General features: G+C 36.3%; 10 protein-coding genes across 11 annotated transcripts; 5 read left to right on the top strand and 5 right to left on the bottom strand.

Moving 5' to 3' along the window:
* Positions 1-2,604: 2,604 nt before the first annotated feature.
* Positions 2,605-10,683, bottom strand: LOC135689810 (uncharacterized). The gene is made up of 5 exons (XM_065207166.2): positions 10,394-10,683; positions 4,845-4,982; positions 4,081-4,210; positions 3,611-3,736; positions 2,605-3,212 (listed from the first exon to the last, which is right to left on the bottom strand). Exons 1-5 carry the CDS (start codon positions 10,469-10,471, stop codon positions 3,160-3,162), a joined length of 525 nt encoding a protein of 174 aa, XP_065063238.2. The 5' UTR covers positions 10,472-10,683; the 3' UTR covers positions 2,605-3,159.
* Positions 10,684-13,155: 2,472 nt separating this feature from the next.
* On the bottom strand, positions 13,156-23,191 carry LOC148960230 (uncharacterized). Of its 2 annotated transcripts, XR_016143803.1 has the most exons (6): positions 22,930-23,191; positions 17,829-17,969; positions 17,215-17,332; positions 15,927-16,055; positions 14,478-15,492; positions 13,156-14,436 (listed from the first exon to the last, which is right to left on the bottom strand). XR_016143803.1 is itself a non-coding variant. In XM_089108718.1 (5 exons), the coding sequence occupies exons 1-5, from the start codon at positions 23,041-23,043 to the stop codon at positions 15,467-15,469; spliced, it is 528 nt and encodes a 175-aa protein (XP_088964844.1). In that variant the 5' UTR covers positions 23,044-23,191; the 3' UTR covers positions 13,156-15,466. The 2 variants fall into 2 exon arrangements, 1 of the variants encoding a protein (XP_088964844.1); XM_089108718.1 differs by having other exon boundaries at positions 13,156-15,492.
* Positions 23,192-37,521: 14,330 nt separating this feature from the next.
* Positions 37,522-39,753, top strand: LOC135689538 (uncharacterized). The gene has a single exon (XM_065206789.2). The coding sequence runs from the start codon at positions 37,595-37,597 to the stop codon at positions 39,323-39,325; it is 1,731 nt and encodes a 576-aa protein (XP_065062861.2). The 5' UTR covers positions 37,522-37,594; the 3' UTR covers positions 39,326-39,753.
* Positions 39,754-46,010: 6,257 nt separating this feature from the next.
* On the bottom strand, positions 46,011-51,328 carry LOC135689543 (uncharacterized). The gene is made up of 5 exons (XM_065206793.2): positions 51,005-51,328; positions 48,001-48,048; positions 47,436-47,508; positions 46,939-46,964; positions 46,011-46,217 (listed from the first exon to the last, which is right to left on the bottom strand). The coding sequence occupies exons 1-5, from the start codon at positions 51,050-51,052 to the stop codon at positions 46,011-46,013; spliced, it is 402 nt and encodes a 133-aa protein (XP_065062865.2). The 5' UTR covers positions 51,053-51,328.
* Positions 46,128-57,773, top strand: LOC135689542 (uncharacterized). The gene is made up of 6 exons (XM_089108633.1): positions 46,128-46,267; positions 51,321-51,587; positions 53,386-53,433; positions 54,800-54,875; positions 56,638-56,663; positions 56,773-57,773. Exons 1-6 carry the CDS (start codon positions 46,178-46,180, stop codon positions 56,884-56,886), a joined length of 621 nt encoding a protein of 206 aa, XP_088964759.1. The 5' UTR covers positions 46,128-46,177; the 3' UTR covers positions 56,887-57,773.
* A 563-nt stretch (positions 57,774-58,336) lies between these two features.
* On the bottom strand, positions 58,337-59,708 carry LOC135689539 (dnaJ homolog subfamily B member 4). Its single transcript, XM_065206790.2, has one exon. It carries the CDS (start codon positions 59,539-59,541, stop codon positions 58,465-58,467), a length of 1,077 nt encoding a protein of 358 aa, XP_065062862.2. The 5' UTR covers positions 59,542-59,708; the 3' UTR covers positions 58,337-58,464.
* A 2,497-nt stretch (positions 59,709-62,205) lies between these two features.
* LOC135689541 (mitochondrial nicotinamide adenine dinucleotide transporter SLC25A51-like) lies at positions 62,206-64,210 on the bottom strand. The gene has a single exon (XM_065206791.2). It carries the CDS (start codon positions 63,974-63,976, stop codon positions 63,002-63,004), a length of 975 nt encoding a protein of 324 aa, XP_065062863.1. The 5' UTR covers positions 63,977-64,210; the 3' UTR covers positions 62,206-63,001.
* A 2,863-nt stretch (positions 64,211-67,073) lies between these two features.
* On the top strand, positions 67,074-78,097 carry LOC135690120 (sodium-dependent phosphate transporter 1). Its single transcript, XM_065207592.2, has 9 exons — positions 67,074-67,457; positions 69,016-69,243; positions 71,184-71,269; positions 72,253-72,349; positions 73,111-73,320; positions 74,256-75,021; positions 76,189-76,374; positions 76,652-76,842; positions 77,458-78,097. The coding sequence occupies exons 1-9, from the start codon at positions 67,250-67,252 to the stop codon at positions 77,502-77,504; spliced, it is 2,019 nt and encodes a 672-aa protein (XP_065063664.2). The 5' UTR covers positions 67,074-67,249; the 3' UTR covers positions 77,505-78,097.
* A 3,486-nt stretch (positions 78,098-81,583) lies between these two features.
* On the top strand, positions 81,584-95,408 carry LOC135690122 (deleted in azoospermia-like-A). The gene is made up of 7 exons (XM_065207594.2): positions 81,584-82,292; positions 84,745-84,819; positions 85,556-85,647; positions 86,148-86,259; positions 87,749-87,826; positions 92,736-92,843; positions 93,478-95,408. The coding sequence occupies exons 1-7, from the start codon at positions 82,287-82,289 to the stop codon at positions 93,775-93,777; spliced, it is 771 nt and encodes a 256-aa protein (XP_065063666.2). The 5' UTR covers positions 81,584-82,286; the 3' UTR covers positions 93,778-95,408.
* A 4,460-nt stretch (positions 95,409-99,868) lies between these two features.
* Positions 99,869-123,497, top strand: LOC135690121 (protein phosphatase 3 catalytic subunit alpha). The gene is made up of 12 exons (XM_065207593.2): positions 99,869-100,063; positions 100,390-100,590; positions 112,024-112,148; positions 113,483-113,594; positions 114,052-114,197; positions 115,123-115,262; positions 116,313-116,390; positions 117,177-117,271; positions 118,174-118,299; positions 118,844-119,003; positions 120,154-120,251; positions 121,558-123,497. The coding sequence occupies exons 1-12, from the start codon at positions 100,015-100,017 to the stop codon at positions 121,701-121,703; spliced, it is 1,476 nt and encodes a 491-aa protein (XP_065063665.1). The 5' UTR covers positions 99,869-100,014; the 3' UTR covers positions 121,704-123,497.
* The last annotated feature ends 760 nt before the right edge of the window (positions 123,498-124,257 follow it).

Below are 124,257 nucleotides of genomic sequence, written 5' to 3'. Positions count from 1 at the left end.
TAATTTAACAATTCAGAAAGAAGATAGTTTCTTTGCTTTAGAATCTCCCGTCTCTATTTTCAAATATAAACTGCAGCCTCTGTGTAAAGCATGGTTTTCTTTAGCTCTAATTTCCACTTTAGTCAAAGGACTGTGTCTCAAGGGTTATGAGATTTCAGATATGAAACATTCTAGAGTGAAGTTTTCATTATCAGATCGGTATATTGTAAGTTGTCCTGGGCCCTTGCCACAGAAAAGGGCCGGAGGCCATGACCCTCCCACAACTTTGTTAAATAAAAGAGTTCAGTTAGCTCAAATTGTCACATTTAAAGCCTGTAGTTGAAACAATACATTCCACATGTTAGATAGCACCAGCAAAACGTACTCAACAACGGGGGCTAGGGAGTATAATGAAAAAATTCTATACCTGTCTGCCCTCGCCCCAAAGATTAAAACTGGTAGCGGAGGACCTTGAGTGCTCAGTGGCGGGTCTGAGGCTCAAAATGTTTTTGGTATCTTCAGTCAGGCCATCATGTGTATAAAGAAATTTGGTCGCTTTCTATTGTTAGTCGTGTTTAGAGGTCCCATGCAAAAACGTTCTTAAGCAACCAGACACATATCTGAAAAAGGCAGAGTGTATAGTCAACGATATTATCAAAAGAGAATTATTTGATATTTTTGAAGAATCTGTATTCTGAAGTATCTTTTACGTCCTCGTCACGAAATGAAGTCTCTCGCTTAATGGGCCTACACCCGGGAATAAGTATAAGCCCATGGGTCTTCCTTTATCCAGGGCGGGCTTATGTGCAGGATAATAGGGTATTTTATGACCTTTCGGTATCGCTATTCTTATTCTTACTCCTTTGGTATCCAGCTCTCTCGTACACAAAAACCAGTGGCGTAGGTCGACGTTGCAGACAAAGGGTTAGAGGGTCATCAATAGTAAAACCAACCGTTGAAGACATAGATGAAGGAAAGTTTAGGTTAATAGCAGTTTTGGAATCTATCTACATAAGCACGAAAGAATCGCTAATGCTCTACACAAAAGGAGTTCGTTTTCACATTAGGACTCCATTGGTAACATTCTCAATAGGCAAGTGGCACTGATTGGTCAACCTCAACAGTCATGTGCTCGCGTTTCTGATTCGCCTATTTCGATCCACAGCTGGGTATATACTGCATTTTTCAAAGCCATCTTCAAGTTTTGTACCACAAAAAGATTGTTTGAAAAGTTTAGGTCTATTCCACCTACCGATGGGCAATTTAACCGACGAACCAACTAATTTACCGAAGAACTAAGGATTTTGTGAACCAATTGAAGATCTCCAGGCCAACTGGGAGGGGGGGCTGTAACACCCCCTACATATCCTGCTGACTACACCACCATCAACAGCTACACATGCTTTAAACTGTGGTTTCTGTAATGGGGCATTGTCTCCTCTAAATTGGAAAAGGATGCACAGCAATGCCTAGTTTATATCTGGAAGAGGGCAATACCCTTTTTAGATATTTCAATTAGAATGCGCCGTCCAATCCGAGTAAGAAAAGCTTCCAAACCCTTAGCAAGATACACAATATTCTCATAGATACCATTCAAATTCTCTTGTAAATATGCTCTTTTTCTTGTTTCGCCTTACAACTAAAAATGGTGTCGTCATCGAGTGGGTAATGATTAAAGTTTAACATGTAAGCGAAAGCAAATCTAATTAGTTCTTTTTCTTCCAAGTTGCTTTGGCCGATTAAGATTTCTTCAGAACCAGGGGTGCCTACCCTGCAGGGGCAGCTGCCCCTCCTGCCCTATTCCAGGAGGGGCAATGGGGGCAAGCAGTGCCCTTAAATATGTTGTGATTAACATTTTTTCTCTTTTTACATTCTCAATGATTCTGCAGACAAGCGGACAATCAAAGTTCTGTAAACTCATTTATAATTGCCATGACTTCTGTAAAACCAAACATTTCGAATAATGATAAGGCCATTTAATACCCAATTCCATGGATAATTTTCTCAACACTATGCCTATGCGTAAAGCCTTTGATTGCAAAAAACCCAATTGTATGGGTGGCACAGATGCATGCAAATATGTTATTTTGTACCACTTGCCCTCACAAGTACTCTATTACGGTAGTGAAAAGATTCTACTTTTTGCCCTTAGCACCAACACTGCCATCCCTGCCTTAATCTTGTGCTGGCGCCCCTGTTCAGAACCATATGGTTTTGAAGGAAACGTTTTAGAAAAAGCCAAACAAGATTTCCCGAAATTGAAAGCCCTTTGCGACAGAGTCAGGGCTTTGCCCCACACCCAGAAGAAAAAAAACTTAACACTGATCATATTTACTAGGTTTTAAATGCAACGTGAGCAACATATTAATTTTTCACGAAATGCACTCGAAGAATTTTTCTTGCATGTTTTACAAGTAGTCTTACTCTTGATGGACAAGTGCCTTTCAAGATCTGTACCAAGATTAAGTTTCAGAGCTGTGAAAATCATCGCAAACTTTAAACTACAGAGAAAAGGGGTGATTGTCTATGCTGAAAAATTGTTTGCGCCAAATGAAAGGCATTCGGTTTACGGAATACACCGTTTTATTCATAAGGAGAAGATTCGAGAAATGTGACAATTAAACATTCAATTTTACAATTTAACTTACCAAGAATAATTAATGTTCTATAAAATTACTATCTGATGCAAATTCGGCTTAGCATTAATCAATTCTACAGATATTTAAGAATTCACATACGTAACAAGAATCCCCAAATATAACAAACCAAATTAATGACTAAAAGGTCTTAATAAAACTCCCCTCTATCTAATACAACGTAACGTCATTACGCATACAAAATAAGTTACAAAATAATCGTTCAAAAATTTACAAATGCATATCCGTGGTAGATGAAGGGGAGTTTTGTAAGATATTAAAGTGCAGATGAGGATTCTTAGTACATTTCTCTTGAAGAGAGCAATCTTTTTAAGATTAAATCCATTTCTTTTCTTAAAGATGTTTTTAACGGAAGCTACTAGCAATAGAATCTATGAGTACCAACTATTGTTCGTCAATATGAAAAGTAATGTAAAGGACTTAGGTGTAGTTAAAGGGTAGTTTGCGTATGTCATTCATGTGTACCTACGTTTAACCACATTTGATTTTGTTATTACATAAAATGGGTCGTCCTCTTGTGTCATCATGCCCCCGCATCTTCTTCCGGCCCAGGCTCAGGAATAGCCATCATTTCAGCTAAAAACAAACGTTAAACACTTTTATAACTTTAATTCTCAAAAGGGGACTAAATCATAAAATACCTCAATTCAGGAGACTGTGCTTTAAAGCCACATAAATGTGTGCGTGCAATCATTGTAGTAAAAATCTGACTTATTTTCCGTACCCTATGTACCAGACTCACTCCTGGTACCCAGAGAATATTTTCCGTAACTCGCTGGAATCTGCATCATTACGAGATCCCATATAACACCTAAAACAGCATACCTTAAATAAAGATTTCCTTTAAAGATCATATCAAGAAGAATCAGAAGAACATTCCAGCACAAAATTGCAGAATCTAAACACAGATCTAATCTAGAAATTCAACATGATAAAAGTCCATTTTATTTCAGAATAAATAATTTTCTACTCACTTTCTCCCTGAGTAGACGCCTCGCAGTTTCGCCGCCTTCTGCGTCTAACGGAGTAAATTATGGCACAAGCTAAGACGACCACAGATATTATCGTGATTATCAGTCCTAATGCCAGGCTGAAGACATCTGGAAAGAAAATCCACGAATGATATGGCTTTCGCGACAGTTGAGAAAATAGTTGAAAGAATTTACAATTTTACCTACACTTCATCCTTCAGATGTTTATCTTTGAAAAAGGCATTTTGCCTCTCTTAAAGCAATCTATCCATGGGGTATTGAATATGAGTTAATTAACGATCATAATTAGGAACAATGAATTTCGTTACCAAACAAGGATTTACTACAATACCAGGTGCGGGGTATCGTGTATTAGATATTCTATCAAATACATTGCAATTTTCAGAACAAATCTAACGATGACGTAGCCACGAATAGAATATTATTCTAAAACAATACTATAACTTGCTTACTGCTCTTCTCCGGCACCTCCAACAAGCAAACGGCATCTGATGTCGAATTGCAAAGAGATATGTAAGACGTCACTTTGCAAGTAGTGCAATTTCTGCACTGGCGAAGGTTTGGTTTTGCAGAAAGTGTACCCTATATAGGAAAAAATGTATTAGTCTAATTGCCAACATCATACTGACACTAAAAGCTATTTTGTTTTGGAGCAAACAGGATTTTCACAACTTGCATTTTATTCACCAAGGGTTTATCAAGTATATGCATGAGAATAGACTCTGATGTATTTAAAGTCTTTTACGTATTACATTTTTAGAGGGGACATATCTTTTGGCATGACTTTCAGGAGCCCTTTCCTTTTCTAGAATTAAGTTAATTGAACCACTGTATACATTGCTTTTATATAAAGTCATACTAATGATGCCGTATTTCAATATGAAATTCAAAAAACATGAAAAATGTTTGGCCTTAATCAAGAGTTTGGTTGGCAAACAAAAAATAGTATAGAAACAGTAGCGTAGCCAGGGCGGCAACATTGGGGGAGGGGGTCAGAGGCGAGATGAGCAAGGGTAAATTTGTGGTTCAAACCCTCTGTGATTGCAGAAAACGCACTTTTACATATATATCTTTGCTATGGGGCGGAGGGTAATACGCCCTCTCTTGCCTCCCCCTCGCTACGCTACTGTATAGAGAAGAAACAAACATAGCACAATGTGAGCAAGGAGGTGTCTGGTGCTAGTCAAGAAATGTATTGTACAAGAAGCATACTCACATTTGGGCATCGAACACACTCTGCATCATCCACGCTATTACAAGGTCTGCTCACGTATTCGCCTGGCAAGCAGACCTTGCATTTCTCGCACACGTATTTCAACGTATTAAGAAATTGTCCATCTGGGCAAGGATACTCCTAGGAAAGTTAAGTAGTTCTGAATGAAATCAACAAGCTAGAGAACACAGGCATATAAACACAGGCATATAAAACGCGCTAAACACATGGTTAAGAATTACAGGAAATAGCCAATGTCCAAATAGCCATTTTTTCTCCCTTTTTCTCGACAATAAACATCAAACTGCACTTGCAATTATCTACACATTTTCGAACTCTGTCGTTTTCAAGACGACCGTATTATTTATCTTTTCTCAGTAAATAGGCTGTGTTGGAAAAAAGCGGTATTTGAATCACATCGTTTGAAGTAATAGATCTATAGGTATTTTCAAAACTGCATCTACAGGAGAAAGGTTGATTCGCAATGCGCCGCTTTGCACTCCTAGGTGGATATCACCTACAATGGAATTTGTCAATAAAGAATTTTGTGTCTCATTATTGCATGTATTAAAAATGAACAAAGGCTAGAAAAGAGTTCACCCTGTTCACCCTTTTCTAGCGTGTGATCTAAATAATAATCTGAAAAAGTTCCTCAAACCGATTAAAAATGATGAGGTTTAGGGTGTCTCACATTTTTTCCAGCCAGGGACTTTCATATGTAGAACAAAAACTTTCTTCCACTAGATAACATACACTTTATCTTAGAATAAAACATGCGGATCATGAAAAATGTTACTGCAAATTGCAACCTGGAAGGACTGCAAGGACATTATTTTCTGATGTCGTTTTGATGATCACTTAGGATAGCATAGAAATCAGGGGGCGCTCAAAAGAAGGTGTGTTAATAAACGTGTTTATCTTTGTTAATCAAAATAGGTGTTATTGGAAATTCCTGTGTTTCGTGGAAGGGTAAGAAAATAAGTGAAAATTTTTGATAGATTTTGAGATTGTATGCTATTTTACCCGCCTGTAAATTAATGAATCTGTCATTAATTCAACGCCACTTTAGCCCCGATTATCTAATAGTAGTGTAGACAAATCTGAGATTGATAAAGCGAGGCTGGAGTCTTGTGGTGTCAGGATGTATGTTCTGGGGTTGTGTATATTTTTTGATGTAAATGATGGGTGTTTCATGTGGAGCTAGCAATATGTGCATAAGAAATAATTTTTGAACATTGAACTAAATTGTGACTGTGATACTTAAGGGAAACGAAACAAAAGAAAGAGAAAACTCACCACGAAGGGAAATCTAAAACGAAGGTCGCAAGAACGATATCTGAGATCTGAAGAACAACTTCAAGAAACTCAAGTGCCCTCGTTTATGTGTATATACATTCGAACCTTCATCGTTACGCTTTATGCTGCGCATATACTCTTTAACGAATTCTTCAGGGACGGCGCCACAAAATTGAAACTGGGGGGAGGGCGCTAAGTATTAAGTCTAGGAGAACACCATGGTTGGGTCCGACATGGAAGAACATTTTTTAAAAATAAGCCTTCTGGAATGGCTCAAAATATATCTCCCAGACTAAAATTTAGCAAATTACTATACCGCTCAGAATAGAAAATTCGACGATTCCCAGAAAATTATTGATTTTAAGGAAAAATTTGGGAGGTGAGAAGACATGCTAAAACTCTAGTGACAGACATTGGGGACAGAAAGAAAGGATGAATCATGAAAACATTTTACTTCCTGAACAGAAATGTGCAATTTCTTTGTCTAGAGTATTTTCAGCAAGCCATTTTTACACATCCAAAATGCAAGCATTGCAATTATAAAGAAAGGTATCTGCAGAATTGATGCAAATAGCAGACAAATAATAGGAATATACATAAATAAGCTAGAATCAAATAGAATCAAATAAAATCAAGCAGTACATAAACAGTTTGTTCCCTCTTTATTTCATACTCTGATTTCAAAAATTATTAAAAAGACGGTCAAAACATTTTTATCTCTGAAAAGGGGGGTGGGGCTTTAGCAGTGGCGCCATGCCTGTTCTTACTCATTTGATCTTTATACAGTCCTCTTGATTTATTCAAATTGATGTTTAATATTAACTAGCCTAAGTTAGAAGTTGGTCGTTGAGACTTGAGCCTTTAGTTCCTCGTGAACATTTCGGTATTCTAACCTGCAACTTAGGAAGGGGCGAGCTTATGGTAAGTAAAGATTTTAAAAGAGTTAGGGTTAATTTTACTTCGCTGAGCTCAACTCAGTACACATTTATAAAGGAAATATAGTACAGCTTGACAATTATTGGGGGCTCCAGCTGTTGTGAAGTTAACTTTTGGTATTTCGCGTTCAATAATATACGTTCGTGTCGCGTTCGCGTTCAGAATAGTATTAATGGTAAGTGCAAAGGTCATTATGCCATACAAGGTTATAACGGAAACACACACATGGGCATAGTAGGTACTGCAGCAAGAATTGTAGTTAGTTTACGAGGAGGAGCTCCAGTAGAAAGGATATATATTAGAGACAGCCACTCCCTGGCGTAGGCCAGTGGAGTGGTAAGGAGTAACTCACACGGATTTGTCAAGTAATCATCAACCGGTTAGTCATAATTAGGCCTTATATGAATATTGCATATAAATATAAAACGTCATCATGGTGTCTTCATCATCTCTGCCCTGAGAATCCAGAAAGATACATAAAGTCTTTACAACACCAGCCTTACAAAGCAAAATACGCCAGAATACGCCTCAGAATCCTCAATTGCAGGCGAACGTTATTCAGCGCGCATAAAACAGTCTCCAAACTGAGAACCGTTTAAAGCAACAAACGCTCAATGAATATGAACGGATCGGCAACAAATACATAGTGTAGCTAGGATGAAAATGAATGAGGCTGTGGGGGCTTTCAAAGTCAGTGCCACGAGCTCTCCACTGCAAACCTCTTTTCTTAATCAGTCTACCAGACACTGCAATGACACCATTGGATCTTTTCCATATATTTTCACATAACTATTTACATGGCTATCCTTTGTCGAATCTCACACCCACACACCTGACTACTTTGTACGGTTAACAATTCAGTTTTTTTGCGGTACAGAATTTGAAAATGGCTTTGAAAAAAGCAAACATTTTACAACATACTTAAAGCTTTTTCGTCTGACACTCCTCAGAGCATAAAACGTCAGAATAGGTTCCGAAAAACATGTTTGAAAAATATATACCCAGTTGTGGATCGAAATAGGCTCTTGTGCTTGCGTTTTTCTGATTGGCCTATTTCGATCCACAACTGGGTATATATTTTTCAAACATGTTTTTCGGAACCTATTCTGACGTTTTATGCTCTGAGGAGTGTCAGACGAAAAAGCTTTAAGTATGTTGTAAAATGTTTGCTTTTTTCAAAGCCGTTAACAATTCACTAAACAAAATGCCTTAAAGTGACATATTACATAAATTTGATAACAATTAACTTCTTGCACATGCTTCCAACTAGTAAGAATTAAAAGTAATGACACAAAAACGCCCTTATCGATGCCCCATTTGTTTAGGTTGATCATAGAGCACAGCAATGATCGAAGAGCAACGCCTTAAAGTGGAGCCCACAAGATAAGCTACATTGGCCCAGCAAACAAGGAAACGAAATTCTGCTCTACTCTTACTCCATAACCATCAATGGCGTCAGCAAAGAGGTACTTGCCTGGACGCGTCCATCTCACACTTCTGGGAAATCATTTCGCCTTGATGTAATCACATTGCTATGCTCAGATTTCTCGAAAAATGTGTGAGCGCTTTCAAATACCGATACATTAAAGCTTCGCAACTAAATATTACATCAACCAAAACCTCCAGTCAAAATCCAGCTATTGATGAACACAGTGGAGCTACCTGCAATTTTTGGTTTGAGATGTTCGTCAATATGACCCACAAACAGTAAGAGAAAAAGTAATGACAACACAATAGTACAAGGCCATTGCTACTAGGGAGCTTGTGCCCCTTCAAAAATTATCAAAATCCTTTGTTTCCAATGAACAATCCTTTTTGTTCCTATCGTTTCCAGACTATAGTACCCCGCCAAAAATGCTTTCTTTCTTTCTCAGAAATCTTTTCTAGAAATTTGAAAGCGATGAAACATTTTCAAGCAAACAAAATTAGACAAATCAACAATGCTTGATACAACCATCATAATCATACCATAAAATGTCGTTTGTAAAATGTGTCCCTTCAAAGCCACGTAGGACAAATTTTGCATGAAACAATGACAAGCAAACATAAAATCTATTTCCTTGATCACTCCATATAAAGTTTGTTCTTATAAACAAAGTTTATTTGCTTCATAGCAGCAATACAAGATGTAATCTGATCACCTGAACATGTGAGCAAGGTTTAACAAATTTCCCTTTTTGGCCTTTATAATTTCTGGTCACACAAAACAGAATTAACAGCAAATTGTACGTTCATTCCCCCAAACCCTCATTATGGCAAAATTTTTGCGGAGGTTGCTATACTTATCTATTTTAGTTTAATGTACACTCTTTTTTTATAAGAACCAGTAAATTTAAGTTTAGGCTGACTGTTCTTAATTTCTTCGAAAATCCGAGGCTGGATTGTTCTTAATTTGTTCTTAAATTAAGAGGGTGTTAGCAGTGCTATTGCTAGCTTTTTCGCTCTAAGGAGGTGTTCAGGCCTCATTTGCCAACAAAGTGAGTGAGACAGCCTTAATTTGCTGACAAATTTGAATATTCACAGAAAAAGCACCCACACATCGCTAAAAATCTTCGATTCTGAGAAAAAACGTTGTTCAAAATTGCATTTTACAGAAGCTCAGCCTAAGCTTGTTCTTAATTTGTTCTTAACTTTTGACCAGTTTTGAGGCTCGTGTTCTTATAAAATTGTTCTTGTTCTATTCTACAGGTTAATCTAACAACAGAAATCGGGCCCGTTTTAAACTTTTATTTATCAAAAAGTGTGGGGCTATAGCCCCTTGTCCCACTCGGTGGCGCGAGCCCCGCTGTAGCTGGGGAACATCTGTTAACCAAATTTCAGTCTTTTCAGATGGAAGGTATTTTCCCTTGGCGCAAGGAATGCGCATGAGCAAAACGTTCGGCTGACGAAAAGCCAACGAGAAGCATGTGGAAACACACCCTCCATTCATGTTATAAGTCAAAATAAAGTGACCAAGACTTATGGCTTTTAATTCCTTTTATAAAAATGAAATCAACTTAAATTTTGTGTTGGTAACGTGGGATTTACACCGGAGATTAAGGCAGCGAAATTAAATGCACAATTATTGCGTCATGCGTGATAAGGGGGATTTTGATTTTACTCAAAGCCCGATAGAGATTGAATTTTACAGGCCAAATTTAAGGGAAACTTCAGCTATCTATTTGAAAACAAAAAACAAGAAATTGGAATCAGATGTTGTTATAAATACCTGTCGCTACAACAAATCGACGAGGATGACATTTCAATATATGATAAACATAGATAAACGATTGAGATTATTGGCCTCGCAGTAAGATTTATAAGCAATATTAACTTCCTACCTCACAGTGAACAGCATACAAGAAGACCAAGGCTTGAAAATATGCGAACTTAACAAACTCAGCTTTCCGATGTAACATCACGTTCACAATCAGCACAGGCTATGGAATTTGCAGTGTGCGCAAAACTTTTGTGGAAGTGGTGATTCCCGTTGAGTATGCAGCAACAGCAACGTACTTATTCACCCTGGCTTAGTTGCTAAAGCAACCATGTGATATTTTCCGCATATTTGCATTTTCGCCGGGTTGACGATATGAAAAACGATCTTGGAATTGCTATGAAATCAATCTAGTTTACTGAAATCGTAGATTTATCAAACTGCATATTATTTTGTGTAGCCTTGCGGGACAATGGTAAGGCAGAAAAACCAACAATGGCGGGATTGACAAGTCGAGGCAGGTAAAAGTCTTCGGACCTGATTGGCTGGAATAAACAAATCTGGGAATAGCCAGCGATTGAAAAGCAAATGAGACGAAAGAAAGAAAGAAACCGCCAATCGGCCGAAAGAACGGCAAAATGACTACATGCTCTATTCTATTTTTCTTTGTTTTATTTTAATATTTTGTATGTATTTTGTGAGGCGTCCTCTACAGTCTTTTTGTTTATAATGAGGTTGGGGGAAGAATTCAAAGGGGTTGACACCACACCCGAAGCCCCCGTTATTTCAACCTATGTGGGCAATGTCTTGCAACTTTACGTAAAGAGATAATTAATCTTTTTAGAATCTTGTAAATGTTACATACCGTAAATCGTCGGAAAAAGTGCCCACAGTCAAAAATTATAACGATATAAAAAAATATAAATACATCCCCCACCTCAAAATAGCGCCCCTGACCTCAATGGGAATCTATTCTTTGATTTTGACGCTCTATGAAGGCGTTTGTGAAAAAGAGGATATGATTTTAAAAATAGCGTAGCTAGGGGGACAAGGGGGACAACTGCCCCCAATGCTCAGAAAGTTGGTCTCTAATAAAATTGCAAATCTGCAATAAAATTTCTACCTTTGAAGGGGGGGGGGGTTGTTCAATAAAAAATAAGTAAGAGAAACAACAGAAAAAGAGAAAAATATGTTTTTGGAAATCTTTTTCTCGTGTTTCCGTCAGTTTACCATGGAGGGTTAGCAATAGGTGCTGAGGCGTTATATGATAGACGATTTGACGTCAGGATAGGTCTTTTGTATAGTCAAACAAATCGAAAATCCAAGGCAATATCTTTAAGCTTTGTTTAATCAATATGTACAAGTTTAACAAAGCAGAAGAACTATCAACTAAAATAAAAGCAAATTAAGCAATTTGTACACTTGGGATATTGTTTTGTAACATCTGATCTTAAAAATTTCGGAAAAAGGTGCTTTAACAAAAATCAAAAATAGTTTTGATAGAATTATAATTGCGTCTAGATTTTCTTTCTTAGTAGGAATGGATTATCGATACAATCAAGTGTTGAAGTTTTCTAGATTTTACTTCTATAGAAATCTGCCCATTTTTTCTTTCTCATGTGCTCAAGAATTTTCTTTTCGTCAGTTTCTTTCCCTTTCACATCGCTAGCAATTTCTCTCTTTTTGCAATGTTCCTGAGAAATTTGTTGTTAACAAATAGACCTTGTGACCCACGTTTAGGCAATAGAAGAAACGAAACTCCGTCAATTTGTGCTGGCACCAATTTGTGCTGGATCAGGTTTCTCGATCTATTTTCTAAGCCAAGCTGTTACCCGTTGTACAACTTAGAAAATGACCGATTTCATAAATCTTATTTCCCATATTCAAATTTATATATGGAAAAGTCATAGCAACCAAGCTAAATCTTAAGGCATATGTAAGGGATTACTAAGCACAGTTACTAACAGAACTATATACTACATTTATTTCCATTTTTGCCTAAAATTTTCCATTAGCTCTGTAGAAAAGTAGAAAGGCCATGGCCCCCCACCCCCTCCCCCCCTTCCGCTTTCGCCGGCCTTGGTACAATATACTTAAATGGTTGGTTTTAAAGTGACTTAATAGCTAGAACGTAGGATACATTTGCCTGGAAATTGAAATGGAAAAGTCTGCTAGAAATTGGCTTTAATCTGAGACCAGCAGAATCTCTCAAAGAGAATCACAAATCAATTGTTGGTTCCAAATGATCATGTCAGGGATCGGTTTCTTATAGACAGTTTTTGATAAAAGAAATCATGAAGGTCATTGGTGATATCAAGTTGAATGTCAAATGGTCAGAAATGATTCACACAATTTATGGGTTTGACCTACCAAAATACAAAAGAAATGAGGTGACTTTGTGATTGAAATCTGTTCTTTGAGGGATGAAATCTGAGATTTTAAACAACATCAAATAATGACAATGATAAAAAGAATAATTCGAACATTTATCATGTATAAAACAGATTACATTAAAAAAGCTGTTTTCAACGTGTGTCCATGGAAATTTTGTTCTTATCAAGAACAAAGAAGGGTCACGAGTTAAGTTCTTATCACGTGGGAAAGTGTATGAAACCTTCTTGCTCTAACAATTGGCAAACAGAAATAGAAGCTGAAGTTGTAATTTAATGAAAAAGACTCTGCTAAATCTGCAGAGTCGTGTGAATACATTGATATGGGCAGCCTGGGGCGTTGCAAGGACTTAAAAAACTGCATGCATTCACGAGAACTTAATTTTTTTTTCTATGATGGTACCAATCAGTATATGCCCATAAAGCTGTTTAGAAAATTTCCAATTATGTTTTACCAACAGACATCCAAGTTTAAAAGTGCAGAAAAAACAAGATAAAACCGGACAATTTTGTGAAATTTCCTAAATTATACGACAAAACTCAGTGTTATTTATGATAAATTGTCATATAAAACTAATTGTACTTTAAATAATTCAAGAACAACAACATTAAATGCGTATATGAAATTACCAGTTTCTACTCAATCAAACGATTCCTTAAGGCGAATAAATATTTGAATAAAATATTTTTTGATTGAAATAGCAATATGGGGCTCTTTGAAACTGAGGGTCCGGCTGGAGCATATTGCCTTGCTTTAACCGTGTAACTAACCAGTACTTTAAACTAAATATATATGGGATGAATGCATAAAATAATATATTCACTTAGGCTTGTTGTTTGCCAAAAAATGTTTGAGAGCTACAATCCAAGAAGAAAGGGCTGAATTTTTAAAAAACGTTTAGAAACTTCCTCCCCCCCCCCCTCTTTCCTCAAATTCAACTTTTTAGATGTTCCAATGGCTCTTTGATGCTATAGCTTGAGCTCCAATATTGATAGGGGGGGAGAGGGGTACCTATTTCGCGAAGATGTTGCGAAGAATATGATTTACAATTCAAAACATATTGCATACGACTCAAGAAAAGAAGCTTAGTTGTAACTCAGGATTTTGCCTGGCTCTGCAAATTTACAACCAACGTTGCAAGAAATGTCACTGACACTGATGCATAAAATATCTATTCGTAAATGTAAAAGGAAGAAATATAATTCAAACATTATTTGGAATTGAAACAACGCTCAAGCATCAAGTTATCTGTTTTCAAGAGATTGACGGGAATTTTCCACCTGAAAACTGACTAGCAGACTGTTTTCGTCAGTCTTTGAATAGGCGACACATTCCCCCTTGACATTTATGGTATATTAAAGGTCAAATTAGACTAGCTTTACAAAAGTTTTTAATTAACTACACTGGGGCATGCAAAGGATTGGACCAATATCGAAATTAAGAATGAATTCAAATCGATGGGAATATTATATATAGTCTTTATAATACTTTACTAAATAAATAAAACCAATTCAATGTACCTATAAATTTACAAAATTCTAAAAAGCAGACTACAAATATAGCAACAAAAGACACTTAGGTCAACAGAACAATCATCTAACTCGTATAAACTATTTACAAGATATTATTTGCAATACTTTCTCGTTCTTTTAACATTGAAGATAACAAAGTGCAAGTCACTTCAAAATCAAGGCCATATCTGCTAGATGAATTTGTCAATTAGTTACCTTGCAGATTTATGTCAAGATTCCTGGTGCATACTTTTAATTAGCACCTCTCCCTAACAAGCCCCCCTCTCTAATATCATCTTCAGGTACCATCTTCTATCAGAAGGTTGGCTATCATGACCCTCCAACTGTTCCAAAATCTGAGGGTTTGTTGTCATGGTCATAGATAAAACTAAGGGGCTAATAGTAGAGATGGGCCCCCTGAACCACCCCTACCAGAACCACCTGAATCATTCCATAACTGAAGAGACAAAGAAATAGATTTATATGTTCAAACTAAGCCATTTCATTTAATCGTTTTCTAGCTTTATTTTCACAGAATCCATTTTGTAGATACCGATCCCTGCATAGGTTAGTTTCATGCAAGCAACGGCGTAGGAAAGTGGAGACACAAGGAATAAAAGGATATCATGTTACAGGAACATCAAGGTCTTCATGAACGCTATTCAGATTAGATGCAGATGGATCCAAAAAGGGTTTAATATGGATGGATTTACCGGGAATCTTAGGGTTGCGACACCCCCTTAACAGTTTTGTCATTCGAAAAATTCTGCTTTGATTCGGTAAAAAGCCAGAAGTAACAAAATGATCTAAAATATTAATTTATCTATCTTCTTATCTTCTTTTCTTAAAAGTTAAAACTGATTTTTAGAAATTGGCTTCTCCATCATTTTTCTAGTCGCCTTTAGGGTGAGGCACCAAAATCTAACAACACCCCCCCCCCCCCCTCAAACATTGCCGCTTAGTACTTTGAACAAACGCCATGGCTCTAATTAGAAACATTACAGGAAAAATTTGGCTGAACAATACCATCTCGTTACATAGTTTATGCTATGTTAATGCAAATATATAATCAGTAGGTTTGAATAATAAATGCATGCCTCAACATTTGAAGTTGCACGAGCCATGCCTTTAATAATAAACAATTGATAAAATTCAGAGCGTTGTTTCTTAACACGGGAATTGATGACTTGCACTTAGTGTCACTTCCTCCTGAATTACACAAATCGAAAGCCTCAAACCTTTCCAGCTAGGTTCTCTATTGTTTTTATACTTTCAGCGATTTTCCTGCCATATCATTATTCTATCCCGTTCATTGGCACTTCTATAACAAAAATAAATAATGGCAAAACAGAAAGACTAAATAAAAATCAATTTAAGATATTTCGCTACCCATATACCAAAAATGACTCAATTTTTGTTAATTTTGATCTTTGTTTATCATTATGAAGTTGATAAGCCTTTTTGCAATTTGCATCAGCTACAAACCTGGACAAATCTTTTGAGACAAATGTAATTTTTGCGTTTCCTACTTTACGTTGCCCCTGTAGATTCAAATCCTCCCTCCTCCCCGTCCCCATCGATGTTGGATTGGTAGTTTTATTATTAGTGCTTAAAAAAATTCATTCAAGGTTGAACCTGAGGGAGGGGGAAGTTCTTCTTGAAAGAAAGCAGAAAACATCTCCCTTTCTTCAAAAATCTCAACAATTTTTCTCCAGAATTATAGCACTGCTCACTGATAAGGAAGTATATCCTTACCTTCTGGGGTTTCCTTTGGTGGTTTTTGCCTGCGTTTCCTTTTGTACATGTAGACAGCGACTAAACCGATTGCCAACGCAACAGCACAAGAAACAAACGTCAAGGTAAGAGCAACAGCAACTTTTGAGCCTATGTGAAGTGGAGCATGGTCATTCATGAAGACTTATGTTAATAAATGTGTTAGATTACTAGTCTTTGATTAAAATCCGTGTCATCTTTGAATTTAAGTCAACAAATAAGTATCTCAAAAGAGATGCTAAAGTTTGAAACTAGTCACAGAAAAATTCATTTTGGGAAACGCTCTACAATATGTTTTTCCCGGTACACAGTTTTCAGATTATGCCATCTCTTATTCACTGATTTTGGAACAAGTACTCAAATTGAAGTTTAATAAATTGCAATAATTGCAATAAACAGTTAATACACACTACTTGTGATGGAACAGGATAGTTCTAAGTTAATGCGTTCATCAGATAACTGTTAATCTGTTATCTATATGATTGACATGTCCCTAAAGGTAACGCCGTTTCAGTTTCTTCTCTTAAACAGATGTAATTTTTATGAATAGTACTTCTTGCATCGCGTATCTTTAGCATTTTACATATTAAGTGTGAAATCTACGACCAGCTCTGAAAAATTGTACGCAGAACTCGAATGATTTACACTAGAGTCCTTTAAACACCCCTAATATTCAACCCCTTCAGAATCACTAAGTATAATTGAGTCAACAGATGTCTATAGATCACTCTAGGGTCTTTGCAATAATGCTGTGTCAAAACTTTAAACTTGAAAACAAATTCCCCTCTTTGATTTCCTGACCATCCCCAATACTTGACTTCTCTGCTTAGTGAAAAGGATTTATTCATTTGATATCGTTATATACCTACAGGCTTAACTAGTTTATTATCTTATCATAAAGTATTTATATTTTATTTTATATTTTTCTATTAACAATGGATTGTTTTGTAGTTATACGAAGATGCAAATTGATATGCAACGTTTTGTATAATATTGAATGTAGTCTGAAACTTTTATATGATTAACATAACGGTCACTATTTTATATCATTAGCTATTGTAAGATTTTTTTTGCTTGCAGAGCATCAATACCTGTGATTATAAAGCAAAGGAATTCAGTCTTATAAATACGTTTATACTGTCTTGTTCTGCTTGTTAAAGTCATCCTGCTGTGTCAACGAAAACGTAAACCGTTAATATAGCAACACCAAAGAATCGTTTGATCATAACGTGAAAATAACAAAGTCATATGAGATTTAAGGAGAATTTACCTTCTTTTGGTGTACTTTCCTTGAGACAGAGTGCGTCTGAGGAAACATTGCAGGGCCTAATCTCGCCATTGATACATCTTGAACAATTTATGCAAGACCTTCCGTTGTAGTAGGTATTCTGAAGATGATTATAGAAGTAACCAGATGACTTTCTAAGAAACACCCCAGTCTAGTATTGCAATTTTAGCTTTCAAAGAATAAAAGAGCAACAGAAAAGCATAAAATTGGTGAATAATATTGTTTTGAGCTCTGTTAAATCTACAACAACCCTTTGGTGTCTCATTAAAATCCTTTGTTGAAAGCCTGCAGCAAGACTACAAGTTGTTTCTCAATAAGCAAAACGTAAATTACTTCAAAGTGATTGCTTCATTATTCTCCTAATCATTAAAGAATGTTTTTGGTGTCTCATTAAAATCCTTTGTTGAAAGCCTGCAGCAAGACTACAAGTTGTTTCTCAATAAGCAAAACGTAAATTACTTCAAAGTGATTGCTTCATTATTCTCCTAATCATTAAAGAATGTTTAAATCATGAAACAGATTTTTCTTGTCAAAATACAAAAATATATACTGTATTTTGGCGGTAATAAACATATGAACTGCTTTGGTGTACTCACTTTTGGACAGTCCTCACACTGTCTGTCTTCTGTTTCATTGCATGTCTTGACTTCATGCTGTCCAAAAACACATTTCGTGCATGGAAAACATATTTGCTTTCCGACATTGAAGTACTCATCAATTTGGCAAGTCTGTGCCCTCTAAAATGAAAGTAAATACTTGTGAAGTTTTAACCCATCAATTTAATTATTGACTCTCTGTGGATAATAAGATGCATTTTGTTTTAAAGCAGTGTATGTGTTATATTACATGATATGGATTTCTCACTTGTGCAGAGCCGCAAGAAGAAATTCACAAAAATATGGCATGGAAGAAGTTGTGCTACAGGTCTAAGTTCTGAGTTTCTCCAAGGACTAGGGCTGCATTTCAGAACGACTTCCGAGAAGAACCGTTGGAAGAACTCAGAACGAAGACTTGTAGCAAGTCATAGAAGAAGGAACTGTTTCTTCAACTTAATCTGCTCTTTAAATAAACACAGCTGGATATGCCAAATGGTTTTGAGAGCTTAAATTAAGAAAAGTTATATTTTTAAAAACCAAGCTATCGTGCTATTATCGAAGGAAGAGGCAATCTATTGCTTTTCCTATTCTACAGTAAAGTGGAAAGACATTACATTGAAAATACATAATAAAATACAAAACTTAATTTGACCTAATAATAGGCAATCGACTATTCATTTCAGTAGATCATATAAAAACCATATAAATATCTTCATCATGAGAATATAAAAATTGTGATTTCAAATTTTTCCTTTAGATTATATTTTGACCAGTAGATGAATATAATTGTTTCCGGGAACTCCCCTTGACAAAAAGGAATAGATGATCATATATATATAACAGAATATAAACTAAGCTCCATTTCCCCTATTCTTTTGCAAAGCAAATAATTTCAAAAGTGCAAAAAAACTAAAATCTTAAATTAGGCAACCGTGATTTTAGAAATTAGCAGTCGGATGCTCAACACACCAACAGCTTTCCTACACATAGCATTTTATATTTTACTCTAGCTGTAAAAGCATAAAAGAATGAAATCTTTCTTGCAGCTGACAGAAAAACTTACACCGGCTTAATTGTTTATTGAAACTAAAAAAAGTGAGGGGAGAAGCTATTTTTGGAGAGATTTTCAGCAAATATTCCACCAAAATTCACACGCCCTGTGAAGGAGAAAAGGTTACTCTTTATACAATCTACTTTTGCTGCCTCAATGAAATCTCTATTTCGTAACCTTAGTCAAAATAGCAGTCACGACACACAATAGATCTGTTATAATAATTTTTCTCAAATCAAAGGTAGTCGAAAACTTTGGCAAAAGGCTGTAAATTGTTAGAAACAAAAAAACGGCTTATGTTACTCAAAGCAATGTGCTTCTATTAATCATTTGGAAAAGATATACCCTCTGATTATCAAATCGTCTTTCAATCGATTTTATTAGAGCAAAACCATGTCTATGTAGCTGGCACATTCTTAACTGTATAAATTCACATTTTCAAAAAAGCATCTACACAAAAAAAATCTATTTAACAGCCCCTTCAGAGAAAACAAATTTGTTTACATTCGCTCGAGCGTCCCATCGATTGAAATTCTCATACTTCTAACGAAAACATTGAAGGACACCATGTTCTTAGCATGTAGCTGTTGGAGTTTTTAAGGTGTTTTGGGGAACATGGCAATATGGCGAAAAATCGAACGGAAAGATGGGTACTAATGCATCTCGAAAGGGAAGATGGGAACAAATGCATCTCGAAAGGGAAGATGGGAACAAGTTACATGAAAAAACCTATTGGAACATTCATATGCATATTTCAAAACAAAATTAGATCAAGCATTTAAGCCTCAGAAGAGTCATCAGGAAATATCAACGACTTTGCGTAATATAGAGATAAAATAAAACTATTAATTACAACAAAACAAACGGTAAGATTAATCTTAAAATTTAAAATAAGATATTATCCTATTCATATAAGGGGTTATAACAAAACTAACAGAAATCACAAAAGCTATCGGATTTAAAGTGAAACGAAAAATAAGTTAAAGCCATTCTACAAAAAAACATACTTAAATTCAAAATGATCTCTACGTTATTATCTTAATAAATTTATAATAATCACTCGTATCAAAACAAAGTTAAATTTATGAAAATCTTGCTTGATTCATTTTCGTGGAGAAATTCTTTATCATTTTACATTTTGTTTACTTGGTCGATCGAGAATTCTATTCAAAGGTTTGAATTGACATCTAAAAATGCCCTTAAAATACTTCATCATGATATTTCTAAGCAATTTTTATACATTAGCTAAGAAAGTTGAACCGAATTCCAGAATTTTTCTTCTAGAAGATAATAACTAACACAGTCACACCAAATGTAAAAATATTGCAGAATACGTTGGTGGTATTCAATTAAAAAATGAAAATAAATCTTTAATACACTCAGAGCACCAAAATCATGCAAAAAGATTAATATAAAGGCACAGTTTAAAAGATATAGAAACAACAAAAAGAAACAACTAAGGAGGCATTTAAGAACAGTTTCACTCTTAGGGACAAAATGGAGATTTAATCATGACCCACCATGCTGCAAAGATTCATAACAAAGCTTCTAAAGGAAGAATCATTACCAATTATGATAAATTCCTTAGAGAAGATATTTAAGTTTTGATATTTGAGATACATAAATCAGATATTTGAGAAACTAAAGGGCTTATACTGAAATCATTCCCGAAAACCCCACTTGTACTTGTTCTGAAATATCTACTGTTACGCAGGGATTTCCCCATGTTCTAACAAAATTCTCTTAGCTAATCTTATCTGTAAAATAGACTACAAACATGTTCACACTCTCCTATTCCCGGTCTTTTCATTTAATCGAACTTTCGTTTTGAACATGCTCATTGGACATTGCCTTCTGGACAAGCAGGTTATAGTTACAAAACGACCTAAAATTCTCACAAATACGTCGAAACTTTTGTTTTTGTTAATTCAACATTACTTTTATCTGCAAAAAAGTTTCATAATTATGGGTGGATGTTTGAAAACTATTGGCTAGCAAAACTTGTGTCAATCTGGTATGGTAAAAATGTGTCCATAATAAAAACATTGAAAATGTATGTGTTGCCAGAATCTGTTACAAAACTGACTTTGAGGTATTTCTAAAGCAGCCCGGAGCAACAAAGATAATATTTCCCAAAAGAATACTATTAACAAAATAAAGTTTAACATTCTATTCTAGCAAAGAGTTGCTGATTGAAAATAAAGCCAACCAAATGTATCTATTCTTAAGTCAAGGGTATTTTGGTTCCTTCCATATTTGCTGAGGGGACAGGCCCAAATCACAACACATCGGAAAGTTATAAAGAGACTTAAAAACAATCAAATCAAAACATTACAAGGCTAAAAAGTATGCAAAGTCTATATAATTGAATACCGTGTTCAAGTCTATCCTTTTTCATTCTTGTTAACAACTGGCCTTCCAATACCTTGGGTACCAGAGCCTCAAGAAAGGCACTCAGGGTAGTCTTTCAAGATACACATGACATCGACTTCACAACCATATTTTACCCATTGAAAGGTGCTTCCAAGAGAAACGAGTAAAATTTCCGAGTTGGTAACGGAAATTAGGAATACTGGTATAGTTTCGTCAGTATAACTAAAACTGGAACAAAAAGCATTGTTATCGTCTTCAGGGCAAAGGTACTTTCCCTCCGCTTACCTCTCGCTAGATGTATCTGTAATATGTCTGAATATTTTGCTATTTTCCAGTAACAAAAGCCAAATTTATACAACAAATGGGTTTAACTTTGCTCGCATAAGGTTTTCCTTCCTGCATTCCGGTCAGTTATTTAATACGAGCTTCTCAAACATCATTAACGAATACACATTTCTTTGTCAACGCTATGCACTGATGTTTGAGCAACTATAATATTTACGTCTTTCCAAATGATATGTTACTTTCGATTAAGATCACCACTGAATGGAAAAGCGATAGAAGATGGTCAAAAACAAGTGCGTCTCATTTGAAAGAGATCCGAAGGAATGTCCCAAGGCCTATCTGGAAATGAAGGCGGACCAATTCAGCCTTCAACAAGTCAAAATTCACAAGCTCAAATGGTCGTTCGCATTTGTATTCTATTTCTGATGGTCTTTCATTTAGCTTCCTTCAGCAATAGGTATGAAAACACAATTCTATGGTTAACATTTTCCAGAAATATCAAGATATTTTGATAACATTGCATTATTCTCTCCAAGAATCTGCTCCCCATAGGTCGAAGCCCAAGGTGTCTCGTTCATTTCTTTTGTAAAATAGTGCTTCCTTCGACATGGTACAACTCTTATTAGACAAATCAAACTACTCTATGTAAAAAAACAGTATTTTGTTCGCGAAACATTCGTTGGCCATTATTGCGTATGACTTTTTTAAAAACATACGTTACGAAGAATGAGAATCCTGATCTGTACAAAGAGTGTCTTGGAACGTGAAAACGGCAGGTGGGCTGCATAATGCCGAGCTAACAATATTTGATTACCATTGAAAGCAATCATGTTAAATGTACAAATGAGTGTCAATTCTTGCTTTTTAAAAGCTGTTTAGAGAAAACCCTTCAATACAGTGAAGCAATTTGTACCGATATCAAACAATTGTATTTGTTGGGTCTATTTTTCAAAAAAAAGATCTTACAGGTTGCAAATTTGAGGACTTTGATCAGCTGGTTTCAAATATGTTGTGACACCCTTATGGATGAAAATGATTTCCATAGACAGATTAATGGATCACATATATAGCAGTATAAGCAGTACAGATTTATTTCTCGAAAAATCAACATGACTTGGTAAACTGGGAAAGAAAAGGGCCTAACTTAATCGATCGTTGGGTTTGAGTAACCCACGTGGAAAAGGAATTGGATTACAACCAAATCGAGTGGGGTTACTTTACTTCCAAGGGGAATGAGCTAAAAATTATTTGATATGAGCTAAACTCTACTTTGAATGAGATCTATGAAATTTAAACTTCCACAGGGCGTCTTATAATTACATAAAAATTCTTTGCTCGGATTTAAAAAAAATCAATTATAAGGGAGATAAAACAAGATAAAATCTAACTTACCACAGAAGAAATAAAAGACACCGATATAAATAGGACGGGGATCACCATCTTTTTTATACTCAATGTGCTATCCGACTCAAATGGTTGCAAACGACGAAAAGACTGTGGTACCATTTTGGTGATGCAATAAATGTTAAAAGGGAATTACAGCTGGTGATTCCCTTGCAAGGGTAATATATTTCTTATTGCAGAGCAAGGTGATTTTTAATGAGCAAAAATGAAAAAAGAAACTTGAAAATTAAAAATAAAGAAGGTTGATTCAACACGTACCTGTTACAGCTTTGGTGTAGTTCTTTATTCAATGTCCGGATACTTTTAAACTGCATAAAATATTTTGCCTTTGTAAACACGTCTGGGCAAATACGGACACATCCAGAAGCAATGAATATGATTGGTTCATGGTTACGCTATTGCTATTCGAACGTTTACAAAGGGGTATTGTTTTTTTATTCCCGCACGAGCCCTGGATTGTCTTGCTATTCAAAGTTATTTCTTTCAACAGGACAGCAACAGAGTTTAGAATTTCAAAAGTAATAATTTCTTATTTTATGCCACGCTTTCGTAGGCGTAGGATACATAGAGGCTGGGAGGGAGGGCTGAAGCCCAGGGCCGTCGAGAGGCAAGCCTTGTTGGGGGGGGGGAGGGGTTGTGGACTACAAATTTACCTGATTAAAAAATTTTAATTAAAATTTTTTGCCTGAAATTCTTTAGTTGCTGTCACAAACCTCTGCAGTGCATTTTGTCATTCTAACTCAGTATGTAATTTTGCAACTTCATTTTAATTTGATAATAAAGGAATTTTCCAAATAATGTTGTCAATTCTCTATATCGTAACGGGCAAAGGATAGTTATTATCGGAGGCGGCACCATGGTTGCCGCCGATGGAGCAGGAAACTTTCGAATTTTGATGCTTCTAGTTCCCTGGAAAATGCACTCTTTTAGGCACATTTCACGGAAGTAATCCTCCTGATCATATTGAAAATAATTTTTTTACAAATAAATTGAACAGTAGATAAAAACAACTGGTACAATTTTGCCATGGTCTTGAGAAATACGCCATGTTGTCAGTTACTTCTAAAGCTAGGTAACAAGCAGCACTGGTTGTCAATTTAGATCCCTCTTTCCATCTTAGCATACCTTTTGAATGTTAAAAAAACCTGGAGCTCATAGTCATAGTGAATTGCAGTCAGGGGGCCTTTTTTAACATTGCTGCTCAGGGACGGATTTAGAGGGGGGTGTAGGGCGTGTGACACCCCCCAATAGTTCTGTGTCCTTCGGTAAACTTTGTTTCATTCTGTGAAAATCATTTGTTGGTAGTCAGTAGTAACAAAGTAACGCCAAGATTTTACTTTATTTATTTTTTATCAGCATTTATCTTCTTATCAGTAGCGTAGCGGTGGGGGAGATATTCTCAAATGTATTTTAAGCTAAACTCAGGCATCATCGCAAAAATTTCTGCCTCAATGTTCAGTAATTTCCCATCGTTTTGGGTTTGTATAGAAAAGTCTTTCACGTTCTTGAGACATTCCTGATAAAATAAAAACTAAAATGCTAAAGCAGTCCAATCCTAAAAAACTGGATTCTGACATGCTTGTCGTGGACTTTGCTCCAAGGAAAACGGACTTTGTTTCAAACTATTGAATACTGGTAATTTTTAGATATTTGATTACAATTTTGGAAAATCACTTTTTACACGTAGAGATTCCTCGCCTTACACAATGCAGGATATAAACGTTAGTGGAATATGGTTCTAGAATATGGTCAGCCACCTATGACGTTGAATAAAGGGAAATTGCCTCGTAAAAATGCCATGGCTTTTCAAACACATTTACGAAATGGGTGTTTTCCCAAATTCTTAGGGGTGTGATCAGCAAAAATATTTCCCTCTTTGGTCTACTAATCTTCCAAACCTGGCTACGCCACAGTTAGAAACCAAATTTTGAAAATGGGCGTTTCCATCATGTACCAGTGACCTGAAAGGTGTGGCACCAAAATTAATGTCTAACACCCCTCCAATCATTGCTGCTTATATCTGCTCCTGTCCCTAATGTGTTTTTACAATGGATTTGTCAATTTTGGCTAATTCCTGAAACGCTCAGTCGTCCTGCCTCATAGATGCAGAGACCGAGGGGCACAGGAGGCATATGCCTCCCCCCTCTTTAAAAAACTACAGGCAAATGCCCCTTTCCAGCTTACCAAGTTGCCCTTTTTTGCCAACTGCATAACCAAAAATTGCCCTTTAAATACTAAGGTGCTATACAAAATGAGCAAAGAGAGTGGGGATGACCTTTTGGGACCATGGCTTTCAGGCTTCCAGCAACAGCCATTTTTAACCTCTCTGGAATTATTGCTAGAAATTCCCATCGAAATCCAGATTCTTCACTGAAAACTTTTTAATATAATTTTCTTCTATAGTTTGGTTCCTGATCTTAAAAACTTCATAAGCAAAGGTTCCACAATTTGGTTTATTTACAATCTGTAAGAACTTTTTAAAGAGACTTTGCTATAGTAATATTTTTCTAAATGTGATAAAATTCAAACATCAAGATTAAAATTCTTCATTCCAAGCTCAATTGTTAACTTCTTCCCCCAGCTTATGTCCTTGATAAGAGAAAATTTTAACCAAATAGATGTCTCCAAAAATTTGTGCGAAACATGCCATTTAGCTGTCGCAACAACACATTGATTTTTTTAATGAAACGGAAGCATATTACAAATTGAAGCACAGTTCAATTTCTTGTCGTGAGCATGGCCCCTTTTGAGAAATGCCCCACTATTGAAAAATCCTTAATAAATGCCCTAATTGCAGTTGACTCTTCTACCTAGAAAATTTAGGGGGCCTGGACACGCGCATTTCCACTTCGTTCGGATTTCGCATGCGATTTTCGATTTGCGAATTGCGAACACGTTCATGCGATGTGAATACGATTTGAGAGAACCGCTTTCGTCTTCTGAAAATTTGCATAGTATTACCCAGGCAAAACCATGGTGGGTGTATTGGCTTTTTTAAAGCCAAATTCCATAAATTTGGCTTTTGTCGAACTTGTTCGGCTTCAGAAATTCCTTTTGGCTTAAAGTCATTTTATGGCTTAATTTTGGCTTTTTGCATATTTGCATACGGCTTTGGCGCCAAAGTATTACCCAGACAAAACCAATGAGGTAAAAATAAACCTCATTGGACAAAACACAGAAAATAGTAGTCAAGATGGCAGCCCTAAACAGAATTTTGCTGTTGATGCTAATAAGGAGAAGACAGCGACGTAATAAATATTTTGGATTCGTCCAATATTGCAGAAAAGAAAAGAGCAAGGAGAGTATTTCAATTTAATGAAAGAGATGCAGCTAGGAGATCACAAATCTTTCTTTAAATACACTTACGTTCAAAAAGTATTGGGACACCCTTCGAAACTTCGAAGACATTTTATGCAACAAATTTGGAAAGACTTTTTTAAAATCCTTCTCATTAAAAAAGTACGGCAGCTATTTCCATGAAATTTTCACAAGACATTGTTGATATTTTGAAGCCTTTTATGTACGCCAAAAAATTAAAAAATCATCGCCCATAAAATTTCTATAGGTCTCGAGATGAAAACATGGAAGCTCTGAAAACTCAAGAACTGAGTTAAGAGAAGCGCTTACAAATTGCTTTCTACTAAAATAAAGCAAATGGATTTCGTGAAATTGCATCAATTGTCGGCTGCTCATTGAGTGCAGATTTTCTGGTGTGTAAAAAGTTTTTCGGTACAAGAACAGTAAAATATTTATCAAGGGATGGCAGACCGAGGAAGTTTACGACGCCGAGGGACGACAGTTCTTTACTGAGGGAACTGCGAAGTAATAGGTTTGAATCCTTACCAGACATCGTGTTGTCATGTAAAAAGAAGCTAAATAATGGAACATAAGCAAAAACATGGCTATAAAGTTATGAAAAATACAATTTTTCCAGCGTTATAAGAAAAACAAATGCTCTCTCAAAGCAAAAATTACTCATCGATGATGAGTACAATGGCTTCTCCTTTAACGTTACGCAATTTTAAAAGTAGCTTGAATAAATGCAATAATTTAATAAAATTGTAGCATTTTCGTCGATGAAGTAAACTTTTTTTGAAGCTTAAAAGTTTGATTTTATAATTTCTTTGATAATTTTTTTTGTTATGCAAACGTGAAATTAAAAAGTTGTATTTGTTTGGACAGCTCTAAAATTTTTGGAAGGTCATGTGACTTTGCCATTGTTAGGCCATACAACCCTTCTGCATATTTTGCTGTTATAATCAGGAAAATGGAAAGAATCCTGTGTTTTCTTGGTTATTCTTCATAAGTTGAAGCATTTTGTTAACTTTTTATTCCATTTTGGGGTAACTTGGGCCTAGATTAATTGTAGAAAGACTGCCTGAATCTGAAAAAGTTTCCGTTGCAAAACCGAATCCAACGGAACGCCATAATTCGTTTATCGAATTCGTCCCAATACTTTTTGAACGTAAGTGTATTTCCGAATGTCACCAGATCTGTTTGAAGAGTTATTAAGTTTTGTTGCCCCAATAATTTTAAAATCGGATTCTAAACGAGAGCCGATTAAACCTGCAGAGAGACTTGCTGTAATTCTTCGATATTTGTCAACTGGAGATTCACACCAGTCCATTGCATTTAGCTACAGACTAGGCCATTCGACTGTGAATAAGATTATCGTAGAGACATTTCAAGCAACCTGTTTATGTTGTATGCCCGACAACTGCAAAAAGTGGGAAAATTTCGCACAAGAATTCTGGGAAAAACGGAATTTTCCACTGTGTATAGGAGGTTTGGGTGAAGAGCATGTACGCCGTCACTGCCCTGCAATTTCTGGTTCCATTTATTTTGATTTTCATAAGTGGTATAGCATTTTCCGTATGGCTCTTTGCAGTGCAAGGTACTGTTATTGTTACTTGACATCGGAGCTGTTGGTAGTGCAAGTGACGGAGGAATTTTTGCAACATCAAGCATGAAAGCTCAAAGCTGCCATCTATAAAACGGATCTTTGCATGTACCAGAAGATGAATATCTACCCAATACGGAAATAAAATGTCCATATGTAATAACAGCTGATGATGCATTTCCCCTCTGGCAACATATTATGAAACCTTATGGTGGAAAATATTTAGAACACCAAAAAAGTATTTTTAATTACAGACTATCAAGGGCAAGGCGAGTCAGTGAAAATACATTTGGGATATCAACAACCAGGTGGCACATATTTGAACCACTAATTGATGCACTTCCAGAACTTTGCATTGAATATAAAAAAGCTGTTGTTGCATTGCACATTTTTTTGATGTTTAAAGAAACTTATTTGCCACGACATGAAAGGAGATATTGCCCCCCAGGATTTACTGACACTGATTACAAGAATGCAGACATAGTACCAGGTATGTGGAGGACTGAAGTTGAACAAGATACAGGCCATCATCCAGTGGGAGGAGGAAAAATTCAAAAGCAGCTAAAGAATCAACCAAAGATGTGAGAGCTGCATTAAAAATTTCTTCAACTCAACAGCAGGTGCTGTACCATGGCAGAATAAATATGTAAACAAATGACATTTTCAAACAAAATTGAACACCACTTTATGTTAATATTTTTAACACCACTTTAACACAGTTTTTATGTAAGAATATTTATATTCATGTCCAACATTGAACTGAACTTTACCATTCGACAGGTATAATTTTCATTTTTACAGGAACATTCTTATTTTAAACCCAAATGCAAAGGACAGTTTTTAAGACCTACTTGTGATTGCTTGCAGGAAGAATAAAAACCTTTGAGACATTTTAGGAAGCAACAGGATTGAAAACAACTCATTGGCAAAGAAAAACAATAGTCAACATTTGGAAATTTGCAAGCCCTATAACACTAGATCTGGCAATTTATGTTGTAAACAAATTTTTCACCTTTTTAGAAATCAGACACCCCTTATAAATATCCCTTTTATACCCTCTCCTATTACTTGTTCAGTACCAAATTTTACACACTTTTAACTTTGGTAGCAATCAGACAATCCTTTTTATACCCTGTCACATTACTTGTTCAGTATTAATTTTGATTGTCTCGTTTCCAGAGTATGGGTTTAGAATAATGATCATTATGTTGATATAGCATCACATGTAACAAGTAATTATTGTAGAACATATTGGAATATAATTGTTAACAACAGTAGTCATTAAAAATGTTAATTTTATGATAATAAGCTGTTTTACTAATGCTGTAGCATGTATAATTTTAGTAAAAAGAAAACACTGAAAAGAAACTCATAGTTTATTATCTAAAAGTGAGAAAACCCAACCCATGCATACAAGAACTCCTTTTTATCAAAACTTGACTGAGCCAAGCACTTCTAAAATGAGAAGATTTAGAAGTAAAGGGGGAGTCCCTTTTAAATATTATAAAAAAACAGAATATTTTAAATTCAAGTATTCATATTGTACATTGCAAAGTTTTTGCTGTCTACTGAGTGAAAAATCTCAAGGTTATGATGACATCTAAAATTAGGTTCAGTTAAGGTGCATAAAACATGCAGAATATGCAAAACAAATACATTTTGGTTTTCAATTCTTGTTCTAAATTGTTCAAAATTCTGAAAAAACATAATGATGAACAAAAGTAGCTTCCATTACTATAGTAATAAATCCTTTTTTTATCAAATTGAAACAAGTTTACACATTGAAAAGTCTAAGTAAAGTTGTCTGTAGGTTGTATTTTAGTAGGTTCCATAATTTGACAAAAGGTCAATTAGGGTTTTCAAATAAAAACAAGATAATTCAACAAAAAATATACTTTCTATGCCAACAAAATTAACCAGAAACATTACTAAAATAATCGGGCATCAACCTTGGGTTGAGGTACAAAGAAATTAATCTTCTTTCAAAAGTTTTCCCCAAACTCAGCTTCAAATAGTAATTGTTGTATCTGGCATTTTACACGTGCCTTTTGTTTAGAATCTAAACGTTTTAACTGAGGGACGAGACTCTTCATATATAGGCTGTTCTCATCTTGATCGCTTTTTGATGGTGTTGACTGTGATCTTTCTTAATTCTTCCAGAATTGCAAAGTCAACATAGTCACTTGTTTTCTTCTTCCTCTTTCCAAAAACGTTCATCTTCATGATAGGTGTCACACACTCACTGTTGGATTGATCACTCGACTCAGGTGGTGGCAGAGGGCTTGCAGGCGTCAAATCGCCTGCTTCGCTTTCCCAATCTTGGCCTATCTGAGAGCAATTAATTGTTGTCAGGTCTTCGCACCGTTCTGCACTGTCCATGGCTTGCATCCAGGGCCAACTCATTCTTTTTAAACCACCGGCATCACCAGATTTACCACAATCTGTTTTAAGTTTTTTTCTGTACGTGTCTCTGAGATCGCGCCATTTCTCTCTGACACAAGTTGGCCGTCCTTGAAGTCCCAGTGACTTGGCGGTTTCCATCCATGCCCATTCTTGAGCATTCTTGTTTCTGTAAGGTGTATGAAACTTCTTCCATACAACTTCTTTATTTTGTACGACATCAATCAGTTTTTCAACTAATTCATTGCTCCAGTCTATTTTCGCGAGATTATTCGTTTCATGTGGTGGCAGAGGGCTTGCAGGCGTCAAATGGCCTGCTTCGCTTTCCCAATCTTGGCCTATCTGAGAGCAATTAATTGTTGTCAGGTCTTCGCACCGTTCTGCACCGTCCATGGCTTGCATCCAGGGCCAACTCATTCTTTTTAAATCACCAGCATCGCCAGATTTAACACAATCTGCTTTAAGTCTTTTTCTGTACGTGTCTCTGAGATCGCGCCATTTCTCTTTGACACAAGTTGGCCGTCCTTCAAGTCCCAGTGACTTGGCGGTTTCCATCCATGCCCATTCTTGAGCATTCTTGTTTCTGTAAGGTGTATGAAACTTCTTCCATACAACTTCTTTATTTTGTACGACACCAATCAGTTTTTCAACTAATTCATTGCTCCAGTCTATTTTCTCGAGATTATTCGTTTTCGACGCCATGCTTCTTTCTGGATGGGCAATCTCATCAAGCAACGGTTGGGTAATCCGATCCGAAGTACTCAAAAACTGGCGCTCAGGACAACTTTTTGACGGCTTTCTCATTGGCTGGAACCTTAATTTCTTTGATAACGAGGTTTCTTTTTAAAACATCCTAACCCCCGTGTTGTTAGCGTTACAAAATATACACTTACGTTCAAAAAGTAAACGGTTTTGCAACGGGAACTTCTTCAGATTTGGGCAGTCTTTCTCCAGATAATCTAGGCCTACGTATCCTCAAAGTGGAATTAAAAGTTAAGAAAATGCTTCAAATACAGAAGGGTTGAATGGCCTAATAACGGCAAAGTCACATGACCTTCATAAAATTTTAGAGCAGATGTCCAAACAAATTCAGCTTTTTAATTTTACGTTTGCATAATAAAGAAATTTATAAAAGAAATTACAAAATCAAAATTTTAAGCTTCAAATAAAGTTTGCTACATCAACGAAAATGCTACAATTTTATCAAATTATTGCATTTACTCGAGTCACTTTTAAAACTGCGTAACATTCAAGGAGAAGCCATTGTATTCGTCGGCGATGTTTAATTTTTGTTATGAGAGAGCATTTTCTTCCTATAAAGCTGGAAAATTGGTATTTGTTCATGATTTTTATAGCCATGTTTTTGCTTATGTTCCAATATTTAGCTTCTTTTTACATGACAACATAATTTCTAGTAAGGATTTCAACCTATTACTTCGCAGTTCCCTCAGTAAAGACCTTTCGTCCCACGGCGTCGTAAACTTCTTCGGTCTGCCATCCCTTGATAAATATTTTACTGATCTTGTACGGAAAATCTTTTTACACACCAGAAAAGCTGCACTTATCGAGCAGCCGACAATTGATGCAATTTCACGAAATCCATTTGCTTTATTTTAGTAGAAAGCAATTTGTAAGCGCTTCTCTTAACTCAGTTCTTGAATTCCAAGCAGGGGATCTTTTAACATACAAACTAGTGGGGAAAATCCCCACCAGGCCCATAAATTTCCCCACTAGTTGGCCCATGATTCCCCACTAGCAAGTGCCCTTTTGTTGAAAATTGTTTTAAACACCAATTTGACTTATCTCCAATTACTGTTCGTTGTGTCGTTGTCGTGTTATATGTGTCAAATTATTCGTTATTTCTTTGGTCTTATTGCTGTCAACCAATCTCTGTTTGAGGTTCTTGCACTACACCAAGGCGAGGCAATGAAATCCGCGGGAAAAGATGCTTGCGTCATTGATCTCCAAACATGCCAATATCTGAACGCTCGTTGAAAAGAAAGCAGAAAGAAGCTCAAGAAATTGCTTCAAAATGCAGAAAATTAACAAATTTTTATGGATCAAAATTAAAAACGGACAACAAAGGTACAGAAGAGAAAGAAATAGGAGCCTCCAGCCATCCAGATTCACCTCAAGCGGAAGAAATTGAAAGCCAAGATATTAACAACCCGCAGCAATCAACACACACTGTTCAAACACAAAAAACAGCCAGTGTATTTTATTACCACGGGATTAAGCTGGATCTTAAGTTCATTATTGAAAGTTTTCCAGAACTGCAAAGCTATACAGCAAAGAAGAATGGGAAAAAACGTCTTCATGATGTTTGCAATTTATGCAAAGAATATTTGGACGTGGCAAAGAAATACTCGCGAAATGAAAAAATTGGTATTGCAAATGGGGTCAGAGCAGATGATGAAGAACGACTCAAACTAATCATTGATCATGTATTTTCAGAAATGCACAAAGCAACGAGAAATCAGAAGCAATTGGAGCTGATGTGGGAAGAGAAAAGTGCTAATCATCCATGGTTGAACGGTTTAAAAAAAGCCAACACCAATGTAGTTAAATTTTTGGTAAACATGGCATTTGATTTATACAATGACTGTCTTTGTGAAACTATTTCTGCTCACTCATGGCCAGCAAGGTCTTTAACAACGCTTGCAGCCACTCGACTCATATCCCTTATGGAAGATGAAGGTCCAGATGCAGTTCTACCAGAGTTCAAACCAACAAATGTTGAGTTACACGACAGGGATCCAATGTGCTACAGAGATATGTTGTCTTCAGTTCAAGCCATTGAACTGCAGAAAGTAAAAGAAATGTTTCTGGAATGCATAGTCTACAGCATGCAAATAGATGGCAGCGTCAGTAAGCACATGAGAGATCACAAGTTTGTCAGTAGTACAATGTCAATGACAAATGGCGACAGGCGTACAGTTTTTATGGTGATGCACTCTCCAGAAGAAAGAGGGGCCCATGGCTTGCTCGAGACTGTGAATCAAGCTTTAAAGGTATGTGAGGCAAATGAAGATAAATTAGTCGGAATAACAACGGATGGTGAAGCTGCAAATACTGGGCGAAATGTCGGGCTTTGGAAGCTTCTCGGTGACCAGTTGGAAAGGAACATTTTTACATTCTGGTGCTGTGCCCATCGTTCAGATCTTGCAACCGAGGCGATTATCAATTCTGTCCCAGAGCTAAAGATTTGGAAGTCATCACTGATTGGTGTTGCTACATATTTTCGTACATCAACTTCAAAAAAGAAAATGCTGGAGAAAGCAGCTATTGAGATGAAGCAATTTCCACGGCATCATGACGTACGGTTTGCTCAACATTTCCTCTCACTAATAGATGCTGTTCTTACGAACATCAAAAGATGTAAACAAGTTTGGGGAGAAATTACAAGAAATGGAGACCGCAAAGATAAGAGGGAGGCCTCAGGATATCTGAATACGTGGAACGAAAGACAGATTTGGCTCACAGCACTAATGGGTGATATATTCGAGGTTTTCACAAGCTTAGAGAACCAAATGCAACGTGATGATCTTCTGCGTCCAGATATATTCACTTGTTCTAGCATGGCACAAAGGAAACTTGATTTGTTGAGCGGCACACCCTACCCAGGAAAGCGTGAATCAAAAACTACACTACCATGGGAAAACATCCAAACACAGAGAGCAAGACAAACGCACAACACTTTGGTGCCAACTAACAGACGAAATGAATCTGCAATTCGCATTGAAATAACATCTTCAGCGAAAAAATTTCTAAGTGAGCGTTTGCACCCAGAGCAAGAAAAAATTTTGTTGAGTATGAGCGAATTGTTGAGTGCAAATACCCTGGGGAAATTTGTGGAAAAAGGAATAGGGATGACCCAGAGGCTTTTTCCAGAGGAAGAGGGTCGCTTTGCAGATGAATGTTGTGAACAGTGGGACAAAATCGAAAAAGTGCCGCATCTTCCAGAAGGAAGCGACATTGGTTGTAAACTATCAGTACGTCTGAGAAAGCTCTTGCCTATTACAGATGGCACCGTTCAAAAAGTGCTAGCTGCTATTGGAAGTATGTCACCACATTCCATGCAAACCGAGAGGATTGTGTCTCATCATAACATCATTGTTGAAGATTCAAGAACAAACATGACTGAAGACACAATCAACGCCAGACTGCTTATTGCCCTAAACGGTGTTGGAACAGCTCATTATGATCCACGGCCAGCTGTTGCCCATTTTCTTTCAGCACGTGAGCGATGAAACCGTCAACCAGACTTTGATACATACAGCAGACGGAAATTCGTGAGAAAGTTTTTCAGACAGACCGGACATTTTTAAGACTTTTGTAGCAAAATATTTTTACCAAAAAGTTTATTCTTATAGCTCTAAATGCAGAAAGCATCATGATCTTGAGTACTATAATCAAATTGTTTTATCTAGTGTTTTTCTAACTATACGCTGCATGGGTGTAAGGAGTTATGTGCAAGACAGTGAAAACCTTACCAACTATGCATACTCGTCCATTTACTTTTGTTTTTGCCGTCAGTTGCGTTACATTAAGGAAAGTGCCCTTTTGCGTAAATTCCCCACCAGTAAAAATTTCTTAAAAGATCCCCTGATTCCAAGAGCCTCCAGGTTTTCGCCTCAAGGCCTATTGAAATTTTATGGTCGACGTTTTTTAATTGTTTGGCGTAAATAAAATACTTCGAAACATCAACAATGCCTTGTGGAAGCAATAAATGTCTTCAAAATTTCGAAGTGTGTCCCAATACTTTTTGAACGTAAGTGTAGGTTGATATAGCAAAATGCAAAATATAGCAAAATATCGTTGTAGAGAAATGGCAGAAAACTGATTGCTGTTTTCAAATATTTTGAAAATGGGAATTCTATCGCAAAGCGTACAATGAAAAACACGTTTTTGCATTCGCCCTCTACTGAAAATAGAAACACATTGTATGCATTTTTGTAGGAACTTTTTGTCCAGAGCAGGGCCGCAAATCCCGGTGGGACGGGGGGAACTGGACCCCCCCCAAAAATGTGGAGCAAAACGATTTTTTGGAGAAATTACCATCATTTTCCTTGAAAGAAAGAAATCCCTGGTAGCCGGGTTAGAACTAAACTACGTTTTTCTGTGTTATTGCAACAAACCTCAGCCAATAAGGGTATTTTTGTAAGCAGACTGGTTTTTATAATTTTTACAAGATAAAAACTTACCGTTTTCTACCTTTTTTACCGTTTTATTTTTGAAAACAAAGTACAAAATAAAAAGAGAGCAATCTGTCATTTTATTTGACCTATTTACTAACTTATTTACGTACATTTCTATTATTTGTCTATTATTTGCTTTTATTCAGTAAATCACTTTTTGTATCATTAAAATGTATTCATTTTTGATGTGTTAACATGGCCTACTGAAAGCACTCAAAATAAGGAAGACGCACATTTCTGTTTAGAAAGCAAATTTCTACCAATCAATACAACAGCGTCCCATATTTCCCCAAAGTCTGTCACTTAGGTTTAAGCATGATTCTTCCCCTCCAAAATTTCACCCAATAAACAATAATCTGTGTTCTTCTGAAAAACACCGAACTTTCTATCCTGAGCGATTCTAGTTTTTTATTAAATTTAGTCTGGGGGATGCCTTTCTAGAAGATAAAATTTCAAAAATTTATTTCCGCGTCGGACCCAACCATGGTGGGTCCTCCTACGACAGTTAACTTGATTCTTAGCTCCCAAGGTTCAATTTCTTGGGGCCATCTCTGAAAAATGTTATCCATCCAATTATCAACACAAGTCAATGTACTAAGGAATATCTGTAAATACCTTCTATAGAGCAGAAGGTCTCGAGAAATCCAAAAATATTGACTTTTGTTTTTAAAGTAATTTGCCCCTCAACTGTTTCCATAAAACATAACACATACCCTTGTGGTGCCATGACCCACTGCATACTTTATATTCATTCGCTCTGCTGACCCCCCCCCCCCCCCTCCCCAATTCACATGACAGATTTACGACCCTGGTCCAGAGGATATGCCTTAGTATACTCCATTCACAAAAGTATCGCACCGGTTTGACGAAACAAATTAAATGAGGACAGCGTTGAAAACAACCTGACCAGCGAAATTTGTTCTTCGCCTTTTATGAAGCCAATAGGCGCTCGTTTATAGTCACTTTCTTCACTTTTAGACCCCGTTTACACTGTCCCGTGCAAGTTTGGAACCGTGACAAAACTGTCGCGGTTCGCCCTTGCGTTTACACTAGCACTGTGGAACCGTGACGATTTTGCTCTGCTATCCGGAACAGTTTTGACCCTGCTTTGAAAGCGAACGAATTTTGTACCGTCACGGTTCCGTTTTTGAACGGGACAGTGTAAACACCTATCCGAGACGATTTTGTCGCGGATTCACAAAGAGGTCTTTTGTATGGCTGTTTCAGGTTATCGAGACTTTGATTGTGGCGTAACTACGTTCTCAAATTCTGAAGAAAAGGAAATTCTGAAAAAAGGACGATCACAGAAAAGGCTTGTAGTGTTTCCCAGTCCAAGCCTTGATTGGACTTGGTAGTTTTGTAGTCTAAAATAACACTGAAAATTAAAGCCACCTTGTCTTTCGTCCAAGTAAAGTTTTAATCGGCCTTCCGCTCCATTTTAACTCACAATAAAAATTCGATTGTTGACTTCAGCGGCAAAATAAAAGCCTTGGTTGACTAAATACAGCTTCTTCTAAACAATGTTCTACCATTAAATTAAGGTCGTACCGGTACAGTGTAAACGGAACGGCTAAACGGAACAATTTGGAACCGCGACAGTGTAAACACTTGCGAACCGTAACGGTACAAAATTGTCCCGGGACAGTGTAAACGGGGTCTTAATTTCATTTTTCCTAGCATCATAGCTAAGATGAATAAAAAAGATGAAATATTAACTAGATTCAATATTAACTAGGAGGTCGACAGTTGATGGAAAGATTGTTTCTAAACTCTCTAGATTGGGAATGTGGACGTTCTTGTTTCTTATTCTTAAAGTAATGAGATCGATAAATGTTTACCATTCATGTTTAAACTTATTCGGCAAATTAATTAATACTTCAAATATTATTTCGATTGACAAATAGTACATGCCACTCGATTAAATTACCTAGCGAAGACAAGAACAAGAATTTGCATTTGAAAAATACTTTTTCCAATTTTGCAGTTATCTGTATTTTTCAGAATTTTTATAGGAATATTTTTCAGTGAGACAACAACTTACAACAATTTTTGAAGAACAAGCAAAGCAGCGTTTACGTCGCTTGGAAGGAGAAGGAACCAAATTGTCTCCACATCGGTCCTCCGCAATCTGCATGCTCACTTTGGCAGTACGTGGATGGAAACAAGGGGAGTTATGGAGGAACCAACAATTTTTGAAAAATTTTGGCGTTGGAGGCTAAGAGAAAGTCCAGAATTTGCAACAGCTATCGGAATCCACACCTTCGATGAGTATCTAGACAATTTAAGCGCTTCAGCATTTGAACGGAGAGTAGAAGAAGTCACCAGTCTGCTTAGTGAACTCATTAAGGAAAAGACAAAATGTGTCGATAAACAACTACTTATGAACTACAATCTACTGCAGTCAGAAATCGAGCAGTATCTAGAGGGAATGAAGTTCAAATCTTTTCTCTTCCCATTGAATCAGTTAGAAGGCCCACATGTTGATTTTCCTCGCCTTATTTCTTGGATGAAAACCGAGACTGTTGATGACTACAGAAAGATCCTCGCCAGGTTTGAACTCTTTCCTGTTCAGATTGAACAGCTTATAGAGCTTTTAAGACAAGGAGTTCAGGATCATTTTACAATGGCAGCTGAATCCATCGTTTCAGTACCTAAGATGCTAATGGCTGCTGCCAACACACCTATCAAAGATTCAAGACTGTTCAAGCCATTTCTCAACTTCCCTCACACAATTGATAAAAAGGAGCAAGAGAAACTGCAAGCATCTTCAGAGAAACTGCTTGCTGAAAAAGTTTTTCCAGCTTATCTAAAGATTGCAAAGTTCCTTGAGAAAGAGTACATTCTTTATGTGAGAGAAAAACCTGGGGTTGGTTGCCTCAAACATGGTTTAAAGTATTACCAAGAGTGCTTAAACTTTCACACATCAACAAGCCTTACCCCAGAAGAAATTCATAGCATTGGAAATAGAGAAGTGAATCAAATAAAAGAGAAAATGAAAAAAGTGATGAAAAAAGTTGGATTTGTAGGTAATTTACAGGCATTCCAACATTTCTTGAAGTCTGAGCCACAGTTTCATTTTAAAGATGAGGCTGACATTTTTTCAACTTACAAAAAGATTGCTTCAAAAATCAAACCTCTTCTGTGTCAAGTTGTCAAACATGTCCCAAGTCAGTCCCATGTGATAGAACCAGTTCCAAAGGATGTGGCACCAGGGTACCCTGGAGCCTACTACTTAAACCCTTCTATTGATGGCACAAGGCCTGGAACATTTTATCTAAATACATATAAGGTAGAGGAAAGATCAAACATTGAATGTGTTTCATTGTCACTGCATGAAGCAGAACCAGGACACCATCTACAATGCTGTTATGCAATGGAACAAAAGGAGCTGCCAGATTTCAGAAGGTATATTGAGGATAGGGTATATTATCAAGCGCCAGGGAGGTTTGCTCTAAATACTGCATACTTGGAGGGTTGGGGTCTTTACAGTGAATACCTAGGGGAAGAACTTGGACTGTATGAAAATCAATATGAATTCTACGGAAGACTCTCTCATGAAATGCTACGTGCTTGCCGTCTTGTTGTTGACACTGGTGTGCATGCAATGAACTGGAGCCGTCAAGACTGCATAGATTATATGTCACAGAATACTGCTATGGCACAGACTGATATTATTGCTGAAGTTGATCGTTATATCACATGGCCAGGGCAAGCATGTGCATACAAGATTGGCGAAATAAAGATAAAACAGCTGCGTTTAAAAGCCCAAGAGCAGCTAGGTGAAAAGTTTGATGTAAAGGATTTTCATGGGCTTATTCTTAGCCTTGGTGCCATCCCACTAAAGGTCTTGGAAGAGGCTGTGGACAAATATATAAACCAAGCTTGAAACAGGCAAAAATATAAAGAAAGGATGTTTGGAAAAAATTTGCAATGAGAATATTTTAATTGCAATTAAATCAGTCTCATCAAAGATAATTATAAAAATAATATATAAAACTAGTAACATCTGAATTACACCTTTGAATAGCCAATCAATCAGTTAGAGTTTACATTCATCATATAACATTTTTGTTTTCTATTTGGCCAAAAAAAAGTATTATAATGTCTATTTTTACATGATTGTCAATTAAAACAGTTTTATTTGTAATGATCCTCTTTTTAGAATCTCTACCAGAGATTTTTAGAATCTTTTAGAATCTTGATAAACCCCTGTCCTTATGTATTTTGCACATGAGTGCTACAAGGGAAATAATTGTGTTGTGAAATAAGATCTTTTTGTAAAGAATTAAACTCATCGTTGTGAGAATTATTGTATGTGACATGTGTTTTTATGGATAACCACTCCAAAAAACGTGAGATTTGTAAAGTTCACTTTTGTAGATCAAGTGCATTGGTGACGAATTGCGAATTGGTGACGAACTACCCTCTGCTGAATAAAGATGAGAATATATCTCAGTTTGTATTTCCCAAAATGACCAACTTGCAAATTTTGCAGAGTTAACATGTTTTGGACCTTGAGTTTTCCTTCTATGTCGCACAGTCTAAAGCTTGATTACATGAAATTTAATCATGTTTAATATGTGACAGGGTACGCCTTTTAGGTGCCCCTTGGGCTTTTGTTTTTTGGGCACAGATTGCACAATTGTGGAGTTTGTGTTTATTGTAGCAGTGCTCGAGTAAGCCTTACATTGTGTCTTTTATACGGCTATAGCAACAAACGTGCAAGTGTGCATTGGCCTTGGCTAATATAAACTTTGTCTTAGCACAGTTTCATACTCACATGTTGCACCACAACTCGAAGTTGGACTTTGGATAGGAAAGGTTTTTCCTTTGCGACCCTGCCTACCCAACCCATGTCTAGATATTTTTAGGGGTTTTTATTTACATGCATGTTGACTTTCTATTTTTTGTGTGCATTAGTTAATGGCCGTATGGCTTGCGACTTTTTGCATGAGCAAGGTGCTGCTAGTAGGCGGAAGAAGGCCATTGTTCTTCTCTTCAACCCCCTCAGAAACGATTGGGGTTTTATTTATGGCCGTCTTTGCGATTGGCGCACCGACAACCCAAAAATAAATGGTTCAAATGATGAGAGAACACCACCTTCAGTCTTATAATTGACAATGGTAAAATATTCTGAGAACTATCTTACCCTTATATGCTAATGGTTTTCGTTTAGTAACCTGGAACAAATATTAAGCCAGATATGCGTGCTTTCTGGATTTCTGTTGCTAAGCCAGATATCTGCAGAAACATAATTCCAAATTTAATTCTCCTTCCTGTTTGTTTTATCTTTGCCAAGTCCAAAGCCATATAAAATCTATCCTATACTTTAGTCAAGTCCCTTAATCTAGAGTAAAAATCAAGGTTACAAAAGGCCCCGCACATCCAAGGCCTAAAATAAGAATTTTTTACAGATCCACATTTCTTATAAAAATTGGGCGTGGTACTTTGCTGCGATTGGCAAAATGGGCGTGACAAATATAGAAATTGCCACTATAATGCAAATAGGATGTTTTAATTGGCCAATTTTAATGAATGAAGTATAAAAAGCTAATTCTTTACAGTATATGGAGTGGGTTAATAAGAAAATTAGCAACATACAGTGTTGTTTTAGCTTGTGAGCAAAAAGTTATCGAAAGGAAACCTTTGACATGGTTTGTTTGGAGCTCCGTAAAAGTTATTTTTTCTTTCCTTTCTCCTTCGAAATCCAACTTAAATCAGTCTTGCTACCCAGACTCTAGTGCTTTTGGTTTTTTTGGAGCCATGTCTCTGTAGCTGTTCACGGAACTCGAAACTTGCGATTTTCATATATTTGTTAAGTGTTTCAGGAGTTACTGCTTGTTTTGCCAACCTGTTACTATCTTTTTGTAGATGGGAATCAGCCTCTCTACATCGGCAGAATTAGGGTTTGCTGCGAGAATGTGTGTCATTGTCTCGCCTGGTAGAATTCCTCTGAAACAAGTCTCAGATCTCTGTGATCTTAGTAATTCATTTCTCGAATTTCAATACACGATTGAATGAAATCTTGCATAATTGCCCGGGGCAAAAGCTGAGTGAGGCCTTCAAAAGTCATTTTGATTGCATTAAGCCCATCAAATTCTTTGTCATCAAATCTTTTCTTCAATAAAATTTGATCCTATAAACGAGAATCTTGTTACGGATGGCAAATAATCTCTTCTCTCACATATGTACAAATTGTGCTTGTCTCTTATCTCTATGGTCTCTTCTTATTCTCTTTTCGCGTAGTTTGAAAGCATGATCTTTCCCCCTATCTTGTTGGTAACGCAAACACCACGCACCAGCCCATAGGGGAATAGGTGGAACGGAGCTAGGGGGCTTGCCCTAGATTTTTATGGCCACACCCTTTGAAACATCGAAAAAAATTTGCTACTTTCTGTCCTTATTCTTCAACATAACGCTAAGAGAGGATTTCAATTACTATAAAAATACAAAGCCGAGCAAGATAAAATACAAATTTATCTTTGATCAGACAAGTTAAAGCACCAGGAAAAAGACAAAAACGGGCGTCCAGTCAAGAAGAACTGCTTCTAATGGGTTCGTTAGCGTAAACTTTCAAACCATTTTCTAACCTATGATTGCAAAAAAGTAAGGGAGGACTATAGCCCCTGTTATGAAACATTCCCAATTAAATGTTCCTCCCAGATACCACCGAGAGGTATATTATCGTTCAACTGCTTTAGCCTTGAGAAGGATTCTTTCCAATGCTTTTCCAATTCAAAACACCTTAGTTGAATTGTTTTGCAACTTTTTCTGAAATCTACTTGAATCTACATAAACCCCAAAATACATTACGGGCAGAAAGTCATATAGGCTCAGTGTTTTTTATGTAAGTCGCAAAAGCAAACTAACTTGAGATGATGTCTTGAAGTTGAGTTGAAAATGTATACCGAGTCCATCTTTCTTCAAAACAGCACGGCAATATCATAAAGCGCAATTGAGTTTTCTCCGCATGTACAGAAGCTTCGAGATTTGGAGCTTCTTTATTCTTTTTATTGTCCATTGCTTATTTCTTATAGCAATTTACTTATAAAAAATGAGTGCAATCCATAAGGCTGGGATTGGGCTTTCACTTTGCATTGAAAAAGATGTTCCTAATTCTATCTTAGGCGTTTTATTTGGTATTTTATGCTGCACTTTTAAGAAAATGCGCTATTTACATATCCACACTTTCTACAATTACAGTTCCACAATTTCAATTTACAACTCCACAAAGTGAGTCAGATCCACGCTTATTTTAGGCCAGGGTATCTCATCCCCAGGAAGAAAGCAAAAAGCATTTCAGCCATTTCAAGTTTAGAACAGCTTCTGCATAAGAATAACTCTGTGTGATTACACAAGAAAAGAAAAATTACTGGTCATTACATTTGTTTCAAAGGTTCACCTAACTGAAATATAAACAACACCAACAATGAGAAAGAACGTTTATGAGAGTAACAGGTGATCCATGCAAATTTACATGAACTACTTCAAAAACAAGGTCAACGATCACCCGCCCCGTTAGAAGGCACATACCAGTGCAAAAGATCTAAACAGTGGATCGAGAAAATTGTTAAAAAAGGCCGGCTTTGCAAGATAAGGTACGATATTGCTAATAGTTAAACGTTGTTTTCAAAAAAATGCTTAATGTTTATGTTGACATTTTGAATGAATTGAGATGAGATTTTTTTGCATCGAAGATATTTGTAGTTTTTAACTGAAAAGTTGCTAATCCAGTACATTCGAGCCTGTCCGATCTTTTCTGCAATTTGCACCCCAAACAGAAAGCAAAACAAAATTATCTGGATTTTGGTTAGGACGATCACATTCTCTTGTGATCAGGATGATTGGCTAGACTATCAGAAGAAGCATTGATTCACATCCAGAGGTGGCGCCAAAATTCTTCCGACAAGGGGTTGGAGCTTCCGACAGGGGGCTAGAATGACTAAAATATGCAGTTCTCGTACGTTATTTTGTACAATTGGCTCCGACAATAGCCTAAAACTTCCTCCGATGGGGGGTTAGATGCTTCCGCCGGAGGGGCTGTAGCCCTTCCCTGGCGCCACAACTGATCATATCTGAAGGAAATCTGTGGCCAGATGCACACCTAGGGTACCCTTGGCGGTTGTGCAAGCTTAGGTACCCTTTGCAAAACAAAAAAGGCCGTGAGAAAAATTGAGTAAAACGTTGCTTTCCTGAACACCAGGACCCAGGCAAGTCGAATGTCCTTGGGTGGAGTTAGGTTAGAGTAACTATACTACCTTTATATATCATAATGACGGCGCTTTAAAAGCATGCATGATGAAACATTAGCTTTCAATCTTCAATTCTAGGTGAGAGAAAAACAGCAGATCTTTAAAATGGGCGCTGGAGATGCTATATGCACTTTGTTCTGGACTCTGGTTTGGATAATTCTTTTGTTACCAGCCCTAATAATTGGTTTCGTTTGCGCTTTTATCTATGTACTCCTTTCGCCAGTCAGTGCGTGTTGCGATTCTTGTCGTTCGATAACAGACAGTTTACGTAAGGGTGTTGAACTACCTTATGACGTCACCACAAAAGCAAGAAATGGAACCAAGGGTTGTTAATAGAATGTGCCGTATGCAGTGGAAATCAGTCCCAAAGTCGAATGGCCTACGACCCTAAATAGAAAGGCCAAAGGGAAGGAATTTTGAATTAAGATGAAAAAAGGTTGCGTTTTTGTCAATAAAAAACAACAATGTGTCAAAGTGGTCATTTTGCAACTGCACAAAGAAAGGATGTTCATGAACAGCTTGCGTGAACCAGATCAATGACCGTGTAAACGGAAATTCGCCTAAATGGCCAAGTAACTATCCGAAAGCAAGAAGTCATTCGAGTTACTGTAGGGTCGTCAAATAACTGTTTGCAATGGATTTCTTGTTATTGGATACATTACATATCATGGATTGAATATTCATGAAACTAAGATGCTCTATATACACACGTTAAAATTACTTTATGTATCAGAGCACTTCAAATCACTAATTAATAGTTTGATAATGTTCCTTTGACTATTTTTTCAATCTGCTAAAGTATTTTTACTCATTGAAAAAGTACAAAATACGCGCTCATAAAAAGTACATCGGAAAACCAAGCTGGAAAAACTGTGCGCTCTCTTTCCACTGTCTGTGTTTCTTTGTTTTATATTGCCTCTGTTGGGAATTGAACATGAGTAACTGTTGGGAATCGTACACTGCCAACAGGAAGAGGGAACGTAACTATGGACAAGGACATCATAGAAAAGAAAACAAGAGAACCATCTTTGCTAAGTTGTAAGCGCACCCTTTTAGTTTCGTCGAAAAGACTGTATACAGGTAGAATAAAAAGCGTTTGCTCGTTTCTCACATCTCTAGCTTTACTCAAAAGCGAGACCATGACTCCATCTGGTATAACAACAAGAATCGCTCCAAACATGGACTTTCACTTTGTTGGATTAGGTTCAAAATAGCCCAGGGCCTTCAAAAGCGAAGGGTTGCTGATGGATTATCCTCCTTCTCATAATTTCCTAACAGTGTTAACTTATTCCTCTGAGAGAGTATTAAAAAAAAGTACATCTCCAACAGCTGCCCCCTATATGAAAAATATACTTCCCCCCCTATGATAAATCGCTCCATGTTACAGAAAAATTTAGAGAAAATACATCAATTTTAGTGTACTAGCTATATCTTTTCTGGGAAACAGTTTCAATCGAGATCCCTCAAAACACATTCGACACTGTAAGTTTAAAAAGCAAAGAGAACTTATTTCACACCAATCAAGCCTTACGATCAGTCTGAATTCAGACTGATTACAAGTTTGCATAGATTCAAGATGAAATGATGACAAGTAAGGATAGAATTATTAATGAAGTTACCAATTCATTGTAGAAATTAAAAAAATTATTTTAAACAAAGTAAATTAAACCAAAAAAAAATCTTTCTGAAAACTAAACATAGCAGATATCTATTGCTTCAAAAAAATGAAAATAATTCATTAATATTACGATGATTTGCCGTTTCTAAATCAGAAACTCCTTGCAAAGACAACTTTTTAACTAATTCATAAACATTCAATCGAGGACACAGAAGTAATATTTTCTGTCATCAAATTCTGTATTGACAGCCACCAGTTAATCTATGTATCCAGTTAAAATTGAAATTTCTTTAAGCAGTGATTAATTAAGGATTTCATACTGCTATAAAAAGCTTTCTGTCAAACATCAATTCCCTTTGCAAACCTGGTGGCAAACAATCCAGTAGTTTTACACGACACAATTTTGGCAATAACCATTATTGAATTCAAGTCAATTTTTAAGTAAAAAACAACATTATCAATTCAGCAATAATTGTTTCAAATGTTTGCAAGAATGCATCATATATTGATCTATCAATCTACAACTAGGTTCATAGATTCACCATTAACATTTTACAGAATCATAGCACCCATTTCCCCAATTGCTTTTCATCTGAAGTGGGAGCAATCAGAAAGGATTATATCTTCAAGATGAACAGTAGCGTGAGTGTACAATTTATTAGGTTTCCTGGCACATCACATCTTATTTCAGGTACAAATAATCAATGAGTAATGGGCCGCCGTGTAGTTGTGTGGTTAGCAGGTGCCATCGTGTGTGGATTCACATATGAGCTTGTTTCTGACGAAAATGGCTGCCAGTTCCAGACAAAGATGTCAATTGCAATTGCTTGGAATATCACACACACTCCAACAAATATCATAAAATAATATGCACTTGCTTGCAGTACGCCATTATGATACCACCAAGCCTATGGAGAAGAAGGGATTCACTGTACAGGAACACAGGAGGAAGGAAATGGTAAGATTTTAACTTTAAGCTAAGAGGTTGCACAGCATCTTTTCCCTTGTTTGTGTTCTACTCATTGAGGAGAGATATAGGTTGAGTGTGCACAAATAGGTTGGGAGGGAGAGGCTCATATAGGTTTGGTTTTCTGAAGGCAGCAAAAAACCATGTGTGCCTGTACAGAGGGATAGGCATACAGAAACAAGGGCTTTTGATCAAATATATTAAATAAAAGTAAGTGGGTGGTAATTGACATTGATATGAGCCTTCTACTATCTAGTAGCATAACCATATTTTGAGGCATGTAATTAGCCATGTAAATACCAGTGGAGGTGTCCCAACCCTGAAAATATTTTCTAATAATTCAAAAATTTGAGTGATAGGAAAATCTGAGTCACAATTCAATGCTTATCTATATTACACAATGCTAATGCAAAGAATATTCTCAATTCAGAAGGGAACTGCCCTAACTAGGCAGTTTCTACAAGCAAAGGCTTAGAATAAATAAGATTATGTTTTTGTAAGTAAAGGCTTAAAACAATCACAGCACAATAGTAGTAAAAAATAACAATTTGCTTGTTGTCAGTCTGAAGTTTTATAACCTTCACCCTTCCAAAAATTATCTGCCAATTTACGTCCCCTGTATGTAAATAATTGATAAAGACATATTCTCAAAAGAGACTTACCAGAAAGCCAGCAATGATACTGCTTACTAAGAAAAAGAAAAACGATAGTGATGAGCTTCGCAAAATTTTTTCAACAAAAATACAGTGATCTGTTATGTTAAATGTTGGAAGCATAGTGACCAAGTAGTAAGAGCAGAAACATGCAGCCTGCTAGCCTGATAACTAAAGGATAATGGGCTGGTTATCAAACTAGCAACCTGCTCCTGTTGGCAAATTTCACCCAACAGCTGCTTTTTAGTGGCCATTGGTTAATTAATATTTTACACGAAAATTTGTCGAGAGTTCAGAAAACATAAGTAAAAAAAGCCTGGAAAAATTTCAATCTGTACAAAATATCAATCTCAAGTGAAAATTGTTGTTCCTCGTGCAAATTAATGACACCCGCAAAAAAATTATGCCTGCATTCCTTTTTATAATGGTGAAGTTCACTGACAAAAATATTCTTAGAATTTAAACAAAGAGAAAATACTGACAGGAAATTAATGAAAGTTACTTACACAAAATGTTAATCATGCACAGGTAAAGAGTGTGTTTCTTTGAACCTTTCACAAGGCAGAAAACTATTGCTAGCTGTCAATGAAATTGTTGTATCCATTAGAGATCAATAAAACAGAGCTTAACTTCTTTCACTTTAAAAGAAATGCCAAATATTGGAATTCTAATCGAACAAAAAAGCAAACCAAATTATTTTTTCAAGTTCTATGCTATGCTTCTATGCATTTCCATTAGTTTGTTTGCTGACCTATTTCAAGTTCAAATCATGTTAAGCTCCAATAAAAAACTATTCTGGTTGACTTTTTTTAAATATACAAAGTAACAATTGTCAAGTGACTTTCTATACATAAACAATATTGAAATAAATCAAACAATTATTGTAGAAACCATTAATTATTGTAGGCATCTGGAGACAACCCGCAATACTTTGCATCTGGAGACAGCACTATCTCAGTTTTTTTAGCTATTTAAATTGGGTCAGATATCAAAAGTTAATTGAATATGTCAAAAAACATTGTTAGCAATGCTTCTGATGCTCTGATTAAAGACCATCTTGTGAATACTTACTATTACAATTATTGCAGTTATAGCCGTGAAAATTCTTGCAAAAAGAACCTAAAATATAATTAAAAAAGTATTGAACTTTTAATTGCTTCATGTTAGGCATAGATATATACTTGTTTCTTAAAATGAAAAACAAAATGCATCAAAAAAAAAAATTCTAAAAGAATAGCAATAAAATTAAAATTTCAATTTTGACAAAGTCATATGTTCCAACCCTCCCGATATGACTGGGAGACTCCCGATTTCAGAGGTCATCTCCCGACCTCCCGACAATTAAAAAATCCTCCCGATTTTTGAAAAAAATCTAAAATAAAAACAAAAAGCTGGTATAAAATAAAGAAGAATCAAGATCACTGTCAACAGTGCAGCCTTTTCATAACAGACGAAACAATTCAATGTATTCACAACATTACAATAGTTCAACATCGGATAAAGCCAGACGCCAAACTGTGGAATTGATTGCAAGAAAACTTTTCCTATAAAAATATAATTATAATTGTGCACAGTGGCATTTCTAAGCCCAGAATTTTTTCGGCCTCTTCATTTGCCCCCCCCCCCCCACTTTCTAAGAAAGTTCTTCGATATTACTGACCTATTGATTACGAAGAACTGCTTTTCTATTAACATATTACAGACAGAGAAATTAAAGAATCCTGAGCCATTTTGAGGCCTCAGAAATGACAAAATGTCAGGAGCTTCCGGGGGCTTTGCCCCCTCGACCCCTGCCATTACGCTGCCCTGGACCCGCTGGAGGGCTCATAGCGCTCCCCAGACCCCCAGCTCTAATTTTTCGCTCGCTTCGCTCGCAATCTCTCCCGCTTTTCTTTCTCTACAGGTTGGAAGGTATGCAAAGTTTGATCGTTAAGGAGACGACATCAAACTTTATTTTCATAACGACATTGGCTGAAAAAAACAGCACCACCAGAAAAAAATGCAAATCCCTTTTTTGTTTTGCATTGTAGTTGTTTTATAGAATTGTATTTATTTGATTTTGAAAAGCTTTTTTTGTTTAATTTAAAGTAATATTTATGAAATTGTATTGTAGTGGAATTTTAAAATTAAAGGAACTGAACTGAACTGAACCACAACACAACTCAATACTGCCAATAGATATATGGGGAAGGGGCCTTTCCCTGGGGAAAGGTCTACCCATTTTTAATTCTCTTTTATATGTTGCAACATCAACGTTGATGCAAGCGTAAGTTTGAAAGTTGGCAAAAATGCTTTTGTTTATACAGATTACATGGCTTCACTGAAAATCTAAGACACAGCAAGCTTTTGTTCTAGACAAAGTTTTGATTTGTTACCCAGTCTGCAGAGTATGGCATGTGCACACCGGAGATATTTTTGTGCAAAACCTGTTTCACACCCGTATTTTTGGGTGTAGCAACTAAGATGGGTGTGGCTTGGTGTGGTCCCATAGAAAATGTCAGCTGATAAAAACAAGCACAGTTGTGTATGAACAATTTGAGATATCATGAATCTTACTTGACAAATATACAAATAAAAACTTGCGCTATCTTTAACAGTATACTTCACACGCATTTTTACGGTGAATTGCAAATTCACAAATTTTAACCACAACAGGGATAAATAGTCGGTGCACACCAGCACACCAGACATTTTTGGTGGTGCACACCGTCACACCAGGCTTTTTGCTCGTGCACACCGGAGATCTCGTCGAAAAGTGCCATACTCTGCCGACTGGTTTGTTACCATGTTGTTTATGCATACAGGGACGAAAACAAGTTGCTAATTTTGGGGGGGGCGTGGAAGGATGAAAATTCCAATCTAAGTAAGAAATTTTTCATTTGACCAGTAAATCTACTGTACCTACTATATTGATATTTGTAAATAGCCGAACACCATAGTTCTATTTTCTTTATAATTACCAAAACTTTACTCAATAATTAGCCTAAAGCATAAAAGCCTAAATCTCTAAATTTTGATCTACATGAAAGAGACATTTTAACTTACAGTAAGAAGTAAAGCAACATTTAAGCAAAACCAGTGTTAGATATACTTAATGATTAGTAGTATTCTTTCAGATCAATTAATCAATTTTATCTAAATTGATCAATTAATCAAGTGGCGCAGATCAATCTTATCTAAAATACATTTTTTCACGATATAGAAGCACCAAGAACTTGAGCCTTTAATTTTTGTTCTTGATCGAAGGAAACTACTAACAATTTTCAGAGGGCCAAATGCCTTTTCATTCTTTACAATTGAAATGATGATTTGAGAACAAACTTGTGCATATGCCTGATCCGAAAGATGAAACACTCTTCTTTGATCAAATACTTCTACTGCAGTTTTTGCAATGTGTTCTTGCTTTACAGCAGTTTTGTCATAGGAATTTATGATAAGGAGCCAAGGGCGTTAACAAATAACAGGGGGAGTTTAGCATAAACTCATTTTTATAAGAAGCGTTGAGAATTTTTAGTACTGAAAGATTACTAATCTTTTATTGAATTAACTACTCGTAGTTTCTTAAAAAACTCCCACTCTAATGCTTTCTGATCAATACGGGAATTATTATTCCAAACTGTAAAGTTTCAAGTTTCTTATCCGGAAATTCACCTTGCCTGTTCGTAATTTGATTCAACTCCCGTCAGAAAGAAAGCAAACGGGGCAATTGTGCAATTTGGATCCAGTGGAGACGGGATTCACAATAGAAAACGATTAGTGGATGGGTCAGCTTCAGCTTGTGAATTTTAATGTTTAGAATTTTTACATTTAAAATAAAAAAACTTCTTAAAATATAAAATTCACAAGTTTGGTCCTAAGAAAAAATTCCAAGTCAACCGTTATGTTTTCCAACTGTAACTGGATTTTCCAAACGTTGGGGGGGCGTCACGCCCCCCACGCCCCCCTATTATTTACGTGCCTGTATGCATATATGCACATATGTTATGTTATCGATCTTTTGCTTCGAACGGGGTCCAACCTTATATCTCTGCTATCATAATTTGCCAATTAGTACCAGAAAGCTTTTACATATTACCTTTTTCTTTGACACCTCATAGAAAAGTGGCTCGATATCCTCAGGCATTCTGCTAACTTTATGTATTTTCTCTGCCCAGTGTTTTCGGCCTTCAATGCTTCAGTAATAGGCCAAGCTCCTCCAAAGCGCCCTAGGAATGATTTTTTGGCATTATCCCCGGATATATAATGATGGGTATTTATTGCTTTGTGATGCAATTACGATCATTTAGGCCTTAATGACATCAGCGGGAACGGCAGGTAAGAAGGTGCCAAATGATTATTAATCTGTTATAAAGTAAAGATGCTAGACTTCTGTAAAATACTACTATTTAAAGCAGGTAAGAGCGGAACGGGAGAGTCTTGACCCCCTCACATCACCGCTGATTGCTTCATCACCCGGAAGTTCCATCAATCGAAACGAGGTTGAAAAAATGGCGACTACCATAGATAAGCATTACGCTACAGAAGATGAGAAAAAACCATTTGTTAATGATGAACAGCCATTTAGCAACCAATATGAAAGAATTTCAAATGTTAAGTCAAGCACCAGTGAAACATATGAGCCCTACACTGAATCGCAAATGCTCAGGGATCCAAGAATGGTGAGTGTAAACGTTTTTTCCTCTTCACACCACAAATGAGAAACTTCATCTGCCCAATGTCATTTCTTTTATGTGAGACAAAAAACTTCGAGTTCGTACGATATTCTTGTTTTCACATATCTAAACCATGTGTTTAATACAATAAAGAGTTTCCTTTTATTTTCCCTCTTATCGAAATTAAATCAACACAAAAGTAATCTGAAACTGAAAGTGAAAGCCTGAAGTTGACAAAAAGCTAGAAAAATAAACCAGCAAACATTTCAATGACGACCATGACACTAATTAAGCTGTACACCACATTAATTTACCTGCTTTTGGTCATGAACTATGGAACTAAAACTGCAAGAAAAATTATGAATAGGCCATAATAAAACATGATATTTGACTAAAGGTATCATAATCTTTGGCTCAAGGCTGCTCTCAGGTAGTGGAAACTATGCCATGGGTGGAGCCAAAAAGCCAAGACGGTAGACCCCTTATGTAAGTTTGGCAGCTACATACTTGATATATTTTTTGAGAGAATGGGGGTGTCTTGAACAGAATGGTTTTTACCAGAAACAAAATCAAGGTATTTTGTTGCTCTTAACTTCTAACAGAATGAATTAAGAAAAAAAAATCTGTTATGTGTACTACTCTGCTAAGGCATCAAAGAAGGCAATGGAAGTGTTTATCTTTGCATTGATTTTGGCCCATGTCCATGAGAAGAATGTTGCACACCTCCTGTGAAGTGTAGAGTTTGCAAACACATACTATTTTCCAATGTGGATATCTTGGGCATTTTAGATTTTATTTATAATCTTGTTTATTAAAGAATACTTATTTCCTGTATTAAAATGTTAGTAGTGATGCTAAGGATTCAGCAAAATAATTTTCATCAAAATTATTGGTGCCAGCATTGTCGTGTTGGCAATTTCTGCGTAGATCTATCATGATAACCATCATAGATTTTTGGGACAAAATGTCACATGCCACCGCACGCCTGGATGTTTTCATGTTATTGCCCCCTCTGTTATTGAATATTTTTGATAACTTGCTATCTGAAACTTATTATGGAATAGTTTATTTTTCTGAATATTTAAATCATTGAAAAAGATAAGTTTTATCAGTTATAGGTGTGATGATGCAATGTAATGCTGAAAATAAGAGTGGCAAAATAAGACTTTCTTGCTCATAAATCATGTTATATCAATGTGGCACCTTGCCTTAACTTTTTGTCAACTTTTGCATTTAGAGTTTCTTGTGTAACCAAGAATTTGAGAAAAAATTTTAATTGCATTTTTTGGCATATCAACGTACCATTTCTATCACTTGTTTATCCTCTTGATAGTAGAAAACTAGTGCCTCAAACTTGTTGCCATTGATATACCCTAATTCCTTGTTTTCAGCATTTCAAGGATCCCCTTAACGTAAACTTGGTAAAAGTTCTGCTTTAGCATATATTTATTTGCTTTAATATTTGCAAATCTTTAGTCTGTTTTATTTCTTCAATCATTCCTGGGTTAGAGTATCAGAATTAAAGCTTAATTTTGTAGGTTATCCACCTATCCCTTACTTAGTAAATCAAAGTCTGCTATATTTTGTGCATGAGATACATTGAAATATGCCTCTGCTCATCATTTTGTAGTCTCATTTCAGAAGGGCCATTCTGAATATATTTTTAAACAGAATCTCAAAACCAATCTTTCCTCTGAAAAGTTAAGGGGCTTATGTTAACTGTTAATGTATATAAAGTATTTTTGAATATAAATCTAATTCTATAATTCTCATGCCTTATAATTCATTTTTGTTTACCTTACAGAAATACACCATTTTGATGTTTGTATTTGTTGTTATTGCGGTTGTATTGGTGAGTAAAAAAATTGTTGTTCCTGCATAGCATTTTACAATAAAAGACAACTTTTATGTTCACTTTTCCTCAAATTTCTTCAGGTCTAGCTATCCAGGATTCCTTAACTGGTAAACTTTTTGTTAGAAAGCTGAATTTAATGTTAAGAATCTGTGATGTAACACTTTTCCACAGTGGGAAAAAAAGTGGCTAAGAGGAAAATTTTTGTTGATTGTAAATGACCATCAATATGCAAGTGATATATTTGATTCATTCTTAGAACTGGTTTTAGAAGAATTATATTAACCAGGCAAGCAGCCAAAATTGATTATTGATGATAGTGGCTAAGAAGATTGAATAGTGAGAATCAAAGCTGCAGTAGAATTACAATAAAATTAATTTCTGTAACTTTTTTTAAAATATAGCATAATATGGGTAGTAATAACTCTTCAATTTTAGAATCCCCTTTCCCCCGTGTTTCATGGATTTTATTGCTTTGTGCTTGAAATGGTGTGTGATGCAAACAACTTTTTATCTATCTTTGCTTATTCCTGCTGTCAAGAAATATAGGCTAATGCTTTAAGGGAGACCTTTTGTGTTCTAAAGAGAAAAGAAAACAAAGAAATTGACAGAGAATATGTTCTTGTTCTTCAATACAGATGTCAAATATAATCAGTTAATAACTTTCCAAGAAGTTATTATAGAATTGATTTGTTATCATTTAAAAATATCCAGATTGAAATAGATTTTAACTGTCTGTAGATCCTACCATCCATAGATGTATTGTCATGCACTGTCACTGACGTCTGTATCAGCTCTGAAGTAGCAGATATCATAGTGGATATTAATCAAAGAAATATCTTGCCATTTGATTCGGCTACCTTTAACGATAATACCTAACTGTACTATTGTGTTAGCAACTGTACAATAGGTAACTACTTGGTGACAACATTGTAATTCTATGGGGAAATTCTTTAACACCTTGGAGAACTGCCTTCAAATTTGATGACTTTGACTTTCCTCTGCCTTAGAAATATATTTTCAAACCTTAAAGCTTAAGAAATTCCCCTCACAAGTTTTTTGTTTTGCATGTGCGATATTTTACATGCCTTAGACAACTTGGGCATGTGTGCCCCGACAACGGCACACCACATATTACAAAGCTTGCACTACTAAGCAAAATTCAAACACCAATAATTGCACTTTAAATTTTTTTTATTAAAAATTATTGATCTTTAATTTTTTGATTCATTTGATTGCTGGAGAGATGAGATACATGCATGACTCATCAGGTTTAATGTAAAATTATGTCACATTATAACAATATATTAACAATTTATGCATCCCTTTTGTAATGATTCCATGATTCGTTTCAATTATTTTTCAGGTAACATGCATTCTTTCAATTGTCCAAGGGGTTAAGTATGGGGCCTCATACCTCTTACAAGGAATAAGCATTATATGTAAGTACAATGCCTATATTGTCAAACATTCCTGGGATATCTTTAAGCAACTCGAACACCGTAACAGCTCTATTGAGCCCCCTCTCTCTATTAAGCCCCCCTCTGTTAAGCCCCTCCTCATCAAACAAAAACTTGAAATAAGATCCCACTCTCTAATAAGCTCCCCCCCCCCCCCCTATTTTGTGATGATACTAAGATCATGTGCATTAAATACAGCCCATGTAAAGACTTACTTGTGCGACTCGGTAGTCAGTTGAAATTTGTTTCAAAGATGTCAGATCTTCTTGATATAATTGTTCAAATATGCTTATTCCACACGATATGATAATAAAGGACTGAGGAAAAGGTTCATCTGATCAAAAACTGTTAGCACATTAATTTGGTACCCTAAAAAATCAATTAGACATATGCCAGTTTTTAGGAAGTTTTATGGCCCAAGCCCTGCAAAGTGAGGCCAATTGATGATATGCTGAGTTATTTGAATAATAACTGCCGCAAAATCTATATTTTATTAATATTTCCATTTTTTCCCGCTCTTTAATTTATCTCTTTAAACAAGATTCATATCATAAGCAGAAAATCCATGACAAAACCAGAATGAAAATATGAAGACTATGGTCGAATGCCGTATATACGCTATCTCATGAGTTATATACCGTAAATAGCCTGTGCAGTATGGCCACTACTAGAGCCTGAGTAAAGTCTGTTACTGGATAAAAACCTGGCTTATGGGCTGAAGTGTTCAGACCAGTGTTTTAGTTATTTTTTCAATGTGCCCTTTCAGATACCAAAATCTTTGCAACTAATTAATCCTTTATTTGTGATGCACATTTAATCAATTGTTATTTTTATGCATTATCAGAGGCCCTGGACAATATTAGGGATAAAGAAATATAAGAACAGCCAAGCCCAGTTTATATTTCAAATAATTCTTGAGAGCTTTGTGGGTATTTTTTATTAAACAGGCAATTTTTTCAAACGTAAATTATTTCCACATTTTGAATATCACTATTTTCTACTTTTGTTTTCCTTTGTCAGCGTTTGGTTTCAGCAAGAAACTTTGTGATATTTAAAATTTGCTTGTTAGATTCCAAGGCCAAATCTTCATTTCTATATAAAAGGGTTTTCAATATATTGTCATCTAGAGCCTCAGAGCAACACTTTGACCTCCCAGACATATGTAGCGAACCTGCCTGTAAACATAAAATGACACTATAGCATTTTTTCTTATGAACAATTAAATTATTTTATGTTAGTTTTGCTTGCAGTGGATTGCAATTCTGTTATCTTCTGTCACATAAAACTTTTTAGATAGACAAACATTGTCCATTTTATAGAAAAAATAGCCTTTTTGTACAAAGACTTTTTGTTTGAATTTTACCTAGGTCTGCCCCCTTGAAACTACTCAAATGTTTATAAAATCATTCTTTTGATATCAGTACAAGCATTTTGACAAGTCCAAGAGTCTGATTTGCCTCTAGATTTATGTGTCAAACTTCCCTTTGTGGACTCTGGTTGCTTATCAATGATGCCATTTATAAAGATTTTAGTGGACAAAATTTTTATTGCTAAATGGCCTCATATAAACGTGACCAATTAAGCACATTAATTAAACGTGTATCTAATTTAGGGGGATAGAAGATAAAGTATCTTGTTTAAAGTATATACATATTATATCATTATTCTTAATCAATTTAATTAATGTTAATCAGAAAAAACTTTTTATGTGTTATATCTGTATAAATTGTTTTTTTTATTTCAGGTATTGGCATTGTTGCTTTACTTCTTGTAAGTATTATCATAACTTTCATTTTCTTTCTATCATGTGGCAAATTTGCTTTTTTATACTGTTTTCTGTTTATATAAGTTTATTAATCATTCAATGTTTTCTTCTTAGATTTTTCTTATCAAAAAGGACGATTTCCCCAAAGAAAAAACCTGGTTTGTGTTTTTTGTTGGATTTTGTATTTTCATTGAGGCAGTTTTGACCAATGTAGTACTGTATAATTAATTAAATAATGTATTGATTGTATCTGTTACCTTTTAAGTTTCAATAGCTTAATTTTGCTGAATGTTGAAGTTAACTGCTGACTTTTGTAAAATATGCAAGTTAACCATACTTTAAGTGAAAAAGATACATAAAGCTTTCACTCAGGATAATTGCACAGGGTATTATCATGTTACTTTACTGTAACATTGATATTTCTGCAGTTTATAAGTACATGGCTAAGCATCATATACGTTTCATTTGTAGTTGCATAATCATATAAAGTCTCAATTGCCCAACAATAAAATATAATCCATGCATATGTTACATACTGCCAGCAATTTCTTTCCTAGTAACAATTCTATTTTTTGAAGTTCAGATTTAATGCATTGATAATGGTTTAATTGTAAGTGATAAGAATTGTTATTTTCAAGCAAAGTCTTACTTGTTTTGAAAAATTAAAATTTGTATATACCTTGTATAAGGTAGGCTTATGGAGACAATGAATGTGCTCATATATTATAAATTTGGTTTTGAGAGAATTCGATTGTAGAAAATGCAATTTAGTTCATACATAGATATTCTTCACAGATAGATGCCAATTCACCCTTGGCACAAATTTTATTTTAAAAGGGTTCTTATCTTTAATATTTTTTCAAAGGTGTCACCTAAACGGTAATTATATTACTGATGATGATATCTGAAAAGAAAATACTTATACATCTGATTTTGTATTTGGTGTTCTCTCCATTCAGAGAGGCAGCAAATTTGTTTAAGCTTTACAGCTGATATCAACTTTCTGATAACGTTTTCTGTATATGTGAAGAATATCTGCTATGTATTCGTAATGGCTGCTAAATGATGAGCAGAATATTAATTTGTAAATTTACAAACTTTAAGATCTGATTATTGCAGACATTTTTTTAATTGCAAACATTACAGACAGAAACAATTTAAACTTGGAAGTATTTTTTGTGACCATTGACTCTATCATATAGACCTTGATGCTTCACCAGAAATAATACCAGATTGAGAAAGGTCTGTTCTAGTGAATCAAATTTATAGCAATCAGAATCATAATGGATCATGATAATTTAGCATTAATACAATTTGCTCCCTTACAAGAATATAATATGGATTGTCACATAAATTGAAAAAGTAGTAGTTCTGACATGATGTCTCTTCTGTTGTCGTACTGTGTATTGCCGTCTGATCATGAAGCTGTGTTTCCCAAAATCAAATTTGTGTTTTATAGTGACTACCCTTAACAAAATTTTCTTCAATACAGCTACCCACAAAAACAGTTTTTTTTAATACATCTCCACCATAACATATCTGCATACGCCTGTGTTATGCTTCTGTTATAAGTAAAACTGAAAATGTTTTAACAATAATTCAGTCATTTCAAGGTGAATGCTTAAAAAGAAGATAAAGATGGATAGGTTAGAGGAGATACATACAAACTCTAACCAAATCAAGCTTTCATTTTATTGATAAACCTGTTAAAATAAATTACTCTTGTTTGCCTCAACCTAGATATTGCTAAGATACTTTACAATTACACATTCATGCAACAACACAAGCATGTATTTAACAGATAATTCATTTTGGCAAGACACAGCTAAGCGTATCTTTAACATGTTCTCCTAAATTGTTAGGAAATTCTATGTCAAAGTGTATAAGCAAATCTGCATGCTGATTTGGATTCTTTGGTAACGGTAGCCCATATCCCTTTATAGTTTGAACAGTACCTGGCTTTATTACATCACTAAATTCAAGTTTTAGTCTTTTGCCATTCAAGGTTGGTATAGTAACAACAACTCCACATAATGCATCACGAAGACTAAGTTTTGATGTGTACAACAAGTTGTTATCATTGTCTCTAGAAAAGTTTTCATGCTTTTTGTCCTTTACTGTAAAGACTATATCTGCTGGAATTCGTCCTGGGAACTGATCTCCTTCATTCGCAAATGTTATTTTTGTTCCTTGTTTCCAACCTTTCTTCACATTTATAGTCAGTATCTTCTCTTCATTTCTCTGCGTCACCCCGTCCTGACTTAGAGCCTTTCTTGTAATCTTGATTCGCTTTACACAGCCACTGTTTATTTCTTCAAGGCTTAGCAATAATTCTCTCTCTATTGGGGCATCTTTCATTTTCGCTTTACTGTGAAACTTCATATCTGGGTAGTCAGCATCCATCGGTGTGTCTGATCGATGTATATGATTGTGAAAATTTGTGCTTTTACTTCCTCTTGTAGTACCGAAATTCGAAAATCCAAAGTCATTCATACCCCCACTACCAAACATAAACCCATTGCCAAACAAATCTGCAAATGGGCTCTCATCACCAAAAACTTTTGCAAATGTTTCGCGAGCGTCTCCACTTGTAAATGTAAAAGTCCTGAAGGCCTGTCCATTGCCTCCGAAATCGAAGTTTGCCTGTCCTGCTGCAGATTGGCCTTTCAAACCTTCTTCTCCGTACAAATCAAATACCTCTTTCTTTTTTGGGTCACTAAGCACTTCATAAGCTTCGCTGATTTCTTTAAATTTATCCTCAGCATCTGGTGCCTTATTCTTGTCTGGATGGAACTTCAGCGCCAATTTTCTATAAGCCTTCTTGATTTCATCGGGTTTTGCATCGCGACTCACTCCCAATACTTTGTAATAATTTTTTCCCATTTTTACGATTCTTGCTTGAACAAATTATACACCTAAATCAATTTGGGTCAATTAACTTTTGCCAGGTTTATATACTAGGTATATTCATTAAACGAGAACTTTCTCGATCCTACCACAGCATCTAGAAGATCCCTGTTCTAAGGCCACGTACGGAGAACTTTCGAGAATTTGTTTATTTCCTTTCTCCTGCGCAGCGTATATTTAAAATTTCGCGGGAGCGTGCGGATCGAGGAAAGCTTCCCCGTGGCGGGAATTATGGGGGTATGGGGGGGGGGGGGGGAGGGGCTCGCTAATTGACAGCCGTTTAACATTATTCAAAGGAGTCGTCCTTGAAAGGAATTTTAAGCTAATTTAAGGGGCGTAATTGCCAATTTTTCCCTTTCTACCCTAGGGACCTCTATAAAATCTCTGTGCCCTTTTTGCAAAATTTGAACATTGCATAGCTGATATAATATTAGCCAGTACTAAATAACCAAAAAACAATATATGACAAAAATAAAAAAAGGTTTTTGAATTGTAAATTTAATTTTTATCGGACTCTTCCAAATAAAAGTTATTTGCAAACGTATTTCCCACTGTAGAAAGCAAGATGAAATGCAGAAAATGAGCATTACAATTACAACCATGTTGTTATCATGAATGACTTGCCATGAGTGTAATAATTCGACCTCTTGTATTGTATCATCAATTGTCTAAGATAAGATATCGATCTTGATATCAAAAATAATAAATGGATTGTTCTTCTTGCTACTTGATTATAGCGTGTTCAGCAAAGATTTCTTAAGGGCCTCGCCAAAAAATCACCTATTTTCATCAAAATGTGCAGCTTCCTTAAAATTAGACAAGATCCAAGATGATATCTTGTCGGAAAATCGTAGGCCTGCCCCCCCCCCCAAATGAAAGCCTGAATTTCCGCCACTGCCATTTCCAGTAATATTTTTATCAAAGGCTCCAACTCTCCCGATTCAGGCAGGGGTCCCCCGATTTGAGCGTTCTTTTCCCGTTCTCCCTACTTCAAACTGAACCTCCCGCATCTGTTATGAAATTTAGTGTCTAACACAAATGAAATAAGTGAATCCTAAAAAGTAAATCTGCATTATCGTACGATTCATAACGGAGAACATTCGAGTTCAACTTGAGCTACTAAACTGATAAGTTCCAGCGAGTTTATCTCTTAAAAACCTTTTTATAGTCAGTTTTTCCACATATCTATTAGAAATTGGATTCATATCCCATTCGTATTAACGACTTTAAAAAAGTACTGAATATTTGTAGGGGATAATGCATTACTTCATCTTTGAGTTTATCACCTATCCAGTTTATCACCTAAAATTAATTCTCTTGTATGTTGGAAAGTCACTTTTTGGGAATTTGTTAGAAAACTCCTAATTTTTGCTATTATTAGGGCGGAACCTTTGTTTTATGCTCACTGCCACTTGAGTTAATGTAGTAAAAACAAAGCTTTCTCGTAGATGTCGTAGGTCCAGGGAAAAATAGGGTGGGACCGTTCCAAAGAACATGATAGTCAATGCTTGTTTGACTTTTATCTTGTTTTACCAGAAAATAATTGTGAAATTTTAGAAACTTTGCCTTAAAAAGTAAATTTGAAAATGATCTAACTCATTTTAAATAGTATCATTGTCATTTAATCCCCCTTATCATTACCTTTCCGTGATATTTGTAAAGAAAGTTATTGCAAGCATCTCATCATTCTGTTGTGTTTGTTCTCTGACTTTTATATGCATAGGTGCAGTCTTTCAATTTTTCTGGAGGACAAAATTGGAAAAGAAAGTATCGTTATGAAAGACGGTTGTATTTTTCTCAAAGTATTAATTATAAATTCTTTGTCTTAGTTCTTCTTGACAGAGAATCCGGAATTTGTAAATTGAAAGAAATATAGAACTGTCATCTTTATATTAGTCAAAAATCTTTTCTGCATTAAAAAAACAACTTTCCTGTGAGGCCTGAGTCCCCAAAACCCAAATGCACTCTGGGTCTTTGGTACTGGGTCTGGTCCCAAAGTTGTCTGATGTATGGGATGTATGATACCATATGGAATAAGTTGGATAAGGAAATTTTTGTTTGATTTGCAGGTCTATGTACAAATACAATTTTGTGAAGCTTGCCATCTCATGTTCGGGTTTGAGTAAAAAAACATCAAAATAAGCTGAGAAGGAACAAAACATTTATTCAGTTACAGACAACTTGTCTAATATGTCAACATATATGTCTAAAATTATCCATCAAGACAGTTACACTTTCAATGTAAAAAAGAAAGGACAGTTCCAAGTTGCTACCCCAAGATTCCCTTTTAATGAGGGTCATCAGGCAACTGGTGTACAGCATGGCCTTTATGCCCTAGAGCATTTTCTGGCAGACTGGTAAGTGGTAAACAGTAGTTTTCATCATAACAGGCAAATCACATTTAGGATTCTGGCTGCAGTATTCTTGGTACAAAATTCATTTTGAGAGGCTGCCCCTTTTTATTACTTGCCATTAAGTACACTATTATAAAGGATATATTATACAGTTTGACAATTTTTAGGGGCTCCTTTGGTTAAAAAATCGTAGCATGACTAATGAGATGCTATAAAAATTTCAAAAATTTGGAATTGAGGAAAAAGAGCCTGTATAATGTTGCTACATCAAAGAAACATTAAAGGGTTAATTCTACAAATCATTTTTATTAAATAACAAAAACTAGAAGACCATTTTGCGAAAGTTTAAAGCTTCCTTTTGGAAGCATAAAATTTAAAACTATAATAAACAGCTTATATCTACACACACTTTATTTTTGCTGAAATCCATTTTGATAAAACATAAACATACCATGATCAACACTTGAACCAAGAAAATATAATTTGCACGAAAACTCTTATAGAAACTAAATAAAACAAAAGCCTATACACAAGAAGTAAATTACTGGAAACAGGATGCAATGGGAAATTATTTAGCAGTCGTGTTTTGTTTTCATCGTTGGAAAAAAGAAAAAAGTTGCCATATACAATAACAATTATATAGTTATTTGAGGGGCCAGAAAGTGGTAATCTAACATAAGAGGTCTATTGAGCAGGTCTGACCGTCCTGTGTAAATATTGTGGTAAAGGAATAATATCGACACAGTCAGAAATCAATGGTGAAAGATCAAACTTGTATTAAATCATCATTTAGAGGAGGTCAATTTTGCTTTTTAAATTTCCTTTATTTTCTTTTCAGATCAGAGACATGCACTTCATTCTTATTTGACACAAAATGGGTGTGCCTTAAACTGGGTAGGCCTATATGTAGGGGAATCATTTAATGATTGGTGCAACTGGTTGAGCTTAAGGTGCCGTGAAATAATTTCAGACCTTGGAATGGGGTTGGGTAACATCTACTATATATCTGAGTTAAAAATCCTCACAACATTATAAAAATAAAACCAAATCATTCAATTATGTTCATTACTATTCATCTTCAATCAATGTACAATATATTCATAAGAGTCTTGATGGAGCATCATCTTTCTAAGAACTTCATATGTTGCATTGATAATGCCCCATGATACAAGAGCTCTTGAAAAATTCACACTAACACCAAAGTTCATTCTTATGAGCGAATTACCTCTTTGTTTGTAAATAAACTTAAATGTCCTAATAACGCCAGTATATGGTCCTCCTAGATGCCTTTGCATATTACTTTTGACTACATTCAAGGGGTAAAATAGTGTACTGAGTGCAGCTCCAAGTAAAGCACCACTAGCAAAATCTTCAGCAAATGACAGAACCTCGTTGTCTCCAGCACCTGGCATTGAATCCTTGATTGGTCCACGCAATGAAAAGAAGAGAGCACTGCTGGGTCCGTTTCTCAGAACAATAGCCGTGTAGCCTCTGTAATACTCTTTTATTGTATAATGCTTTCCAATTTTCCGAAAAGCATGAATTGTATTAGCAATCTTTTCGTGATGTTTATGGTCTGCAAGTAAAGTTTGAATTCTTTCGAAGGGAGTGAGAAAGGCCTCCAGAGTCCCTGCCATCATCCCAGAGCAAAGCTGAAGGTAGACATGATTTGTGTTTGGATATTTCGACAAAAGTATTCTTTGAAATTTGTGGTAACATCCAAACATAATTGAAGCTGATGCACCCTTTTGAAGTAAAGGTGGTAAAATACCACGATATAAATTTGAAATTCCTTCACGCCTTAATTGTCCTAGTGCTTTGAAAGCCCTCACGCCATCTATTTGTTGTCTTAGCATCAGTTTAAATAATGGAAATGTTACTAGAATGTTAAAACAGGCCGCTCCACCTCCACAAACAAAATCTTGCCAGTCTTGTTCATTTTCCTGGAAGTAGTGACCTTCTGGCCTAGCAGTCTCGCAGGCGCTATTGTCCTTGTCCGTTGGCATGTCTCCATCAAGTTTCAGTGTCATGCAGGCATCAACAGTAAACTTCAGCATAAAACAAATAAAATAAAATTTAGGTCTTTATAATTTCCTTTCTAGAGACGTTATAATAAACAACAAGCACATTTTGCCGGTTGACCATCTGGATGTCCTTTGACCAGTCGCCATTTTATGGTAAATGGCCTCGTTTGGTCACTGGCTAAAGCAGGGCCCAGGCCACCAGGGGTACAAGGTGAAAGAAGCCTTGCCCCCATTTTCAAATTCGTGGCGTGGGCCTGCAAAGGGACAATAGGGTGAGACAGAAGAAAATGCAGGCTGGGTGGGGGCAAAGCTCACACTTTATGCAGAACCAGAACAAAGGAGCTTTTTGTAAAATCCTTTCTTATCAGTCTATAATTTACAATTAGCCCCCTATATTCCGACTCACGATGGAGCCTATTGGACAAACAAAAGCAGTAAGAAGGATATGCTTCCTCTTTCTTTCCACTTCTTCTGGTCTGAAGGAAATAGAGCTCAACAAAACTCCTGTCTTGGTCCACTCTTGTTTCTAATTCATATCAATGATTTGCCCTTTTCCCTGCAAAGGTCTTCGATCAGCATGTATGCTGATAACAAGAGATAATATCTCTGTCTCTTCAAAAAGTACTTACTGGCCTACAGTAGCCTGTGCTCCAGACCCCTAACTTGAAAGTAGCTATAGATATTGATTTCCTCATTAAGATTTCTACGTATATCTTATCTGTATTAGCATAGTAGTACTCTTTTAGACCAATTAATACTATCAATGTAGGTTAACAAAAACGACAAAAAGTCCCTTTTTATAGTTTTAACACCACAATAGTCCCTTCTTAAAGTTTTGACAGTCAATTTCATGCTAAAATGAATTTCTGATGTCAAAGGATGATTTTGCTTTGCCCATTTTGATAAGATATCCATATAAGGACATGGGGGTAATTAGACGTTGCGTGACAAATTGATGCTCATTTTACTACTTTAAACGTATTTCTACCAAAAAAGATAAACTATCCTTCATATTCCACTACTTAGACAAAATTCATTTTGTTAAAAATGTCATTCCAGCGACGTTTCTCCTCCGCAGGAACTTCACTTGATTTAACCCCAATTTTACCCAAAAAACAGCTGAAAATCACCGTTTAACATCACAATTCAATATCACCAGTTGATGAAAAACTCGAAACTGGTAATTAAAAGTTTCCCCGCTTCAAAGTGGCACTTACCGCCATTTCCGTCTTGTCTAACAAGTGTTCCGTGAAATATTGTCTCGTGTGCCCTGGAAAAATTTTCGAATTTACCTAAGGGACCAGTCTTTATTAATGGCGGGGCTGGGACATTTATCATTTACCGACCTTCAAGGAATGGGCACATCAAAAAAACAAGCAAGCAAGAAGGGGACATGAAAATGTTCGTAAAAATTAAAAACTACCATTTCATTCAGAACAATATTACACTGTTCTAAGATTATACGATGAGTGTTGGGGTGGCTTTTCAGGACAAACTATTTTCCAGAAGACTAATTGCTTTAACCTCAGTGCTATGCTTTGCTTGTCAAGCTGTAGCTTTTGGTCATTTCTGTACATGAGGTGGTCTGATGGTCTGTCCAGCGTTAAAACACTGTCACTTGATTCAGAGCTTGAGTCTGAAAGCTGACATATTTTGCCCTATAAGCTGCATGAATTGTTAGCTGCTTTCCACTGTTTTTTTTCTTTGCAGAGCTTTCCTTTGTGGTGTCTGCCACATACACCATCGTTTGTAATTGATTCTTGCTAGCAAAAACTTGATGTGAGCTCTGTGCAATTTGCTGCTCAACCTGGAGCAAATGGACATCAAAATGATTTCCCCATTTATTTTGCTTTAGCTGCAAACAAAGATGCATCAAGATTACTGTACGACAAATTTTATCTGAACTGTGAATTTGCCATGATCAACAAATAGCTTGTAATACCAACTTGTTTCTCAACTTTTTACAGTGTTATTTTTGTATTATTTTTACAGAAAATTTGTGTTGTCCTTCCATGTTTTAAGTGGGGGGCTGTGAAAACTTATTCTTGGATTTAGGGAGGGCAACATTGTAACTATATGAAATCGAGGGGGGGCAATATAAAACTGCATCCTTTCAAAAATTTCTTCCGCCCCACCCCCACCAATGATAATGATTTGTCCCTATTTGGTCTAAAGACGTAAAAAGGTAATGCCTTTCTTTCATTCTTGCAAAGATAGTTTGTAAACTTGGTGTTCATCAAAATAGGCTAGGTTTCACACTGAGTAAATAAGCATATTGCAATTTATTATAAGACACTTTTTCGTTGTGTTTATTTGAATGCTATTAAAATGACTTCGATGGGAACGACGAGAAATTGGAAATATGGGGCACAGAGTTCAACATTCTCTGTTGTGGTGGTGTGCCTCGTGATGTGTTCCATGAAAAAGCATGACGTGGATAAAGAAAGGTTAAATGACTATAAACTAACTTAAACTTAGATCTTTTGAATATGCAGTATTGGCTACATGCAAACTAACAGCAAAACTGATATACAGTATTTCAATGATAAAATTTAGCTAAGGGAATCTGGGCGCTTTCGAGCCAGATATTCCTTTACATTTTCCCGGAAAATATTTGATTTAAAATACTGCTGAAAATGCTTTAATCCAATCACTAACAAAATCTTTTGAAAATTAAAGAAAGAAAACAAGAAAAGAAAAAGAATTGAAAATTGATAGAACCGTTTTAAGTTAAGTACATATCTCTATAGAGCGTACATAGTTGAATTTTAAAAATGATTTTTGTTTGAGATAGCGTCGGATCAATCGTGACGATTGTCAAATAGCCATGTTTTGTAGCTTTTGATAAACTTTTGTTTGGTTCTGTATCTATGATTTTTCTTGGCATTTCATTCCATGTTTTAACTCCTGAGCTTGCTATAAAACTTCGTTTACAGTTGGTTCTGTACGTAGTCTTACACTTTTCCAAAATTTTTCCATTGTTACAAATATTTCTGCTTAGTGAATTGTTATGCAAAAAGGAAGTAGTTCGGTCACTACCATAGAGCAATGAGCATTGCGTCTATGATTGCGTCACACTTGATGGTCGCTACGAGGAAATATCCTCGTCATAGATATTTTTGGATGCGGAGGAGTGTATAGGGCCAGAGGTGAAGGATGAAGGATGAAGCTGCGGTTTCTAATGAAAGAGGATAGCACGATACTTGAGAAGTGTAAACAGTTTCATTTCAGAACGTGGTTTCTTTAACAAAATTTAAACAAACAAGCACATGGGGCAGTTGCTTTGCGTGTTCTTGGGCCGTGGATATGGAGGCTGAAAGCAGTAGCGTGTTATGGATTGTTATTGTTGGCTTTTTGATCGCCTTTATTTTAGCTTTTGGAATTGGGGCAAACGATGTAGCAAATTCATTTGGAACTTCTGTCGGTGCAAAGGTCTTGACCCTCCGACAAGCTTGCATTGTGGCGGGCATATTTGAACTTGCTGGAGCGGTTTTACTTGGAAGTAAAGTTTCTGGTTAGTATGTTATGCATTTAAAACAAGAGTCCTAGTGTTTAGCCACCTAAAATTGGTGATATAAATTTAGGCCACATGTAACTAAGCAAAGTTTAGCGTGACTCAATGTTAACGTAAACACGTGCGATAACGACGGGGGCATTAAACTATAAAAGCCTCTAATAATTGTTATTTCAGTCTAAATTTTGTTCATTATAATATATTAGAAGTTGCTTTATCTTCGGAACAAATCTCTACCGGCGTCGTCGGTAACGAGGCAATATTTTTCAAATTAAGAAATTTCCGTGTTGTTTTCCATATTCAACAAAACGTGTTTATAAGCATCTCTCTTACCACGCACATGATAGGAAATCAAAAAAATGCTGGTCTATCACTACTTGAAAGCTTTTTGCAATTGTTTTACCCGTTCTAACACTACAGATAGTTCATTTCGATGTCGACGAAAGAAAAATATGGTTAGGTATCTCGGAGATGAATGTTGATTTAATAAGATAGATAAAAGGCTTTTTCCTCCTACAATGTACATATTTTGAGAAAAAGTCAGATTTGTATGAAATTCAGGAAAATTAAGTGCAAATCCTTCAATTATAAGTGAAGACCATGCTATTTGCTGTTGTGTGGTCTTCACTTATAATTGTAGCACATGTACTTAATTTCCTGAATTTCATACAAATTTGACTTTTTCTCGAAGTAGGATGTTTCCTTCTACAAATGTACATATTTTTAAAAAAAATCCTTTTTGTATACCCAGAATTCAGGAAAAATTGAGTACCAATGCTACAATTGTAAGCAAATACCACACAACACTAAGTATATGAGTTGAACATGGAAAATAACAGTTTACCGGGAGTTCAAGGTTTTCCTTTCCTGCTGCTAGACATACAATGTAAAGCTGGTTTATTAATCTTTTGCAAAACCTAACAGCGGCTCATTTTGGCTATTGTCTTGAAAGTATGTGTAAAATAAGAAGAAAAAGACATTTTAGTTGAATAGATGAGAATATTAAATGAAAATTGGTAGAAAGAATATTTTTAGAAGTCACTTGTAGATATCCCATATCAGGATAAACTTTACCCTGCTTGCTGGGGTGTGGTGGCCCACAGGGACTTGGGCAATTTCCCGCTAGGCACCTTAAAACCTTTCAGATTTTTGAGAAAAAAACAAGTGAAGTAAGGCCCCTGACTGCCTTCACACTAATTTTTTTCCTTTTCCTGGCCCATAAAAGTTCTCACCATGCCCTTGCCTGCTTGTCTGTATTCTAATTGTACGCAGATTTTAATGCATACATAATTTAAGTGCAAGGCTAGTGTAAGTATAATTTTACAAGCATATAAGGCAGACATTTAGATTTCAAGGTAAATAGATTTCTCTACATAATCTATATCAAATGCAATTTATAGCTTATTTCAATAAATATCCATTTAGAAATTTTGGTTATGTTTACACAGTATTTGCTATTCCAGGTAGTTATGTATGATTTGCATTGATCATTATGGTTTTGCATGCATTTCATTGTGTTTGTTGCCACATAACAATTGTGTGCCTTTCATCTTGACAGATACAGTGCGGAAAGGTATAATAGATATCAATATGTTTGTTGGCAATGAGCGAAGTGCAATGGTTGGTGCCATGAGTGCACTGTTAGGGACAAGCATCTGGCTCATTGTCGCAACCTTCTTCAAACTCCCAGTGTCAGGAACTCATAGTGTGATCGGTGCAACTATTGGTTATGCCTTGGTGGCAAGTGGGCCTGGTGGAGTAAACTGGGGAAAATTTGGATTGATAGGTAAGACTGGGAGGCCATTTAGTAGAGAAATTGGGTTCAACATTAGCAAAGGTTTTATTACAATAACCCAAGTGAAGATCAGGTCATGCTCTCATATTTATTCAATTATAACTTGATCGTAGTTATTTATTTTGAGCAGACGTCCCACAACCCCTCCTTTTTCCTTCAACACACCCAAACTGATATTTAGTGCATTTTATAGTTTTTGTTGCCCTTCATACATTTACTGCAATTTACTGATCAACAGGCAACTGTCATTTATGCAAGAATCTCAGCTCATGTTGAAATCGACATGGGTTGAGACACCATGTCAATCTCAGGCTGCGCTGAGATTTTATCATGTCAACACTGTCAGTGCTAAGTCTAAACCTGATTGATGCTTAGCCTTTGTTGAACTCAAGGCCACAGTATAACGTTTTTTCTTTCCACTATCTCTAAGCTGTAGTAAGGCTGTAAACATTTTATGATATTTCTATTGGCAGCAACTTTGTAAAATGAACAACAACAATCAAGTTGATTTTTATGTTTTCCCTAAGGCAAAAGCTATGGAGAGACCGAAGCTACTAAGCTTGAATAATCCAGGTTTTTTATTTTTAGTGAGATATAAATATACCAAAGGGAAGAACTAAAAATATTGAAACCTTATTCTCTGAATCTTACGATCAAAATAACAATAAAGGAGAAAAAATGCAAATCATTGAAGAAGGAAAATATGAAACTTGAACAAGATTTAGCTGTGATGCAAAATATGTTAAAGTAAACTTGCAATTTAGTCAAATATAACAGCAACAAGATAAACTGCACCAGGGTCCAAAATAATGGGCCTGGAATTGCTCCAATTTCCCAGGAAGGAAAAGAGAGAAACGTGAAAAAGGGAAAGGAAAGGGGAAAAAGAGAAGGAAAAGGAATGGGAGTAGGGTTAACCCTGGCACTCTACATGCAGATGCACTATCTTTCTGTATTCACTTCGAAAGAATTTTCAAAGGAAGATTTAGCTTGTCATTTGCCCACTACCACGAAGAAAAAAATTGTTGGGCCCAGTATTGCACTCTGTTTTTTAAGGGGCTATGTTATGGTTTTGTCAGCCTTGGCAAAGATTTCGCCTAACGCAATACTGAACTGGCACAGAAAGCTAGAGATGTAATTACGTTATGGGACCCCCCACTTCTCAGACCCTTTGTTCTGCCTCAAAATTAATTGCGACCGTACCTCCTACACCCCCCTCCCCTGAATCGTAGCAGGATGCTTTGTTAAGAAGTCTGGATGCATTATCATTGCCTTTTACACACCCATCAATCACATTTGTTATAACGCTCTGTTCATACAATTTATTGCAATATCTTCAAGCAAATGTGCATATATTTTGTGTAATTGATTTGTCAAAAAACTGCTGTTTTCTATTTTCATCAAATATTGGTTTGATTTTGTTTTGCATCCAAGGGGAAGCCTTTTGCATTAAAATTTTGCATAAAAGTCAAACATCTCAAATTTGATAATCACTGCTATTTTTTTCCCAACTCGACTCAACATCATGAGTGTTTTCTGGGTCTGGTGACGCAAAGTGGCGATATACGATTGATTTTGGGTGCATTGTTAGTTTCGTTAGGTAGTCATATTGTTTTTCACTAAAGTTCAGAACGAGAGTCTTGTCACGTTATCTGAAAATATCCCGATAATATCATTTAAAATATCCCATCTACTGGACGTGACGCAGTTTTTTGAGAAACGATGTAAACAATCTTCAAGGTCTGCCTTGCGAATAGCAAGTATTTTGCGTCATATTAAACGTCAATCAGAAAATGCGATCCTTCTTCGTTTAAGACCTTTTGTACTAGAGTTGCCTTAGTAGGATCTGATCCTTATTGTTTCTTTATCCTTATTCTTACAGAGGATTTGCATTCAATCTTATATTTTATCCGGGTTCATTTTTTTCTTTTCAGCTGCATCTTGGGTTATCTCGCCTGTTTTATCTGGAATAATTTCAAGTGTGTTATTTGTTCTGATTAGGAAGTTTATTCTTTCAAAGGTATGCTTATCGTTTCTTAAAGACAGCTACATCATATTTGGTTCTTAAGTATACCCTTGTGCAATAGACTAAGTGAAAACCGTTTCCAGTGATAAATTTCCTGGCTAGAGAGTCCACTCTCGAGAATTCGAATGACGCAGGCATTTTCCCAATTTCCGCACTTCCCCTGCAAGTGAAGATTTTTTATTCTCAGGGGCAGTCTTAAGTTCCCTCTTTGGCACAACAGAACTATACGGGAAGTTTTATAGGGTTATAAAGAAATCGACCATTTTGACCCCGAATTATCTATCTATTAGACCCCGTTTTCTATTTAAAATTCTGCTATCCCACGCGAAAGAAAAACTCATCTGGCTTGTTACACCGGGATGTTCCTCTTATACAAGTGATTTCATACGCTGTATTCTCCCAAATAAATAGATGTTTCGATTCATCCTTAGTAGGGTCAGAAGATTAGCAAAGAAATATTGGGGCTAAGTCTTTTTAGTGTTTGTTTTGAAAGTTCAAAGCGCCCTATTTAGCATGCATGGAAATTCTATGCCAAAGTTATCATCAATAGTTTGATGTAAATGGATTTGTTCTAGCGATCGAACTTTAGTTTTTAGAATCAAAAATAATATACATTTGTTATTTAAGAATTTTAGGAGCAGCTGTGCTTAATGTCAAAAATGATCAATCAGATATGTTTACTGCAGTCTGAAATGAATACTGCTGTGGTCCTCTCTGGTCTCAAACTGTATCTCCCCATTTTATCTCACAAGTGTACGATTCCTAGCAATCCATACCTCACCAATTTTTTGAGCTGTTGTCAGAATTGTTAATTGTATATTTTGTTTGAAAAATTACAAGGCTACGTATGTAATGAGATATGTTGTTGCTAGGATCAGGTTTCATAGGGACAATAAAAAGCTATGATTTCGGCACTGACAGCAATTTACTACGTTGCTTGTTTAGTTCAACTGATTTTATTCTTCTATATTTTTTAGAGCAATCCCTTCAAGCATGGCTTGCGCGCTCTTCCTCTCTTCTACAGCATCACTATAGCTATAATTTTACTCTCAATATTTTACGACTCGCCTGAAAGTAAGTAATGCAATTTCATTATTTTCCTTTTTCTTCTTCCTTGGTACATAATTTATTATTCTATTATGGTGTAAATAGCAGATCATGATTTATAGACATGGGTAGAATACTCTTTTGTACTTCGATGATATCTGACTTGTATGACGGCCTTCTTCCCTATGACACACGATCCAAAGCTTTCAATACCTTTTTTAAAAGATTAAGCATGAATCTGAAATTTTAGGTGAATCTGGATCTTTAGGTTAATCTGAATCTTTAGGGGAATCTGAATCTTTTGGTTAATCTGAATCTTTATGGAAATCTGAATCTTTGGATGAATCTGAATCTTTAGGTGAATCTGAATCCTTCGGTGAATGTTCAGACTATGGGCTTATAAATTGCTTTGCTAGAATATAGTTCACCGTCCAATGTTCCGAGTAAATATTGCAATGAATATACGGAAGGGAAAAATAAGATTTATCAATCACTGTAGTGTGTAAATAGAAGGGAATGGCCTGCATCTAAGGGCCCAGTGTTGCCCTATAGCTATTGAGAAAGAACGTTTAAAAATTGACTGAAAAAGTTGTGCGATTTACTCCTTATAAGTCATCCTTTCTATTACGAGGGGCCTAACCGCTAATAAAAACTGGCTATGACTTTTGTCCAAAGCTACAAAAAGATATCTAAACTCACTATTTTCATAAGTATTTTATAAAATTGTTTGCCTTTATGATGACGCAGTTGGTCAGTCATAGGAATAATTCGATTCTTCTATATTTCAGTTTTGGATATAAATCACATGCCTGCGTATGCTGTCGTTATAATCAGCTTGGGCAGCGGGATTTTAGTTGCACTTCTAATACAGTTTGCCGTCGCCCCTTGGTTAAAAAAGCGGATTCTTGCTCAAGAAGAAATAGACATCCGCAGGGCTTCGGTAGCAGCTGAAGACGATAGGAACCTGCCAGAGTTGCAGTTACCGGACGAGACACCAGGTACCGTTCTGTATCGGTTTTTTGGAAACGGTTTTCTTTGAAATTAACTGTGAAATAGATTTACCATGAATCCTCGAATTAGCCAACTGTGGACTTCCTTTTTTGAAACATTTTGAATGCGGCCTAATGCGAGGGGGGGGGGGGAGGGTTAACGAGGGTGGAGGCTTATATAATTTTGGCTACTTCAAGCTCACTTTAAGAGACAAAGCAAGACAGTATTGGAAGCAAAAACTTTGTGAAAATTTTTCGTTTAGTTTAGTTCTTAATTTCTGTCAAATTTTTCTTTATCATGAAGTGAAATCATGTATTGTAAAAATTGGCATGTCAAGGTAGGGCCTATTCAAGGGGGCTTATACAAGAGGGTCTATTTCATTCGAATGAAAGTTTATTCTATTCTGCAGCATGTTATATAACAGTTAAAAGTATTTTTATATGGTTGAAGGAAGGTGGCGCTTATTTTTGGCTAATTATTCTTCAAAACTAACATATTTGGCCCTTATTCCCCATCTTTGTAAGGAAAGTTTATCGACGGGAAAGGAGGTAAGACAGACAATCGTCTTTAGTCTGTAGCAGTTTGTTACCAAATAATGTTAAGCCAAAGTCATGATTAATCATTGCGGTAAAACGTTCTAACTTTGTGAAACCCATTATAACCGGAAAATAGGAATAAAATGGGATCCAGAATTTCTCATCGGTCATGGAGATGGAGATCACGTAGGGATAAATTCCAGCACATTAAAACAACAATGAAGAAAGATCTTATAACTAATACAATCAGAACTCATGAAGTTTCAAAAACCTTAGTCACGGGGCAAGCTCTTTAGGTTTGCAAAAGTGATTGGAAAGTCAATAAGAACAACTAGTGATAAGGTAATCAAAAACAATTAGGACTTTTTGGAATATTTTTATCATTTAAATATTTTTGTTGATTTCAGTTCAAAACGGTGATATTGGTACAGGAATTGCAAGATTAGAGAATGGTACTCTAGAAATTCCGAGGTTTAGCGACTTGCTTAGAAGAAATTTGGAGTCGGATCAAATTACGACAGCTTCTTCTCTATCTTCATTACCCTCTATTGATAATGAAGATACGATTACAAGTGAACCAGACAGAATGGCTGGAAATATGCTTCAGCTTCCAAAGAACAAATTCATTAGAAATGTCATCGATGCTGACACTATTACTGTCTGCTCCGAGTTGTCGACTGATAGTGAAGAGAAGGCTGATGCCTCTAGGAAGGAGAATGCCTCCGAAACTTATATCGAGATGGAGGCTAACGATAAAAAGGGGGTAGGTACTAGATTTAGCATAACAAAGACCGATGATGACATTGGTAATAACGATGGAGAGCAGCGGGCTGCTGATTTGAGTTTTGAAATTGAGGAAAGGGAACCACATGGTATTCAGGTAGAGATGCCTATGGATGACCAACTGACGCATCACCATCATCATATTTCAGTTCCAACAACACCAACTGTTGGCAGGAGAACTGATGGTATTAATCTTATTGATGGTGCTGCTAGAATGTCTAAAGAAGAAGAGAGGGAAAAGAAGCTGAAAGAGAAAACAGAAAAGGACCAAGCGAGGATGCTTGCAAGAAGCTTAGTTACCGATGAACCAAAGACCGGTCGACTATTTCAGTTTTTGCAATTAATGACGGCGTCTTTTGGAGCCTTTGCACACGGTGGGAATGATGTCAGGTACGTTTTTGTTCCCATGCTTCAGCAGTTAGTTTTATGTCGCTGAAGCATACGATAGTTAGATATGTCCTTTTGAAAATTTATGTTGAGTATAAGCCTTGCAAGTTAGCATGAAAGCTTGAATTGAATTAGATATATTTGTGTCTAGGTTATGATAACATTTACTAGACTCCCTAGCAGTTACTTTTTGTGATACAGTAAATAGTCATTATTCTCGACTCTGACGAAACGTGCTGTTAGAGCTTTTAAATGAAAAACACTGCAACAAATTACTTTGTACCATGTTTGACAATACGCTAACAGTTGTTTAGAGCGTATTTCCAAAGCTCTTGAGCCCCAATCTGCTTATTTTTTGTAATCATTGTCATTCTGGCAGTTATCATCCATAAAACATTGTTAGACTTTCGTTCTCATTCAGCTAAAAAATTTGGTTAGGCCTTGGTTGTGATAAAGTTTGGCTCAAAGTAGTTAACTTCGAGTTGTGCTATTTTTGAGAAACATTAGAATAGGTGGGAAAGTAACGACTGCTGTGTACCCCCTTGTAGTTGTTTTCTACAGACCAGCTATCAAGGCAATATATTGAAATGAAGTTAAGTAAAAAGTTCTTCTTGTCTGGTTATTGTATATCACAAGCACCTGGAGAAAGTTGATGAATTAAGATCATTCGTATTCTTTTAATGATATCATGATTTCGAATTTTGAGTCTACCCTTGAAATATTTTAAGTTTATTTCAATGTTGTGTATCCTTTTTAAAACTAAAAATCAGATCCTCCGATGCTTGTATTCTACAAGACAATATCTGTGCTCTCTTACGGCAAGAAAGACATTTAAAGGTTCCTAAATTCATAAATAGATTCCAGTGACGTATCTTTATATGCCACAGACTGATCACCTTTACCCCTTTCCCCTGAGGTCAATGTTGGGTGAGATGGCTATGATTTCATTTCCTTTAAGTTGGTATTCTTTATGCACAAAGAAACTCTTCAGCAATAAATAGAAAGAATGGGGTACATGCTACAGAATAAATAGGCTTGCACACATATCTCCTGATACAATATGGATGATGCGAAACTTGCTTGAATTTTTATGGTCCGTTAGCATTTCTGGTTAGGATTGTGGCTATTTTGAAAATTTTTGTATGTATGTCCATCCTTAATTTTTTATAGCAATGCAATTGGCCCGGTAATCTCCATCTGGGTAATTTATGACACTGGTATGATACACAGCAAAGCAGCAACACCTATATGGATATTACTTTATGGCGGTGTTGGAATTGTCATTGGCCTGTTTTTCTGGGGTAGAAGGGTCATTGAAACAATCGGAGAAAGTCTTACGCCTGTGACGCCTACAAGGTATGTGCCAACCATGATTAAAATTTTCATTGGGTATATCGAAAGCATTTCATTTTGTGACAAAAAGCATAGAGGCATTTATTATTCTTTTATCGTTTCTATTTAGGCGGTTGCTCTAGCCGACCCTTTTTTCAAGCACAAATACCTTTCCTGCCTCTCTCCATATCTTTTTTTCTAAGACTTGAATTGGATAACTATCTGTATAAACATCCACTCTTTGGAAAAGGCCTATATTATTCACATTAATAGTCAATTTCATCAAACTATTCTTTCTTAGTGGATTTTCAATTGAAGTTGGAGCTGCAATGACGGTCCTTTTGGCTTCAAATCTCAGTATCCCAGTGTCAACCACACACTGCAAGGTTGGCTCTGTGGTGTTTACTGGTCGCGTCAGGTCACGTGATGTCGTCGATTGGTCTTTGTTTGTTAATATCGTTGTCTCATGGGTGGTCACTATGCCAGTGACTGGTAAGTATTAAAGTAATAAGTATTAAAAATTATTGTCATTTTTTCTACTGTTTCATTTTACTGATATATGATAATGTCCAATACTTTTTAACTGTAATACAGAATTACTAGTATTACAGGATGAAATAACTAGCATTTTATTGTGACAGTGGGAAAATGTTCTACATCATTTTGTTACTCGTAATACAGCAATCAAGACTTATGTAGGTTGATATTCTACAGTATTGCCATGCTACCGCTATCTTGTTCCACTGTTAGACAACAGCACGACTGTGTAACCGTATTATAGCATTTCAGGTTTCTTTACCAAGATATCATTGCTACAGTATTGTGGTGCTACTGTATTTTGCTACATTGTTGAATAACAGCACAGCGCTTTAACCTTATTAAAGCTTTACAGGTTTATATTACAACGGTATTGCAGTATTTCGTTGCTACAGTACTGTCGTGGTACCATATTGAATTCCCTCTATTAAATAAAAACATGACTATACAACTGTAAAAAAGCATTACAGATTGATATGACTACAGTATAGCTGTGTTATATTGTTACAGTATTAACAGATGTTTACATTATTGCTGCAGTATTGAGAAAGAGCTTTAACATTTTTTCAGGCCTCATCTCAGCTGGTGTCTATGCCGCCATTATGGAAATCTTATAGCAACCGTGTACCTAACTGCAACTAGCACTCCGATAATTAGCGAGCGAGGTTTGGTTTTTGAAAAGTATATTTTGTATCCTGTACGGAAGATGAGAATCTTTATCAGCTCAAAGAAAGAAGAACAATTGTGTACTTGCCATAGTAAATTCCTTGTATGATTTTTGTAAATAATTTGAATTTTAACTTTGAAGATCATTGATTAAATTGATTTGATAATTTGAACAAGTTAATCCAATTAAGTCTGACATGATTTTTAGAAGTGTTTGTTGAAATAGTTAACATAATCTGTTTAAAATTGAAATACTAATGAATATTGTGCGGCCAAAAAAGTGTATTTAATAAAACTGAAATATATGACCAGAATTCTAAAATTGGTGGAGACTCGTAAGCCTCGATTCGAAGAGGAGGTGAAGTAGAAATAAAAGATGTATTAGGGAGTATGTTACGTTCAGAATGCCATATCAAATAGCCTGAATACTTTTTGTCAATTATGTTGGCCGTAATATTTCTTCTTAATACACATTCTTGTTTCTAGATGTTTTTAATATATTAACATTGGTATTTATATAAATCATTTAGCCAATGCAACATGATGGCAAATCTAATCTGTTGGTTTGAGACTTCGCTCTCTGGGTTTATCAAGCAAATTGAACTGCGATTATTTGCTAGCAAATACAAGCTGTCCTACTCGAGCGCACACCATATGTTGAATAAATTCACTTAAAATGTTGGGGCCTGGTTAGAAACTGATAGTTTTTAGATATAAAACCCTCAGCTGCATAGATGCTCTCCCAAGGCCTCGACATGTACTTTGATTCGCTGTCAAAGCAAGGCAATCAATGAAAGGCAATCAAGGCAATAAGAATGTTATTGTGCTATTTCAGAATTTCCATGCCCTCAGCAAGTCCTTATCTTCAAATCCGGACATGTACACACAGGCCAATGTCCCGTGTAAGGTATATGTACCCAGAGTATTCCTGAATGGAATTTCGTTATCTTCGGTGTCATGGGAGTTCTGGATTGCTTAGTACACAAGTTGTGCCTGAGCCCGTTTGATGTCTTTTTATGGATCCTTAGTTTTTCTAAACCTCAAAAAATATAGCTTGGCGTAAACAAAAACGTTGGCAGAAGGCCAATCGCAGAAACGCCCATTCCAGAGACGCCATTTTCAGAAACAACAGTTTGGGAAGCGCCAGTCTTAATATTTGGTAAATAAACTTTTATTAAATGTATATTTGCAAACATATTTTTCTTCAGTTAATTTATAAATTCTAGAGCTGACAAAATTAATTTAACATAGATTTCACACCATTACTTGGCAAATGTTTTGCGACTGCAAAAGCAAGTTTGAGGTTGGCTGTGTTAGAAATTTCATATACATCGACAGTTTGTAAATCCTTATTCACATTACACCACCCTAATCCTCTTAGAATCAACGGCTGGAATAGGCATGTTTTGAAGGGATACACATGGTGATGATTTGTCTCATGTCAAATGATGTTTGTAGAGAAACCCCAATTCTCTGCAAATTTTCACTGCACAACAAAAATCTTTTAGGCCTTATGGAGGTGGGATTGGAACTGGGACCTGTAAACATAAGCGCCAACCACGTGGAGGCTTGGGGACCTCGGGAATTTCTAAGAAATGTATTCGAGGGGCCTCGGCTACCCCTTGCAGCTTTAAATGCGGAGAAATTGTTCGAGCTTCCACAGTGCGCAGACTCAGAAAATAAATTGGTTTTTTCCAATATAGGAAATTAAATTGTGATTGAAAAATAGATTCCATTCGGGGGCCCATCGCTTGTTCCCTTAAGCCCCCAGAATTTCGTCTGATCCTTCTTCTTCAGCACTTTTGTGGGAATCTGTTCCATCTATATGGCATCTGAGACAAAAGAATACTTTCATTATGTATGCTGTCAGCTTGACGGCGACGCTGTGCGACAAAGTGTTTGGAAGCCAATCTCACTTGCTTTATTTGACTCTTGCCAGCTCCTTTTTGACAGGGATCTACCAATTGCGTCAAACGGTCTCAAACTCACATCTTTTTTCGTCACCTATGCGATGACTCTTATCGCGTTTGTCTGATTATGCCACACGTCCAAAATCTGGAGGTAAGGCCGCAATTCAGGCTAGTTCCTAATATGGCAGTTTCCACAGCAGTTCGGGATATTTACACTTTTGGTTTGCCGAAAAAACAGGAGGAAAAAAAATGTGTTTTGGTCGCTGTAGGCCTTCCGACAAGAAAGTGTTTGTTGGAATTCGCTGTCTCACTTGTTATGCTTTGTTATGTTATGCACTGATGCAGTATGGAAAATAAGAGGGTTATTTTCACACAAAATATTCCTCTGATGTGTAAATATATCTGGCGAAGGTTTCGACATTTTGAAGAATAAAAAAATCTAGAGCTGCCATGAAAACTTTCAGATCTCAGCTAAATCCTATTCCTCATTCAAAATTTTTAGCTGAATGTGAAAAACGTTTTCTGAAACATAAAATCCTGTGCTGTATTTTATTCAATTAAGCGAATTTTGGGAAAAGGAGTTTCACCGTTCTATTTGAAAATTTTTTTAGTTAAATAGGTATATCACAAAGCTAAATATGGTTTAAACTGATACAGTGGTGGAGATCGTGGGGGCTTTTGCTAAATTGTTGGTTGAATCCAGTGGGGTAGTGCTATCAAAATACCAAGGGGGGGGGGGGGTTCTTGCTCAAAATGTTGCGAAAAACAATGGCAAACGTAGAAGTTTGCCAATTTTCGGCATCAACAAGGGGTCTGAGCCCCCTAAGCCCTCTAGCACTACAGCCCTGGTTAAAACACATTTTAGCGCTTTTGTCGTTAATTAGTTTCGTTTTTCTGTAAATTTACTAATTTTTTGAGATCTTGCCCCCCCCCCCACTACCACCTATAAAGTATAAAGTATTGTAGACAGGTGCAGTGGCAAAGAATGAGAAATCCTTGCTCAAAAAAATTTTCTGTGACTAGTTTCTTACTATGTTTCTGAGACTAAATCATGGAAACTCTGGTACCCAGCGTAAGCAACGGTTTCTTTCGCTACTTTTTCTTGCTGTCAAGGTATATTTAACGATAAACTGCCGCAATATTTTAAACACATATTCCCGCCTTAACAATGACAAATCTTTGAACAACACCTGTAATATCATACAAATTTTTCTAATAAGAATATCTAAATTTTCTGGGCCTCGATATTCTTTAAAATTGAAATGAAATCTAAGTGTATATTTTATTAACATCATCGCACATGAAAGCAAAGGGTTTTGGTTTGCATAAATATGGATTATCGCCTTGAACTTCATTTAGTAGTTTGAAAAGCAAAAATTCAAGTTTAAAACAAACGAAAATCCTTAGATAAACAAAACATCTTTCTTTTGGCGAACTTGTTGCCTGGCTTTTATTCTTAATTTATTTATAAATTTTAGCAATCTGGATCCTCAGTATTCTCATAAGCTATATTATTTTACAAAAAATTGTTAAAAAAGCTACTACCTTCTACCTAAAGAATCACACACAAAATACATTAATTGTAGTTTTTTAAAGCTAAGAATAATGCTGACAAATTAAAGGCAAATAAAAGGCAATCTTATTTGCATTTTGACCTAGGGGAATTCGTACACCTTTTGTGAAAATCCTATTGTTTTATCTGAAAATCCCCAGAAATCCATTTGTTTTAGGCAAAATCTCGTACGCTGTTTGCAAGAGTGAATCGCCCTTCGATTCTTACAATGTTCAAGTATATTTTTATCTTTGTGTTTTAGTTTTGGCAGTACGGAGTTACTTGGTTACATTAATGAAATCGTTTGAAATGAATGCTTCTACTGATATAAGATGGTAGTGAGTACTTGCAAGGGCCTAGATAGCTACAGCTATTTGATTGGGGAAGATGAAATAATTATATTTTATTTTGGTTTGGGGGAAGGGCCAACCCTAATAAAACTGAGTGTGGCAATAGCTATTTTTAACAATATAAAGCGCTTTACTTATGTTGAAATATTTTGGGGGAGCAAGTCCTTGAGTACCCTATATCTCGGTCCGGTCGATCTCGGTACTTTATAAGATCTGTACATAGGGGTAGAGGTAGAGCGACTAGCTCCTTTCCTCACTGTTTGGCCTCCCCAGTTTTTCCATAGCCCGGAATAGTCTTATCTCTGACCCCTCCTCCCCATTGTCTACGATTTTAATGAGCAAAGGTTAACGGTGATGTTGACAGTTTTTCGAGTGCCTTCCACCTAAGCGGAACCTCTCGTAACTTAGTCATTAAAGATTTGCCCTTTCTTTGTCCATATAAGGAGTATGGTATACGATTACATCATACACTGGCTGCCGGATCAACCTCACATGATTTCCAACGAAGTGACCCATAAGAAGGGACGACCGGAAATTTTAGCATCAATCATAACGGGTGCTGCTTAGAATCAAAGGATCTGGCACCTCTTACTTGAGCGGCTTATAATAAAAGAATGAAATTTAGTAGTCATTAGATTTTTTCGCTTTGTGTGTCGAAGTGACATTAGGAATGGCACTTGGGTTCTCGATTGTGTTGTGTTGAGCCTTTTCAGTGACTGATTGTATTGTAATTAGTTGTAGAAAACAACGGGGAGCTTTGATTGGTGGAGTGAAGAGGCTTTTGTTTAAAGGAAGTCTGGCCCCGGTCATCACTGCTCCAACCGTATGGATACCTGAAAGTTGAGGAATCAAGTTTTCAAGGCGGCTATTTTTATCAATCGGATCTGGATATCAAAGATACAATCCTTGCACAAGTCCATCATGGTTGTAAGTTGAAATTTTCTTGCTTTTTTCTTCTACGCCATATAATTCCTAACAAAAAATGTTACCAATCAATCTTTTTGACCTGAACAGCTATGGCCTTTCCTTGGCAGTGAGTTCTGACCTATCAACTTTGATTGACCTTTTAATGATGGAAGTATTGGTGTTATTTTAAGTATGAATTTGACAAACGTGTTTGATTGCATATTCTTTTTCAGTTATCGATAGGAAATGCATACAACCGTATTATATTAAACTAATAAATTGATACTGCGCTGATGTTATCCATAGATTCTTACTAATTTAACCTCTTGTGTCCATAAAAGCAGTGCTCGCGGTAAAATAACTTGTCGACATCTTATTTCTTTTTTGCAAAAACACCGCTATAGAAGTCACTGGATTAAACAAATAAAGAAATTATGGAATGAATCCGCAAGTCACGCCAAAATCTTTTCATAAACTTAAATTTCCATTTACAGCGCCCTAGCCTAAAGAGATTTTGATTTTGATTAGGAAAAGTTTTGAGCTTATCATATGACATTTTGCCGTCACACATTTCATAGAAAACTTAATCCTCTTTCTTGGCTCGTCCTTAAATTGTCTGTAGATACTTACAAAAATCCGGTGCTCCCCAATGATTTCGCTACAATGGGTTTCTTGAGAATAATAAGGTTGTTATTTTGTCATATATCTCTGGCTTGCCGCTTGTTAGAAATCAAAATACGAAAATGCATCTTCCATAAGAACAGTTCAGTTTCTATTCAAAGCGTGTGCTCGTTAAAAGTATGCCTGTAGGTAAAACATTTTCCAAGTCGGCTGGCCTGCTAGGAAAATTCACCAGTTATAAAAGCAGATTCTAAACTTTATCATCTAACGCGACCTCCACCCCCAAAAAGGTTAGCAATCAAAACCCTGAAAGCCTTGCAGAATGAGAAGGCAAAAGCGTAGTTATTTGGTAATACCTTTGATAATTCTTTTATGCTAAAACATAGTCAAGTGTTTTTTCAACTGATACAACGATCTTTTCTGGTACAAATTACAGAAATAGTAAAATCGCAGTGGCCTAGCTTTTACCTTTTTACCGAGAACAGTAGAATGCCTATATCTTCTCCTGCATTACAATGCATTGCATTGAACGTTGGCATCTGGTACTCAATTTCGAGTTTTTGTTCCTCTCCTAGACAGACGATGTTACGATTTTGCTGCCCCCTCCTCTAGTTACCCAATTCAACGTTGATGCATAAACGCTCTCAGGGACGTGGCTAGGAATTTCAAAGATAAATTGATTATAACAGGGCATAATTAAACTTTGAACACGACAGGCACTCAATTCTTGGAACGTATAGGGCAGAACGAGGAGCAATTCAATCTTGCAAATAGCGTACAAGATTTTCCCTAAAACAAAAGAAATTCAGAGGATTTTCAGATAAAACAATAGGATTTTCACAAGGTGTACGATATTTTCTTGGAGTGATTTGCCCCTCGGGGCAGAAAGGCCCCCAGCGTGATCAAGGATCTCGGAATCTCACTATTCTGAGCCTATTCATAGTGAAATTTTATGAATAGGCAGTCTATAAGATTTATTCAAATACGAGTGTTTTTCGCATCCAGCAATCCCCTCTACTACGGTTTCCAGGCCTGTGACTAGGATTGCTGAATGTTCGTTTGGAATAAAGTTCAAGTGTAATGAATATTGGACTGCAAGAAGCATAACCCCCTCAAAAACCACAAAACCCAGTTTTTAAAGAACAAACAGAACTAATCGTCATCAATAAGGAATGCAAAGAGCATTGCCTGAAAGGTTTTAAGATTGATCCAGATCTGCTATGTCCTCGTTACGTACTCAGAAATGCATGAGATACCAAGTTGTTGACCTTGCGTTCTATAGATTTGCAGTACAGTATACTGATTTCCAGAGCCTAGTCAGTATTCCATGTTATATACCAAAGGACATCCAATCATTATAAGTCACATGATGGCTCAGTTGATGGCTCATTCCCTGGCGATTTTGGTCCTTTTCCAAGCAATTTTTTGTTATCACCAAGCATTTATCATTTCTCAAAATAATACGAAAGATTTTGCCTTTGTCAAATTTCGTATAAACGACTAGCTTAGTTGGTATTAAAATGGCTCATATTTGGACGAATCTTCTTGCATTTGCATGTTCACAATTGAAAAATGATCTGGCAAACAACGAACCAGGATTGTCTAAGTTGAAAACATTGAGACTATGAAAGGAAATTTGCTGCGAAAAAGATCTTTTGATATTCTCAACGTGACCCATGTTACGAGTCTTAGTGCATTTTGCTCTTCACAAAAACTTGATTTCTGATTGGATCAAAACGGCTTCAACGCTTTCTCAAATTGAAATAAACGCATTTAATCCGTTACAGGCCCCCTCTAATAAATACAAAATCAAAAAACCCCAGCGTTTAATATATTTTCTCTGATATTGCAGAACAACACGCTGCCGACTATTGGGATTGGAACTCATTATCCAAACCGCTTATTTGTTGGTTCCCTGCCTGGTAGTGTAAGTGTTGCTCTTATATAACATCTCAATCAATCTCAAAGGTCACCTTTTCATACCTGTAAAATGCGTGGGATTTTCTGCTTTACCTAATTATTTCTACTTTTTCTATTGTACTATTTATTGTTCCACCTTTTAGAATGGATGAGGCTTATACGTCAATAGTATTCATAAGCTTAAAAGCCTAATGTTTAATATTCTTCTTACAACCTTAAGAAAGGTTTTCGTTTCCCAAACAGTATATTAAATTCACAGACTTGCTTTTTCTGGTGGTTTATATGAGATAACCCAAAAGTATCACTATTGTTTTTGGAAGTGAGAAACACGTGAATGACACCCGGAATAGGTTTCCGCTAATCTGGTCGATCAAGTTTAATTACCGTCGTATTGCAAGTTTGGGCTTACAGCGTTTAGTTGTATTTTGCTAATTTCCACATACTGGGTTTGATAGACGACGGATGCTCCTTTGTTTTTCAACTTACCCATTTTAGAACTTATTTGATTGTTATGGATATTTCTTGACCCTTTGATCAAACAAAAACACCCGAAAATGAAAATGGTCCAAAGGCAACATCGTAACTTACTGCAAGGAGTGTCCCATGCCAAAACGTTATCTTTCAGCGAAGAAGCAATAATTTCCTGTCTCAGCAAGTACAATAAAATTGTCACATTTACCAAATAATTTGCTTTTGATGTTGACTGAGTGAATAATTATACATTTATTTTATCATCTATATAGGCGAGTGCCAATGACTTGGCAGAGTTTTTCAAAAAATTTGGAACAGTCTTGGAAGGAAAAGTCGTGCTTGACTGCAATGGAAATTCTAGAAGGTGAGATGATGTTAAGTTGACCCAATTTCTTTATTGTGAATTTCAGGCCTCTTTGTTTGTGACAATTCTTTGAAAATTTCTCCAAAAAACTCTTTGCTTTATTTATTCCTAGAACTAGCTCGCAAGACTTTAACAATGTTTAGGGATATTCCATAATTTTGTTTTTCATATTTTCCTTAATATTTTCGATTTACTTACAAATTTTGAATACCGGCCTAAAATTATTTTTGTATTTTGTTAATAAATCCCGCATAAAGTTTGGCAAATGATGTGCACGAGCACAATTGAAGTGCACGTTTTCTTGTTTGCCTAAAAACGATTGCTAGATAAATGCTTGTAATGCTAGATAAATTTATAGCCTGGCAAAAATTCTTAATTTTGGATTTCAAAATTTCCCAGGCCTCAACTTTCCTATAAAGCTTATTCTTATAAAAAATGTGTCTTCTGTGCCTTGTTTTCAAAACGTTTTTGTAAGTTAATGGTATGTCAATAAATTTCAGATTTGGATTTATTACTTTTGCCACAAATGACGATGTTCAAAGAGTTTTGGGTCAGGGGTGCATCTTCTTCCGAGGGAAAAAAATCAACGTCGGACCAGCGGTTAAAAGAATGGTTAGTCTCCCTTATATTTTTTTAATTTTTTGTCTTGATAAAAATATTTAAAAAAGGCCCAAACTCGAGTGCCAGGCCTTTATCGATTTATCAGATAATCAAACGATTTAAGCATGGGTTATTAGATACGATTCCTGTTTCATTTTTGAACCAGATTCCCTTAACCAGTCCTTAGCAAGAATTTGTTAGAGTTACGCGGAAGATTTTTGTAGATATGCGAAAATGACACACAACATATCCAACAATGAAACGAATTCTGCCATATTGCATTTACAAAGCACGAGGTAAATCTAATAGGTTAAGTACTTCATGTTAAGATGAAACGTCTTTTCTAACAGAACTCGTCCCTTTCACAACAACTTAGAGTTTCATACCACTTCTCCAATTGCTCGCTTAATAAAGCTTATGAGGGGTGGGCTGGCCAGCCGTGCTACCGTGCTGCAGTCCGAAGGGACTTCATCAGAAGTAAATTTAAATTGAAGTGCCCCCTTTCCTGTAAGGATTGCTTTTGATGAATCGTGACTTTAAGAAAGTAACAGCAAAACACACATTGTAAGAACTGTAAGAACCTTAAATTGAAATGAAAATACTCGTAGAAGCCTATTTTTTGCTTACCTCAATTGGCTTTGGTGGGATGCTGCAATTTTGAAATCCCATCAAGTCCTTTTTCAGGTGCCAATCCATCCCTGCTCGTGGAATGTATTGTTGAGAAATGATACTTTCCTCGCATCTATTGTATCATTCACAACTAGATTTAACATCACAGAACTTCGCCTCTTACAAACTGTTAAGTTTGATGTCTGAAGTGTTATTTAAAAATTGTACTTCATAGAAGAGTTTAATTATATGTTTGGAGATAACAAGTAAAGACAGAAAATGCTTGCGCCAAACTTGGAGATTTCATTTACCCAACTTTCCAAGAAAATGACACTTTGCATGTGGACATAAATGTGAACTGAACTTTCCATAGGTGCAAGTATAATTTAAACAAAAAGACGACCAATAAACTCGAACCATAAGGAATTCCTTTTACATTGACAGACTTAAATATCCCTTAAATATGAGTTCCTAACGATTCAAATATTTCTATCCCTAATTGTTTTGGCACATCCACTCACATTTTTGCCGTATAAATGGCATTTTTGTGAAGTTTGCTACCCTTGTGATAGGAGGCTAAGCTCAACTTGGTCAAAGCTAGAAGCGAAAAACGAACCAAATCAGCAATATCAAGAACGCTGTTGGTTTTAAAGTTTACACGGAATATGTACTACGGGCTAAACAAGCTTGAATATTTGTTGGAAAGCCTTGCTATGCAAATTAAACTTTGAACATGTTCACACCAAAAATGGTTCTAGTTCTGGTTGTTTTGATGACAAGTTCTTTTCATAATGAATTGTTTGAGACTGAAAGATGTTGTATCATCGTTTTTATCTTTTCATAATATTTTCTTATGCTTCAATTCTATATTTCAAAGCTCTTGCTATTTCAGATGCCAGACGGTCAACCAAGCATGTTGTTTTCACCCGATCCTGCAAAAGGAAACATTGGGTCATTCAACAGAAGCCAGGTTAGAATGTTAACATAATGATTGCAATCTGCAGAATGACGTCAAAGTATTCGACCTGACACAGCAGTGACTGGGTCTCGTGATGGCCATTATAGCCCTTGTGCAGTGTTCTACTGTATAATTCCCACATCACGAAATCCAAAGCCAAGTCTGGCGAATTGACCTTGAATTTTGTGGCTGGAAATGTTTAATACTGTGAAATCCAGGTGGTCATTCGACATCTTCATTCATCTGTAATTTATTCATCGTGATCTGGAAATGTTTTGCTGGCCAAAAAGTGAGAGGGCCATGTCCCCTGTGCCCTCCCCCCTGTGCCCTCCCCCCAGTGGCGTGGGCTCTGATCATATTTCTTCCACAGTCAAAAACCTTACCATAATTATTTTTGTGATACTAATGATAATGACAATGCAAAAGTTAAGGAAAGCGTTTTAAGTTTTATCCAATCCCAGTGCCGACTGTTGATGTCACATGTCCTGAGCAAGTGAATCGTTACCAAACCATTTGAATAAAGACCCCTTTCAGTGAGTATTATCATAAACATTCTTTAAATTTTAGTGTAATTCTTTAATTAAACTTTAATTCTAGTAAGAGCTGAGAAAGCTTCTTATCAAACCACTACAGTAACTCAAGTCTATTACTCAATGTAAAAAAATAACTGTTCTAATCTTTGTATTCAAATTCACAGAGATATAAGCGACTTTTTCATTTTATGCTTTATTGGCGCATAATTTTAATCAGGCAAGCCTATTTACATTTGCTACCTAGCATCCGAAGATAGTTTTAGGACACTGAGAGGCTGTGCTTATCGAGCAGTGTCCTGCTCCTTCCTCTTGATGTGACCAAACCTTGTGATTCCTACGCCTGGAAATACAAAGCGCTGGCAACTGTCCTCGTACCCTGGCCACAAAAGCCTCATGAATGCCGGGGTAAAGTATAAAGTATTACGTACCGTATACAGCAACGGTGGCAAAGAATGAGTGGATGCGGGGGAGGGGAGAGGGTCTATTTCCAGTCCTCGCTCAAAAGAGTTTTCTGTGCTAGTTTTTAACTATATTTCTGGTGCCCAGGGTACTGTCCTCACTCTGATCGAAAGTTCGGTCAGGTCAGAGGTTTGAACCACAGATCCTTGAATCTGTAGTCAGAGACCCGAACCACTGAGTTATCCTCGTATTAAAAGAAAAAACCTATTTTTTGTTTAAAATAAATAATTCTGTCTAATGTTGATGGACTTTCAAACTGAAATTCATTGAGAGAGAGAGAGGCGGAGCGCGGAGTACTGTATTAAAGACTTGGCAAAGGAAGTGAAATTTGTAGAGTTAGTTTTCTTAATTTTTTTAAGCTCGCTTAAAACAGTATTTTTAGAGAGGGTCACAACTCTTCGTGCCGTCGCTTTCTTCTTTTTCACCTTGCATTTCTTCTTTTTCCAATTGCTTTCTCGGCCAATAACTGTAATATCATATAAACCTATCCAACGCTTATTCTAAGCTGGATGCGGGTACGTTTCTTAGATCTGGAATTCGAAATGTGGAGCTGGACATGAAACTCTGTAGACCTGGAAGAATAAAACAAAATGATAAAGAAATGCTTCGTTTCCTAATTTTCTTATCACATTGCGTTCGAAGAAATAAGTTCAACTGTACTGATGCGGGCATCTGTACCGATAGGCTGATGTGGCCGATTCACCATTTTGTTATAGAATACAGTAGCGGCGCCACGGGGGTTCTCGGCAGGATCAATTTTGTATTTCGTCTAAATCCGATGAGAAAATGTTGGGGGAGGGGTAATATTTTGGCAACGTACTTTTTGATGTCATCCTTTGATTTCCAAACTGCCTTTACATAGGGAACAGTTAGTTATGGACGTTCCTCTTAGGTAAAATTGGCCTTCCTTGTTTGTAAAAGAGCGTGGCCTAAATGTTTTGTTTTGTCCCCCCAGAGCGTAGCGGCTGGCGCCGCCAGTGATAGAATATGACAAGACATTACCTGAGCCGTAGCTGGCTTTGAAATCAGCTGATCTACTACCAAGAAAACATTGAGTTTCTTTGGTTTGTATTTGCTCTGATTTAAGCCCAGGCCTTATAGGTTGGAATGCGCTAAAAATGTTATGATGATTCTTGGAACTTGAAACCTTCCATAGAATAGGATCAGAACTTATATCTGGATAAAAAGGCCCCTAGCTGCTAGATGGAAGACAAATGCGTCGTTAGAATAGCACGGTATCTATACTTGCTTTGAAAGGCCGAGTGTTTCAAAATCATTTTATTGTTGCACTTTACTTAGGACAGTTGGTTTCTAGGACATCCAGTTTTCATTGAAAGTATCTTTCGTTTCCTAAGCAACAATCCCTAACATTTTAATCTTATTATACGCAAATCTTATTATACATAAACTAGAAAGCTCCAGTACGTGGACTTGGCCCTAAACTCCTGTTGCCATTTTTTATTAGGTCCATCATAATTTTCTTCTTAAATGACATCGTAGCCTGTTGCCGGAAACTTTAAAAGAAAAAATGGATTTCTGATTTTCTGTCCAAGGTTGTATGAAAATTAAATATTTGAGCCAGGAACCCTCTGGAATGGGCGCCCGTGATTCCGAAAAACATCAGTTGATTTTAATGTTTGTATGAATGGTTTGGTTTCTTGCAAAAATCAATTTAGATATTTTGCGGCTTTGGTTGAAGTATAATCGGCTCCTTTTATCGGATAAACAGGGATATTCCATCGTATTTAAGTTTCGTAGGCTACAATATAAGACACGTTGATGTATTAATTAGTTTCATTTTGTCGTCTAAAGCCAAGTGAAAGAACTAACAAGTTTATCAAGCTCGCTTTCTGTTATGTATAATGTGGGTTTTTCCTAATAAACTGTTATGATTTGGAAGAGTAATGTATAAAACTGCTATTAACCTTTTTCACCACAATTTTATCCTTTGCAAAGTTTTACCAAATTGCTAATGTATTACGCAAATATTTTCTGATGAATAAAATTGATCTCAAATCAAAGAAGCGGACTAAGCCTTGGAAAAGAACTGTTTGAGTTTTTGTTTGCTGTTTAATTGGAACGGCGATATAAAGGTCTTTAAATCTAATAGACTCTCGATCTCCAACATGAATAAAATTCCAGCATTTGAGGGACTTTTACTGGAGATAATAATATTGATATTCAAATTTCTGATAACAAAAGAAAGAGCAAATTTACTCCCCTGCTTTGGCTACTGCGACTGAAGAAAGGGTCCCATACACCGAAATTTGTTTCTGGATACAATGCCCTGCATAATTTGTCGTAGGTGAACAGCATGGCCTCCACAGTGGCATTTCTGGCCCAGACAGGAGTGCAAGCTACAGTAGTGGGCTGGTAGGCCCTGACAAAATTCCAGGCTTCTTTGGAAAATTTGGCTGTTTGTTTACAACGCGCAAACAGGATGTCTTGATAATACTTAAAGGCAGTTTGTCTGTAGAATGCTTCGTGGGCTGTGTGACTGACCTAAAAACTCAATGCACAGAAATACTGAACTCGTGTCAGCATTGCGTCAGCAGTTTTAACAATCGTGCATGCAGTTTCAATGTATATGGGTTAAGAACCTTTAAAACAACTATCAACAGGGGTTCGGGGGCTGAAGATTCCCCAATAATTTTCAAACCAATGCAAAAATAACCTCGCTTTTGGCCATTTGCATGTTTATCCCCAAAAATTTTTATTCCCCACCCAAATTCGTAAAATGCTTCGCGGTCTTTCGCTACCAGGCTCTTGCTTGTATATTCCTTTCATTCAACGTTTATACCCTTATACTTCAGTCTTAGGCCTAGTTCAAACGTCGCACTTCTCATGTGCCGAACCTAACTCGAGAATGAAGTACATGAGGGGCGCGACGTTTGAATCAATTTGGTACGGCAGATTTAGTTAGGAGTAGCCTGCGCCGATCGGTAGAGCTTGCCAAACTGCACGGCTCCAGTACGGCACGGTTTCAAGCGTCGAACTTGTCATGTACCGAACTCAATGCATAATTATATCTAATTTATTTTCCTTCCCAGAATTCATTTCTTTCTTTGAGGGCGTATGCGTTTCAAACAAATATTTGAGATTGCGCGCCTTAACCAAGATACTTCATGTAACAATCCTAAAACCCATTTGGCGCCACATGATTAAGTTCGACGTTTGAAACGGGAGTCGAGCTGTCGCGCTAAACATGCTCAAGTGTCGTTCCAAAAACAGGGTTAGGTTCAGCACAAGAGAAGGGCGACGTTTGAACCAGGCCTTAAAGGATGTTATGAAGGCATATAGAACGAATCCTTATTAGAGTGTTAGAATTCATTATCCTTATGTAACAGCTGGGATCCCATGCTTGACTGTTTCTTGCTAGCCAAATAATAGTAAGTATATAAAGCTCAGAGAGAGGGGGCTCAGAAAAACACAGTTGAAATTGCAGATGGTAAATTGAAAAGGCAGTAGTTATGTATAATTCAAAGGACCCTAATAATGATATTATTGCTGTAAATAAACCTAAATAACTTTTTATCAATACCCTTTGAAATGTTAATTTACTTTCTGATGAATTAGGCAAAAATGAAAGAGTTTTGTAGGCACAGTGCTTTACTTCTATGCAGCAGATAGAATTGAAATGCTGTGCAAATTGAAATGCTGAGCAATGTCATTTTGATTATGCATCTCTAAATATATAGAAAATATTCAAAGATAACTGGAGGTTATCGACATTTCAATGTGTGGAATTTCAGTCGTGTTGAATGTTTATTTGAACCTGTATTCCTTAAGTTCAAGCTAACTTTGGTGTTTCATTTTCTTTTTTTCCTTCTCCTTTTCGCTGCCTTTTGACTGCAGACATTTATCGCCCCGTTTGCGATATTCTTTACACAGTAACTGTCTGGGTTTAATTAGGCTCTTCTTTCCATCAGATATGCGAGCTTCGTCCGTTAATTGACCCTACCACGCCGCCAGTTTCACCTGCATCTCCTATGTCCGGACAAAAGGTCTTCTTCAGGATGGACCAAGTGCAACAAGAAGTGAGTATTATTCTACTGTTAATATTTAAAGCACTTTCAATCCTTGAAAATGAAAACCTTTATATCGAAACAAAAAAACGTTTAGGATAGTATTTGAGGCGTGTAAGAAATAATGTAAGATATACGCAGAACCGAACCTGATGAGGGTTAAAAGAATTTATTTTAAAGTATTTGAGCATTAAAAATTTAATAAGCATAATTTCAATATGCCGAAGAAACGTTAATTTAAGAAATAACCCAGAGATTGAAAAATATTAGTTTAATAGAAAAAGCAATAGAGTTGTAAAGTTAACTTAGAATGGCTGTTTTTCTGAAAAGTATCAAGTTTTTATTCATATAACAATATGATAGAGCTGCCAAAGACAAAAGGTCTGGCTTCAACCTAGGCGACCGTTATTGGTAAAGGGCCGGGTTCCATGATCTCAGCTGTGCCTACCCTTGGTGCCAGAGCCTCAGTGAAAAGTGCGTTGTACGTTCGACCACTACTCGCCCATCTCTTTAAATGAGGCTCCAGTACCCAGGTTAGAATGTGCCGTACTTGGCATTTTGTACTTCTTAAGATGCATATTCTTTATTTTTGTCTTGAATTACAGAGTTTTTTAACCTCATAATTCGACAATTTGGTATTTTTCAGACTCCGCCCCAACCTCCACCTCCGCCTCCGCAGAGCTTAAATTTACCGGCGGCTCAGCCATATACAATCTCTTGTGCGGGAATACCTTTACACACGAATGTGACAAATTTCCATCTACCATGTCAGAGTCAATGTCATTCTCCAACTGCACCATCTCAGGGACAGTTTTTTTCCGCCTCAAGGTACACGCTTACCACTACTGTCGTGCCTTATCAGAATGCCAGGCTGAGCTTGCCAATTTCAGCGACTGCTGCAGCTAAATATATTGTATCCCGGACTCCATGTCTCACACAAATGTAAATTTCGAGGTCTCTCCGACTCAAAGAAAGCCTAACAGTGGAAGAGTATATGTTTTAGTAATGACTTAGTCAGTCAGTTGAATAATTTAACTGGATACGTTTGTCGGCTACTCGAAGCAAGAATAGTAGTCGTTTGCGATATGCTAAAAGTATTACTGAAACTTGTTACATAATCTATATCATTTTAATGTGCTTTATGCTATGGTATCAGCCAGAGATATCAATATCTTAGTAAGCTGAAGCCGAGCTGAATTATGAATAACGTTTCATCCTCTTTACGCTTCTGCTGTCTGTAAAGACGCGCTAGAAACTATAAGATACGTTTAACGAGAGTACAAGGACGCGTTAAAAAAGAGATTGACCCAATCGTGTTTGGTTTCATTGATAGTAGCTTATTCACGAAAAATACAATTAATGCTTGGAACAAGTCGTTAAGTCAACATGACCTCGAGAATGTTTGTTGTTTATAGCTTGTAAATGAATGATAAAACAGAATAAGTAAGTTCGAGAGGTTTATCCTTGGAATCGTCCTTGATCATTCAGTAAGGAAAGCTTCTAGATCTTTTAAAGGAGTCAGTGTAGTACTTATTTATACACTTTCGATCATTTCTAAATGGGGACCAATGAGATATAATTTTAAGAACCACTCTTCTTATATTGCAGAGAGTTTCTATTTTTCAGTGTAACATGCTTCTAATTGCTAATTTAGTTAGAAATATTTTGTAATTTCCTATACGTTAATACTGTAAAAATTAACTTTATACCCATTAGTTTTTTGCTCAGTTTTGAAAGGGTTAGATGGATCATGCATTTGTTGACAAATATACCGCTGTATTTAAATGTGAAACTTGGGGGCCAAACGGAGGATGGGTGCTTCCTTGATAAATTTCTAAGATTTGATTTTGCCAGTAGCTATGCCAAGATTTTCTAAACTTCTCTATGCAGGAAAGGTCATTGTTCTCCCCAGATTAAAACATGAATGCTCCCTATCCCTGATATTACAACAGCCGATCGATGGACAGTCTACCAAAACCTCTGCAACAAATACATACATTCACGAAAAGTGTACGAGAACTAAATTATGCAGCTAAATATTATCTAACACAATACATAAAGATTCGATCATCGTGGACTCCACTCTATACCAAACCTGAAACTACAGATCCCTTTACCTTCCACTTAACTTGAAATCATCTACATGAAATCTCCGGCGCCTTTTAAGTTCGTCAATGTTTCATGAGTTATGACGCGATATATTCTTCAAGTTGTCAATGATTCAAAAGTTCTATAGCCTTCTCCCGTAGAAATTTGAAGTCGTAAGATAAATATTCAATTAACTCGTGACTTACCACTAGATCGTCTTGTCTTTAGAAGAATTCACTAACACCTGTAGTACAGATATTTTGACGTGCAATTGTATAAGCTGAATTTGCGTGGCTAAATTCCATCTCCAAGTAATCCTAGATAAAAAGAGGCTTTCTTGCAAATATTAAGAAAAATTGAAGAACGACAGGTTTTACGTGCGATAAAAAAGCAATTATATTTCAAAATGACTGCCAGTATCATTAAAGATCTCTCGTCATATGACCACAGTGTATGTTAATTTGATAATCACCGTACTTTATACTTTGCCGTACTTTGTCATTTTCTGGATTTGTTCTCAAGAAAATTTTGTGCAGCTTGAAATTTTTTAATATTGCATAAGTTCCTTTTTGAGATGGAGACAATGTTTTATTTCAGGCAAGCTTTTCAGTTAAGTTTTAAAAATTACGTAGAAAACTAACAACCAGCATTGCCAAAATCGTCTTGTAAGTTGTATATAATTCTTGTAAAATTACCTAGTTCGGAATAAATTCCCGTAGGTAAAGTTCCCGTGTTAAAAAAATGAAGTCCTAAACAAAACAATAAAAACGAGGCGCGATTTGAACCATGGCTTTTATCCCCTCAATTTCAGAGTCCTTGTTCCCGGTTTCCGACAGTGTAGTGGGGTCTTTTACTAGGCAGCTTTTCTAGAAAGGTTTTTGAAATTAGTTGCAGGTAGTGCCGAGAAACGATTAATCGAGAACTGGCGAGAGAAATAAATTTGCACCCCCATTCACCCAGTTTGTTGTTATTTCTGTTTCGAAAAAAATACGTTCCAATTTTAGGCAGGGAGAAAGGGGGTAAGATACTGGACTATACATCCACGCTGATGAGTACTTGTTAGGGATTTGTTTAGTCCAAAATTATCTGAAAACCGATATTTCACACGGTAATGGGTGCATGGCGAAACCCTAATTTTGGCCAAATTGGAAACAAGAATCAAGAAATTTTTCTATTCGATCCAAACGAATGCACAGAATGTTTGTTTCACTGTTTCTTTTTAGCCCTCCCCCCTCGACCACCACGTCTTTCAAAAGTTTAAACATTAAGCCATGCATCACCAGTAAAGCTTCCCGCTCACGCTTTTTATTCGGTTTTAGCCCCCCGCTCACGCTTTTTAGACCCCTCACATTTCTCAACACTACGGTGCCTGCCACGCCTCTCATCGTCATCAACATTAATCAATATAATCAATAAAACACTCCCCCAGCCGAGGAATTTCATCAAAATATAAAGATTGAATATCTACTAAGCTCAACGTCACAAAAGTGACATTTTAGAGCTTTTACAACAATAAGATTGATAATAACAGAAGTGGTACGGCTGGAGGGTAAGAAAGCTTTGTGTCTGAGAGAAGTGTGAATTCACAATAAGCCAATGCAAAAGTCAGTGATTGCACATGAACAGAGAGAACCAATTCAAATAAAAATGAGATGTTTTCCAGTATCCAAAGGATTTGGACGAAATTTTTCGTACACGCTAGGTTCTGTCTGCTCATATTTAACCCCCTCCCCTCCACAATGTTGCAACCTTGGCTACGCTATTGTCATGGCGCACACCTTATCAATCCATAAACTAAAGAAGGAAGCTGTTGCCTCTCCGCAGTGAACTGTAAATTAATTGGAAGGGGTAGATTCTACCTTCCTTGATGTGGCTTGGTTTCATATGCTTTCTCTTACTCACTTCCAGGATATCAAGGGGTCTATTGTGAGTTGAAACCACTTTGTGTAGCTCTTGATGCGATAGAACATTGTCTTGTACCGCTGAATTGTCGGGAAACCTTTGAGTTATACAGTCGCTGGTTTAAATTATACCAAAGTCGTGTGATTTTACGTCTGGTTTTAATTTATTGATGATCCGCCATGACATATTACGCGATTAATCCTTTTTTGATCGAGTTGATCAGGAGGCAGAGCTTTTGCTCCAGAAAGTACTGGGTAACACCAAGTCATGTGCAATTGCTTGAAAAAGAGGCTTTTCGAAATACGAGACTTCTGCAAATGGCGAAGTTCTCAGATACCCGTTGGGACACGCCCAGGGCAATGCTTGCTAACAACAGAACAGATAGCAAAAAGTTTTCTCCGCCGGTGCATCGTCTGCAAAAAAGATTTAGGCTACTTGTGAGATATATCTTTGTACGCTACCAAAACGAAAGTATTGCGACACCCAAATCAAAATGGCATCCAAAAAATTCACAGTTTTGCGAACCCTTAATTTTGCGCTGAAATTTTCTCCGTAGAAGAACCTAATCATGAAGAAATTTTCTCCAAGATATCAACTGACAATATTAAATGCAGCCCCTTTTGAAAAAAGGGCAAACACGGTTAACAAAAAAAAGGGCAAACACGTTAAATTCCATATTAAGACAACAACAAAAGTTGTTGCGTGATCCGCCATTAATCGCCTTCGCAGGTGTTGCAACACTTCTGTAGTGTACCTGGTAGTGTACTTGGCATTGCAAGCAAATACGATAGAAAAGTTATTTAGTAATATAGTTATTCTTTAGGAGAATCAAATTTGCCAAATTACTAATACAGCTTCCCCTAAAATGCTGCAGAGAATACTTAGTAAAAGATTTGTAAGCAATTGAGAAGTTGCCGTGGCTTGTAAGCAATTGAGAAGTTACCCTGTGTGAATTTTTCCAAATATTTGCGGGAAAAAATGACTCAATAGCTTTTTTTAGGACAGGCAAGAGTTCTCTCATAGGATGTCTATAAATTTCTTTGGTGACTCAAATGTAATTAATTCTATGTTGTTGCAATGCATTCTAAAGTTAACTGGTACATTGGAAGAATTTGAAAAATTGTGCTCAAAAAGTATTGGGACAACTTTGAAATTTTTATCATTAAACAAGTACGGCAGTTATTTCCATGAAATTTTCCCAAGATATTATTGACGTTTCGAAGCCTTTTATGTATGTCAAAAAAAATGAAAAAAACATCAACCATAAAAATTGTTTAGTCTTTTAACTTAAAGAGACTTAAACATAAGAGTTTTAAAAATGTCGGCTGCACAATGAGTGCAGCTTTTATGGTGTGTAGAAAATTCTTCATGCAAAAACAGTAAGAAATTTACGACGCCGAAGGGTGAAAGGTCTTCTCTTAGAAAGCTGCGAAGTGGTATGTCTGAATCCATACCAGACATTATGATGTAATGTAAAAAAAAGCTATATTCAGCAACATAAGCAAAAACATAGCTAGAATATCATAAAAATACAAATTTTCCAACTTTATAAGAAGAAAATGCTCTCTCAAAGCAAAAATTAATCATCGTCGACGAGTACAATGGTTTTCCCTTTGGTGCCACGCAATTTTAAAGATAGCTTAAGTAAATCCAATGATTTGATAAAACTGTAACGTTTTCTCAGATTCAGTAAACTTTATTTGAATTTTAGTAGCTTGATTTTGTAATTTTATTTATAAATGTCTTTGTTATGCAAATGTGAATCTAAAAATTGAATTCGTTTTGGCGTCTCTAAAAATTTGCCAAGGTCATGCAATTTTGCTTTTATTAGGCCTTGCAACTCTTTTGCATATTTTTTTGTCATATACAGAAAAAATGTAAGAATCCAATACTTTTACAGTCGTGATTCAAAATTTGAAGTGTTTTTCAACTTTTAACCGCATTTTGGGGCTACATAGGCCTAGGTTATTTAAAAAAACTACCCATAACCAGGAACGCCGGAACGGTGGGGATGAAGGGGGCAGCGCCCCATTGTCGTAACTGGAAGGGGCAGAGGGGGCAAATATGCCCCTTTTTAGAAAATAACAATTTTAGATACAGTCATTTTTTCTTTAAAGATGTAACGTTAACCACAATTCCCAACGGCTCGTATGCTATTATTATTCTTTTTTGCTCAAAAGTAATAGATGATTACAAAAGATATGTTAAGATGAACGAAAAATCAAGCATTCAAACGTTGATAGTTACTTCTGTAAAATTATCGTAGACCTTTCACTGCTAATTATATGCGCCATTCTAGCCACTAAAGATGCCCTTTCTAAATTTCTGCCCCCCCCCCCTTGCCCTTTATCGGCTCCGGCGTCCCTGCCCATATCTGAACAATTTCCTTTGCACATTCGATTCAACGCAACGTCATTACGTCGTTCTTCTATCAAAAGTGTCCCAAAAAGAGTATTTCCATTTTGACAAAAGTTTGCCAAACGTTTCGAAGAGAATCGGTGGTTTTCGATTGTGTACTCAACCAGTATTACCTACCTACGTCTTTTTCTGACCTTGGTTGAAACCTTTGCCAAAATTCTTGAGTGGCAATCGTTTGCTTTTGAGAATGCAATTTGGCCTATGGTTCTAACTAGATATCTTGCTTTTCTACTCATTTCTCATAACTGTTTCTTTAGAGGCCAGTTTACCTTTCCGTGTTCACTTCTGCTTGTTTTTTGCATCAGTGTCACGTCTATTTTAGCCAAGGGTCACTTGCGTCAAATCGAACTTTGAATTGAATGACTCCGCACCGCAATGATTAATACAGCACAACAAAGAGCAATATTGTTTTATGTAAAATTCAAATAGAAAACTGAAAACATGATGATGATCTTATGAATGGCGAACTAAAGACGATTAGAATAATAACGAAGATTTATTTTATATATTTTATTGTTGAATATGCATCAAGCGGGAATTGAGGACGGAAAATGATGGAGGTCGATCTTGTAACCAAGGAACGCTAGTGCATTGTACGCATGCGCTACACAGGGCAGTACCAGTCCAACAAAAGATGATTTCGAAGATTGTTGTTGGCTGCCATATTGATCGTCATTAATGAAAAGATGTGTTGAACTTTAGCAAATTTTATCGCGGTTTGTCTTTAGGATACACTGCAAAATTCTTATCATTTATAGACGAGTGACCTTGCAATATGGCGACACAGGAAGGAAAGCTGCCCACAAAGGAACGCATCCTAAAACGTTAGTATTCTTAGCTGCTTTTTGCGCTCTTGCTGCATACTTGATGTACGGCAATGAAAACAGTGAAGCGAGTTATCAGGATACGTCCTCGCGGAAGTTTTAAATTGCTGTTAAGGTTTCTTCGCCAGTTAGTGGTTCGGAGTGTTGGTGATTACTATGGAATTAGGCTGTTTGCTCGGCGAAGACATTTTTCATGTTTTAGATGATTTAATATACGCTGTATTAGCTGGCTTATTGTCCGAGTCGAATCTGCGATGATTCGCATACTTGTTGGCGAAGATTGGCCGCTTCACCCTTTAACATCAACTTTCTTTCTTTTTTCAAAGATGTTCCGATGCCCCCAACACATCGACTGACTATAAAGGAGATCTTAGACGCGAATGGCAAACCGAGAGCCGATGTGATTAAGGCCCATTTTATCTTGGAAGGCCGACTTGAAGATGAAGCTGCTCTACACATCATAAATGAAGGTGCAAATATTCTTCGCCAAGAGAAAACGATGTTGGATGTGGAGGCACCTATTACTGGTAAGAGTATCTTTCTCTATGATGATATTATTTGATATATAAATACTTTTGTTCTTAGATCGGGAAAGGAGAGATGTTTGTGGGCTGGGCGTCTTACAAGTGACTAGGCCAGACTATCCGTATTACAATAACCAATCATTGATCGTACGAAAAAATTGACTTGCTAAGAAGGGGGTTGCATTGCGTTGTATGCAGCAATATGTGGCTTGCATTGGTTACATTTTTGGCTCTCGTTTCATAGCTGAAATTAATTTTGTGAACAAACCAATTTCTCTCTCCTTGGGCTCATAACGTGGACAGCAACCCAACGAACCATAATTTTTCAACCAAGTGTGTTTGTTAACTTGGAATGAACAACTGTACACCTGTATCTAATGAGCCTCATAGTGTTAGTCCATGGCAGTCTTTTACCTCTAACTGCTAAATTGTAAAGTTTTCTGTTGACTTGCAGGCAGGTGGTTATACACCTTCGGGTGTAATTCCACTTGATACAATTTAGGCCAGTATGTAGAAAAGGAAGGCATTAACATATAGCAGACACTACTAGATGCCATTTCAATGGCTGCCAATTTGCACTTCAGTCTTGCATGTTGTACCTGTGTTCACTGTGTTCTCTTGTTCAGTAAGACATTGTCATAATTGGATTTGTAGCACTGGACTGATATCAGGATGCCTTCTTTTACTTTCAATAATTTGAAAAAAGGAAACTTTTTTTCAAGAATTTTGGAAAAGCATGCTTCGCTCTAGATCATAAGCTAAAGCATATAAGTTATGCATTTTTAAATAAAGAAATTGTGTTTTTGTATTCCAGTCCTGGAAAATATATGTTTTATTTGGTTAAATTTTTTAGTAATATGAAATGAATCATGTTCATTCTTATCTAACTTTTAATCCTATAAAGCAAGTTTATTGGGAACATTAACAACTAATTATATTAAGATTAGCCTCTTATTTCTTAAGAATCTCAGGTTTTTTAGTTGTTAATCATATAAATTGATTCAATCAGAGCTGTGCAATCACAATAACAAGTACACATTTCACAGTCTTTCTTTTTATTTATGTTTTAATTCAATTATACAGATTTTGGTATGACACTCCCTTTGACATCCTCGTAGCCAATTTCCAGTTTCCTTATGCAATAATTTAAAATGTGATCAAGTGCAAATGATGTTTTAGCGATATTTTTACTCAATTCCATCCTTCAAAGGCCAATCATTTGTTTAATATATTGAAATTTAATTGCAACCAATTACATTAAAATCAGAGTTTTCAACTAGATTCCTTGATTGTTTGAAGTATTAGTCAGACATTTTCGTGATTAGTCATACTGTTTGTTCACTTAGAGTACTGAAACTAATCATTTATGCTTGAATTTGTTTTGGAATATTTGAAAAGGGAATTCTTCTACAATAGAAAGCAAAAATTTTGATCCATTTTATGCATCTCTGTATATATATATATTTTGTGTTTTTACTTTAAATGATTATAATTTAAATCAATACAGAAGAGTTTACAGAATTTCCTGGTGGCATTTGGCTATTAGTTTTGCTTGCATACCCTTCTCTACACACCCAATATCATGCTCAATACATTGTTATAATTCCAAGAATTTTTTGTACAAACTGCTTAGTATTTTTCTCTCGTAACAATTCTTCATTCTGATTATAGACCTTTGATTGATTCTTAAAGAATTAGTATTTCCATAGTTTACAAGGACTTTAGGACCATTCTGCTGGCCTACTGAATTAATTTATATATAACAGTTAAACAGACATTGAAGTTGATGACTCCATATGTTATCTCACATTTTATCTTTTTAATGATATCACAAATCATGAATAACATTGACCAACTTGCTCTCTTTTCCCCTTTCCTGTCTTTATAACCATGTAGTTTGTTTCAGTTCAGTTCAGTTTTTATTTTAGTTAATTCCTCTGTATACTTGCATTTGTTACAAACTCACATTAATCCACTTTTAAAAGGTATAAACAATGTAAAAGGAAGTTTAATAATTGAATAACATTATGGAGCAAATAAAGTGTAGACAAACAAGCTAGTATTATACACAGGGAAGTATTTAAAGGCGGAAATTCTCTCAGTAGTTTATAAACTAATTGAGGAGTGGGCACCCCTAGTAAATTATATGTGTGTGTTTTGCTTAATTTGTAATGCTAAAAGTAAAAAGTGTCTGTAAGTAGTTTTAAGTTATCCACAGAAAAATACTGTTTAAATGCATCAAATTAATGACGTAGAAGGAGCTTCTTCAATAGCTAGTACCACACTTTTGTCCTTGAGATATTTTTAGATATTAGAGTAAGTACTTGGTCAAAGTGATTTTATCTGGCAGTATGTGCATATTCAAGTATTTCAAGGTTTTGTATCACATTTGTTGCTTAAATTATTGCAAGTAATCTTGTTGTGTCCTGGTATTTTTACAGTTATTGAGGTTTCATTTAGTTTACTGAAGACATAAACTTGGGTAATTTTTAGAAATATCTAGATTCAGCACTTATGGTTTGGACAGAAGTTTTCAATGTACTTTTAGAATATTTTGAAGTTGAAATTCCTAAGAACTATTTTCCTTAGTACGACTTCTGAAAATGTTTAAAGAAATACAAAATGATTAAATTTTGTTTGCTGGTGAAACATATTCCACTCAAAGGAACTTTGATTATCATTTAATGTTACAAAAAGAAATACCCTACCTCAGATATTTAGGGAAATAGAAATTTCTTCTTGACTTACTCTTTGTAAAAAAACACAAATATTCTTCTGTAACTACCCTTCTTGTGTGGTTTCCCACTCATTCCTACTAGTGGAGCTTTTTTGCAGGGCTTTTGTGCTGATGCAGCCAGGCTATGAATTGCAAATTCTGAGTCTAGAATCATGCTTTTGCAACTCTTAATATATGTAATATAACAAAGCAGCCAGGGTGAGAGGTTTCATGCACTGTAGCTAACTTACTAAGGATGAAGCAAAGATGCACATACATACAAAAATACACATTGACTATTCCATATCCAAGACAATGGAAAGAAATACATGGTTTAAGACTAAAAAAAGGGAATTTGGCATTTCCCCTCTAATTCTAGTTTTCAAAATCTTTTGAAATGCTTGATAACATCTTATGTATCCCTTAGTAACAGAAATCTGAGGAAATATGGTCACTTTCTATTCACTCTGTTAAGATTGTATTTTTGCAATGTGCCAAGAACAGCTATTCAACTAGCTGAAATGAAGTTTCCATTAGGAAAGAAAGGGAAACGTTTTAGCTGTGGTTACCTGGTCACCCATCAAATACCGCATTCATTATTCTCAGATTGAATTACCAAACATAGAGTTCAATAAGTTGTTTGTTATTAGATTTGAAATCTGTGTATAGAATGGATGTCTTATTTCACTCTTAAATATACTTTTTACATTTGGTAAATGCTAGAAAGTATGGCAAACCAATATAAAGATCCATATCCCAATACATTTTACCTGATTTCAGCAAAATAAGGTAAAGAGATGATATCTCTGTTGAACAAACTCTGTAAGGACACAGTATCAAATATTGAACTGTATTGTATATTTGATATTGAATTCAGCCTGTTTGGTAATGTTTTGACCCAAGACCAACATACAGTGATTTGATATGAAAGAGCAAGAGCCTGTGCCTAAGTGACCATATTCTGGTCTGTTTGTTACAGGTACAACTAATTTTGCCATTAAGAAATTTTATATAGTGTTTTCATAGATTCTCTGATCCAAGTAAAGAACAATTATAAATATTCACTTTTGGTGTTTAGAACTTTTGGTGTTCTATGTTGCTACTCTAAATTTCATGCTTAATCAATCAACAGTCAATTGTCCATATCTAAGACATGGAGAGACATGGAAAAGTTACAGTTGCCTAATGTATGCATTAAGCATGTAACTCTTGGTAGCAAATTAGAACCATCCTGTTCTACACTCCAAAAGTGTGTACAGCTCTGCCTATACAACTTTATCACCAACCGGTAAAGCAGTAATTTTCATTATATTACATTTATATTATGTGTTATTGTTTAGCCACTAAGTGAAATTAGAAGATTGCACTCTCTTAGTGAGCCTGAATATAAATAGGAAGTGCATTTGATGCATATTAAAGTAGGATACAATGATTTCCAAATATTCAACTAGCAGTCGAGCTTAAGATCCCTAATTTACAAGTTGATGCCACTACAATCTAACAGATATTGAAAGAGCTGTAGGTTGGTGTACGCCTTTCTGTTGTTAAGATCCAAGATCGTTTTTTGAACTCATTAACACTATCATTATAAAGCTCACTAAACTAAATTAATTTTGTGTACTAAATGGATCTCTGTCTAATTAATGTCATAATTTTGTCATGACTTGGAGCAAGAATCGTATCCAGGATAGTCATGATAGCTTAGCTAGTAATGGATAAAATATCTGGGTTTTTCAACTCTTCCTGTTTACAGCTATCTTAGCCGCGTGTGCCAGAATTTGTACTACACTTTCCATCTGAAATTATTCTTCATCTATATTCCTGTCATGACTAATTAGTTCCTTGATGCTATAATCCCTCTCTTACATATCCTCTCAGATCCTTGTCTTCTGAAACACATGTTAAAAGAATCATAATATTGACTAGGGTGTTCGTATATCTTGCTGGTATTGTACTGTAACAATGTAGTCACTGTTCTTTGTGTTGCAAAGATTGATTATGCAGCCACGAAAACCAGTAATCTTTTGTGTGGGCTAGCACCAATGTATTTCCTTGAAGATCTTTATGAAAAATTCTTTATAAATTGTTTGTAACAATATTGTAGCTGACATTTACAACAGCGTAGCTCATATCCAGACTCCTTTCACGTAGCTGTTAATGCAAGACTGAAGCTTACATTATTTTAATGCAGATCGGCTTTATTGTCTATCATAGTTTTCTGGATTTGTAAAATTGAAAGAATTGAAAATGAACTTTATGCAAACAGTTTTCTTCAAGACGAGAAACATAATTCAGTTTTCCTTTGTATGCAAGACGATCCATATAAAACCTATTCATCATGCTTAATTACTATTGTTTACAGTATGCTGCGTTTTTCGTCACCTGCCTTTCGTTTGTCAATGACTGGAAATCATTTCCGCAAGTAGTTTGTTCGTTTTCATTCTTTGCAAAAATACTTGGCTGTTTATTGCTAGCCACATGAGAATTTTGAAGAAGATATCAACTTTCTGAACTTTATTCCTTTTTCGCTCATTCTCGACCCTTTTTGTAATATGATAAAAAGTTAAGTGACAAAAATAATTTTCTCTGCTTGCTTGTAATTTTGTTTAAAGTGGAATTATAAAGTTAATAGAGCGCCACAAGACTCACTAATTTTCGCACTTTTTTCTTCTTTCGAAAATCCCGATTGCCATCCTCGTTTCAGACCTCTTTGGGAAGCTCCTCCACTTTCAGTGCTTTGTAATTGATGTTGAAGCTAGTCACACATGTAAGCCAGTTACATAACTTTTCACTAGCTTTCGTAGCACCTGCATTAGTTTGCTTCGGTCAAACTCCTCTGTAATACTTCTCAAAGCCCATATTGAATTTGCTGTTTTGCCTAGAATTAATCGACATTAATGCTGCAAGAGATGGTCTCTTTTACATTGATTTCTCTTCTTTTTATTACCCCCAAACGAATTTTTTTGGCACCCACTGAGCATTACAGCGGTGTGTTAAAAGCCAAATTCAGTTTTATTTTATGTTTAAATCTTTATTGCGGTGTGGAAATGGTACTATGGCGTGGAGTTACCTCCCTACACACATCGCCGAATTAATTTCCATGTGAAAAAAACCTCTGTGCTTCTTGCTTGTTTCCGTCCCTCTTGGAACGTAGTGGATCACGGGTTGTTATCCATCTTACCTTCTCTATCTGTACCAGTGAATCCAATTTTGTCAGTTGTTTTTTGCCCGTCTAAAGAACCAATCACTTATGTACGTTTTCACCCCCAGACAGTGTCCGCATCCCTTTCCATGCGAATACATGACATTATTCTGTGAGATTCACTGCTTGAAGTGTCATCTGTTTCATCCAGCCCAAAAGCTCATCTAGTAGTCTTTGATCTGGAAACTAATGTCCACCCATATCAATAATGCATGTGACGAAGACAGGAACATTTGTTTACGATTCAAGCATACTGCATTTTCAGATTTTGCATTTTCACATCCAGATGTGTATTGTATATGATCGTCGGTGATGGATGATTTGAACCAACCAAGGAATTCTCTAGGGTGAGAAGGTAGAACCCTGAATTTCAAGAGAAACATTAAAAGCAAACTCTATATGATTTACCCCCGGGGATAGCGCGTTGATCTCCCCATTCCCCCGTGGGCTTCAGCGCTCAGACATCCTTGGCTGCAGATATATAGCTGTTTCATTTTAAGCTCATCTGAGCGTAGTAACTCATGTATGATGTATCTTACTATACCCGGTTGCACTCTGTAAAGCTAGCATTATAGGTACTATGCTTATCAATATTTAAAAGGAATGCTAGTGTTTTGCTGTTTATCCGGCTTTAGATGAACCTTTTTCGTAGTTTAATTGCTGTAGTGTATCTTTGAGGTCATTTTAACTTTTATTCAGTATATGGGATTTTCAATATAGGATTCTTCTCAATTCGGCAGTGTTTGTATCCTTACTCAGTGGCATATCCATGCTGGCTACTAATAAGTTAGCCGAAGGGCCTTTATTTTGATTGGCTTATATTCAAGCATCACCACCTGGCCAGACTTTCTTCTTTGTTCGTTTCAGTTACCTTCAATTGTATTTTTTAGTGACGTCAGTTGAATCGTGTTGAGAATTAGAAGTAGAAAATAAATCAGGTTTTGCTACTTTCCTAGATTCAAGACGTTCGAGGTTCTAAGGGTAGTTTTTGGTAGGCCGGACCATGCCTAATTTCTCTCTTTTATGACAGTGCTTGTGGCAAAAATATTTAGTACGGTAATATTTCGCCAGGCAGAAGTTTTGTTTTCTCGCCATTGGAAATTATATTCAAATCACGAAATCTTAGGACAAATATTTTTTTAAACCTTAAGATTTCTCCTTACGTTTTCGTATAGGTGTTGCTCATCATAGTGAACTGTTTTCGATTTTAGATCATAAATTTGGTAAAAGATTAGAGAATAAATGCTGATTTGGGCGAAATATGCTTTTTGCATTTCTTTTAATTTGTGACGTACATGTCACCTTAAGAGTAGCGAGAAAAACCTTTTTTCGGTGGCACAAAATTTAAAAATGGCTCTGAAACAAGCTATCATTTGAAAACATACTTTCGCTTTATGCTGAAAAGCTAAAATAGGTTTTATAATAATACTTTTTCTTATTGCTTTTTGAAAAGTTAATTAGATGACCGGTTGTCGGTGTAGCATTCCGCAAGGATCATGCCTTGCTCCTTTAAGTATTATGCCTAGGGGCTCAACTGTATGCTGTGTCCACAACTACATGAAAGGTTGTGACTTTTGTATTCAAGTAAAGCTTAATTTCTCAAAGGTCGTTATATTTGTCTGCAATTAGCCTGTCTTACATTTAATTTTTACTTTTTTACAGGACCGTTTCTATGATTTCACCACAAGTTAATATTTCATTTTCTCCCTTCGTTTTGCGCTCCACGCCTTTGCAAATCTAGGATTTGAAAAGCTTTCTTTTCTCTGGCCTAATTAGACATATGTTGCATAAGTTATCTGAAATGTAGCCGAAACGAACCAACAAAGGATAAGCGGAAAGTGATCAGAAAATCCTGGTGTTTCTATTATAAATCAATGTTGTAACAGTGAATTTAATTTATCTGTGACAATGTAGATCAAATTTGCAAACAATTGATAATCAAGAAAACCTCTTTGTTTATTCTTAGTGACCGAAATTACTGCAATTTTGGCCTTTGTAAGAAACTTTTTTTAATTCCTTAATGCACAGAAACCCGTAAGATTTTCGTAATTATTTTTAGCGAAAATTTCGTCAATTTACGGACAAATGATTCAGTTTGTTTGGGTTTCATTTCCTTTTATTAATGCTGTTGTAATCTCTGGTTCCTGTTGAATCACAAAGTATTTTCCCACATAGTTGATTTGTGTTTAATGTTGTAAATGGAAAATCTGAATCGGCTAGTTGGAGTTTTGTCTTCATCTTTTTATAGACATAAAACTGCATGGACATTTTCCCAAATCATACCTTTGTTTTTATGGATACTATTTACGGCCTCTCTTGTTAACGGCCTCTTTTCATGTCAACTCAAAAACTAGACTGTTTCTTCAAAAATTGTGTAATTCACAGAATAAATCCAAAACTCATTCGGAATTCTGGTCTTTATGAATCTTTGTTTATGAAGTGGCCGATAAGTCAGAGTCTGGAAACCGTCAGGGAAAATGGAGCGGGTCGAAGTACTCTCATCTGTGTTTTGACACGGTAAGATCGAAACGGTTCCTGAACCTAGAAATATTCCCATTGTCAGTGTACCGCTCTGCCGCTTTTTAGTAATGCTTATTCACCACTCAAAAACCGAAAATTTCCATCTCCAAATATATTCAAAAACGCTTTTACGCCTTTGGTGATTAGAAAGGTGCCGAATTTAGAGAAAATTAGAGACGACCTTCATATATTAGGTAACTTTATACAGAAAGATAAAGGCAAGAAAAGTGTCATTTGTCAACGGCGAAGTCCCTTCCCATATAAGATACCTTCCCAGGGCCCAATTCACGAGGGCGGACCCCCCAAATTTTTGGTGAGCAAAGTTTTTCCATAGAGGCCCTGTTTTGAAGCCCCTCCACCTTGAAATTTGTGGCATGGGACCTGTATTTGTATTTGTATTTGTATTTGTATTTGTATTTGTATTTGTTGTTACCTAGCATTCGAAGGTAGTTTTTAGGACACTGAGAAGCTATGCTTATCAAGCAGTATCCTGGCCCTTCCTCTTGGTGTGACCACACCTCATGATTCCTACGCCTGGAATTATGGAGAGCTGGCGACTCTGCCCTTTCTGAGTGAAAGTTTAGCCATGTCAGGGAGTCGCACCACGGACCCTTGGATCTGTGGTCAGCGCCTCTAACAACTGAGCCATCCTCGCACCTTGCATATGGATGAAGCTTGTAAACTAAAGAATACATAGACAAAATCATCAACCTTTTTTAGCTATTGTCTCCCATAAAGGGTGTTGCATTTTTTGTTTCATCAAATTTTTCATTTAAGTGATAATCTAGTCTAGTTTGGGTATTTTTATTCCAAATAACAGATACAAAGCGATGAAGGGGAGATTGTTGTCATCAAAGGCACCAAACATATATTCTTAAGCGAAAGTTGAGCATATTCACGAGCGTTCGAAAGGGTTGAATTTATCTCTCTAAGTACCAAAGTCCTGTAATTTTATTAAAAGTCTCTCACATGGCACATTCAACCTTTGTCTTCGGATCCGTCGAGGCTATAAAAGGGGAGCTTAATTGAGAGGGGGGCCTAAAAGAGAATTTACGGTATTATTTATGACAGCTAGCCACATGAGCCGGAAAATTACGAGAAAGGCGAGGGACCTTTATCTCCCAACCACGAATTTGTTATGGAAACAACAGAAAACCGATAGGGAGTTTTCGGGAGTCGATCAAAACCCCTACCCCTTCCCCCCGGCTTTTCCGATGAATAGTATTAAGGGGATTACACAACAAAATTAATCATTACTTTTGATTAATCATAGGTTAAGCAATTTGGAAGCAAGCACCAGTTATTTAACCATTCATTCGAATTTGCTGCATTGATAACCCTCATCTGTTTGCAGCTGACCAAACACTGTGGTGCACGCACAAGCTTAAAAACTGGTGGCTGGATAGACGCTCTGCTTTGAAATTCAAATGAATACACTGGTAGATAGAATACTGCCAGGTGTGCAAACCGAACGCCATATAAAGCTAATGTTGGATCTACTATCAACTTATTTCAAACAGACAGTCAAAAATTTCTGCAACTGTTTCTTTGCACATTTTGTCTAATGTTTAAAATGTTTTGTTTGTTGGAAGATCAAAGTTGAATTTATTTTTTCTTCAAATCTGTTTTTTCTTGTCTCATGACGCATGGGTCGGCTCCTAGTTTTCTTCCTTTCTTTTTTTCGACTGAGTTCAGGTAGTGAGTTCTTTGTAGAAGCATTCATCTACTTATTATTATTCTTGCTCAGCTTCTCCTCGCTCATCAGTGCGTTGTTTGTATCGTTACTAGCTATTCATTTATGTGGCTTTTCCATATACTTTTGTCACCTGTTATGCCTGTATCCTGTATTTCTCTATTTCTCTATTTCTCTATTCAGATGTGATGTTCACTGCGAGTGAACATTGTGATGTTCACTGCGAGTCCGTTTGCCATTGATGGTACCCCCATCAACCCAAACGCACTGTACCTGATCAACATACCTGATCAACAACTCGAACACATCGTGTCTGATCAACTCGAACACGCTGACTACCTTTATTTGATTGACTACCTTTATCCACTAAACTTTGCAAAGGATAAAATTAGAAGTCATCGCAATGTGTTTGTCGGTGCTTATGTGGTATTGAATTATAGCATAGAGCTGCTTTTTCAACTACTTAGTGCTGAGTTAGAAATCCTACGATTTTATAGTATGCAATCATCGTGATGTTCCTTCGATTGGCCGGCCTTCGATTGACCGGCTTTCGATTGACCGGCTTTCGATTGACCGGCTTTCGATTGACAGGCCTCCGACCGGTCTTTGATTGATGGGCCTTCAACTGACTGGCCTTCAATTGGCAGGCCCTCCATTGACCGGCCTTCGATTGACCGGCCTTCAATTGGCAGGCCCTCGATTGACCGGCCTTCAATTGGCAGGCCCTCCATTGACCGGCCTTCGATTGACCGGCCTTCAATTGACCGGCCCTCGATTGACCGGCCCTCCATTGACCGGCCTTCGATTGACCGGTCTTCGATTGACCGGCCTTCGATTGACCGGCCTTCGATTGACCAGCCTTCGAATGACCGCTCCCTCGTCTGTCACAACAAAACCAGATGATCAATAAAACACTGTATAAACTCTCTTCCATCTAATATATTTTCACAGAAAATGAATCAACGTTGAGTGGCAGGGGGGGGGGGAGTACCCAATCTCAGCATCATCTGTCAAAAACAGAAGGGTCTCATCTACTTTGATACCCAATGCCTGTATCATGAGTAACAGCTCTCATCAAGCTGAGTTTTACGCGGAATCTCGGCTTAGCTTTGTCCACTATCAACGTATATTGTATATTCTATATAATCGACGTGTTTTACACTATGCTGATGAAATTTACAATGGTAAAAGTATAAGCATAGGTTGTGCTGGAGGAAAAGATATGATGTTTCGTTATCACATTCGAATGTAATATTACAGAATATCATGTAATATTGTAAGTGTGAAATTTTTGCTTTTTTGCAGTTTGTGGGGACATTCATGGACAGTTTTACGATCTGGTAAAGTTATTTGAAGTTGGCGGGAACCCAGCAACAACGCGGTATTTATTCTTGGGAGATTACGTCGATAGAGGATACTTCTCAATAGAGGTAAGAATTATGAATAGCAAATTATCTTTTAAACATGCGCTATAAAAGAGTTTTTCCCCTCACCCAGTGTCAATCCTGATTATTCAAGGTGTGTCAGCACCCCATTGAGTGAGGGCTACTTTTTACGGCCTTTTATTGTTGCAAAACAGAACCGTCAAAAGGCTTGTCGATTTCCCCAGCCCAAACCTACAGTTTCTCATAATTCCCGCAGTGCCGGACTTAACGTTCCGTACATCTAATTTTGTTATTAAAGAAAAGCACACATCCAACTGTTTGAAGTCGACGAGTATAATACCCATAGGCAAACTGTTACAATGACACATTTTTATGGTTAAGGCTCGGTGTGTGTGTGTTATTTTATTTAGAGTCGAAATTTCCATAAGATTAACGATTTTCTTTTAAGTTTACAAAATGTAATCTGATCCAAATCGACTAGAAGTATCATATTGCTACGCAAGGTTTAATGATTCCCTCCCTCTCAACTCCACCCTCCCCCTTCCCTTCCCCTTCCCCACCCCTTCCCCTTCCCCTTCCCCACTCCACCAGGGTAACAAAGTGTTGGGCTGCACCTGTTGATAATCTTTAAATGGTACGTAACGAGAATTGTCCAAGATTTTCATCCCCTGAACAAATTTTTAAACCCAAACTTTAATTAAAATTTTTGAGCTAAAAAATATGTTCGTAAGTTCTCTTTTTTTATTTACTTGAGTGGTTATCGGGAGGAAACATTATTTTTTTGCAAACCAGAAAATTGAATGCTGCATAATAAATATTTTAAGAAGTAAATTCATGCTAGCAGATTTTCGTCTGCAGTTACAGGCGAAATTAGGCTTGTATCATTGTAAACAGGCGTCGTCTGCAGAGAGTCATTTGCTTTTGATGCGATCACTGAAGTTTCGTGTAATTTTATCAGCCATTGTTTGCAATTGACCGTCGATTAAACTAGTCTTCAAAACCAGTGTGAGATAACGAGTGTGATCAATTTTAAATTCACCTAGTGTTGTAGAACGCAAATCGCGACTCAGCATATTCGAGTATACCCTCTTCTGTTATGATGTTTTTAATGCCTACTTATCCATACATTCGTTAGCAATTCGAGCATGTGATAATTTGATAATTTTAAAGTTCTATCTAATGCACGGAAGGCCTATCACTTAAAGTAGCAAATGTCAGTTATTAAAAGTTGGGTCACATCGACAATCTTTTTCTCCAACTTAGAAGTTCAGAAATTTTTTTACATTGAATTAATTGAAATAATGGGTATATACTAATTAATTTTTTTATTTCACAGGTTCTTATCTATTTGTCGCTCAATTTTTAATTTTCTTTTTCAGTGTGTTCTATATTTGTGGTCACTGAAAATTTTATACCCTAAAACGCTGTTCTTGCTACGTGGAAATCACGAATGTCGGCATTTGACTGAGTACTTCACTTTCAAAACTGAATGTAAGTAACTGGTGTTTGAGTAGCAACGGCATTATTATCTAGCCGTGCAAGTTTTCATAGCTGCACGCCGTAAATCTTTTAAATTCGTACTAAGCGGTGTCCCTAGCAGCGAGATTCCACTGAACATTTTTAGATTTTTTATGCTACAAGACATTATTTGACATATTGGAAGGAAATTAGACCTAGACAAAGTGATCCATTTGCCTCGTAAAGCAAGAATTTTGTGATCCGCCCCTCAGATTGTTATGACGTCATCGAATGCTTATAACCAATATCATTCAAATTTCACTGTTTACATTCTGATGATTGGAATGTTTTATGCAGCCGGATCCTAAAAGCGTATCAATATTTGTGTATACCTTCAGCATATAATTTGTTTTAGGCTTTGTTTTAGACATTTTTCGAATACCAATTTTTTACTAAATGATATCAATAATTTTATTCCAATTAACCGTAGGCAAAATCAAATATTCTGAAGCTGTTTACGATGCTTGCATGGAAGCATTTGACTGCCTCCCCTTAGCTGCTCTTCTCAATCAGCAATTTATTTGTCTTCACGGCGGGCTATCTCCCGAGATACATACACTGGATGACGTCAAAAAGGTTTCTCATTATATTTGTTTTCTAGATTTGCCCTTGCTAAACCTTCTGTCTTCATAAAATGACCTTCTATTTCCAAAAATGACGTAAAGATTTATTATTATTTATATTCAATTCACTGTTTATGAAATTATCATCCTATGGTCTCCATACGCTTCACAGTAGATTCATGTAAAGCCGATAGAATAGCAACTTGAACAACTAAAACTAATTTTATAACATAATTAATATTCTTTGTAGAATGACCGGAATTATTAATATTCTCTGTAGATTGACCGGAATTATTAACATTCTATGTAGAATGACCGGAATTATTGATATTCTCTGTAGATTGACGGGAATTATTGATATTTTCTGTAGATTGACCGGAATTACTAATATTCTCTGTAGATGACCGGAATTACTAATATTTCTGTAGATTGGCCAGAATTTTTAATATTCTCTGTAGATTTACCGGAATTATTGATATTTTCTGTAGATTGACCGGAATTACTAATATTCTCTGTAGATTGACCGGAATTATTGATATTTTCTGTAGATTGACCGGAATTACTAATATTCTCTGTAGATTGACCGGAATTACTAATATTCTCTGTAGATTGACCGGAATTACTAATATTCTCTGTAGATTGACCGGAATTATTGATATTTTCTGTAGATTGACCGGAATTACTAATATTCTCTGTAGATTGACCGGAATTATTGATATTTTCTGTAGATTGACCGGAATTACTAATATTCTCTGTAGATTGACCGGAATTACTAATATTCTCTGTAGATTGACCGGAATATTTAATATTCTCTGTAGATTGACCGGAATTATTAATATTATCTGTAGTTTGACCGGAGTTACTAATATTCTCTGTAGATTGACCGGAATTTTCAATATTCTCTGTAGTTTGACCGGAATTACTAATATTCTCTGTAGATTGACCGGTTCAAAGAACCGCCGGCTTTCGGACCAATGTGCGATATACTCTGGTCCGACCCGCTAGAGGATTATGGCAGTGAGAAAACGAACGAACACTTCACACACAACAGTGTAAGGGGCTGTTCATACTTTTACAGGTAAACTTTTGTCTTTTCTTACTTTCTTTTAAATATGATAAGTAAAACAAATTAATTATTTAAAAAGCTCTGCAATGCGATGTCTTTCCAGATACGTTTCTCAGTCCATTATTCTTTTAGTGTTGAATTGGTTTCTTAATCAAGTGAAACTTCATTGGAACTGTGAAAAATTGTATGATGGTGGCCATATATTGAAAGATCCTTACAACACCAAAGCCCAATGCTTTAAACGTTGGTCACACCTGGGAAACGGCCATTTTAAACAAAGACACAGATTGGATATCTACTTTATCTTGTCAATAGTTGGGTATTCCCTCGGCTGAATTTATATCCATCAAAGATTACAGCTTGACTAGATTTTTGCCTGTAATTCAGAAGATCATTGGGCCGAAACAATTTTATTCATAATTCGGACGTTAGCCTTTTGTCCCCCTAACAGCAAGTTTTTACCCCTTGGCAACATTGGGGAGGCTTCCCTAACTAATTATGCTGTAGGCCCAGAATAAATTTCCGCCGTAACAGGCATCTTCTTGCCCTTCTTTTTGGATCTATGCGATTCATTGTAGATGCAACCGTTTTTAAACTTCCACAAAAACTTAATCAGCTTTTATCACAATGTGAGAATTAGGAAAAGCACTTGAAAGATAGCTCTTTTCATAGAAAAAGCTTAACCGTCCTGGTAAAAGCCTAATTGACTCCAGTGGAAATGGCTGGAGAGTCACAGGCGAAGGAGTAAAAGTTGTGATACGAAATTTTAACATATATTATACGTAGCGTGGACTAGTGTTTTCCTTACACAGTTTGTCACCTGCTTTTTCAGCCAATGGTTTATGCACATCTTGGAGATCGATTCTTAAAGTTCTTTGCTTGAAACTGAGGCTCCTTCTGTTGCTTGAAACTGAGGCTCTTTCAATTGCTTTAGACTGAAAGTCTTTGCACTTCTTGATGCTATTTGAGTTGCTTTCAGTTGATATTTTATCCTACCTATTTTATCTTAAAAATTCCCTAAAATGTCTACAAGACTCATGTTTTGTCGCTCTTCTCTTTCAGCTATAGTGCATGCTGCGAGTTTCTACAGCAAAATAATCTGTTGTCAATTATACGTGCACACGAAGCTCAAGATGCGGGGTATGTATCTGCGTTCTCTGTTCAGTGATATAACTTCTATTTTCTTCCGTGAAGAGTAGCCTCTTCATTACAGTCAGTGAGAAATATTTCTTGGTTGGATATAATTTCGTTTTGATAATTGACCTTGTATCCAGTAATAAGCTTTAGAAAGATGTTTCCTTGTAAACTTAGTCTGATTTCTCCTTTTGCAAATCCACCCGTTACTTGGCTGCTAATTATTTTGTTAAAACACCGGATCTGTGGTCTATAGATCAGGCCTTAATGTTTGATTTCACAGCAAACATGTGATATCTAAGTATGTGTAGATACCCAGTGAATTGTCGACCCAGGTATGTTTATGGACTCAAATATTAGCACGAAACTCCGTCAAATGGAGGCTGCGGATTTGTAGCTAATAAAGTTTGAAAGAAGAGGTCTTATTTGCGAAATGGCAGTTGTTGAGATTTTTATAGCTAATGAAGATGGGAAAACGATTACTACGATGCTGACGTCATGATATGGGAGTCCGGTTGTGTTTGGAAAATAGATTGGAGAATGTAGTATGGGAGAAAAAAATGGGATATTTTATGGGTTATGAATAAAAGCGAAGTTACCCTGTTGCGTTTCTTGGTTATAACCTAACTGCAAAACCTATTAACGAAGCTTTTGTTGTGAAAGTGTTGTAGATGAACAGATATGTACCTACGTGTACATCTTATTACTAAACTTAAAGTTTTCCAAAATATTTTGTTTCTTTTTGTTGTAACCCCGTGTAAAGCTATCAAGAAAACGCATTTGTCTTTCTAGTTATCGAATGTACCGTAAAAGTCAGACTACTGGTTTTCCGTCGTTAATCACAATCTTCTCAGCACCGAACTATTTGGATGTTTACAACAATAAAGGTATGCACGACTTAAGAGTTAGATTGTTGCCGTAAGTCTTATCTCAAACCAAACATATTCAAATTTAATCGGTTTTTGTGACTCGTATGTTGATCCGTTTATGAGATCACATCGATTGGACAGCGAATGCAAAGAGCCTTCCACCTGAGCCGGTGAGTCGAGCAGGTGTATGCAAGCTCAGAATAGATCGTTAGAATTTTATTGTAATTCGTCGTTGATGATGACTGCCCTGCAAAACAACAAAACCATCCATTTGCTTAAAGCTAATAAACCAGTTGTCCTACTAATATGATTTGCCGTTTGATCTAAATTTAATTAGCTGGATGTCCCATGCTTCATCTGATCGAAGAATTGTGTTCAGTAACAATGTTTACCTTTCTCATTTTGTAAGGCCTTGCCAGATGTAGAATCAGGACTAGAAATTCAAACAGTCATATGTTTAATCATTGTTTTCTGTTTCTCTCCTAAACAAATTTAAAATACAGTTTACGGTAACATGAAACAGGAGTTGTGACACGGGGGCCAAAGGAGCTTAAGCATGCTTCATAAGCTTTCAGTTAACCGGGGGTCTTCGGCGAATAACATCCCCGTCTCTCTTGGCTGAGCCCAGTAACATCGGCACTAGATAGATTCCTACTAAACTTTTACTTCAGTTAACTCCACCGCTAAAACAACTGGAGCAGCCATTTTGTTCGTTTTTGTCTTCCATCGCTTTTTAATGTTTTAAACAAAACAAATGGGAAGCAAATTACACCCCCCCCCTCGCCCACTCAAGTTCCCCTTCTGACCGCTATTTAGAAAAGTTTGGCGAAGTTCAGTAAAAAAAGATTAGTCGTGTTTTGCCACCATTGATCAACTTCGCTATACTTTGGAATTATTTAGTTGTATTTTCTTTCTTGTAGCTGCGGTTTTGAAGTATGAGAACAATGTTATGAACATCCGGCAGTTCAACTGTTCCCCTCACCCATACTGGTTGCCAAACTTCATGGATGTTTTTACCTGGTCCATTCCATTTGTAGGAGAGAAAGGTAATGTTATGCAATTTCAAACTTTTATTGCTTTGAAGCAAGGTCAAAACTTTTGTTGATACTAGCAAGCTCGTAAAATGGAAGAACAGCTTGTAAAGCAGTTTTATTTTGGTCTGCTCTTCTTCCTTGTTGTGACGGAGTTGTTGTGACATGCAAAATGCCCGGAAGAGGTATATCATGTTCTCGCAAGACTCAAGCAAACAGTTAATACTGGGTTTATACATGATAGCTCCTTGCAATGGGAGCCGCTTTTTAGGGGGGGGGTTGGGTAAGGGGATGTTGCTTCCCTAAAATTGCAGGCGTTTGTCTTAAAAGGCAGTCTTAAAAGCACTGAATGTTCTTGAGACTTTGTTTACAAATTATTTTGCAATATTCCGCCGTAAACATACGGTTTTTTCTTCTTCTTTTTTTTCTGGACACATTCTTACGTTCTTATTTTTTGCAAACCCAGCCACGGTGAGTGTACCCTTATAAGCAGGAGTGTGATGTTATTTTATTCTAAGATTTGAACCCCTAATTCCTACTGTCATTCCTCTTTCCATAGTGACCGAGATGCTTGTTAATGTACTGAACATTTGCACCGATGAAGAGCTTACGTCTGATGAAGAAGACATCGATGAGCAAACCTCTGCAAAACGCAAAGAAATCATCAAAAACAAAATACGCGCTATTGGTAAAATGGCTAGAGTGTTTACAGTTCTCAGGTATGACCAATTACCTGCCATCGATGTACCGCTAACGTCAGCTTTCAATAATGAGTTCAGTTATCCCCCTCTCTCCCTTGGAACAATGTTTGTTTTCTTTAAAACGTTGTAGGGGATTAGGAATTGTAGGGTGTTTGTTATATTTTTCTTAACTATCAACTTTGTCCTTGGGAGATAGGCGAGGGAAAGCTCAATAGTTGTATTCAGGAAAAGAGATTAAAAGCATAGATACACAGGGCAAGCTACTAGGTTTTCCAAGTAATTTTGAAAGGAATTAAGTTTGTGATTATTAGCTGTTTTGTGGTACTAGCTTTCACTGATAAAGATGCTCTAAGGGTATCGTTACATTTTCTTCTTGGAACTTTCTGCATATATATTTTCTAAAGATACTTTCTAGGCTATGTTATTCATCTGATTGATTCTGGCAGTATTACAGCCCTGCTTTGCACTAGAATTTTGGCTCACTTTTTAAAGATTAGATGTTCAAATAATGTAATGAAGTTATTCAATGCCAGTGGTTTAAAAGGCCGGATGGTAATGTGAATCGTAAAATTAAGGAGGTAGCATCCTGCCTCGTTTTGAGTGCAGTTTTGAATGCCTTTTGAACAATCAACAATCGTTTTCACTTACGTATAGAAGTAGTAGAGATATAGGTAAAGAATAGTTGCGTGATGATTGCATTACGCGGAGTTGTAACTGAGAACGTTCCTGTTCTATACGACTTTGCGTGTAGGGAAAGAAATATTCCTGACCTTGAACTCGCCACAAAATGCATTCATACTTCATACTTTAGATGTTCGTTGGTAGCCACCTGCCTTGGTAATCTCCTAATCAATTTATTTCTTTCATGAAATATCGAAATCGATCGTCTCAATAGACTTATGTTTAAATTTCTGATGATGTAAATGATATCTTACGTTTCCAATTAAATGCAACCTTTTTGAAACAATGCTGCTTGTTGGATAAGTTAATTTAGAACTTTATCCCAAGAACTTAATCTTGTCCCAAAAGCCTATATTCTCTTATAGATTTTCTCTTGCTTCGATTAAAACTAATCTTCAAACATAGTTCTCAGATATCACATTCATCGATCTCAGTCAGAAAAAATAAAACTGTTTTTGTAGTCTAATGTGCTGTTTGCCTGTTTCAGAGAAGAGAGTGAGAGCATCCTGCAGCTGAAAGGTCTCACGCCATCAGGTGCTCTCCCAGCTGGTCTTCTAGCAGGAGGCAAGGACTCTCTTTATTCCGGTAAGCCAGTTTCTTTCCTACCATGCCGTGCGTGGGTGTTTGACGCCGTTGCTCTTTTATAGCGAAGTCGTCAGTTAGTTTTTTCGTTAGGGTTAGGGTTAGGGTTAGGGTTAGGGTTAGAGGTACTAGGGATGTCCTTCTTTGGGATTTCCTATTCGGTTATTCGGTCTAAAATTTAACGAATGTTCAGTAATTCGGCGAATATGGGCGTGGCACATTTGGTCTGCCAGGGTGGTGGTGGAAAAACTACCATCTGAAAATGCATTTCATGGAAGTAACCAACCATCGATTACACAGAACTATTAATTACATTTCCATTCCGTACCCTTTTGATTCATTGACGTAGTGTTTTACCTAATTTCGAAGTAAAGTGGGCAACAATTTTATTGACGAACTTGATGCACTGTAAGCTACAAGACACACAGTCTAAGCAAACAATAACCTTGTTCGGGTTTTCTTTTGTCAAAGGCAAAAATCAGCTTTCTGAGTTGTAGAATTTGTCCTAGGGTCGGTTAATAACCCCCTTTTATCCATTCTTTTGACTTCAACTCTACAATTGCGCCTAATTCTCGTTAAAACTAAGAGTCGATTTAAAATATTTCTTGTTAGATAAGGACCCTATTACTACGAAATAGTTTCGCCTCACGAAAATGAAATCTGCCTTTCAACAAAAAGGTTGTTTGGCATTTATCGCAGATCTTTTTGGAAGCTTCTCATATTATTGACAATATAAATCCATTTTTTTGACAACTTTTATTGGCATTATTATAGTTTTTCTCATTATTGTTATTTAGTTTTTGCTTTTCTCCCCGTCCATTTATTTTCAATTATTTAAGAATCTTAAGTTTAGTTTCCAAATCTGCTAGATGGAAGGACGACCGTGCTCTTCCAATTTTCTGAAACATGTTGTCGAGAAGAGCAGCCTCGTCGATTTTGTAGGTCTAGAAACACTGTTATAACAAATGATTCTGCCATCGGTCAACATCTTTTAGACAACCCAGATTGTGTCAAACTCTATAATGACGACATGTTTCGCAATTGGCAGAGCCCGGTCGTCCTTCCATCTAGCAGTTTAGGAGTCGATCTACATACAAACGAAAAAGCCGCCATTGTGTGGACAGAAGGAGTTAATTTTCTCTCTTGGTCTCCAAGGGTAATTTTCCAAATCTCTTCTAAACCTCATCAAAATCCCATCGAGACCTTATAGAATATATCAAGTCAAGTTAAGTAAAATTTTGTTGAACTTTAAAAGCAATTTTAACAGATTGTCATGCTGTAAGACTTAATTATTTATTATTACTCCCAGCTTTAACTGAACTAGCACCAAATCACAAAATTGCTGGATTCGATGAGGCAAAGAGTCTGGATCGAGCAAACGAACGCATGCCGCCAAGGAAGCAGTCGCTGGAACGCAGCAGCTTGCCAAGTAAAAACAAAATTGGTAAAGTTTGACGCATGGACTTAAGCTTATGAAAACATTAAATTTTAGTCAACTTTCACAGATAAAATGGCAGGAGATTGTGTTAAAAGAAAAGCAAGGACTCCTGGTTATAAAAATGTCCCGGACAGGTCTACAACGCAGCTACAGATTGTATTGAGATGGGTAGATGTGCAGCGTCCTATGCCTGTCTGTCGGTAAAATGGCCATTATTTATTATCCATGCATATACAGTCCTTTTATCGTGTAAGAATCTTGGCCATTTGCTTGAATGGCTGCTTTCTAATAGTTTTTATTGAACTGTCATTGTTGTCTGCAGATTGTTCCAGAGGTGTATCTTGTTTCTTTTGCTTCAAAAATTTAACAAGACTTAATGCCAATTTTGGTTATAAGCATCAATTTTCAGTAAATGATATATCTTGTGTTCCTTTGCCTCCGATAATGCGCTTGCCAACATCCTAAGCGCGTACCTACATTCTTACTAGAACTGGCCACTTTAGACATCAGTAGAGCCAGGGACAGCAAGAGTGTAGCAAGTCTTTGGTAATAGCGCTATTAACTTTAATGCATACCAACTAACTGTATTATGGAAAGTTAAAGTTTTTATTATTCATTTACAGTCAAGATAGGTGTAGTGTTCTAGACTCTTTTTTCGTTTTGCTCTGATTTATCTACTCCTTAGGTGTGGAATTAAGTAATTTACCTAACACAATTATTCCCTTTATCTATTTCACCATCATAACTTTGTACCATTAGATTATGGTTTTTTATCTGTTGATACTTCGTAGTAATTCTGTCCTGTAATTGTACTCTCAACATCATCAATGTTTCGCGGATCTGTTTTCATGGAGCAATGTGCACCTCTGGATTGAACTGTGATTAAGGGTTGCATGTTTTTGGTTGAAACATTCGCTTTCAAATGTTTTTAATGTTTAAAGAATGCTTGGATACAATAGCTTTGAATACGGTGATCCCAATTCTTCAAAATCCATATTGAATTTTAAAAGTTTAGTTAGTTGTACACTTGAAACCATTCACGGATGCGTTTTCATTTTTTCAAATACGTTAGGGCCTATGTACCTGGCCTTAGGTGGTAATGTACTCTACTTATATAACTTGTTTAAAAATGCTTACTTACGTATTGATTCCTGTACCGTTTCTAGTTTTGCGTTTACATGAAGGGTTATTTTGCTTTTGATTTCGGTGGGATTATCCTTCTTCAGGTAAATTAAGGTTGGCGATTGAAGTGTTCTCAGTTTTTAAGGCGTCAGAAACAAAAAGCAGATATCATCATTTTTTCTCTCGTGTAAAGAGTAGGCTTATCACTTGACACAAGCATAGAATTGTTGTGGCAATGGCATCTTCTACTATTTACTGGAGCTACAACATGTGAAAATTGTTAAGTTACTATATTTAAAGCACCCTAGCTTGATCACATCCTGTTAGAGACTTCTTTCAAATAATCTAAAAAGGCTTTTAAAATTGAACTAAATGGCCAGGTTTCTATCTGTCTATAATAATTTCGTTTTTCAATGTAATGATTATTTTAAGACAACGTTATAGAGGATCATATCAACAAGAGTGACTCAAATTCTACGCCAACCTCCCTTTCAACAATTTCTAGATAATAATTTTTTCCCTTTTTCTCAATATCCAAGTTAGTTTCTTGATTGCAAATTTTGACCGTTGATTAGACGTCAGTAAAATGGCAGTTGCATGTAAAGCACGCTTCGCAGGTATTTGGCAGGAGGAAGATGATTAAGAACAAGTAATTTTGCTTTATGGATATTTCTCAAAAATTGCTGCTAGATCGTCCCTTTTTTGCCTCCAAAGTCTTAAATATTACATGAGATACATACTGTATGTATGGAAGCATCTTTAAAACAGATAAACCTAAAATCCTGTTTTCCTGAACCTGTCAACCAGTGTACAGTTGTGTACACTTTGCGGATAACTAACCCGCCTCCCCCCCCCCCCCCTTAACACATGTAAACAATGTAATTTGCCCATGAATGCAAAGAATGACAATATTTATGTGTCTGTGATTTCCAGATGCACTTGTTTAAGTTCATTATTCGTTAACTTGCTATCCAAGCATTTTTTTTAAATTTAAGTAATTAAAACATTAAGGCTAGGCAACAGCTACTTCATATCATCAAGTTACCTCTATAAATGGCACTTACAATATATTTAACCATTTTGTCACTCAAGCCAACAAAGGGGCAAGGAACAAACCAAAAAAAGTTATTTAAGTTATTTAACCAAAACAAAATATAATAATAAAAAATATATATGGGGTAACTGCATTCAATCAAATCGTTTTGTTTCTTTAAGAAAGGATATTGTAGCTTCCATAATTATTCTGTTAGCAAATACGTTCAAGAATGGACATTCATACAGAAGCAGTGTGCATAAGGATTTTGAATCATATGAAATGTCTAAACCAGGAATTTCCGAGAGTTGACCGTTGACCAAGGAGATCACAACGCATTATGTCGTACAATGGGCAATGCAGGAGATAATGTTCATTATCTTCTTTTGCTGTTCCACAAACGCAAACAGGCATCT

This window comes from Rhopilema esculentum, chromosome 5 (genome assembly GCF_057945365.1).
Source record: "Rhopilema esculentum isolate cy_ngs chromosome 5, ASM5794536v1, whole genome shotgun sequence".
NCBI lineage: Eukaryota > Metazoa > Cnidaria > Scyphozoa > Rhizostomeae > Rhizostomatidae > Rhopilema > Rhopilema esculentum.
This window is presented reverse-complemented; position numbering and strand designations above follow the sequence as displayed.

Bases quoted from the DNA above. Each gene is read 5' to 3' on its own strand.
- LOC135689543 (XM_065206793.2), bottom strand. From the start codon at position 51,052: ATGCCTGAGGATATCGAGCCACTTTTCTATGAGGTGTCAAAGAAAAAG. The intron at 46,965-47,435 runs GTAAGTAACTTT...TCTTTTTCTTAG, and splicing joins GTGCATGATTAACATTTTGT to TAAGCAGTATCATTGCTGGC. The intron at 46,218-46,938 runs GTAAGTCTCTTT...TCTTCTCCATAG, and splicing joins GTATCATTGCTGGCTTTCTG to GCTTGGTGGTATCATAATGG.
- LOC148960230 (XM_089108718.1), bottom strand. From the start codon at position 23,043: ATGGTACCACAGTCTTTTCGTCGTTTGCAACCATTTGAGTCGGATAGC. The intron at 17,970-22,929 runs GTAAGTTAGATT...CTTTCATTTTAG, and splicing joins TGTCTTTTATTTCTTCTGTG to AGGGCACAGACTTGCCAAAT. The intron at 15,493-15,926 runs GTAAGGATATAC...TTTTTGTTATAG, and splicing joins ACCAAAGGAAACCCCAGAAG to AAGTGCCAATGAACGGGATA.
- LOC135689542 (XM_089108633.1), top strand. From the start codon at position 46,178: ATGCACTTGCTTGCAGTACGCCATTATGATACCACCAAGCCTATGGAG. The intron at 46,268-51,320 runs GTAAGATTTTAA...TACTATTTAAAG, and splicing joins AACACAGGAGGAAGGAAATG to CAGGTAAGAGCGGAACGGGA. The intron at 53,434-54,799 runs GTGAGTAAAAAA...ATTATTTTTCAG, and splicing joins TTGTTATTGCGGTTGTATTG to GTAACATGCATTCTTTCAAT.
- LOC135690120 (XM_065207592.2), top strand. From the start codon at position 67,250: ATGGAGGCTGAAAGCAGTAGCGTGTTATGGATTGTTATTGTTGGCTTT. The intron at 69,244-71,183 runs GTAAGACTGGGA...TTTTCTTTTCAG, and splicing joins GGGAAAATTTGGATTGATAG to CTGCATCTTGGGTTATCTCG. The intron at 76,843-77,457 runs GTAAGTATTAAA...ACATTTTTTCAG, and splicing joins GGTCACTATGCCAGTGACTG to GCCTCATCTCAGCTGGTGTC.
- LOC135689539 (XM_065206790.2), bottom strand. From the start codon at position 59,541: ATGGGAAAAAATTATTACAAAGTATTGGGAGTGAGTCGCGATGCAAAA.
- LOC135690122 (XM_065207594.2), top strand. The intron at 84,820-85,555 runs GTAAGTGTTGCT...TCATCTATATAG, and splicing joins TTGGTTCCCTGCCTGGTAGT to GCGAGTGCCAATGACTTGGC. The intron at 92,844-93,477 runs GTGAGTATTATT...GGTATTTTTCAG, and splicing joins TGGACCAAGTGCAACAAGAA to ACTCCGCCCCAACCTCCACC.
- LOC135689541 (XM_065206791.2), bottom strand. From the start codon at position 63,976: ATGCTGAAGTTTACTGTTGATGCCTGCATGACACTGAAACTTGATGGA.
- LOC135689538 (XM_065206789.2), top strand. From the start codon at position 37,595: ATGGAAACAAGGGGAGTTATGGAGGAACCAACAATTTTTGAAAAATTT.
- LOC135690121 (XM_065207593.2), top strand. From the start codon at position 100,015: ATGGCGACACAGGAAGGAAAGCTGCCCACAAAGGAACGCATCCTAAAA. The intron at 115,263-116,312 runs GTAAACTTTTGT...CTTCTCTTTCAG, and splicing joins GGCTGTTCATACTTTTACAG to CTATAGTGCATGCTGCGAGT. The intron at 119,004-120,153 runs GTATGACCAATT...TGCCTGTTTCAG, and splicing joins AGAGTGTTTACAGTTCTCAG to AGAAGAGAGTGAGAGCATCC.
- LOC135689810 (XM_065207166.2), bottom strand. From the start codon at position 10,471: ATGTTACATCGGAAAGCTGAGTTTGTTAAGTTCGCATATTTTCAAGCC. The intron at 4,211-4,844 runs GTGAGTATGCTT...TTTCCTATATAG, and splicing joins AGTGTGTTCGATGCCCAAAT to GGTACACTTTCTGCAAAACC. The intron at 3,737-4,080 runs GTAAGCAAGTTA...TTTTCTTTCCAG, and splicing joins GGAGGTGCCGGAGAAGAGCA to ATGTCTTCAGCCTGGCATTA.